Here is a 144179-nt window from a genome sequence, read left to right as displayed (position 1 = left end):
TGGTGCACAGCAGTGATGTTGTGAGAGAGCCTCTCTTGGGTGATGTAATTATCACAGAATCACAGTTCTTGGATGGGACTTCTGGAGATCTCCCAACCCCCATCTAAAACATGTTCCCTACAGCAGGTTGCACAGGAAAGTGTCCAGGTTGGTTTTGAATATTAGAATATCTCCAGAGAAGGAGACTCCATGGCATCTTTGGATAATTTGTTTCAGGGCTGTGTTATCCTCTAAAGAGGTAGATCAATCATGCTCTTCCCTGTCGGTCAGTGCTCTTGAGGAGAGGAGAATAAACAGTGCAGTTGTAGCAAATAAAAGGTAACAGGATTTACAGATGGTTTGAAAATGGCTTCTCCAGTTGCTGCTAGCGATACCTGTGTGATACAGACCAGCTGCTGTGTGGGATACAGCTCAGCCTGGACATGCTCTCTGGACCAGAGGTTGGGCTTCACTCAGTAGAACTCAGAACAGTATCAAACATTTCAGCTAAATTTCTTTAGTTGCCATATGTATGCACAAGGGCTGCTGATAGGGAAGATACAGTTTTATTATCAGTATCCTTTTTAATTTTGATTGGAAGGAGAGGGGAGAAATTAGTCAAGATTTTAAATATTTTAGCAGCTGTAACTTTGCAACAGACAAATGTTGCTTCCCACTTCCCTGAAAAAGGAAGTCTGCCTGAACAGAGCCTTTGAACTGTGGTGTTTCAGGCAGAATTGGACCCACAATGAGCTGGTTCTATAGTGCTGTAGCTTTTATAGGGTTATGAATGGGTCACGAGACATTCAGTACTTCTTGTACTCATGAAGTGGCCAATAGGGAAACTGGAACATGGGTTGCTGTTTTTCTTGAATACCTGCTCTTTGGAAGAGTTTATGATGAACTGTGGATGCTTCTGTGACATCAGTAATTGATCTCATCTTCCCTACTTGTTCTTGTAATGAATAGTTATCTCTTCAGTCTTTGTCATTAAACACTTATTTCTCATAGCACTTCCAAGGATGGGGCACGCACAGCTTCTCTGGGCAGCCTCTTCTGGTGCCTTGCCACTTTCATAGCATTGAATTTATCCTGGATATCTAACCTAGATCTACCCACATTTAGTTTAAAGCCATTACCCTTTGTGCTATTGCTGCACTCCTTGATAAAGAGTTCCTCTCCAGCTTTCTTCTAGGCCTCATTTAGGCACAGGGAAGCTGCTATATGGGCTCCCTGGAGCGTTCTCTAGGCTGAACAGCCTCAACTCTCTCAGCCTGCCTTCATTGGAGAGGTGCTCCAGCCCTCTGAGCTTCCTCCTATGGACCAGATCCATATTCTTCTTTGGGTGCCCCAGAGCACCAGCTCAAGTTCCATTTTTTTGTCTACCAATAACGCCCGGTCCTTCTCCACAGGATTGCTCTCAATGCATTCCTTGCCTAGTCTGCATTCCTGTTTGGGATTGCTCTGACCTGGGTTCAGAACTTTGCATTTTGTCTTGTGTCACCTCAGTCAAGACAAGGAGGGGTAGAACAAGTTTTCTTTCTTTGTTGTTCTTGTATACTTGTTAGTTTTCACAACACTAGCCAAGTTCTCCTCCAGCTGTGCCATGCCTTTCCTGATCTCCTCCCAGCACTTATGCATCTTTAAGCATGGTGCTGTATCACTGTATGAGTCTTGCTTTACGATTTCAGCCATTGCCAAAACCTCGTATTTGTTGCTGATTGATTGGTATTTGTGAGGAAATGGGAATTGTCATCCTGTTGCCATGAGTTTATAAGAGACCACAACATCTCCTTTTCCAGCAGCCTGTATCCAGTCACGTTCTTTTGTCTGCTAGTCCTTGTGGGAGCCACATCTTCCCAAGTCCCTGAATTCTGAGTGGAAGAGGGTGGTTGTAACACTGGCAGAATCCTACAGCCTTTTGCAGCACGTTCTAAAGAGCTGTTCATGGCTTTCCACTCAGCACTGTACTGTCATTTTCCAGCTTATGGATGCTGTGATGTTACAGCTCTCAAGAGCACGGAATCGACTCACCACTCCAGCCACTCTGACTCTACCAGAAATTGCCTCCAGTGGTCTCACAGTAAGTATGTGGTAGTCTAAATCTTCGGTAGTCTAAATACTTTGGTAGTGTGCAGTGGTCAGGATATTGTGCTGCATTTTGGTGGGAATGGATTTCTGAAGCCTCTCCTGGGAAGGGAGAGAAAGGGGGAGAGAGAAAGTAAGTGCAAACCCTGAGCTCTTAATTCTTGTCTGTTCTGTATCCCTTGGGGTGTGAGGACTCTGGTTGTCAGGGAGAAGTTGTGTTCCCTGTCCAGGAAGGTTGTCCAGGGATGATTTCTTCTTATGAATACTATTCCATCCGCTTTTGGCATCAGCACTCATGCCCACACCATCTGATCAACTGCAGCAGGAGGAGCAGCCATTACATGCATGCTGCTCAGTCTGTTTCTTTTGTCACATCCCACGCTATGGGCTGCTTGCTGTACAGCTTAGAAAAGGTAGTGATTTTGTAGCATTAGAAATAATGGACTGTTCACTGATTAAAAAAACAACTTATTTTCTCACTAGAAAATGTTCAGCCCTGCTCTTCCTCCAGACATCCTTGTGAATTTCTATATAAACCTGAATAAGCTGTGCCTGACTGTCTACCAACTCCACGTGCTACAGCCCAGCACGACCAAGGTGATGCCTGCCATTTCTTGAGCCTTGTTTATTTACCTCTCCTTCCCTCCTACTGTGAGGAGATCACACTGTTACAGAGTGCACTGTTACAAGCATAAGATAATGTATAAATCGTGGTGACTGGTATTGTGTCTGTATGTAGGTCTACTACAGCCAAAACACTGGCTCTAAACCTAGCTCATGGCATGGCTCTTTAGCCAAGAGGAAAATAACAGTGCTCTGGAGAAAGTCATAATTATTTTTGCCAGTGTTTTATCTTGCAATATAGTTGGATAATTTTTACATAGTTCTAGAAGGGCATAGCTTTGTATTACATTTTATACTGAAGTCACATCTTAGGTTTTCTGAATGGGATTTTGGTGGTTACTTTTCTGCTTTACATAGTACACTTGGGTCAGCTTGATGTCCCATAAAAACAGAATTAAACTCTTACAGTTAATGAAATATAGTCCCTCCGTAAGGATATTTTTCCTAAAATCAGTTTTCTGCTCTTCTACTGGATATTCTGTTCAGTGGGAACTTATTCTATGATTGTATAATCTGGAGCTAAATTGGACTCAGCCACTGTGTAGAATGTTTTTCTGAAGGAGTAAAATGGGATCAAATGGCATGGATTCAATATGAACAAAGTATTCAGATGTATACAGCAGGTGTTTTTTTTTGTCAAGCTACTAATTTGCACATCTTATAGGTCTTCAAAGTATTTTACTGCCTCAAAATCCTAATTGCCTTTGCCTTCTCTTAGAACTTCAAGCCTGCTGGAGGATCCATCCTGCACAACCCTGGAGCCATGTTGTAAGTACAGTTGCTACAAGGCTGTGTAACAGTGATAGGAGGATGCAGAGGGTAAGGTCCAAATGGATCAGATGCTCTCATCGGATTGTTTAAATGGAAAAACTAAACTGTTTTTTGCAAACTGCAAAACTGCAATTTGCTGTGGCTGTACCTGTAATTGCACAGCTACCTGCAATAGTGTTTCTTTAATGACTGTGAGAAAGGCTTTTTGGGATTCAGCTCACCCACAGAATGTCACGAGTTTGGCAAGAGATTGGAGTCATTAGCCACCAGAACATCAGACTGTTGGTATGGCCTCCTGCATTTCCTGCAGTGCACCTCTCTGGAAAGTGATAATGTTTCTACCTGAACCCTATTGAATTGTGCTAAATTCTGAGTCCTGCTGGAGGTAGACTGAGAGTTTGTGTTCTGTAACTTTGCCAGGTGCTGTTTTAAATGAAGAGGTCATTCTGACTCCTTCTGTGAGAATGGAGGAAAGTTTTGTGTTCTGTGCTGCTGTGTGTGAAGCTGTGCTCTTCTTTTACCCTATCCAGTGAGTTCAGCAACCAGCGGTATGAAGTCAGCCATGTCCATAAAATGGAGTCTGTTGTCCCATGGTTAAATGATGCCCTTGTCTTCTTCACAGTTTCACTGCAGCTTTGCCAGCAACTGAAGGACAAGGTAATGGCCTTAGAGAAGGAGCTTTGTTTTATAACTCTGAATTTCGAGGGAACCTCAGATATCCTAAAAATCTGACGAGATATTTTGTACAGCTGGTACACAGACTGAAAACAAGCAGTGAGTCAGCGCTCTGGAGCCTAAGAGCTGGCTGTCGCTGGCGAGCAGACAGCCATCTGGGGGGAATGTAGCGTGGCAGATGTTTGCTGAGCTAGATGGAAAGGAACAGGTCAAAGTTTTTGTGCTAGTCGTGAGGTGGATGTTAAGAAATGCCAGTGTCCTAGGGAGGAGATGTGGAGACCTATCCAGCAAGCTGGTTTCCAGTAAAACAAAGTTCACTTTCAGCCCTGCAGCTGACCTGGCTGCTACCTTGGCAAATAACAGTGTGCTCTAAGCCTCTTCAGTGACAACAGCAGCAAATCTGTCTTTCTGCAGCACAGTGCTAGATAATACTGTAAAACTCAATCTTTCCACACTTATCGTAAGCTCATTCTTCTAAGGTCAAGAGATTCCAGGAGCTTAACTGCTTTCTCTCTTGCTTTCCAGATTTCAGTTTTCTCCAGTTACTGGAACTACAAGCCATATTAATTCCCTGTGGACCTTCTGAACCCTTAAAACACTTCCAGTGTCTCCCTGTTTGTTTTCTGTGTGCCAGTTGAGTCCAGGTCAGCCTGTGAGGAGTGCTGTGATTCACTTACCTCATGGTCCTCTTCAGGGTAGGGTCAATGGACCTGGAGACACATGTCTGGTAGCCTTGTCTGGGAATAATGCATGAGCAGGGCACCAAGCAATACTGTGTGGTTGGTGGGAGCTTCCACCTGTCTTCATTGTGTGGTTTATGCTTTGCCAACCTCTGATAAACATCAGTCCCTTACAAGGGATGGGGAGCTGTGGATCAACCACGTTCATTAACAGTATTTGCACACAGTGCTATCACTAACTGCTGGACTGTGAGCTGGTTGGGAAGGGGTGAAATTAGACTCATCTAACACACCACAAAAAGTGCATGGCATGTTGGTCCAGCTGCAGTTATGACTAGTTCAGCTTTTCTCTCCAATCTGTTCTGGCCATACCCGTGTTACTGATTCCCCTTTGAAGATATTCTTACTTGCTACTGTTTGAGCTTTTTTTCCTTGGCATCAGTGTGATCATCTGTATTATTTATTTTTCCTAAATCCCAGTCCAGCCACTTGGTTTTTTTCCAGGTGTGGTATCTCATTTTCATTGCCAGCTTTTGGAGCTGCCTTGGTACCTTGAACACAGCTGTGCAGTCTCACATCCTGTCATTAAACTCAAAGTGAGTACCACGTTGTTACTATGATTTGCTGCCTATTTATGATTGCTACATTATGTAACTCAGCCATCTAACCATTGGTAACTGTGAAATAAAGATCCTCAGACATACCATGCTCCTGTGGGTTGTCTTTGCTGCGAACAAAGATTGCCAAAGGTTCTGTGCTCTTTTTTCAAGTGAGTGCTTTAGTTGTGCATGCTGTATTACTGCCTGGAGAATGGAGCCTAAGAGCCTAAGTTCTTAGCCAGTGCCATCTGACCTGAGTGTTATTTAAAGCCCTTCTCCAAACTTCCCTTGACAGTCATGTTTTGAAGTGGCTGTATGTACTGTGACTGGATTGAGTTGGCTCTTGGAGCTGACTGGCTATGTTGGAGAAGCACTGCCTATCTCCTGCTTGGCAGCTACTCACCCTGTCCAGCCTATGTTTCTGATGGGTTTCATCACTGGAGGACCTTACCCAGGAGCCTAGATGTGTGCTGAGGTAAGCAGAGCAGGCTACGGTACATCAGGGCCATTGAAGGCTGTCTTGACAGGATGCAGGATTTTGTTCCTTTCCAAGTGGTATCGAGCTCTCTGCTCTAAAAGGAGAGATCACAGAATGGCTAAGGTTGAAAGGGAATGTAGGCGATCTGGTCCAACTCTCCTGCTCAAGCAAAGCCACTTAGAGTCAGTTGCTCAGATGGTTTATGAGCAACTCTGAGAATGGAGACTAGAGATAAGTCATTTTGATCTTTTTTTCTTCTCTTTGGATCTCTGCTCTGGGCGTATGTGTTCTCTCCCTTTTGTCTGTAAGCTCCCTTTCTGTTCCATAATGAGACCCTTGGGATCCTGGAGTGAGTTTGTGCCCCTTGTCTGAGGACTTGGCACCAGGGCTGTGCTTTGCCTAACATGTTAATATTGCAGGTTGCAGGCATTAGCACTTCCTATACATGAATATCAGGCTGTGACTGGTTAATGTATGTGTCAGTAGTGAAAGGTGGCAAGTAGAGAGGCCTGGGTGAGCTAATTCAATTGCAGATACGAGGGTAATTGACTGGAGCTAGTAATGTAACTAGTTGTGGTCATGACACTGGGTATGCATTTACCAGTCCTTGGCTCTGTTCCGGACTATTTTCTGCTTAGAGAGTGGCTATACGTGTGTGCTCACCACTAACAGCTTCTCAAATTAGAGTATTTCTATAGTTAATCTCTCTGGAGCTGTCTGAACTTCTCTTTAAACCTCTGTGTGTATGGATGGAGGATTCTCTTTTATTTCACTCTACTGTGTGCAGTGCTGTCAGTGTTGCTACATCCTCTCCAACGGTGCTTCCTGCTCTCAGGGATACAACACTCAATCTGTGTTTGTTTCCTGCCAGTGAAAACAGTCTCCTGTTCTGAAGGGCAGGAGTGTGCAGAGTGAATAGCTGTCCTCCTTCCAGCTCTGATGCAGTGACTGTGCTGTGAGAGCTGCTTGGCAGCAGGGTGGCTCCTATACAGAGGACACTGCCTTGTTTAATGATCCAGAAGAGCAAGATAGGAGCAAGGTAAGTGGAATTCAACAGGCACAATACCCTGGGCTTATGTCCCATGGTTTGAAAGATAGAACAAGGATCTACCAATTACGGTCTTTACAGCTTATTCCTTTTCCACTCTAGCCCTCGGAGGGCAGAGGAAAAAGTTAGAAAGGTTTTGCAGCTCAGTGAGGTTGGTATGGCACAGCTAACAGCAGCCCACCCCTCTCTTTGCAAGTGCAAATGTAGGCTGGGCCACAGTTTTAGCAAGTTCTTGTCAGCACAAGGTGTGTGCCGCAGTACTGGCAGCTTCTGAATGGTACACACGTTGTGAGTGTTGCTGTGCAGCTTAGGCAGGATGAAGTAACCAGACTGTCAGCCCTCTCCTGTGAAAAATTTCTGTGGCCTTCTGTTGTTTTTTTTTTTTAGCTTCCTTTTGAGAAGCTGTGGCGCTCATGAGCAAAACCTTTCATGATGGCACCTTTTTTTTTTCCATTTTGCCAGGGGATATGTAGTTAATCTACATTTTTTTTCTGATGGAGATAGAAGCATGCTGCTTATATTCTGTGGCTGCTTGCTTTTGACGGAGTCTAGCAGCTGAGTTGTTGCCTGGATGCTGTTGATGCTGAAGCTAAAGAAGACACTGATCCTTGGGCCTTGGCTGTTGAAGCTCTAAGTGCTATTGGAGAAGGAGCTAGAGTTGCCTAAACTGAAATAAAAAATTCACAGCATCACAGAACTGTAGGGGTTGGAAGAGACCTCTGAAGATCATCTATCTAGTCCACCCCCATCCTGCCAAAGCAGGTTCCCTAGAGTGGGCTGCACAGGAAAGAATCCAGGTGGATTTTGAGTATCTGCAGAGGAGACCACAACCTCTCTGGGCAGTCTGTTCCACAGCTCTGTCACCCTCAAAGTAAATAAGTTCTTCCTCATTTTCGTACGGAACTTCTGTGTTCCACTTCATGCCCATTGCCCCTTGTCCTTTTGCCAGGCAATCCTGAAAAGATCCTGACTGCTTGCAGTGCAGCTTGTAACAGCAGCACTGCAGCAGGCTGATGGTAGAGCAGAAACGCAGACTATGAGTAATTAAGAAAGTTTATTTGACGTCTGTCTCAGTCTAAGCAGCTATTTCAGTCTTGCCTACTGAGCAGTGACACACAACAAGCAGGCTCCCTTGGTGCCCTCAGCACCATCTCAGCTCTGAGCAGAGCCCGGTCAAGGCTGACCAGGTGCAATCATGGTTTTCTGGAGCTGTTCGTGAAACTCGTGAAAGTATCTGATGCCTGCCTGCTCAGGCATTGCTGTGAGCTGCTCAGAATGCTGCCTAACATCCCTGGTTTCCCATTAGAAAGCCCTGTGCCACCGCTCCCATGCACAAGCACATCTTTGGCTGCATTTTAAAATGTCTTCTGTTCTCAGTTCAGAAGTGGACCTTTCTTGTTCTGCATGTGCACTGGCAGAAAGGGTCACTGCCCATCTTGGGATCACACTTTACAGGCATACAGAATATCACCAAAAAGTAAAGGTGTTTTTCTATACCAATCCACCAGGGACTGCAGGGTGCTTAGTTAAGGGCATGATGCTTTTCGAATGGAAAGCAGTGCTAATCTTTAGCATGAAGAACAAACCTTTTCTTTTCTGCCTGTAGCCTGTCTCCTGGATGCAGGAGGTTCCACATTCACCCCAGAAGTGCAGCAGTAAGGTGATGCAAGTCTAGCATGGAAGGGCTTGGGAGCTTTGGTCACAACAACCCCAGGCAACCCTACAGGCTTGGGGAGGAGTGGCTGGAAAGCTGCCTGATGGAAAGGGACCTTGGTGTGCTGACGGACAGTCAGCTGAATGAGAGCCAGTGGTGTGCACAGGTGGCCAAGAAGGCCAATGGCATCCTGGCTTGGATCAGGAATGATGCGGTGAGCAGGACCAGGGCAAGTCATCCTGCCCTGTATTCAGCACTGGTGAGGCCTCACCTCGAGTGCTGTGTTCAGTTTTGGGCACCTCAGTACAGAAAGGATGCGGAGGTGCTGGAGCAGGTCCAAAGAAGGGCAACAAGGCTGTGAAGGGCTTGGAGAATATGGCCTATGAAGAGTCTCTTCTCACTGGTGACAGGATGAGGGGAAGTGGCCTCAAGTTTCACTGGGGAGGTTTAGGTTGGATATCAGAAAAAAACTTTACAGAAAGGGTGGTTAGCACTGGAACAGGCTGCCAGGGAGGTGTTTAAAATCTGTTTGGATGTGATGCTCAGGGACATGATTTAGGGGTGGGCTGTGAGAGTTAGGGTGTATGGTTGGGTTGTGGTTGGATTTGATGATCTTGAAGGTCTTCTCCAATCTGAGCAATTCTGTGATTCTCTGATCGTGCAGACATCATTCCTGCTGCTGTTGTTCCACCTGCAGCCCTCAGCAGCACCTGCTCACACCTGCCTGGCTCAAAAACTTAGCCTGTAAATGTAGAAATGCCCTTTGAGAGCCCAGTTGCCTTGAGTAGAGCAATCCCTGACCAGGGCAAGGTGGGAAAAGGCCAAACCCAGCCATCAGGGTAGTGCCTGCTTTTAGCAGCTTGTGTCTGTAGCATGAGCAGCTGAAGCCAAGTTCCACCAATGTAGCCCAGAGCATCAGGGACTGAGATGGAGTGCCCAGTGACATGGGACTGGATTGCAACTAACATCACTGTAAGAGGAAATAAAGCAGTCTGGGTCCATGGTAGGTGGGTGGAGAGCTCTGTGTTTGCCTGCACAGACTGTGCTGCACAGACTTCCTCCTGAGTTGGGGTGCCATTTGGGTTTTCTAGTATGAGTTTGAATTACTGGTAGCATAATGCATCTGTCCGGGCTCAGGGGCAGGTTGCAGGCACAGCCCCAGCTGGCTGGGGATTCTTCTGTCCATTCTTCTGTAGGGTCAGAGAGCAGCACCCACAGGAAAGGCAGTAATTTATTTTCCCTCTTCCTGAAAATGATTTTGGCCTTTTCTGCTGCTCCATGTTGTTATTAACAGGTGCCACACTAATTTGGCAATTCAGATCACGGTGCTGGACTTCATTACTACTTCATAGTAACAATCTATTCCTTATGAGAACCTGGAGCATATTTCTGAGAAGTACAGCTGTCCTGAGGGAATGCTGCTTGCAGACAGGAAAATCTTCATGCTGAGAGGCACTTTCCATTCTCACACCAAAAAAAAAACAAAAAAGAAAAAAATCACATAGCAGAAGTAGTTTGCTGGAATGAGCCATCTTGGTTTGGGCAAGGGTAGGACTGGATGAGTTGCATGGGGCAAAGATGTGAGTTTAAGCCAAGATGAGCTGTCCTGGGATAATGTGAGCATAGACAAAGTTTTGATTCCAGTTTACAAGGTGGTAATAACTGTCATAAACTTAATTAATGGCGTTGAGAGTGGTTTTGGCTTCATTCTTTGGTTGTGTGGCCCAGCCTGCTGGAGGTAGATGGCACATCTGTTCTCAGGAGGGCACTGTGGGGCCACAGGATGGCTTTTAGTTCAGAAGCCGAGCTTAGGGTCAGGACAGTTCTGCTCACAGTGTTGCAGAAATACGCACAGGATGATGCTTCACAGCAGCGTGTGCTGGTCCAGTGCCAAAGAGAAAAGGCACCCAAGGGCTCTGCCTGCTGTGCTGTTCTGTCACCTGTCGTCTGTGCCTCCTCGAGACAAGCCCTAATCCCTAGGGGCCAGGACAGGGATTTTGCTCACTCATACTTCAGGCTTGACTGTGCTCGTGTTATCTGAAATGACAGCAGGCAAGTTGATTTGACAGGTTTGTACTCCGTGAAGTCACAGTCAAGCGGTGTTTCATGCCTGTCTGGTCCATCTCCCTGATGCTGTGTGGAAGGAGGGAGGAGGTTTGCTGGAGGTTGCTGCTGGGCTGCAGAGAGCCTCCCACCTCTGAACACAACTCGCTCGGACAGAGCTTGTGCCCAGCTTGTGAGGTGTTTGCTCCAGCAGAACTATTGCTTCTGGTGTCCCTTGTTTTGGCAGCCTGCCTGCTGTTCCCAGGATGGGGCATAAGTCCCCCTATAAGTCCCCTGTTATTGGGTACCATTATTGAAGCTATTTTAAGAGAGAAATTGAATCACTATGAAGTTTGTTGCTGCCTACGTGGAGCAAGGAGGTTCAGACCTCAAAACTGTGAGATTTTTTTTGCTATTAAATGCTTAGAAAGGATTGCTGGTTGGTGCTGCTGCCCTCACGCTATCAGGCAGAAGAAGCTGAGTGTTGTGGCCTAGGCTGGGTATAGATATGATGCTGAGTCCTTGAAAGCTTGGGCAGTCCTCTGGGTCCTGAAAAAAGGCAGCAGTGCACTGCTCCATGAGGAGCCACTTGCAAATACTCCTCCCTGACAGCCTTAGCCTGCAGGGAGGCCACAGGGAATGGGAGTGCTTCAAAGCCAGGTACCCTGCACTTTTTGTGCAGAGACTCACTGAATGCACCTCATTGCTGAACACACCTCATTTATTGATCTTCCAATTGATACCCAGATTGCTGATTGCTGCTCTCTTCTGCAGGTCCCCCCAGATATACTGGTCCAAAATATGGTGGGCTGTCATGCCCTGGAGGCGTCGTCCAGTTCCCCCTCAGATTTGGACAGCAAGAGGAAGCTTTCTGGTTGGCCTTGGCTGCACAGTGAGAACTCAGTTTGCTGTGCTACCTCCAATCTGCTATGCTGATGTCTTTCCCCATCAGAAAAGCAAGAGCAAAACTTTGCCTGTGCAACATTTTCTTTGTTGTGTGCTCACAGGGTGGTACCAGCAGGTCCCTGCTGCAGGCTGACACCAGGCTAGAAGGACACCATCACACCACCGAGAGAGAGATGGGGTGTCCAGCTGAAACCTTGCTGTGTCCAGCTTGGGTAAGATCTGGGGAGAAATTGTGTCTCAGCAAGAACTTCCATGGTGTCAATACAACTCTTGCTGCATAGAGCAGCCATTCCTCACAGACTGTCATGGCTAAGCATGTGCTGCACAGATGTGCTGCACTTCTCTGTGCACACAGACCTGTTCCTTGGTTGTCCTCTCAATGGTTTATTGCACACATGCATCATGCTGGGAGCACTGAGGTGTGCAGGAGAACACATGCAGTGTATCCGAGGGGGAGGCAGTTCTTTTTGCTGGAAATCTCTCAAGAAATTGGAATTGTTTGTCCTGACTGCTGTGAACAGCTAAGAGTACAATGTCTCCCTGCTTCTCATCACTTACAGTCTAATTAGAGCCCAATTCCACTGCCATTCAAACTGAGCTGTCAACTCAGGCAAATGAATGTTTTACCTCTAAGCTTCTTATCAGCAGAGTCTGTAATTCACCTGGAAGATATTCATGTGTGCCAATTCACTGCCTGAGGAATGGAATGACGTTTGTCTCATTGCTGGGCTGCTGATTATGAGAGCTGGGATAGGGGCAGTAGCAGCAGGGAAGGCAAATACATTTGCCCACTTGGCTGGCTAGAAGCCTGAGTGGTTTACAGGCAGATGAAAGGTTACACAGGGAGACTGAATGGGACACTGAAAGCTTGGTAACACGGGGAGACACAGGGAGTCTGAAAGCTTGAATGGGCAAAGAGACAATCTGATGCATTTATTTGTTGAGTGATTAGGTAGATATAAATGGACACGAGCGAGACCTCAGTTAAGCAGCTGATGAAAATTGTTTTGTTGTCTGGCAAATGGCCCTGGGAACAAAAATGATTTGTGCTCCAAAAGGAAACATGGAATCCAAAATGTTGGAGCTGGTGCAGGAGGCACTCCTTGGCACCTGAGCTGTAAAATCACTCGGCATCTTGATGGATCTCCTCTCCTCCCTGTGTTCCTGTTGCTGGTCCAGCTGTTCCTTTGTCACAGATTTGCCATCTTCCCCACTGCGTGTTGGGACTGGCACTCCCTCTTTGCTGGACATCCCCAGGAGAGCATGGAGTACTTTTGGCAGCTGCAGTCACAGGGTGTTGGGAAGTATAAGGCAGATGCAAGAGCAGTTTCTCCTTTTTATTAAGTAGATCATCAGGTTCTGTACTTTGCAGTGGTGTGGGCAATGCTGCTCAGGTTATCAGTGTGGTCAGCCCACATTTTGGGAGGTTTTGGGGTCAAATCCTGCATAGGGAGTCAGGCCATAAGTGAAGAAAACAGGGAGGGAATGTAAACATGCATACGAATGCATGAAAAGGGCCACAGAGCCAGTCGGTGCCTTTCTGTTCAGGTTATCTGCCCACCAGATGTTATTCCTAGACCTAAGCATGCTCCAGAGAGCCTGGTGGTCTGACAGCAGATCCTGCTCCCCTGCAAGCCTACAGTGGCATGAACTCCTACAAGGACCATCACTGAGGCTGATTGAGCTTTCCTCTGAGAAAGCTTTGGACGTGAACTTGAGCACTTCCACGGGCAGGGTGGAGGATTTGCTGCCAATTATAATGACTGTCACTTTGCCAGAGAGAAGAAATGCACCCATTCTAAGTCAGAACACGTGCAACTTCTGTTTTCCAGCTAGATCTGAGATTCCAACCTGCAAATGGGGCTTCTCTGTTTTTGCTAGCACAAAGAGGCGGTGTATGTCTGGACTGAATGCCAAATACCTGCTTCTTTCCAGCCTGCCAAGTGAGCGGGGCGAAGAAGTGTCTCCGTCACAAGCAGTATTCACTCATTCTCACTGATTCTCCCTTTCTAGTGACGATCTGTGGCACAGTCATTTTAATGGGGTTTTAACCCATGTCTTGTGCATTATTCTGATTTTGTATTGTTCTGGCCTTTTAATCAAGCACTCAGGCATGGGACAGTGCCAATCAAAGGGGGTTATAGAAAATAGCTTTCATCAAGGTCACTTGATATTTTTCAGTACAGGATATTTTATGTCAGAAGACATCTGTAAAAGCTCTGTTCTACCATTGTGTGGCAGTAATTAATGAATCTTATTTTAGTTTTTCCATCATTCTGCTGATGCCTGTCTAAAAGAGCACAGCTGGACTGTAGAATCATCAAATCATTCAGATTGGAAAAGACCTCTAAGATCATCTCATCCAACCATCCACATACCACCAATACTGCCCACTAAACCACATCTGTGAGTACCACATCCACACGGTTCTTGAACACCTCTGGGGAGGATGACTGCATTACCTCCCTGGGCAGCTTGTGCCAATGCTTGAGCACTCTTTTGGAGTAGAAATTTTTCTTAATATCCAACCTAAACATCCTCTGGAACAATTTAAAGCCATTCCCTCTCATCTTATTGCTGTTACCCTGGAGTAGAGGCTATCCTCCACCTTGCCACAACCTCCTTTCTGAGACTTATAGAGGCAATAAGGTCTCTCTGAGCTTTGTCTTTCCAGCTCCTCCTCCTGAATGGACTGTGTGCCTGTGCTGTGTATGGCTTGTCTCCAGTACTAGTGCTGAGGTAGTGTTGGCATGTGGGCATTGCTGGAAGGAGGTCCCAGTGGACCTGACTAGGGACAGCTCTGTGCAGAGAATGGGACGAGCTGCGTTGGGTTGGCTTGTGGACAAGCTGGTGCCTATTGGCATTGGGTTGTGGTGAAAACAGAGGTTCCCATCCCAAGGAGTATTGGTGCTGCTTGGAAAGGAAATGTTTTGTGCTGAGAAAGTCAAGGGGATACTGCTGTTTAAGCCTGGTCTCAGGCTGGTCCCCTGGCCTGTCTGCCTGGGGACAGCAGGCTTTGATCCAGCACTTAGAGGAGTGAAGAAGGCTCCTCCTGTCAAAGGGAAGAGGCAAACCTGCAAAGAAGTATTTAATGCACCTGAGTTCCTGATAACTCTCCAGTCAGTGTAGCAGCTAACCTGAGGAGAGTCTGGAGTCCCTGATGGGATGGCTCTGAAAGTGTGAGGGCTGCAGAAGAGTGGGAGCTGCCTTTGGCATGTGGCTTTTCCCTAGAGAGAAAGGAACTGAGGCAATGCCAAAGACTGGTGCTGTAGGGAGTGGCAGGAGGTGTGACTTTTGTATAAGTACATCAGCATCAGCCCTCAGATTGGGCTCTGAAGCTGTCAGACTGACCATGGATCTTTGGGGCAGTAGATGTTTTGTGTCAGGAAGTGGAGCAGCACTTCTGAATGCCCAAAACATCCCCCCCCAAAAAGGGATTTTGAGCATGCAGTCTTGAAGTCTAGAGCTTCCTTGCCTCTGAGCATTGCCAGCTGTGATGTGTGAGGGTGGTGAGGCACTGGAACAGGTTGCCCAGGAGGCTGTGGATGCCTCATCCCTGGAAGCATTCAAGGCCAGGCTGGATGTGGCTCTGGGCAGCCTGGGCTGCTGGTGGGTGACCCTGCACACAGCAGGGGGTTGGAACTGGATGAGCGTTGTGGTCTTTTTCAACACAGGCAATTCTATGATTCTATGATTCTATGATGGAAACTGCTCCTTCTCCACGCCAGACTCTGTGCCCAGTGGCAGCAGCTCTTGCTGGTGCCAGTGCTTACGGGAGAGAGTCAGATTGTTTTAACTGTGCATTTAGCTCTACTCCAGCTTGAAAATTATCACCTTTAAAGTAAGCTTAAACTAAGATCAGGGCTGTTCTAGATTTAGCTACTGGCTTGGGCAGTTGCCAGCTGGGAGCCATTAGCAGGAGCAGGAAGGACGGTGTGGGCAGGAAGCTGCACAGGACACCACACCAGGATTTTGTTGTCTACCACAAAGCCAGGTCGAACACTTCATTAGAAGCAAACTGTGCCATGTTCTAATATTAGCAAATGTGCAAACAGCTTGCTCTGTCCGTTGCTGCTGTGCAGGCTGTGCCTTTGGCTCAGGCATCCAGTGCTTGTATACATTTAAACATCCCTTGAAATACGTGTCTTTATCTGTGAGGGCCCAATACAGGGAGAATCCTGCCCAGCAAGTTGGATAGTACACAAAGGACTCTGCTTGGATTCTTTTATTGATGCAGTAGTCCAAGCTGTTATTTCAGGTGGCTACAGTCCAGAAGGAATGGATGTCAGGGCTGTAGGGCTAGGAAGGTTGTTGTGGCTCAGTCTTTCTGGGAGAGCTGTGTTTAGAGGCCCCAGCATGAGCAATGAGCTTAATTATTGCTGACAGGTCCCAAATTAACTTGCGGCTGCTGAGATGAAGAGAAGCACCTGTAGATTGAGGAGTTTTATCTTCTGTGCTGATACCAGGCAACAGAAAAAGAAATGGAGGATGTGTGTTGAGCTCTCACATGCTCATTTGATGGTATAGGAGATGAAGTTAAAATCGGTGACTGAAGGTTTCACTGAGCTATAGGGCAGAGCACCAGGCAGGCAGTGATCACAGTGCACTGGCGTATAGGGGCTATGGCTGATTGTGAGGAAGAAGAAAAGGGACTTGTGCTGAGCAAGATGCACCTTGGGCAAAAATTTACAGCTCTAGATCTTGAAAGAATTTACCATTTGCTTCCACAGCTATAGATCCCCACTTCAGTGTCTCTGGTACCTTCAGATTAACCTGAGGAGCTGCCTGCTGCAGCGTATCCTGCTGCAGGCACCCATGTGTGCTTATGGCACCTTATGGGCCATAGAAAGGGCACGTGAGAAGAGATGTCAATACCACTCACTACATGGGACCAGAAAGCTGTGACTTCAACACAGTAATGTGTGTGGCAGGCGTACGGGCCCTGAAACTAAAATTGCCTCTTCTACCCAACTGCACCTAAGAGAAGAAATTATATGTCCATCCAGAAGCATCAAGCTGAATAATAGTCCTGCTATCCCCAGCACAGCTTCTTTTTCTATTGCTTTTCATTCATTCAAATGAAATTATTACTCTCTGAAAGTTGAACACTCTTGGTCAGTGGGGAAGGATGAACTTGGTGTAAGAGCAGATGGAACCATTTATTTCTGCTTGGGTTGGTACTCATTTCTCTGAAGGCATCTGGAAGTATTTTGACACCTGCCCTGATGCACACACCATGTTGTAGTAATATCAAGCCATGCTCCAGGCTCTCTAATCACAGTGTTTATGTAACTGGCACGCTGGGAGGATGCAGAAGCAGACATGGGAGCTCCCAGGAACGCAGGCAGGCCATACAGAAGACAGGCTCCACGTCCAAGGGTGCAGTCTGCCTGCTCGTGTCTTTATTGACCCCAGCTTTAATCACCAGAACTTGCATCTCCTCTTTGTCTATTCCCTCTGTGCTTATTAAAGGCACTGCCGAGGTTCTTGTACAAACCACTCAGCTAAACGGTGGTGGGCATCTCTGCCAATATACTCAAATTAGTACTGGTCTCTGTCTGACATTAGGAGAGAGAGGTATAATTAAGATAATTACAAGCAATTCAGTAGCGGACAGGGAGAGCAAACTGTCTTTCACATGAGAAAAACACACCATGTTAGCGACTCTGCCCAAACCATCACAGCACAGTGAAAAATTGGAGATCTCCAGCTGGCCCACAGGTGTCTGGTCCCCAGCACAGCCCAAAGGTGACGCCAGGGATTGGGTATGCTCCCAGCACACTCCATGGGGTGGGTGACACGGTGGCTCCTTGCCAGATATGGGGTTGTGTTCATCTGTCTGTATGCCTGGGTAAGTGAACAACACTTTTCCTAAGGCCCTGAGTGGGTGCTGGTCCTCACTGCAACACAGAGAAGCAGCTGGGAATTGTGGTTGTTGTATTTGACTTGAATGACCCTGGTGTGCCTTGTGGCTCTCAGGGTGGGACAGGTAAATGCCTCAGGACTCACACCCACTTCTTTCCCCTATTACTGGCATCCTCAAAGCAGTCTGTACCGCATCCTGCCTGGCTAGACAGCAAACCTCAGCTCCTCCGGAGAGCTCTAAAGCAGGAGACAGAAATGCCTGGTGTGCTGCACAGTTCTGCATTTTCTCTTTTGTGTGTTTCCCACCTGTTCCTCTGTTCAGGTCTGCTGTGACATCCTCTCTAGGTCAGGATAGAAGAAACAATCTGTGTCTTAAATCACACTTAGACCTCTGTGTCAAGCAGACATTGCCTGGGACAGAGAAGGGGTTTCACATCAACATTTTTGCTGCTGCATCTGTACTGGAAGGACCTTCTTCAGGGCTGCTATGTGTCATCTGCAGGCACCTCTGGTGTTTGGAGCAGTTCCTCCACCTTGGGGGTTCCACCATCAGCCATGGGTTGCCAGGCTGGAGTAGCAGAGCAGACACATCGAAATACACCCAACCATACATCCTTATTACTTGAATTGAAGGCATAGACATTGATTCTCATCATCACAGCCCTGCAAGAAGGGAAAGGCTGGAGTTGCTGGTGTCACTAGCTGGAAAATCTCTGAGACAGAAGGGAGCAGCATGCTCTCTCCTGAGGAGTGAATTGCTCTCTGTCAGTTGTTTGATGAGAGCCAGGACCCTTGTCACGAAACCACACTGGTGTATGGCCCATGCCATCCCTGCCATGCACTTCTGCAGGTTGTCGTGTCCTCCCCAGCACAGTGCAGCAGGAAGCCCTGCAGATCAAAAGTCACTGGTGATGTTGTTTTGTGCCTGGTTTGTTCCATGGAAGTGGTTGTGTGCTTGGGCACATAGATGTGGAAAATGATTTTGACTGAATGCATGAGTCGAGGACATCCCCACGTATAAACAGGCAGATACTGAGACTCAGAAAGAAGGGGGCTGCAGGAAAAGTGTGATGTGTAGTATTCAATTCTTATGTCAGAGTAGAGAATGCAGGAGCCTAAAAACAATCTAATTGGTGTGGGAAGACTGATCGAACCGACTGACTTTCTGCTTCTCCCCTCTTTATCCTCTTGAAGCTTGAGTCTCTGTTTAGGGCTATGGGCTTCAATTTACTGGGGGACAGATTAGGCACTAAGAAAAATGTGATGGAAAGCTGGAGGGGCTCTGTGTGAGAAGATGTTGAGAACAGTCACCAATGGCCCCAGCATGGGCACTGGGACCTCTCCACAACTTTGTTTCCTGTGGTTCTGGTTGCAGCTCAGATGCACTGAGTCACATTCCAATATTAATTGGTCCAAATGAGAAACCAGGTGGGCTCTGTTCTGACCAGCTTGTTTGTTTTCCATTCTATGGGCATCAGTTATCAATTTGACAGGGTGTTCTTACAGAGGGGCAAGGTGCTGGGTTTTGCTCTGGGGTACCATGCACAGGGGCTTCCCTTCATTGGAGGCTTCCCCAGCTCTTCCTTGTGGCTTTGGGCAGGTGTGTGGTTTGAACTGTGTCAGGATTCCCAAAACAGAGGTGCTTCTTAAAGTTCTGTTCAATTCAGCTGTTCTGCCTGTTCTTATCAATTTTAGAAAGGAAAATAAGTGAAAACCAGTCAAAGCAAATAGCCAAACATAAAGCAACTCCTGGATTGTACAAAGTGTTCTCCACCATTAGGAACAGTCTCTTAAATCTCAGAGCTCGTTATTTCCCTGATTTATTCTCCTTCCTAATCAGTTTCTGTCCCTTTTTGTCTTTGGTGGCTATTAATGAGTTTTTCCATTTCCTTTGTCTGGATGTGCTGCTGATTGTGTTACTGCAGTTCAGGAAACAATATGAATTGAGCTGGGTGTGCAAGGTGGGCAGCAGGAGACCATTAGCACCCACCATTGATCTCTGTCTAAATGTAAATATGGTCACCTTTCTGTATGTCTTTTTCAAGAGGGAGCTGAACTAGGATTCTGACCAAAACCAGTTCTTAGGGAGGTGAATCCTGTCTTAGAATATTGGCTTTGTTCTGTGATTCAAGAGGAGCTGAGAGCAGCAGTGAGTGGGAAGGGCTCTCAGCCCTGCTTAGGCAGTTCCCAGCCAGGATATGAATAGGGGGGAAGCCCCTTGGGGCAACAAGTAGCCAGAAATGCCACTGCTGAGGAAGCTGACAGTTGCAGTGGATATTGTTTGAGAGCAGACTGAGGAAGATGGCTGGGTCCTTTGCTTGGCAATGCAGCCAGGAGGAGCAACACAGGTATTACAGGTGGTCCTTGGCTGTGGAGCCCTGGCTGGGGAAGGGGCTGTGCTCAGGAGCTTTGGCAGAACTGTGAGGCTGTTTCTCAGTAAATTAAGATTACTGGTCTTCTAGCACCACTAGTTTGGGAACAGAGGCAGGAGAGAGATGTGAGAGTTACTATGGGGACACTTTTCTCAGGCACAAAGCAGCAGGTTGCAAGGGGCTCCCAGCCACTCCTGCTGTCTGTGGTCTTGCAGCCCTTGCTTGACATGGCAGAAGTGAAAACCCTGGGAATGCTGTGCTGCAAAGCAGTGCTCACACTGCCCAAGTTCTTATGCTCACAGGTAGCTATGCAGTAAGAGAGCCAGGTAAGACATGCAGCAAAAGAAACAACCCATTCCTCCTTCTGGGTCTTTGTCTGATTTGTTTCTAATTGCTGAGTTCATAAGTGCCTGATGGCTAGCAGTCAAGTCTGCTAATTACAGGGCTTGCCTGACTGCAATTTCTCAGTACATAGGGCTTGAATTCATCCATTCTGCAGAAAAAAAAGGTGAACAGCAAGCTATGACAGCAATCCTGATGGTAGTATGTTCACCAGATTCCCCTCTCTGTCTGTGCTGAGACAGATCCCTCATTTGACCATACCTTTCCCTGCACAGAGTAAAAGCAGCTGTTTTTTTTCCAGGGGTGTATGAAGAAGGAAAGGTATAGCAAGAATAGGGGAATGGCAGACATTCTGGGGGTACAGCTGTCTGTCCAGCACTGAGGCTTTGCAGAAGGAGCAATAGGTGATACCTACAGAATACCTGTGGGTTTTCAGCTCTGATGAAAATCTCACTGTTTGGGCAAATTTGCTTGTGCAACTTCTGCTAGCAGCACAGCAGATCTATGCTTCTCATGCACCCAAGGGATGTGGAACAGTTCTCTCTGACACATCCAGAGCTTCCTGAGAGCTGTGTGAGCAGAGGATGTGGGAAACTGGGTCTTCTGTCCCCCCTAACCAAACACCAAGGGATGGCCTGTGCTGGCTTGTGTGGGAAGTAGGTCTTAACTACCCCTCTTTAATAAGAGATTTCAAGGCTCTGTGTGCTGTGCTGGCCACCAGGCTCTGTCACTTCAGCCACTTACTCTGCTTACAAACCTCCCTGCTCCTGCTGGCCAAGCTATTTCTGATACAACCCAGGATGCTGTTGGCCTTCTTGGCTACCTGGGCACAGTGCTGGCTACTTTTCAGCCATCTGCCTACCAACAGCCCCAGGTCCTTTTCTGATAGGTAACTTTCCAGCTACTCTTCCCAGTCCATATATATACAAGTGGCTTTACTCTTCCATCAGCTCCTTCAGCACTCTTGGGTGGATCCCAACTGGTCCCGTAGATCTGTGTGTCCAGTGGTGTGGTATGCTGTTAAATACTGTTTCCCTTGGATTGTAAGGAATTCATTCTGTTCCTTGCCTTTGTCTTCCAGTTCAGTGGGTTGAGTACCCCAAGAAAAATCAGTCTTACCGATAGTAACTGAGGTAAAGAAGGCATTCAGTACCTCAGCCTTTTCCTCACTTGACTTCTTCCTTGTCAGTTCATGTTTCAGCACAGGGGCAGCCTGGTCTGGTGCCTTCAGAATTTCATCACTGAAAAAAATCCTTCTAGGACTCCTTTGCCCTTTAGAACTTCCTCACAAAGGTTTCTGCCATCCAGGTCTCTAAACAGGCCAAAATCTGTCCTCCCCAAAGTCTAAAGTAGGACAGTTCTACCAACTGTCCTCCTTGCCACCCCCAAGGATGGAGAACTCCATCATCTCATTATCACTGTGCCTCCAACCATCACATCACCCACAACATCTCCCTCTTAACAAACAACAGGCACTTTCCCTAGTCAGTTCTCTGACTACCTGTGTCAGGAAATCATGTTAGATGGGAAGGTGCTGCCTTTGCCTTCCTGAGATCTTGGGACTGAGCAGGAGCTTACCAGCAGTGCTGGAGGTACCCAGCCTAGGTACACTGAGCTTTTGAAACCCCTGCCTGTGGCTCTTTCTCACAGCTGCATCTGGCAGCAGAGTTTTTTATGTGATGGATAACACAGCTAGTGGCATCTGCTAATGCATTTCTGGATCTGGGTTTTCTCCTAGGAACAAAGACTCTTTCCCATGTCACTCTGTAGCTGAGCTGCATGGGGAGTGAAGGATTTCTGCTAGCTTTTGTTTAGGGGAGGCAGGAAAGTATCTATCTTCTGCAAAACAAACCATGTAAATTTGGTGGGGAAACTTAATATTGTTAAAATCTTTGTGCTTCTTTTGGTGGAAAAACAAAACAAAAACATAAACAACACAGTTGCTTTAGATTTAGATTCCTGCCGGTTTGAGCATGCCAGGAGCTTTCCAACAGGACTAATGAGCAATGATAGATGTGCCACAGCTTGATTAGTTCTTGTCTGGTGGCTTCTGCACAGACAATTATTTTTGCCCAGGAAAAGGCTGCTGATGAGAAAGCCCTAGCAGTAATGTTGCTAAAGATCTTTGCTATCAATCTGATTCAAGCAGAAGAAAATCGACTCTGAATTCCTTATTGATGAAGGTGAGGCAAAGAAAGTGCTTCCTGTTGGGACTGGGCAGCTGGAGGCTGTGCAGTTAGCTGCAGAACTGAGCAGAGGGACTTCAGCAATACTAATGAAGGATGGGATGCAGAGGGTCCACCTTGGAGCTGTATTCTGAAAAACTCATATCTGTTCATGACCTGAGCTAGAAACAGCAGTCCTTGGTCATCAGCCAAAGGAGAGGGTGCACTCTGCATGAGTTACACTGGTTATCTGTGGTGCAGGCACCATAGATGATATCAGGTAAAAAGCCTATCTGGAGCCTCAAAGAAAAATCATCTCCAGACAAAAGACCTTTACAGTTGGTCAGACCAGAAGGACAGAGTTGCTGAAAATGAAAATGAATAAAAGAATAAAGAAAAAAGTCCTGTGTTGTTGGCAAGGGCACAGCGGGAGTCAAGAACCAGGCTGGATGATTCCTTCTCCCTGAGCCAAGGGTTTCCTCTGCCTGGTTTGTTCTTGAGCTGTCTGGTTCTGTTCATGCACCCAGGGATGCATCACTGCCAGAGGTGGGAACTATAAACTTTGGAGTATCTACTGTTCTGTTGTTTTCTGAGAGCTGTCTGTGTATTTCTGGGCTGCAGAGAGCTCTCTGCCATTTGTTTCAGCTGCCTAGCACAGGCACTAGGGAGTTCTTTCCATGGCAGGAACCAAACCATAAAGCAGTTTGTTTATGGCAATCACCATTAGCTGAATTTACTACTACTGCCAAGAGTAAACCTGGAGAGTCATGTATTGGTTTCAAACAGGCTGGAAATTGTTCTCCAGCTTGTTAAGTCCAACTCTTGTGAATGAAAAGAAGTTGCCCTGGTGGTAGAGAAGTGGGAAGGATTGGAGAATAGTATGTTCTTTAGAGAGGACAAAATAAGGCAATTGGGTGTAGGAGTCCAGACTCTGTATCTAAGAAGCTTCCTTAAGAATCAGGATGAGGAGTCATCAGAGAAGTACTTCACTAATGGAAGTGCTCAGCATCTGCTGGGCAAGCTGCTGCCCTGGAAGCCCTTCTTAGCAAGCCAGCAACTGCAGCTCTGCAGAGAGTCTCCCCTTGAATTCTTGCTGCCCAGCTCTGGTTGGAGTGTAGAGTCTTTGTGACAGGAACCACTACCTCTGCACTGGGTTCTGCATGCTGTGCACGTGTGGTGAGGGGGGTTTTCAAGATGACCTGCAGTGGAACTGGTAGCAGTGCTGGACAAGTAGCAGGGCTTTGCCAGTGGGACTGAGAATGCATCAAGCTGGTTTGGAGGTCCAGTTATGTTTTGCTCCATACAGGATCCAGTCTTAGAACTGGAAGGAAAGTATACATTGCTCCTGTGTTTGTCCAGCTCTATAGGACTGCAATCACTTGTTGAAAAGGCAAGAGAGCCTCTGAGTTAATGGGGAGAGTTGGCTGGACTGCACTGAACACAGCAAGGAGGTAATGGTAAATTATCCTCATTCTTGGGTGCAAGTCTCTGGTGTGGGGTCTGTTGTGCTTGCAGGTTTTCTCAGACCTGTTTTTCAGATCAAACTCAGTCGGCTGGAGAGGCTTTCTCCATCTCCAGTAATTTAGTAACGGCAGGAAGGCATCTACTAACATCTAATCAGCCTCAGAAAAGGAGATGAGAGTTTTCTTCCCTGAAGCTACAGGATTGCATGTTTGGCACTCAGCATGCCCTGAAGACAACCATCTGCTGCACTGTGGAGAGAGAGCATCCCTTTTGCAAAGACTCAGCTATGCAGGCGGGACAAACCATAACTGAACTACCCAGCTCACTCTGAGCACTGGCTGCTTGACTGCCCACAGGGCAGCCAGAGAGCGATGGATGGGCAAAGCTGCTTTTATATGTTGTAGATTCTGAGCTGTGGCTGGTGGAGCTCAGTTATCTTCTGAGAAAAATAACATCTGTGTTGCAGAGTGATTGATCTGACATGAAGAGATGTGCAGGCAGGGTAAGGGAAAGCCTGTACATCTCTGGGCAGTGACTCTTTGCATGTGTGGTTTCCTAGGCAGGAGTTTGATGGCTTGAGGTGAGGGAGAGCATGTGACCATAGGACCATATGTTGATGCAGCAAGATGATGATGGTGACCTCTTGGCAAACCCTGGACCAACCCCATCCAGAAACTCTTCCTCTGAACCTCCTCCTGCCTGGGCCTGGTCTGAGGATGAACGGAGAGGCTCAGTGATCATGTCAGTAAGCACGGCTGTGGAGTGGGAGTGGGGATGCGAGGCAGGGTTTGGCTCTGTAGAAATTACTGGATAGTAATTTTTGTAGTACACTGATTTATACCAGTTAAGAAAAAGGCCACACGGAGGCGTAGGTAGTCCATTCCAATCCCAGATCACCTTCAGAAGCCCCTCTATTGCCTGGATTAGGGAAGTACATTTATTTACTCTGGGTCAGAAAAACATCTCCCTAGTATTTACAGCAGCAACATCGCACACATACAGACAACCCACAGCCCACACCACAGGAAAGGACTTGGCCACCAGGAGAGCAGCGCAGCCAGTACAGAAGCCACCACTGTAACCATCCACAGGCAATGCTGGTTGCTCTCTGTCCCTCCTTTGTTCACCTGGCCCTGCTCACACTGCCTGTCTCCCTTGCCACTCCATAAGAAACACTTTGTCCAGATCAGACAACAGGAAGCAAGAAGGGACCATCTGACAGCAAACAAATGTGTCCAATGTAGTGGGGCTGCTAAGCAGAGGACTTAGAAGGATGAGAGTCAACAGAAGAGCTGGAGCATTAGTCCTTGAACTGCAGGTGGGCTGTGGATCAGGAGCAAGTGTGGGTCCATTCCTTCCCTTGTACACAAGATGTGGGGAGGTGGCTTAGGAGGACAATTGGTACCCAGAAAGAAGAGGAACAGCAAGGCTAGAAGCGGGATATAGCAAGGTTTCTGTCTTGCCTTTCCTAGCATCCTGTCTCATTCAGTGGGAGAGAGTGACCTGAGGCAGATGGCACAGCTGGGCTGGTAGATGGTGTGGAGCTACTAAGAAAGGTGAAGATGCTTGGAAGAACCAGAGGGGACTGCCAGGGAGTCTGGGTTCAGCTCACACCTGTTATTTTCTTCATGCACCTGGGACACTTCAGTGGAGCCTGCCTCAAAGCCAGGCACAATGTGAGCAGCGTGTAACACATGCACCTTGTTGCGGTGCTTTTTCCTCAGGAGACAGCTGAAGACTTTTTTAAAGCCCTTACGGAAATGCTTGGATACCAGGGCATAGACGATGGGGTTGAGGCAGGAGTTGGCATAGGCCATGCAGTGGGAAAGCAGACGGAAGGCATAGGTGGCCTGGTTGAAAGGGAAATCTCCATAGAGGTATCGGAGGATGACTACGTGGTAGGGTAGCCAGCACAGGCAAAAAAGGATGGTTACGATGATGATCATTTTAGTTACCTTCCGCTTGGCCTTCTTGGACTCTGACATGTCCTCCAAGGGTTCCACTGCTGTCCACAGGTACTTGATGGTCCTGGTGTAGGAGAGGCTGATGACCAGAACTGGGATGACATAGCCAAAGGCAAACGTGCTGGTGTCCATGACCTTGCGTCTCCACTCCTCCCAGCCAGGCATGCAGATGTAGCTGGACTCCCACTCAATCAGGTCATAGTAGCTCAGGTAGGGCCCAGCAAAGACCACAGAGAGACCCCAGATCACAGCCATGGCAGCCACCGCGTTGTAGGGGGTTCGCAGCTCCCGGGAGCGCAGCGGATAGCGGATGGCCAGGTACCTGCAGGAGAGAGCAAAGCAACTGGAGCTAAGATTTCAGTCAAGCCTGGCCACACAAACACCAGGAACAAGAGGGCTTCCTTCATTCTCCTGAAGATCCCTGGGTGGCCCTACATGGTATCCCATGGCCCCTTAGAAATATGGTCCTGCGTAAAACAGCTGTTCTCTTTGTAGTAAGGATGTGTCTCCTCTCATAGGTGTGGGCTGGCTGACTCATCTGCGTATGATGGGGTGGGTTATATGCTTGATCTAGAAAGAAATAGGGCTGTGGAGACCATACAGATATTCACTGCTTGGTGGAATTTGTCTAGCAGTTCCAAGATCAGAGGAAGCTTCACTTGGTGATGGATGCAGTGCTGGCTCCTGCCCAGTCAGGGCCCATTTTCAGCCCTCTCTGGCTTTCACAGATTCGACTGGCAAGGGAAAGATTGGCTCCCTCTAGCTAAGGTTGTCTGCCTCCACCTGAATACCAAAAGGGCCAGGCAGTCTTTGGGAACCTGTCTCTTCCATCAGCAGTGGCCAGTGTGACGGCCAGCTTTGCTTATCCACCTCCAGGCAACACTGCAGGACAAAGCTGGCAGAACTGCCTTTGGGGTGGTCTATGCTGTTGCACACATTAGGTAGGAGAGGGAACAAGCAGCAAATGGGAATCTCTTTTCCCATGTTTGCTTTGCACTCCTGCAAAGTAGATGTTAGAAAGAAGGTGGCTTGGTGCTGATGAGTAAGGGACAGAGAAGTGTTGTCAGCACAAACAGGAGCACAACCACTGCAGTCTCCACCTGCCAGCACCCAGGGAAGGACATCCATGTGATGCACTGTCAGGCCGGCAGAGCAGGTTGAATAAAACAGGCAGTTGGTCAAAAGGGTCACACATGTACCAAAACTCTTGTTGCTTGCTGGTCCTTTCATCCTGAAAGCTCCAAGCAGCTGTGTAGGAGTCATGCAACGTTACGCTGAAATGCAGATGCTGCACAACAGCACAAAAGTGCCACCAGAAAGGGAAAGGACACATGCACAAATGCTCTGCCAACACGTCTTTTGGGCGGGTGTTTTTGAGATTGTGCCCCAGTTCTGAGCAGGCAGGAGCAGCAGACTGCAGACAGGTGATGTAGGTACAGGAAAGCAGGAGGCTGAAATGCTGCCATAAGAGTTGTCCATCTGTCATGGTTCTCAGTGCTGGCCTGAGCTGCTGGCTGGTGTTGGTCAGGAGATTCACAGGCCTTGGCTGAGGGGTGCCCAGCACAGAGAATGTGTAGACAAGGTGGAGCATGAGAAATCTCAGATTTCTTGTGACAACAGCTGAGTACATAAGCACTAGAAACCAGAGGAGTGTGATGTTTTTGTTGGGAATCCTGCACCATCACCCCATCTGGTGTGGTAGCATCTGGGATGCTAGCTTCTTGGAGTGGAACAACTGCCTGATACCAGGGCCCTGCAAGCATCACCCGAGAGCAGGATGAAGTGGAAGGAGACTGGAGGAATAGACCGACCACGCTGCTCACTGGGACTTCATCCATCCCAGAGGTTCCCTATTATTGGGACCTGAGAGCACAGGTGCTGAAGTGTCCTTCTGCCTGCAGCCTTGTGATCCTCTTTATTGCAGAGGGCTGTTTGATCCTGTCCTGTCTTAGTACCCTTGGAAGCAAGCACAAAGAGCAAGATGGGCCAGGGCACATACTGTGTATGGCAAGTGAGGCTGAGTCTTACCCCAGCATGGAGCTCCTCCTCATCCCACACCACCAGCGTGGACTCAGTCAGTAGTGGGGCAGCTGACAGCAGTCACCCTGAGGGAGAACTAGGCAGTGTCCTTGGGAACAATTTAGATGCCACCAATAAGGCCAGAGCAGCCTAGGTAGTTTTCCAGGAAGAAACATGCCTCGTGGCATTGCTGCCCTCCTGCATACGTGCTGTGGAACACTTTTCCCAGAAGGGCTGGGAAAGGTGAGGCAGCAGGAACTGTTAGGTGACAGGTTTTGTGCTGGGCTGGCAGCTGCAGGAGAATGAGCGATCCCTCTTGTGCATTTATGTGGCATCCCCCACCGTGCCCTCGGTTCACCTTGCTGTCCCCACATTAAACTTTTCTGCAGTAGTGGCTTGGGGATAGACATTACCTCACAGTGTCACCTCTGATCTGGAGCTAGGTGATGAGCAGTGGGTGTTTCTGGCAGAGGGTGGAGCTGAGTTTCTCAAGCTCCCTAACCTGTCTGGGAAGCACAGACAGGAGCAGCACTGGCTCTGCACTCAGGAGAGCTGGAAGTGCTGCTTGGGGTTGTTAGAGGACGGGAAACACAGTCCCCAAACTGCCTTTGGGACAGACCATTGCCACTGTGGTTTCAGCGATTCGCCCAAAGGTGATAAGCCATGACCTTCCCACGCTCTCACTCTACCCAGCTTCTCCTGACTGTCCTCCTTCCCCAGCCCCAGCGCATTGTCAGGCCGTTACCTGTCCACAGAGACGGCAGCCAGTGTGAAGCTGCTGGCGTACATGGTGAGGTAGATGAAAAAGTGGACAGCCTTGCAGATGAAGGAGCCGAAGACCCAGCCCTCAAGGGAGTAGATGGTGGCCTGGAAAGGCACGCAGAAGACAATGAAGAAGAAGTCAGCCAGGCTGAGGTTGAGGATGAAGAGGTTGGTAGTGTTGTGGCCCATTTGCCTATTGCGCAGCAGCACTGCCAGCACCAGGCTGTTGCCAACTGTGCCCAGGAGGAAGATGAGGGAGAAGACCACAGGGACAATGACACTAGCAGGGCTGAACTGGTAACTGTCAGAGGAATTCCAGTACCCAGCCAAGCTGGTGAAGTCCTCGTGCTCCATCGTTCTGTGCCGTGGTGAGGTGCTGGAGCCTGTGGCAACACAGGGAGAGAGGTGAGAGACTGAAGTGCTTCTTGGCCTGTTAGGTTGGCTGATGGATCTGTTGGCTGGCAGGACACAGACAGCTCCGCTCTCAGCTCTGAGACACACATGCATTTCAGCAGGTTCTTCTGGTCACTGCTGGCCTGTAGGATAGGTGTGGGTAAGGTGGGAGTAAAGGGTTCTGTGCTGCCCCATTCTGGCCCTGGAAGGAATCCATACCCCAGGCTCAGATGTCACCTTGGACAGATGATGCTGGAAGTGAGACCTGGGGGAGTGGATAGCATCTGTCCCCATGGGTAGCACAGCCTCCACTAGTGTGGGAGAAGGGAGACAGAATTTTCACCTCCCAGCTGGTCCAGCTGATGGAAGAAGGGGTGTGAGGTTTGTTCCCAGCAGTGGGGCTTCAACCTTGAACCAACCAGCTGGACAATCTGAGGTGTTTGCTCCACCAATACCGACATACAGTTTTATAGCTTCTGTTTCAGTCCTTTCAGTACCTGCTCCTAGAACAAGCATCACACACTAGATACAGGCTGGAAACGCTTTTGGCAGTGACAGCTACTACCCAGTTCCATGTTGTGCTCAAGTGATGAGTTTTTGGGGGAGGGCAACTCTGATGGGACACTCTACGCTTTGCTTTCAGTGATCCAGAAACATATTCCTTCTCTCTGCCTCACAGGGCAGCTCTCCCCTAGAACTGAGCTTTCCGCATCAGTCCCCTGCCATCAAAACAAGCATTTGGATTGCAAGCTGAAGATGAGGTTGCATGGCGAAACTCTAGTTTTCCATCACAGGCACAGCATGTTTTTTTCATTCTGGAGCTGGAAGAATATATTTTATATCAATCTATCTATGTTCAAAGGCATAGTTTCCCTTGAATAAACTGGAGGACTGGAGTCCTTTTCCCTCTGCAGTGTTTGTACGGGTGTACTGTTGTTACTACTGTGTGGTCCAAGGCTGGCTTACCACAAGTATGGAGATCATGGAATCTCTGCAATTAATCAAGCTCTAGCTTGTGCATTCTGATTCAGGTTTGGGAATTGGCCTGGGAGCACAGGCAGTGCGAGTGACTGAAGCAGAAGTGCTGCAAGAGGCATGTGACTGTGGGTCTGCAGGTACTCCAGGTATCGGTGCAGATTTGGGGATGTCAGTTGCTTGGAGTCACTGCAAGCCCTGTTCAACACAACCACTGCTGCAATAAAGAAAGTGTTAAAGGCATGTAAAGGCTACAAAGCAGGATGCAGTCCTTGGCCTCCCGTGGACTTCCCAGCAGCTGCTAGGAGTCAAATGCTCCTCCTAGAGTGACAGCCTCTCCTACATCAGGGAACGAAGCTATCACTACTCTCTGGAGCCCAGGTCACTGCTCTTCATTTGTAGACATGCAGATTTCTCCCTTGGACACTTACCAGTCCTGAAGCAGAGGGGTCCTCAAGGCTGAATGTGAATTTGCTTTGTGTGGGGTGCAGCACAGAAACTTGATCTCTGGCTGAGCCTCTTCTCCTTCACAGAAACCTTGAGGTTCGTAGATGTGGAATGGCCTATTTATGCTGCCTGTATGGCAGAGGGATTAACTGAATCCTCCAGAAAAGTGGGCTGACCAGCACTGAGGTGCAAGCTATTTATCTTTGGTAGATGGTAGATGTGATCTCAGCTCTGCGTTCGTGTGTGAACACCACCAATTAAAATGGCAGTGTCAGTTCTCAGTATAGCCAAAAGTCCACCCTACAGCCACACCGGAACTGAACACCCCACACTGTATGAATGTATGGGAAGCAGGGGAGCTCACCCAGACCCACCAGGGAGTCTGGTCCCAGTATCTGGCTGAGGGACCAGGGCTGTTGTTACCTAACACCCTCGGGACCAGAGAGCTTCCCTGTGTGCAGCGGAATGTGCTCAGGCTGTTATGGGTGTTGTATTCCTACTGCTACTTGACTGCACTGGCTTAGGCTCAGTGCTATACCCTTGCATACCCTGAAGTCCTTCCATAGTCTGAGAATGCCAGAAACCAGCTTCGTATTAACATCTACACAGACTGTGCCTGTGCTGCCTGGTAGGGTGACTGCTGTCCCCTCCCCACCATCCTGTTCATCACCAGATGCTCTTCCTTTGCTCTCTCTCTCTTGCAAGGCAGATAAGTCACAGTCAGCCCTCTTCAAAGGCTGATCTAAAGAGAACAAAAAGACGGGGAATACCTCCATGCCTGTCTGCAAATCAAAGAAGGTAACCTTGCAAACATCCCCTCATTGCTGTGATCTACTGTGGGATCACTTCAGAATGCTGGCACGTCACAGAGCCTGGTTACAGTCTGCATCTGACTTCCCTTGATGTGCATGTGAGAAGTTCATGCTTCACTTGGCAAAAATTGGTTCTGACAGTCAGGGAGCTACTTCTGTTACAATTTATCACTCAGCTACAAGTGTAATTCTTGATCCTGTTGGAATTCAGGGAGCTTGGAATGCTCTTAGCAGGGACGGTGGGTGACCAGGAGCATGGTGACTAGCAGGAGGTGGTGGCAGGCTGCTAAGTGTCTGGCTGTGTGTCTTTCCCACAGCTTCAGGGTTCTAGCTGGTCACCCACAATTCATGACCTGTCTGTATAAAGCCCAGCAGTGCTTTGTTTCCCTTTTCATAGGGGAGCTGGGAACGTAAAGTGGTGGCTTAGTAGCTATCAGAGCACTCATTGATGGAGCAAAGAAATGAATATATACGTCTTCTCCGCTAGTTCTGAAGCCCCCCTCTGTGTGCAGTCCTGCCTGCAGAGGCAGGACAGCAATAGCAACAGCACAGAGTGACAGCAGCACTACCCCTTCCAAGGTATGTGTGTGTAAGCAGTACACAGTCTCAAGGAGTGACTCAGAGCAACTCTGGTGCAGTGGGATACTCCCAGTCCCAGTTCATCATCTTCCCAGGCAGCCAGCAGGAACCTGAGGGTCTGCTCTAATGTCCCTTGGAAGCATTTTGCAACCGTTTGACACCCTACCATTTTGTGAATGGGTTTATGGCAATGCTCTTGAGTTTCATTTGGTTCCGAACAGCCTTTGCTATCAGAGAATGTGAGAAGGACAGATAGCGTGAACAGAAAGAATAAGGAGACTATGGGCAATGGGGTTCCTCTTCCACACCTGCTGCTCAGGGCTGGCAGGGGCAAAGGTGCTGTGACAGGGAGAGGTAAAGTTGCCAGGGATGGATGAGACCTGAATCGGTGGCAAAGCTGGAACGGCAAACCAGGAGACACAGGACGGGCAGGGCTCAGGGCTGCGGGCAGCAGCAGGACCGGCACTGACCGTCGGTGGGGCGGCAGCGCGTTCCGGCGGGGACTCGGGACGGCACGGCCAGATCCTGCAGCGAGGGAACGGCAAGGAGAGCGGGAGGAGACGGGGGAGGTGATGGGATGGGGGCTGCGGACCTTCCCTTCGTGTTCTGGACAGACGGGAGCAAACGGAGGAGAGGAGGAGAAGGCGGTTCGAGCTCTCTTTTTTCAATGGGCTGCTCATTCTGCTGCTGTCACTGCTGTTCCCAGCAAAGAGTGCCTCCGTTTCCCCATCTGTGCAGGTACCTCGTTTGTTCTGCCGGGGGACAAACTCGGTGCTCAGCCTTTGAACCGCAGCCGCTCCAAAGCATCCGGCAGGCACCGAGCCGGGGCGGGCAGCCGGGTTCTCCCCGGGGCTCCTGCAGCGGGCACGGTCGGGTCTGGGGCTGCGCGTCCGCACCGGGAGCCGCTCTCTCCCTTCGCCGCCCACCCCGCTCCCGGTCGCTTGGCCCGGACGGGCTGCTCGCACCGGCGGCACCCGGGAATTCGGGAGCCCCGTTCCCGCCGGCAGGATCCTACCTGCCACGCTCCGCTGCCGCCTCCGCTCCGCTCCGCTGCGCCGCTGCCCGCTCCGCCCCGGCCCCGCCGCACACCTTTATGGATGCACGCACCCCGGCACACGCTCACACGCTCCACCGTGCAGCGCCGGCAGTTGTGGGCACCTCGCACCTCGCACACAGCGCCCGCCCCGCGGCGCACACGACGTGGAGATGTGGCACTTGGGGACACGGCTTAACGGCACCGTGGGGATGGGCTGGTGGTTGGGTTTGGTGATCTTGGGGGTGTTTTCCAACCGTAACGATTCTATAACTCGATGTGATTCTACTAAATCCAACAGCGAGCTCATGCCTCTTGGCACTGACAGTGGGCACAGCTGCATGCACCTCAATCACACACAGCACGAAGCCCTGTAGGTGTGCAACAGCCAACACTACACCGCCCATGAATTGTTTCTGGTGTCCTCCAGCCACAGACATGCAATGAACACAGAGCCCACCTCAGGGCCCCCAGCCCAGGCGGGCACCAGGGGCACCCAGGGACCCTGAGCAGCAGTTGGAGCCCCCAGCAGCTCCCCTCAGCCCTGAGCCTGGCCCAGCAGGCAATGTCTGCCTGGCTTTCAGGGAGGCACAAGCTCCACAGGGCCCTTGGAGAAAAGCAGCAGCAGGATGACATCAGGGCTGCCCAGCTGCCCCCCAGCCCCTCTGTTTGGGTGGGGGCACTTCGAGTACCTTGGATGTGTTTCTGTTCCCCACTGTGTGGCTGCCCTGTGCCTCTCCCCAGCTCCTTCTGTGGGTCTGGTGTCAGGGCAACCCTCGCTATCAGTACAAACTGGGGGGGGTGAAAGGATTGAAGACAGCCCTCCCGAAAGGAACCTGGGGTACTCGTGGGTGGCCAGCTGGACATGGCAAACAGCAGTGTGTCCACAGAGACAAGAAAGCCAACCATATCCTGAGCTGCATCCAAAGCAACATGGCCAGCAGGGTGAAGGGGTAATCCTGCCCCTCTGCTCCGCATTGGAGGAGAGTCCATCACCTGGAGGAGTGCATCCAGATGTGAAGTCCTCAGTACAAGAAAGACATGGACCTGACATGGAGTGTGTCCAGAGCAGAGCCATAGAAATGATCCAAGGGATGGAACACCTCCCTTTTAGGACAGGCTGAGAGTTGGGGCTGTTCAACCTGGAGAAAGCTCTGGGGAGACATGAGAATGTCCTTTCCGTATCTAAAAGGGAGCTTTAAGAAAGAAGGAGACAGACTCTTCAGGAGGGTGTGTTGAGATAGGACAAGGGAAATGGTTTCAAACCAAAAGAGGGGAGATTTAGACTGGATAGAAGGAAGAATTTTTTTACATGTTGCCCAGAGATGGGGTGGGTGCCGTATCCCTGGAAACACTCAAAATCAGACTGGATGGGGCTCTGAGAAATCTGATTGAATTGTAAGTGTCCCTGTCCAGTGCAAGGAAGTTAAATTAGATCACCTGTAAGTGTCCCTTCTAACTCAAGCAATTCTATTACTCTTGCCCTGGGCTGCCCCTGCCCTGGGTGTACCTCAGGACACAGTGAGCAGAGCTGTGCAATGCTTCCCCCAACCCATTGCACTATGGAGTGCTGTGTGCACCTGCAGGGCAGGGAAGGATGGGGCCCCCAGGCCCCTGCTCCACAGGGTGGGAAGGAAGGGCCCAGGCCCACATGCCCCCTGCAGCCCTCCTCCAGACCCACTGTGCTGTACACACTCGCCTCACTGCTCCTCATCCCTTCCTCCTCCTACAGCTGCCGCGCCATGAAGCAACACAATGCAGAGATACATTAGAGGACTTGAAGCTGGAAAATGCCTGCTGGGAGGGGCCTGGACTCTATCGTCACACAGACACCCGTGGGCTTCTGCAGAGAAATGATGCCATCACTATCAGGGAAGGCTAAGCAGGCACCCGTGCAGCACACAGTGACAGCAGCCCCATATCCCTGGCTCTGGGATGTGGTACAAGTCAGTGCCCATCCTGCTGAGCTCTGTCAGCTGCAGATGGGGTCAGAAGCGAGGTGCTGGGGCCTCAGGAGCGTGGCTGGTGGTGCTGGAAAGCTCATGCTGGAGAGCTCAGGCCCTGCTGTGGCTGCAGGCTCTCATGGCAGCAGGTCCATGAAGTACCTGGTCCAGGTGTGTGCAAGGAGGCAAGGTGCCATGGAGTCCTGTGCAGGAGCCCCATTTTGGAGTCATCTCCTGTGCTGCTCTGCAGGACCTCCTCCGCTCAACATGCCAGCCTGCTGTAAAGGGGCTGTACCTTTGTTGTTAGGGGTCTGGAGCGTGCTGGAAGGCTCTGAGGAGTACTGTGGGGCTCTGTAATGGTCACAGAGATATACAGGGGGGACACTGCACCTCCGGGAGGTACTGGGGGTTCACTGGGGTTCTGGGGGATCTGTAAGGCTCCACACTCCTCTGTTCTGCATCAATGACTTCTTTTCCTCTTTCTCTCTCTGATTCTCAGCCCTGCTTTCTCTTCTCTTTCCTTAATTTCATTGTCCCTAATACTTCTCTGTCTATCAGTGTACTATACCCCATCCCTGCTCTCTTGGTGTCCTGTTTCCTGTGTTTCTCTGCTCATCTCTATCCTCATTGCCTTTCTTAGTGTATTTCTTTCTCTCTCTGCTCCTAATGCTTCTTTCTCTGTCTTAGCTATTTAACTTCCCTCTTTTTCTCTGCCTGTCCCCACATCTTGCTTCTGCTCTCTATTTTTTCAGTCTTCTCTGTCCTGCTGACCTTTCCCTCACTTCTGGCTACATCCAGCTGGCTGTCTCTTTTTCCCCTCAGTGCTTCTATCCTGTTTCTTTTTGCTCTTCCTCAGTCTGTGACTTGCAGCCCATCTCCATTTTATCCCTCTCCCTCTTTGTTTTGTCCTGATCTGCATCCCTCTCCTGTACCTCACACCCTCCCCCAAACGCTGGTGCCCTGCTCTGTCCCTTCCTTCCACCACCCAAACATTCTCTACCCCTGCTCCCTCCCTTCTCTCCCTCACCTCCTGCTTCTCTCTCTATCCCTCTGCTCTGTCCCCATTCCCTTTTTAACTTCCTCTCTTTTTTCCCCCTCAGTCAGACTGTCCTGCTCCTTTGCTCCTGGGTTTCTGTGTCAGTCAGTCTGCCCTTCTTCCCACGTTTCTCTCAGTATACCTATTCTGCTCCCTATGTCTCCTTTTACTCTTTCTGCACCCCACTGCCTTGTTTTCTGTTCATCTAATTTTCTCTCTGTCCAGCTGCCCATCTGTGTATTTTCCTACAGCAAGGCCCTGCTCTCTGTTCCTGTCTCACCCTCCATCCCTGCTCTCCATTCCATGATTTTTTATTCTCCTCGTCATGCTCCCTGTCCTTCTTTCTGCTTCTTGCTGTCCCTTAGCCCTTTCCTCACTCCTGTTCTATCCCCCATGACAGACAGATGGCTCACCCTGTCTGTCCCTCAGTGCCTCTTGTCTCTTTTTGCTGTTTCTCACTCCCAGTCCTGCCCCTCTCTCTGCTCTGTGCCCTCCTTTTCTGTCCCTGTGTTACTCTGTTATTCTCCTGCTCTGTCCTGGTCCTCTCAGCACCTTTTGCTTTTCCATCCCTCAGTTCTGCTGCCTGTCACTAATCTCTTTCCCAACCTTTCTTCCCCCCATACCTCTCATTCTCTTCCTAGCATTCTTTCCTACTTCTTCTCCCTCTGCTTTTCCCTACTCTTGCATCCCTCGCCGTTATTCTCTTTATTGTGTTTTCTTGCTCTTCACCTTTCCTTGCAGTCCCTCTGTTGTATTCACTGCCCCCTAGCAGGGAATCTTTCTGTGACCCTGCCATTCATTTTCTTTTTGCCTTGCAGTCCATTATATTTCGTCCTTCTCCCTCACTCTGTGCTGCTTCCTGTCTCCACGTCTTTCTTGTCTAAGTCCAACACTTTTCTGTCAGATCTGTCTTGCTTCCTGCCTTGTCTCTTCTCTCTGCTTTCCTTCCTGTCCCTTTGTGTCCCACCACCCCTCCATCTCACGTCCTCTCCCTCCTCTCTCCATCTTTGCAGCCTTTCTTTCTCTGGTTCTGTCTCAACCTGTCCTGCTTTGTGTTTCTATGGATGCAGTTGCCCCTTACCCTTATCCTTCCTCCAGATTTTTCCCATCTCGATCTCTGCCTTGCTGCCACCACATTTGTTTCTCCTGCACTGCTGCCCTCCTCTTCCCTTCGCTCCTCTCTCTGTCCTGTTCCCTTCCTCGCCTCCTGTCTGCCCCTATCCATGTCCACTCTGTGTCACTCCTTTTTTCCTTCTTCCCCCTTCTCCGCCCGCAGCCCACAACGCGCTCCCCCGTGCAGTCAATGGAGCCGCAGCTTCCCCTGGGACAGAGGCGGCCTAAAGGCTCACAGAGCATGGCGCCGCCCGGCCCTCTGCTGCCACCCACTGGCCAATGTCAGTACTGCGGCAGCTGGAAGCGCGCAAGCGCAGTAGCGCTGACCCGTCGACTTCGACAGCGATACCTTTGTGAGCATGCGCAATAGCGCCAATGTGGACTGCATGGCTCCCCCGGCGGACATGCGCAATAGCGGCCTGAGGAGCATGCGCAGTAGTTCAGTGACTGTATGCGCAGGGGACTTTTTCGGCAGCGAGCTCGGACGCGGCCACGCCGGCGGACATGCGCAGTGTGGGCAGATTTGAACGGTTTCAGACAGCGTGGGAACATTTAAAATGTCCCAGGATAGAATTAGGAATAGGGAAGCTGGCTAGGGTTATCATTAAGGTTTGGATTTGTTTTAGGTTTAACACTGGGAGTTAGGTTTAGTGGTTAGGGTGAATGCCATTAGAGCTAATGTTAGTGTTAGGGTGATAGAGTTGTCACAGAAACCTCAGAGACCTAGAGCTGGCATGAGGTTGTTAGAGAGCCTGAGGGTCATCACAGAGTCATCCTAGAGTCTTATATTATGAACATAATGTCCTCATGGAGGCATCCTGGAGTTGTCCTAGTCATCACAAATATATCATAAAGTCATCATGTAGACCTCAGAGAGTAATATAGTAGTCAGAGTCATCATAGAGGTGTCATAGATTTGTCATAGGGTTGTCACAAGAGTCACGGAGTGGCCATAGAGTCACCATAGAGGATACAAAGATGCAATCCATACCGGCAGAGATGAGATCAGGAAAGCACACATGGAACTGAGCTAGGTAAAGGATGTGAAAAACAACAAAAGGAGATTCTACAGGTAAACTGGTCAGAAGTGACAGAACAGGGAGTTGTACTCCCCTCTGACAGATGAAAATGAAGAACTGACTCCAATAGATATAGGGAAGACTAAGGTACTCAGTGAGTTCTTTGCCTCAATCTTCACTGGCAGTCAGGCTTCTCATGCCTCTCATATCCCTGAACCTTTAGGTGGGGCTCAGGAGAGCAAAATCCTTTCAACAATAAGAGCAGAGCAAGTCCAAGACAACCTCATGAAGCTGAATGTGTACAAGTTTATGGGGCTGGGTGACATGCATCCCAGGATCCCAAAGGAATTGGCTTTGTGGTTGCCAAGCCTGTCATTTTTGGAAAGTCATGGTTGTTAGGCAAAGTCCCCAGTGATTGGAAAAAGGGAACTATCACTCCTGTTTTTAAGAAAGGAGAAAGGAAGACCTAGGGAACTGCAGGCTGATGAGCATCTTGTCTGTGCCTGGGAAAGCCATGGAGCAGATCTTCCCAGAGGAGATGTTAAGGCACATGCAAGATGAGGAAGAGATCTGAAATAGCCAGCATGGCTTCACCAAGGGCAGATGGCACCTGACCCATCTGATGGCCTTCTACAATGGAGTGACAGCATCGGTGGGCAAAAGGGCAACTGATGTATCTACCTAGCCTTGTGCAAGGCCTTTGACATGGTCCTGCACCACATCCTTATCTCTGATGTAGAGATGTGGATCTGAAGGCTGGACTGCTGGAGTCATTATAGAGTTGTAAAAAAATCAAGGTGTCATCACAGAGTAATCAGAAAGACATCATAAGGTTAAAGATTCGTCATAGAGTCATTGTAGCATCACAGGGACATCAGTGACTTGTCAAATTCCTCATCATGGTGTCATTGAGTGGTCATAGAGTAGTCTTAGTGTCATCATAAAGACAATACAGAAGTGTCATAGAGTCAACATAGAGTCATAGAATCATCACAGAGTCATAATAGAGTTGTCATAGATTTGAAGAGTCATACTAGAGACACTATAGAATCCTGTAAATATCACAGACTCAAAGAATCGTAAGAGTCAAAGAGTTGTCATAGAGCCTTAGGGAAATTTTACACCATGTACTGATGTTGACAACTTGTCCAGAACTAAAAGAAACCAAATTGCAGTGAAGTCCAATGATTGTGGTAGAACTGAGCATCATTACTCAGTCAGATGGGGCTTATTCTGCTATTCTGGACAAACTGGTCGCCTTTAACTCTGAACAGGGATCCTTTGAAATTCTTTTCAACCATTCTAAATACACTGCTCATGGAGTTTGAATCCTCAGAAAGCCTTCCTGTTATTATAACATCTAAGCATTATTGTTTTTCAGTTAGTTAATGAAAATGTCTAAAACAAATTTATTATTTCATAGAGCTATTTAATTTGTAAAATCTGCTTCTTTTGTTTAAACTAATGAAGTCAAATTTATGCTCATAGAAACAATATGATTAGATGAAGGAGCATTTCATTTCCCTGTACATAATCACAGCAAAATCTGATATAGGTTCATTTGTAGTCTCAGTGTAAGAAAATACTGTCAGATTGTATTGCCATGGGTCTGTGATGGTCTAATAATTGGTAGTTAATTACTTACATAGCTAGAACGGGGTCAGATTTTTCAAAGTTACATTTAAAAAATGGATTAAAAGACAAAGAGGTACCAGGAAAAAACAAAAACAAAAAAACTCAAATTAAGTTATTCCAAAATGTAAATTGATTCTGTTCCTAATCTGATTATCCTACTTCTTAGAGCAGTCTTAATTTCAGGGTGCACTGCCAAGAACTACTTTTCTAATCAGTGGATACTGATGTTTGGATATTGGTATTTGTTAGACAAAGTTAAGTTTCCACATGCTCTCGAGGATGAGGAATTATTGTTTCAAGATCATGAAATGTAAAGTAATGAGTCAGAAGAGTAGAAGTTTTTTACATCTAAAAGAGAGAGATGGAGTTAGGGAACTCTCAGTAATCACTAACTGGATGAATAATGTTGAAAAGAAAGACTGTAATAACACACTTTTCTACAATCTAATTGCTTTCAAAGCACTGGAAATCCACATTTCTAGGCCAGGTGCTGGATAAATTTCTGCATAGGAAAAAAGAATTTGGCATTCTTCAAGAGAGACGGCTGACCAAATACTCCTCAAGTCTTCGGTTCAGTGGTAAACCAAGCCAGATCACAGCAGCTATTTGGGAACATCAACAACTTTCTTTTATTTCTTTCCAGTAAAATGAAAAGGTAAATGACTTCAGCTGATTTCAAACTGAAATATTCAACTCAGAATATAAAACAGCAGAATTCTTTAGGTCAAAGAATATATTTAGAGTTGATAAGATTGCTTTCTTAAACCTATACAAACGCTCAAAAAACTACTTTCATTTTTAAAATGAAAAAAAAAATAATCAAATGTTTTGATTTCAACAATATCACAATGTAATGCTTCATTAAAAGACTGCTGTAAATGCAAAATTGCGATCATTTGGAGTGATTTCTTTTTTTCCTTCAGATTCAATTAAGATCCAAATTAAGAGTTCAATCTTACTTTTAGTGAAATTCCTTTAGAAGTTAATTACCAGCCTACACTTAGGCATGACAACTGTATCTTCCATTCCTATTTTGCAGAGAACTCAAAATCCTAATAGAATAAAATGAACTTGCTGAGGAACAAAAAAAGAAAGTCAAAAACTACAAGCTTACCCAGATGATGATATCACTGTCTGTCTCATCAAACCAGAAATATTCACCTTCATCTCCACTTATTCCCAGATGCATGAAGATAACCACACAGTTTTGGCAGCTTTTCCTATGGAGTCCAACAGCAGCAAGAAATATCCCAGAAATCACAGTGAGGAATCCTTCGTATTTCGGACGTCAGTGGAAGGATCTGACAAAATCTGCTGAGGCAAAGACCTGGCCTTGAATGGAATTAAACCAACCAGCTGCTGGACACTGTTGCTCTGCCACATCCAGTGGAAACTCAGACACTAATGGTGAGTTTTAGTTTGTGTCTTAAATCTAATATTTGAATTGGAAGGCTGAATTGCATCCCTACCTGATCTTTTCAACAATGAATCCTTCTCACATAAATTTGCTTACAGCCACTGCACTTATAAATTGTGCTATATTTATATGTACAGGGTGATTATAAAGACTCATGTAAGATATTAACATAATAATTGGTTTTACTCCAACAGTCTGGAGAGCCTTACAAATAACTAAAAACAAGCTCAATTACTGCTCTGTTTTTCATGATGGCTCTATTCCAATGTTTGTACTGAAAAGTAGATGAAGTTGTAGATCACTTATTAAATGCTTCTGTTCAGTGGAATGGCTGAAATAGCAAACCAAAAGTTACAGAAATCACCATGCATCAAATCTGCAATGTGAAGTTCAGAACACATTCTGGAAATGAGTTAGGGACTTCCTAGACAGCAAACTACACATTAACTTACTTCATAACGCAAAAAGAGCTATACAGGCACACTATTTGTGTGTGTGTGTGGGGGGGGGGGGGGGGGGAGGGGTTCAGATTGGATATTAGGAAAAAATTATTTTTAAAAATAGGTAAAAAATAGGAAAAAATGGGGGTGCTTATCTTCTGAAAGAGTGCTCAGATGCTGGAATGGGCTGCCCAGGGAGGTGGTAGAGTCACCATCCCTGGAGGTGTTCAAGAAATGCATTGGTGTGGTACAAAGGGACATGTTTTGGTGGGCAGTATTGGTGGTAGGTGGATGGTTGGACTCGATGATCTTGGAGGTCTTTTCCAACCTTGGTGATTCTGTGAGTCTATGATTCCATTCTATTCTCTCTATGTATAACATAGATGCACGCAGTACATTTATAGGTCTGTAATATTAAGCATAGTTTCTACAACTATCAGCTTATCATTGCCTATGATAGCATCATCCATGAAAGGATTATTTCTCAGTACTACAATTAATCTCAGTTCTCACTGTATTTACCTCAGGGAGGTTCTTGAAACAAAAGATGAGGTCTTACGCTCATACCAAAGTCAAAAGTCTATTTCAAGATTATCTGTAGTATAAAAACATGCTACTTGTGCTATTTAGCATTCTTACACTATGTATAAGAACATTATTCCCTGTTTAGAAGCATCCAAAAAATTCCCTTTTGAACTCTCCATTGGAAATTCCATCCCTGGGTTGTGCTTGGCAGGCTAGAGACACCACCAAAAGTAGGGCAGCCTACGCACGGTTCTCACCCGACCTCCATACATGTGGATTTTGAATCCTGCAGAAATAAAACTGCTAGTCTCCCACATGTAGCAATGCATTTTCAGTGCTTCAGTGCCACTGTCCCAAACCACAAGAAAATGGATATAACCAGTGAAGAGGAAAAATAAAGAGAAAACATATTTGCTGTCCCAAGTTGAAACTGAAGCTTTCTCTTTTTCTTAACTAAAAGCTCAAAAGAGAGAAACAAATAGTTTAAAATAACTGGTTGCTTGTTTGACTTGTCTGTAGTCCTTAGAACAACTGCACTGCCTACTCTAAACAATTGAAACAGAATAAAGGGCTACTTATCTTCTGAAGCAGAAGCTTCAGACCACACAGTCTGAAGAACACAACAGCTTCTCCCTTATGGTCCATTTCTGTTTCCTTGACGTCTTTGCAGAAGTTCAGCAATATATGCACAGAGGGACTGACAGCATTAACGCCAGGGGGAGCGTGATTTACAGCCTCAGCAGAGCAATGCACATCTGTAATCCTAACAGAGACCATACAGCCTGAAGTCACTGTGTCCCTTCCATAGGCTTTGGATGAGGGGCTAAACTCTCATGAAAGAAAGTAACAGGAAAAATGCATTTGATGCAGAATACCTTTTCAGACACAGCTATTACTTTTTTCTAATGTCTCTGAAAATAATGGCAAATTGAAGCTGGGCTACAGTGGGGCTAGAGAAGAGACCTGAGAGGGAAGGCTAGTCTATAAAAAGTTGTGTTTTTCAGTTAGAATGATATAAACCATTCGTGATTCAAACTCTGTGGCTCCAAAAGAGAGCCACAAGCTGGAGGTATGTATTTTGCTTTCACCTGCTTGTAGTTGCAAACCCAGATCTCTAAAATCATTCTGCATAGAAATTTCTTGGTAATTCTCTGATCCTGGGAAGAGAAGGAGAATTCAGCAAACCATCTACCCTGAACATGAGGCAGAAAACTATAATGAATATCAACAGAGGTTCATAGAATCATAGAATGCCCTGGGTTCAAAAGGACCACAATGCTCATCTACTTCAACCCCCTGCTATGCGCAGGGTCGCCAGCCACCAGGCCAGGCTGCCCAGAGCCACATCCAGCCTGATTGCTGCAGTGTGAACCAGGGCACCTCACTGGCTGCAGCAGAATGGATGACCTGCCAATGTTTGACTATGATCCTGTCCTATTCATGCAAAAAACTGAGTACTAGTTCACAGCAAAGCACCAGCTCCTAGAATCAGCTGAGTCAGGAATCACAGTAGATGATATTTTCAGCACTAAACCCTGTGGCAAACTATTCTAATCAGCCAGCTGCTAATCGCAGTGCCAGGGATTGTTTCTAGGGTTTCTGAATTCCAGTTTATACACTTGCTTATTTTTACATACATGTGCTTGTAATTATGCTTTTTGCCTCTGGCTGGGTGTGCAATAGTAAAACGTTTGTTTGAAGCAAAGCAGAAAGATTTAGAAGAGGCAGAGAACCTGGAAGGTCCAGAAATGTATGACTTTTAAGGGAAACAGAACTGTATACAGGCAAGAGCTTGTGGCAGTGATATGTGGCATGCTGAAACAAGTGCATCTAAGAAAGCAATGACTGGTTGTACAATTATGTAATCTATGCTTCTAAAATACTGAAATACTGAAAAGTGCTCTGAAATCTTTGTGAAATACTAAGGAGCATTAAGCAATGAAATGACTGTCAGCAAAGAAAATGTATTTATTGACAATTGCTTTCATTTCAGCTGTTGCTGGTACAGAAGTTGTTTCATTGACATAACCAAAATGTTTAATCTCAAGAAATAAAAATGCTTTATTTTCTCAAAATTAGCATTCTCCAGATCTCACTCTAGAATGGAATTCCAAGCAGGGAGGCAGCTGGAAAAGACCTTATCTCATGCCCAAAGATACTGCTGTTTTCTAGCAATTTGCTCTTAATTAAGTGGTCTGCTGAAGGCTGGAGACGTTTTGTCAATTAATGAAAATTCATGCCAGAAAAGGAAATCTTAGGAAAGGGAGAGGGAGAGGGAGAGGGAGAGGGAGAGGGAGAGGGAGAGGGAGAGGGAGAGGGAGAGGGAGAGGGAGAGGGAGAGGGAGAGGGAGAGGGAGAGGGAGGGGAGGGGAGAGGAGAGGGAGGGGAGGGGAGAGGAGAGGGAGGGGAGGGGAGAGGAGAGGAGAGGAGAGGGAGGGGAGGGGAGAGGAGAGGAGAGGAGAGGAGAGGAGAGGAGAGGAGAGGAGAGGAGAGGAGAGGAGAGGAGAGGAGAGGAGAGGAGAGGAGAGGAGAGGAGAGGAGAGGAGAGGAGAGGAGAGGAGAGGAGAGGAGAGGAGAGGAGAGGAGAGGAGAGGAGAGGAGCACACTGTTGTGTGTGCAGTGTAAGGAGGAAAGATGTTGCACATTATAGTACATACTTCTTTAGAAAGCAAAAAGCTTAAAGTTAAGCAGATGTGACAATCTAAAACAGACTCTGGGAGTTTTCTCACTGGTTTCACCTCTACCTAAGTGTTTGCTGATGTAGCCTCTTCATGCAGCAATTGGCTACTGTGGCAAAGAACTGTGGTTTAGTCTACAGATTGGGTCACTTGCCAAACAGCAAACTTTATTTTAAAGAGCATCAGAAGTGGTACAGGAGTTTTGCCTCTTGTGTGTGAAGATCAGAACAGAGGATGAGCAACGAAGCCACTCTCTGTATTAAATGACATTTGTGGATAAAGCATGGTAGAGGCTGGCAGTACTTGTCATCAATACATAACATATGAACATAGGTTTAGGAAGGTCTTTTGGTATCAGCAGAGGAGTCTTTTCATCTTCAGTAAATGTTAGAAGGGCTGCATTCAGTTTAAAGCATGCTGCATTTAAGGACAGTGCATGTAAGCAACTGAAATCCACACCTGTCTCTTTCTACAGCTTGGAGCTAAACCATCTGTATAATAGAATCATAGAATCCTAGAATGGCCTGGGTTGAAAAAGACCACAATGATCATCTAGTTTCAACCCCTGCTATGTGCAGGTCACAAACCAGCAGACCAGGCTGCCCAGAGCCACATCCAGCCTGGCCTTGAATGCTTCCAGAGATGTGGCATCCACAGCCTCCTTGGGCAACCTTTTCCAGTGCCTCACCACCCTCTGGCTGAAAAACTTCCTCCTATCACAGTCCTTTCATGATCTTGGATGTTATTTATAAGAGATGGGTCACCAGCTAAGTTCTGGTGAACTTTTGGATAGTAAGAACTAGAATGGAATTGTATAATTGGTTTGTTCTCCCAGCAGTGCATCAGGACATGAACCTGTGGTGCTGACATTAGAAGTTTTTGCAACAGATGCAAACATCACACTTTGGCATTATGTACAAGTTTTGATCCTCAGGCATTTAACAAAAGCAGACCAGGCAGATTTTAACAGAGAAATATAGCATTAATGGAACAACAGGAGGTCTGTTAAATTCCACACAGTGCTACACCTGTCCCCACTCTTTGGCTCTTAATTCATTCCTCTTTATCTTCCCAGTGACTGTCTTTGGTAGCTCCCGGACAAATTCCACCTACATAAAAAAGACAGAAAATGATGTAGCATGATCTCTGCAGAGCAGCTTTTCCAAGTCTCTCAACATACATGGAAAACAAGGAGATCTCCCATCAGTAAACACATCTTGCCTATAGGATTAAGTCCAAGCCAAATAAAGGCAGCACAGTGTGCATCTTCTGAAGATTTCTTTGGCTTCCTAGATGGTCAAACACCAGGGGAAGCTGCCTTCTTTGACTGGGCATTGTAACTAAAGGATGAAGACTAATGCTACCTGAGAACAGAGATGAATAATGACAAAATGAAGAGGGATGATCTTGGCATAAAGTAATGGTCCTTAGTTTCTACAAGTTCTACATATGTAAACTAAAGCATTGCTGGTAGCATTTTTTCTATAATGTTGATATTTATGAGAAACACCAAGCATATCATCACTGTTTCTTTCAGGTGAACAGTGAAGATCTAAATAATAATTTTCCTAGGATTTATGAAAGGATGTTCTGGTTTAGTTTCTCCAGAAACCATTTACCTTCCTGGGATATTTGTATGGAGCAGTAGTTTTCTTGACATGCTCCTGCAAGTCGCGGGTTAAGCTTTCATAATCACTGGATGAAAAGGCATCAGACAGGACCACAAATGCTTTCACTACCTAGAAGACAAGGTCAGTAAGAGTGATCTGACACTGTTAGTTTTTAAGAACTGATACATTGGCTACCGGTGGGCAGTTATGATATGAGCTTGGAGTCATGACATGCAAGAAGGAATAAGAGAGAAGCCAGAGCAGCGTATGAAATGGTTGTGCCCAGTTTCTGCACACTGTTAAGCTGAGGGGAAAGTTGAAAGCATAGTTTTCCTGCCCCTGTTACAGGAAAAGAGCATTTGCTCTATACCCTCACAGGGGGTCAAGAAGAAGGGGTAACAAGAATTGTCTTTGCAGAGCCTGCTGAACATTTTATCTCTCTCTGAAGTTTGCCTTACAGCTATACATTACTCAGTAAAAAAGGAACTTATTTATATACTTAAACAAACATATGGCTTCTGCCACCACTGTGCAGCATCATTACCTCTCCTCTGAGTTGATCTGGACTGCTGACAACAGCTGTTTCTGCTACTGCTGGGTGTTCTAAGAGAACACTCTCTACCTCAAATGGCCCAATGCGATACCTGGATAAGGGCAGAACAACAAAGGATTTGATTTTGTGAGCTGGAAAACTGGTACCAAACCAGCACTGAAATAACGTTTCCTTGGCTATGATAGAGGTATCCTTCAATTTCGGTTTGAACTGGATCTAGATTAAAATCCCTCCTATGCCAGTGGAAAACAGGCAGGTTGTGCTGTGCTCATGTGCTGAAAGAGATGAGTTACAGGGGAACCTGATACAGATACATGAGGAAGATGATAATACTGCAGGTCTAAGAAAAATTACTAATAAAAGTGAGCATTCATAAGGTGAGAAGTAATGCATTTCACCTTAAGGACCATTGTGTCACAAGCACAGCAGTAACATTGCATAACAGCAGGTTTAGAAGAGAAGCACACAAACTGACCCTGAAGAAATGATGATATCGTCGTCTCTTCCAATAAACCAAAAATATCCATCTTCATCCATAATCCCTTTGTCCCCTGTGATGTAAAAATCCCCACGCTCGGTTTCCGTAGTTTTCTTAGGGTTACCCTTGAAGTGGATTACAAATAGTAATTTAAATTTTAAGAATGCATCAGGTAAACATTATAACACACATAATGTTAAATTAATTGGCATTTATTTTTTTGGTCAATACTCTTCAAGAATTATACTGATATAAAATACAATAAAATAGGCTTAAAAAAACCATTCTGACTCTTGAAAAGAAACTAACTTAATCTTTGATAAATTCTTCTCTTCACCTCTCTAACATTCACCAATCCAAGCAAGTGAATCGTTCATGTTTTCTCTACATTTCTTGATCTTTTAGACAGTCCTTAACATAAATATTTAATGAGCTTTTCAGATAGCATATGGTGCACATACGGTACTTCCCAGTGAGGTCACTGTCTGTGATAAGGATGGTAGGGAAATGTTTTAGGCTGCTTTTTCAGATCCATGTTTTAATGTTCTTGAACAAAAATCTGAATCAAATAATGGGATGGAATGTCTGGATTACATTTTTCCACTTGGAGATTCATGATCCGATCCTCGAGGTCTCTTCCAACCCTGGCCACTCTATTATTAAGTGCATCTTAGAATCATAGAATCATTCATGTTGGAAAACACCTCCAAGATAACCAGCCTCAACCCATCCCAAAATGCCCTCTAGCCACGTCCCCAAGTGCCACATCTCCACATTTCTTGTACATCTCCAGGGGCAGCGACTCCACCAGCTCCCTGTGCCAATGCATCACCACTCCTTCTGAAAAGGAATTTCGGAGATCCAGAATATCCAACCTTAAGGGGAAGAATAGCTTCCCATTAGGTCCCAGTCTGCGCAGGGCATCTAAGGAGTTCATTCTCAGATTATCTCTACCAAAATATATTGCTTCTACAGTTCAGGACTCAAAAAATGGGCCAGCAAGCCTGAAAATTGATGAAGAACACAGGGCCTCTTTCATCCCTAAGGAATTTGAGATATTCTGGGGAGATTGCTGTTGGTAAGGAATAAAATACTTACTACATATTCAGTGAATAAACCAAGTGGTCTTATGGGTTTGCTTCTGATAGCAATATCCCCCTGTTGTCCAGGAGGCAGAATATTATTATCTTTGTCTACAACCTAGAATGAAAAACAACATGTACTTCAGTAAAAGCAAAATAAAATAAGAACACCCATCCTCTACCTATGGAAAAGTCTAAAAAGCAGTCAATAAACCTGAACATCAAATGGGGGAGTGGCCTTTCCCATTGATCCGGGTTTGATCTTCATTCCTTTAGAAACAGAGCAGATTATTCCCTGTAAAAATAAAAATCAAAATAAAAGTTTGCCATAGAAAACCACTACATTCACATTCAATTCATTGCATGTATTTTCTAGAATGAAGCCAAAGGAATTAAGATTCAGAAGATCCTGTTTCTGTAAAGTAGGAATGAGCAAGATGAAGAAATACTTGGAAAGAATACAATTTCATTAACTACAAAGAATTGATGTCCTCTACTAGCCCATCTTTGTTAGCTTTTAGCTCCTTCCTGCCACTGTCATTTGGCATCTGCTTAAGGACATTAAAGAAAATATTAGAGCACATCCCCTCTCAACAATCCCCATTTCCAAGAGGTTCTGTGAGGAGAGCCATGCACAGGTGGTCTTTCAGAGGTGATCAGAGGAGGTTACTGAAACATTCACAGAAATGTGAAAGAAGAAATAGGCTGTTATTGAAAATAAGCACTAATGTTTCATTAAGCAAAAGGGAATAACAAAGATTTAACAGAATATTGACACTACCGCTTCGGTTTGGCCGTATACTTCATGGATGTCCAGCCCTGTCTTGCTTTTCCACTGGTCAATGATTTCTGGGTTCAGCGCCTCCCCTCCGCTCATGCAGTACTTCAGGTTCCTGAATTTGTAACTTCCCAGAGGGTCAAAAAGCAAAGAGAAACACTTAAATCTATTACATAAGACAAGGATTAGCAAAATGCTGTAAAATAATCCTGGAGTTCTGTTACTCGGGAAGTTCTTCCCATGAAGTAGGAAAACCAGAGGATTCCTGATTCTTTGGTTCCCAATAAAGCAAGGATATCAGTTTTTGCTCAGTGTTACACACAAGTAGAGTTAAACACACATGAAAAACAAAGTAAAAGTTTTGCTGAAATCAGCTGGGATTTAAGCACCGGCTTGTAATTAACCAGGGACCAATTTGCTGAGCCAGGGGCACGACTGCCAACCCTCTGCAGCAGGCCAAGGGAGAAAGTACAGGAGAGGAGCAACCAGCAGCAAGTTTGTTCATCAGTGAGAAACTGAAGCAGAAGGTCTGTCAGTCCCAGCAGTTATGCTAATGCTATTCAAGGGTGACTGTGCTTCCCAGAGCATGGACAGTTAACTTGGTGATTGGAATTAGAATTTCCCAGGTGTTTAGTTTTATACCCTCTGGGATTTGCTTAGAAGTTCAGTAATGAAAAGCCTCAAATGACTGGTGGAAATATCAAGCTTCTCTACAATCAGCAAAACTCACAAATCTTGTATAACTGTCTCTTCATAAAGGATATTTTAGACTGAATTATGACCCTATGTTGGGTAAAAAGCTGGACTGGGAAATTGCTAACGTTTAGTTAGGGCAGATAATATCTCTTGACGTACCTGGAGAGATCAGTTTGCACCAGCATGCGGTACATAGTGGGAGCACTAATCATGATGTCAATGGGGAATCTGCAGAGAGTCTAGTGAGTGAAGCAACAAGACAACAGGTGAAACTCAGACAACAAAAGCTGTCTTCTGGATGTACAGAGCACGGGGGTGTAGGAGTCAAAGGTGGCTCTCCCGTTATGTAGAAGCAGAATGTATGTATATAACCCTCCTAACCTTGGCATAACAGGTGAAGAATCACAGTGTTTGGAAAAAAATCCCATTCTTTCTTGTCTACATGAAACCCAGACTGCATAGACAGCTCAGAGCATGGACAGAATAAGCCTGTCTGCATTATAGAGAATGGTTTGGGTTGGAAGGGACCTTTAAGACCATCTCGTTCCAACCTCCTGCTGTAGGCAGGGACACCTCCCATAGCCCATGTTGCTCACAGTCCCATCCAGCCTGGCCTCAAGTGCTTCCAGGGCATCCACAACCTTGCTGGGCAACCTGTGCCAGTCTCTCACTGCCCTCACAGTAAAGAATTTCTTCCTAATATCTAGTCTAAATCTACCCTCTTTCAGTTTAAAGGCATTTCTCCTCATCCTATTGCTACCTGCCCTTATAAAAATTCCTTCTCCAGCTTTCCTGTAGGCCCCTTCATGTCCTGGAAGGGCTGTAACATCCCCCTGGCGCTTTCTCTTTAGGCTGAAGAGCCCCAGCTCTCTCAGTCTGTCTTTATAGGGGAGGTGCTCCATCCTCTGATCATCTTCTCTGGACCTGCTCTAACAGCTCCATGTCCTTCTTGTGTTGGGGGCCCCAGAACTGGACACAGGACTCCAGGTGGGGTTCACTTTCATCTTAGCCACCACAGGCAGAAAATAATTTTCAGTTTGCATAAATATCAGCTAATATTATCCCCCATGACTACTGGAACAAAGGCATGTGATAAGTACTGCTTCTGGGATGATTTTCCCACGTGCTTACCAGCTATGAGCAAAATGTATCAAAGTATCTTGGGACGGACCCCTTCTGTGTACATTAAAAAAGTGAGTAGGACTTTATGGAAGGATACATCTTGAATGAAACAGTGGGCATAACAGTCATTAAATCTTTCTATGCAGTTAGAAATTATTTTCTGCTCCTTTTCTGCAGATCTACACACATCCATAAGTTTTTCTTACGTTTAGGATAACTGATGGTTCAATCTGTGGGAGCTGGTGGACAAAAACACACGATCCCAAAGCCCAGGCATCAAATACAGATATCACTGAAGTTACTATCCAGCCTGTGTCTGTAACGCTCCACACTGTGTCTGACGGAGTTGCATACAAGGAGGACCTAGAAGCAGGAAAAAGAATTAAAAAAATAAAAAGGAAATGATAACTCTGGTTTAATTAAAAGAAAAAAAAAAAAAAAAAGCAAAAGGAAAGCAAATGAAACCAAAGGGTCACTGTTCCCCACTCCTTTCGTAAAAAAACCCAAATATCCAGCAACCAGCAATGCCAATAGAAAACAAAAATCAAATCCAAGATGGCTAATGAGATATGTGGGCCCTGGGCGCTCTCAGTAAGTTCATTTGTTCATCCTACCTCAGGAATGAAAGGACCTCTAAAGTTTAAGTATTTGTACAAATAAACACATATATGGTAAAGATAGGAGGTCATTCATAACACAGGATTCAATAAAGGAAAGAATTGCAATAAAGTGACTTTTCTTGGGAAGGAAGGTAGGGCTGAAGCAGAAGCGTGTTGATTCTCTGTTGAACACCAGATATTTCACTTCATGTCTGCTGAGGGATCAGGCTGATCTGTACAGCCAGCATCAGCTCTCACTCTGTTCATCTACACACATGACATAATTTTTGCAGCACAAACAGCGTGATATCCTTGGTTTTGCACTCTAAAATATTCCCAGCTTGTGTCTGTCCTTTGAACCACTCTAAAGAAAGACTGGAAGATAGTCATTGGAAAATGGAAACTCTGGGGCTGATCCTACTTACGTGGAAATCTGTCAGAGTTTCTAACCTGATTTCTGGGGGAGGAGGACTGTAGCCTTACATCTGAGTAACTCAGGAACTTTCCATCAGTTGTACTGTGCAGCTGTGCAGCTCCTATTAACAACCAGGCTCGAGCCTTTCGTACCTTTCATATAACAGGGGTCTAAAACCAAGGCTGCCCTGGGAATGTTCGGTCATCTTTGGAGAACCTGTGGTTCCACTGGTAAAGTAGATAATCATCGAATCTTGAATCCTTGTTTTGACACAGGAATGTTCAGCAGGCTGGGTTCTGTAAGGCACAGAATGCAATTGGTGACTTCAGTGATTACATGGGTTTCAGAATGTAAGCTTTGCAGAAGCCTTTCACCATCGCACCAGCGCTTTCCTCCATGACAAGATTCCACTTAAGAAGGACAGGGTAGAAACTTCCTGGAATAAAACTGAAGACTCTTGGTAAACAACTGCTCTCAGCAAACAACTCTGATGTGGAAACAGTAATCAGGCAGTCATGAATTCGCGCCACTGAAGCTTAGTGTTGGCGTTTGATGGATATTCACAGTTGATGAATACTTGTAAATGAGCATTTGTGGAGAACAGGTCTGCTTTCTGCATCGTGACTGTAATGCTGCTCATGCATACTCACTTGTACAGTTCATTGAAGTTCAGCCATCCCTCCCTATTGTCTTTGGACACCATCAGCTTGTTTTTAAGATACTGGCACTCAGATGCAACTGAGTCTATTGCAGGAGCCAGAGCGTCGGTGGTGATGATGCACTTGGCCTTTGAAGCCTGGAGTCGATATAATATGTCTTTGGCTGATAATTGGGATGTTCCTGGAATTAAGACAATTCCTGGAAGAGCGATATGGTTAATTTAGGATAACATTTTTTACATCCGATCTTTTCCTAAGAGTCTAAACTAGCAACTATTCCCAAACTGACCTCTGGATGGATTTGCCCTGACATTCCCAAGTCAGTTAATGTTGGAGTAATGCAGCTGCTGTGCCCTCCTGTAAGAAATCAGAGGTGGACCTCTCTGGTGACTCCTCAGCTCTCCATGCCCCTAGGCCACCTGCTCTACGGCACCTTCAGGGCAGTAATTGGTAGCTAGGCAACTCACTTGATTATTAATTTACATTACTTCTCCTTTATAAAGGATTCTGTATCCTCTGAAAAGATTTGCATTAAATACCAGTTTTACTGATCTCAGATATGCTCACTTACCTGCTCGAATGCAAGCCATATTCACCAGCCACCACTCCGGGATTCGTGGCAGAACCACAATGACTCTGTCCCCTTTTTGCAGTCCACATACTTTGGTCAACATGTTGGCCACTTTCCGAGAAAGGAATCCCAGCTCCTCAAAGCTCCATTTTACTTCTTCTCCACTACCACTTACCCACCAAAAAGCAGAGTTTGTTGGTCTTTTTCCAGCCTAAAAACCACAAGGATTCCAAAGAAACCCCAATTTCTTCTTAAAGACTTCATAATTATAAAAGCACAAGTATCTGCGAGTTGTGGAGGATTCAGGTGTTTTCGAACTTGCATATGAGCCATTATTTTCCTTTGTCCTTAGGGAGTGCAAGACTCTCTATGAATCATAGTCAGATATTCCTAACAAATTGCCCTTTTCTAACCTGAGGTGTTCACCATTCTGTGCATCTCCAGACTCAAGTCATCTGAATTCTGTTCCTGTTTAAGCTTAGAGCATTATTTCTCTTAAGAAGGTAATGGGCAACATGAAATACTTCACCTAACAATTGTGATATTCTGAATGGAGTTGTGGAATACTAACAAACAGAAGCTACCCGGGCAGAGGGGAAAATAAATCAGGAGAATGCAGTAACCGAGGACAAGCCTGAGAGCTCAGGGAGAGGGAGTGAACAAAGCAAGAGGTCGTCAGCGACACGACATCTGGACAAATGCAGCCTCTGCTTTGGAGCAAGCCAATTGCACACTTGTGGAAGAAAATTCCTTGGCATGCAGTATTATTGCTATGCTACTCTTGTTTTTATGATGTAACAGCTAATATTATGGCATGCAGAAGAAATAAGCACAACCAATCCAAGGATAGATCAGGGTCATGAGGGTCTTATCATTGCTTTTTCCACCTACACATGGAGCACCAAGGATCAGAGACACTTGTAATAAATGAAGCAAAAAGAAATAAGATCCCACATCATTTCCTGATGCATATTGTTTTTAGCAACAGATTATTTTTTTAATAAAAAGAAGTTATTACTTTAAATTAATTAAAGGCTCTCATCTGCCCAACAAAAGATCACCTACCTTTTCAATCTCAGCCCATTTGTCCACTACATCACTTGCAAAGTTAAAGTACTTTGGTATTTCCTGTTCACCACGCCTGACAGATTCGTACTGAGAGTGCACATCAGAGACAAGCAGCCTGGGATGCCTATGGAAAGTCCTACAAGGAGGTTTCAGAGTCCACAACGATTTTAGAGTCCGTAATTTACAAATCTTCATGGTAGGATATAAATGGAGATGCTGTAGACTGCGTAAGAAAGTTAATGGCATCATTGCTATTGTTTTTCTGTAACAAAAATAATGAAAAAGAGAAACACTATCTTGAAATTAACCAGACAAAGAAAGATAATTCTATTATAAATTGATTAATTATTAGTTGAATTCACTTAGACTATTCACAGCAAAACTGATGTTTAAATGCAAAGTTCCCCAGCATGCTTTCATGTATTTTGTACCAACAGCTTCTTAAGGACTTAAACTACTGACACGATCATATTGTCTGTAGCTTGGCTGATCCATACAGATTGTAGATTAGTTCTTCAAGGCTGCTAACATCACCGACATGATGGAAGGATATTTGTTCTTACACCAGACCACTTGGTATTCGATTTTCTGAGATTCTTCTTGTTTTACATGGAAATAAGGGATGTTTCCAGTTTCCATTTGGTCACTGTAAACGTCCTCCCTCTTTTATCTGTTCTCACCACTAGAATCATAAATGATCTGCAGTCTAATGAATTGCTTCAATTTTATTGCTATTCTTTTTTTTTTTTAATTTTTTTTTTTTTAATTTTTTACCATTACTTTCAGTAACCTAGAAGATTGCTTCAGAATCTTGCCAAACAATGATGGAATGCTGTTTAGAGGTGCCTGTTGAGCATACATGAACACTATTCAACATGGAAAAAAACCTGGTTTGCCTCTGGAAGAGTCTGCAGAAATAGCAGGGGACAAGGTAGTCTATGATGATTCTGAAATCTGTTCCTTTCTATTGATTTTCAGCTGCTAAATATAAATTACTAGTCGTGTTACAAGCTTAGGTGAGTGATTGCTGATATTCAAGTCATTTTCTTTCCTATTCTTACAACGAATGAAGCCATTAACCACCTTGGAAAAAATAACAAGAAAGCTTTTGATTAATTTCTGGTCCACATGAAATGTGTGTAACCTGAGTGAAGTTGCAAAAACAGTGAGTTTTGCCCTTTGTCCCATATTTTTAAGTTAGTTTTGTATTCAGTTTATATTGTCCCATATCTACAACCATAACCTCTGAAGTACTGACCTCGATTTTCATAAAAAAAACATTATTCCTCATGACAAAATAAATATTTTAACAGCAGAATTCTTTCCTTTTTTTATTAGCAGGAGCCAGTAACAATCACATTTGATCTTCCTGTCAGGAGGGTAAACTCAGATACCTACAGCTTGCATAACTTAATCTTTTCAGTGAGATACAACAGCTCAAGAAACTCTGTGGGCTGGATGCAGAATGCTTCAACATCTTGTTATGATTGTGATCTTTGGTGAAGCAAAGAATCTCACGACGGTATTCAAAATAAACACAAATGTGTTACTGGGTAGGCAGTACAGGAAACTGTCATGCATTTACACAATGCCCGATGGAGTGTTATGCACCGTTGCCACATAAAAACATTCAGTGACCAGTAATGTCGTTCATTATCATTGCTGGGAGATGGTAATACCAGAGGTCTTGAAAAGAATTACCAGCTGTTCACTTCTAACTTGCTGAGTGAACGAAAAATGCAGGAAAATTTTTAACCTGGTGCATTTAACCCATTGCCTTTAACCCAGAGTAATAAGCAAAGAGGCAAGAGTGGTCAAAGAGAAACATGGTCTTGGTATCAGTGACTGGCAGGAAGGGCTGAGATGGGGCTGCAGGCATTCCCCTGACTGGTCCACCTTCAGCTGCAGGTCTGCCTCACCCCAGTGCTATCAGAGAAATAATCCAAGAGGGAATGCATGTCCAATCTTTGGGCTTGCCAGGGCCGCATTGAATGAGGAAGAATTGTCTTGGCCAAAAGTAATGCCTCCAATTTATTTTCATGGAAACTACAGCAGATACAATGAGCACAGCAACTCTGCTTGATAGAACTACATATTTTTCTCTGTAAACAGGATTGTGTTTTGGCAGTGTATCAGAATGCATACATTTATTTGCCATAACTTCAGATGATGATATATAATTCTGTGTCCTTGCATGCCTTTTCCAGCATCAGTTGTTAAAACAGTACTCAACTCAACTAATACATCCATTAAAAATGAATAAAATCAGGTTCACAGCAGTAAGAGGATGTTTCCCCTTGACAGAGAGAATCAGGTTCCCGAATGGGTGCTTGAAAGGGAATGGAAAGCAAATCCAATTAAAATCCAGTACGTGCATTCTGATAACTACATATATACTCCAGAGGGATCATGACTAGCAACAGAAGAGCCATGCTATCCTCTTCAGAATTAGGATTATAGAGGAGAAACTTAGAATCTAGGTGGTAATTGCATTTAAAGTCAAAATCCTACTAACAGGTATGTGATCTATTCTAAAAATCTAAAAAGGTTTTACTTGTAAAATATGGCCTTTTAAATATTTCCTAAATTCTGCTTAAAAAAAGGATATTAAAGATTTTTTAACATAATATTCTAAGAAATATGTTTTTGTTTTTCTTACTTAAGAAAACCACTTTCAGTGAAAAATAGCAAGCTTTGCATTAAATGTAACTTCTCTTTGAGATATGACCACTGTCATTAATGCTGAAAACCAATGGATCTACTTTCAGCCCTGTAACACAAACGCCTAATAATTTAGATTATTCTTAATATCACAGAATATCACAGTAAGCTCTAATATCATAGTGTGCTCTAATTCTGTGATTTAGCTAAAATCTGTAGATTTAAGAGCATTGTAAGAGCAAAATACACAGTGTTTAGAGAGGAGACTACAGACATTCAGGAGCACTGTTCAAGTTTGGACAGAGTATTCAAAGCTGACAAAGTGAAAGAGACTCTAATTGGAGGATTCCCCGGTGGTCTGCCAGAATTTACATTAAGTTTTGAAAACGAAAGAAGAAAATTGACAGAAGGATGCAGTAATGAGAAAGTATTTTGAATTGCTGCTGGAATCAGAAATCATTTTTCCTGATTAGTACCAATTGCTTCTCCTTGGTGTCATGTCGTTAGAACTCGAACACCACGTTTCACCAACCTGTTTGCTCTGGGCAGCGTGGATGGGTTGAGCTGCCTGCAGTCGATCCTCTTCACTGGTTCATTCAGCTTGCAAGACACGCTTCCCAAAAGGCACTTTGGGAAGACTGGAGATGTGCAGCTCAGACGTGCTAATTAAGAAGCACTTGGAGTGATGGCCCTTTACCAGTTGCTTTTTTCGAAGTAATCAGAGCAGAACATAGAACAAAACTGACCAGGCAGTGTAATAATTTCTAGAGTAACCTTTCTCCTTGTAATCATTTACACCATTGTCAATCAATTTGCACCTTAGCCTAAAGAACTTCGTATATTCTTTTCTTCCATTCTAACCATTTGGGAAGATCACAGGTTCATCAGAGTGAGAGGCAGTCACACAATATGTCCTTCTCCTTCCAAACAGAAAGAGTTTGGGAATAGGGAGAATATTTAAAGAGTGAATATCATTCCATCACTGCTTGTACTCATTACAGGGCAGAGATTATTTTTATTAATTTCTCATTTATTTGTAATTGTCAAAATTGCTGTGGTCCTTTATTTTTTTAAAGGAATCTGATGTTTATATTAATTGCAGTAAAAAAAATTAAACTTCCATGCAGTCTTGGATCACTTTCTTCTCTCCCATACCACATTTTTAATTATTTGTGCCTTTTCCCATCTGAATAATTGTGGGTTGATGGTAGAAGTGGTTCTCATATCACACATCCCCAAGTTATATGAGTGGTGCCTCCATTTTTGCCTCCCGCAGCTTGTTCTTCCATACATTCTCTTGGTGCTCTGGTTCATGATAATGTGCCAAGTCCAAACAGTGTGCCTTGGCTGATGTGGATGATGGAAATTTTCTCTCCTCCATTTTCAGATAATGTTATGCTTTTCCCCACTCTTTGTTTCTTAGAACCTTTCTCTGGATTTTCCCTGTAGCTGTCTTTGGCAGAGACTGAACAAACTCCACCTGAGTGAAAAAAATGCTCGCTTTTAGCCAAACACATTGTGATTAATCTTGGAGATGCAAGGAAAGACACTCTTAACATTATGGTGAGGGTAACAGGATGCAAAGATGCACAGCTTGGAGCTGGGATGGTGAAATTCTTTGCCGCATGTCTTACTTGCTCTGCACTGGCTGTATTTGCTTGCAAGGGCAAGTAAAATGATCCTGGAAAAGAGTCTGCTTCAACTATTAGGAAGGAGAGTCGTGATGCCAGCAGAAATTTCTGCTTTGTTATGACTGCATCTGAACACAGCTCGGGGAAAGAACTGATAAGGACAGAATGCTTTGTCCATTTGAGTTTCTGTGAAAACCCCGCTATTTCAGGAGCTGGGCTCTGATATTACCATTTCCTCTTTCTTTTTCTTCCCCCCCACTCCACAGAAGAACAGCAAATCCAAGGCTTCAGCTGCAACGCATTCTCTAAAATATTTTTATACTGGAAGATTTTGTCAAAAAGTAGTGGAAAAGAAACAGGGGCAGGACAAAACCAGTTCAGTGTCTGACGTAATTGGAAGACCTGGCTTTTTATGGCGTACTTACCTTTCTGGGGTACTTGTAAGGAGCAGTCACCTTTTTGACATGTTGCTGAAGATCATGAGTTAGTTTTTCTGGGTTGTGTGATGCAAAAGCAGGAGACAAAACAACGAAGGCTTTGACTACCTGTGCCACAAAAGTGAAAGGACTCTGTTAACTTCTAGTTGTAGTAATTAAGGGATTGCTAAAACTGAACACCAAAATACAAAAATGTGAGTTTTTTCTTTAATCTCGCCTGTTCTTGGCTGTTTATTACAAAATTAATTGTAATGAATGACATATATTGAAGCATGGGAATGTTTGCTTTGTTTTCTTTCCATGTTTTTCTTCTTCTTAACTTTTATACACTACTAAACTTTCCAAACGTTTTAGAGCAGAAAGCAGCTGAATATTTCATCTCAGATCTCAAAGACACACTGTTGAGCTGAAACAACAGAACCAAAAAAACCCCTCTGTGTTTATCACTGCCACCAAGTGCTTGGTGACAGAATGCAAGGAATTAAATCTCAAACACTATTTCTTAGATGAAAAAATGCCACAATAAATCTGTTTTTCCAAGTGAAACCTTGCTACCAGGGAAATGCTGAAAATCACAATCTATTAAGGCACAGTTTTTAATTTTTAATCCATTTTAATTTCTTCATTTTCTTTCCATGTCTTTACCTCCCCTCGAATTGGATCAGGACTGCTGACAACAGCTGACTCTGAGACTGCTGGGTGTTGTATTAATGCACTTTCGACTTCAAATGGACCAATACGGTACCTAGGAGAAAAATCCAGATACAAAAGCCACAGCCAACCTGCCATTGCACTGTTTTTTTCAGATCGATTTTTTAAATAAAAACAGATCATTAACAGGTAAACAATGGAATCTAAAAGCAGGCGACTTACCCAGCAGAATTAATTATATCATCAGATCTTCCAACAAACCAGACGTATCCTTCTTCATCCATAATCCCTCTGTCCCCAGTGACATAGAAGTTTCCAGTCATGCAGGCAGCAGTTTTCTCTGGATTATCCTGACAACAATCAATAGTAAAAGAAAGAATGTGATCAGGACTATTTCTTAAGCAATTCTCATAGCAGTATTTTAATACTATTTTATGAGCTAGGTTTAAAAGAAAGAGTCACATTAATTAGCAGTCTTTCATTGGAAGTATGTGAGAAGCGGAAAAGAATATCTGTGTGTCCATGGATTCATGTTCCATCAAAATGCTCATTTATCACAGTATTTTGCTAAAATGTGTAATCCACTCTCTTCAGATAAATGTTTTCTTGTTTTTTTCTTGCAGGGGGGCTCCGCAATGGCCTGTCAATAGAAACTTTTTACCTCTATCTTTCAAGACAAAAGCAAAACGAGGTGACCTACAGCAAAAACATCATTAACTATACTGATCTATTGGATGAACGTTATACAAGAAGAAAAAAAAAAGTTTGACAGCTGAAAACTTGAGTGTTTTTAATCCATAATTAATTTCTGGGAGTTTTTATTAGGGGATGCTACAAATACCCAAATATTATGTGAGTTCAGAAGAGGTTGAAACATATAGCTAGGTTCCTCAAGGCTTATTCAATGTGATGGTCCAAATGCAGCAAAGAAAATCTACTATGGTCAGGTACAGGTGTGAAACAAGCTACTTCTGCTTCATGCTGCAACTTGCAGTTATACTCTGCCAGTCTGTTCTTGATCAGATGTACTGATCAGGCTCAAAGCTCTCAAGACATGTAGAGAGGCCCTGTGAATATTCTGGATGAAATTCTGCTCCTCAGTAAGTTTTCCCTGGGTCTCTCTTGAACTTCTCAGCAGGCACAGGCAAGCAGAAGAACTCAAGCTTACCAAGTACTCAGTGAACATACAGAAGGGTCGTGACGGTTGAACTTGGATAGCAATGTTGCCTTCTTCTCCTTTAGGCAGAACAGCCCCATGGTCATCTATGATCTACAGGAAGAACAGAATTACAGAATAACCTGAGTTGTAGGAGACCTCCAAGGATCATCAAGTTCAACTCTTGGCTCACATGGTCTGAGAGTGTTGTCCAAATGCTTCTTGAACTCAGGCATCCTGGGGCCATGACCGCTGCCCTGGGGGATCTATTCCACTGCCCAACTACCAGTGCCCAAAGGGACGTGTCATTACAGCACTGATTAACTTAAAGAGATATCTGTGATGTAACAGTGAACAACACACAGGGACTCAGCGTTCTAACGCGTGTGCCCACAACCACAGCTGAGCTCAGATGTAGTGTATCAACATACCTGCACATCATAAGGTGGAACAGCTTTTCCTAAAGAGCCAGGTTTAATTTTCATTCCTTTCATATTGGCACATATTGTTACCTGCATAATAGATAAATAAATATACACACATATGTATACATATTCATATTTCTGCAGCATTTTGTAGATTTTATTATGGCCTTGAATTAGGCATATTGTCTCTTCATGACTTTGTCATGACCAGGACTGAATCAGGATCAAAGCACCATGGTTCTCCATCACATCAGTGAAGGGTCAGCTGTGTGGAATGAGGTTGTTTTTGCCCAGACTGAGCCAGTGGATTCTTCTGTAAACACTTGAATTTGCAATCCAGCAGAGACAAAACAGCAGAGACATCGCATATCTTATTTCAATAATGGGACAATTAATTTGGGACCATCTCGAGGGTAAGTAGAGAGAATGCCTGAAATCTGATTCTTAATATCTTTGTTATGTTTGCCTACAGAGTCAGCAGGAATGTGAACTGATTTAATACTTTCCATCAGAAGCTCAGATGAGCCAAACTGATACTCAGAGCAAATTAATTGTTGTTTTCCCTTTTGAAGCAAAGATTGATGAAGGGATCTACTACAAGTTATTTTGCAGGGAGTTTCTTTTTAAAAAAGTTCATTTAAACGATTCTCGCTTTTCCACTGATTAATCAAAGCACACTGTGCCTCGGGTGTTGTTACCTTTGGGATGGCATACTGCAGAAATTAATACAAACATACTGTTTCAGTCTGGCCATAGCCTTCATAGATATCCAGCCCTGTCTGGATTTTCCACTTCTCCATCACTTCAGGATTGAGCGGTTCTCCTCCACATACACAGTGTTTCAGAGTCATGAATTTGTAGCTTCAGAAGAATAGCAAATAAAAGAGTTCTCTTAATTTTTGAAAATAGCAGTTGAATGATCTGACCTGGGGAATGTGCCTCAACTTTCAAAGGAAGTATGCCTAACACTTCACAAGCTACTTTGGAAATGACTACAATACTTCTGTCACACTATCCTTGATTGGACTCCTAGATTGCTCATGTTACCACTGAGGGGATTTATCTCTGTGTCTGTAGGAGCTGGGTAAGGACAAAAAAAAAGTGTTTGCAAATTTTCTTGGAAGAAGAGTAAACAAAAGCATTTCCTCAGGAGTAGAACAAGAAAAGAATTATCTGAACAAACACGTTGGTGTTGTTGGAAAGCTGAATTAGGTGGCTGTGTCCTGGCAAAATAAGACAAGGAGTACATGAGAAATGGTATGAAATCTCCTTACAAACCACACTGACTACTCATAAGCTTAAATATTTTACAGTGCAACAGACCAGTGGGAACAGCTGCCAAATAACTATCAGCATGTCTAAGTCCTCTAAATCTTTATGTCCTCAAGGATACAGCAGTGACTTCATTGTACTCCAGCAGCTCCTTGATCCGGTGCTGTCTGAAATCCTCTTTGACTTGAATTTAACTGTGAGCCTTAAGTTTGGTTTGACACCTTAAAAAAATATGCCTAATTTGTATCTAATAATTTTAATCTAATTTCCTATGTGCTCTTTTTTCAGAGATTCCCTTCTGAAGCCTGAATGGATCAAGGTGTGAATACTTATTCTCCTTTTTTGGAATATAGCCTTCTCTTCTGAGAGCAAGGCTTTCCTTTAGTTAGCTTTCCTTTAACTGAAAAAAAAAAAAAACCCTAGCATAAGTATCTAAACGGCCAGTGCTGTCATAGCATTATATCCCAGCCCCTGCTACCCCTGCAACACACAGATGTGCAGTACCTGCTCACATCATGTTGGATAAGCATGCGGTAGGCAGTGGGGGCAGTGCAGAAAATAGTGATAGGGTATCTTGAGAGAGTCTAGAAAAAAAAAAAAAAAGGAGGTGATTTTATTGAAAAGAAAAGGTAATGGTGGCTCTGACTTAGTGTGTATCATGAGATGTTAACATGACTAGAGGGAATGGCCTCAAGCTGTACCAGGGGAGATTTGAGTTGGATATTAAGAAAAATTTCTTCTCCAAAAGAGTGGTCAGGTGCTGGAATGGGCTGCCCAAGGAGGTGTTAAAGTCACTGTCCCTGGAGGTGGAGATGCGGTACTCAGGGACGTGGTTTAGTGGGAAATATTAGTGGCAGGTGGATGGTTGGACTGGATGATCTTGGAGGTTTTTTCCAACCTTGGTGATTCTATGATTGTATGACTTCTGTGCTAAAATGTTTGCAAAATGAAACCCATAAACATGTGATATGTTTAACATGGAACAAATTATGAATGAATGAAATACTCTGAGCACAGAGTGGTTGTATCAGTCAGTGCTGATGTTAGAGAAAAAATACAATGCTTTCTGTCCAACAAAAATCATTCGTAAATGAATGACCACTGAGTGCATCTGCTAGTTCCATGCAGGATCATTTTCTGCTTCCCAAGGTGATTGTCCTAGACCCAGGGTTAAGTGACAGTAGTGAACTGATATGAAGCTTTTCCAAGTTTATTCTTGGGGCAGTCTGGATCTCCTCTCCTACAAGTACCTACATGTTGCAGAGAAAGTTCTAAATAGTACAAACCCAGTTCAGGCCCATACTCTACTCTGATTACTGACCAATGCCCACCTTCCTCCCAGAGTGCCCAGAAATCCATATTCAAATTTCACTTTAGGCTAAGCATGGGACAGGACAGGAGTGATCTTAAGTTAATTCTGTCCTGCATCTTTCACCACCACATCTCTACCCTATAGCCTAACCAGGAAGGAAAACACTTGCTCCTCTTTTTTACTGTGCACCATAAGGAGGGGTAACTTGTCAGATGTGGGAAGCACCATGCCTGCTGCTGAAGAACACTGTGTAGGTATGCTCTGGAATCCAGTTTGTTTGTTTCATTTATGCTAGCTGGAAATGAAGCTCACAGCATGAAATGTTATGCTTACTTCTGCAATGACTGTTGGTTTAAACTGTGGCATATTGTGAACAAAAACACAAGATCCACTGATCCATGGTGCAAAAATGCTGCTCCAAGCTGCCTTTACCCAGCCAGTATCAGAGGTATTCCACATTATATCTGAGGGAGTCAAGTTCATCCAGTACCTGATAAAGCAGAGGGGAAACATAAATGGCTCACACAGCATGAAAGACTTGATTTAAGCCCAAGTCACAGCACAATTAAAGGAAAGGACAGGAGGCTTCCATTAAAAAATCTGGTGTCAGCAATTAGGGCTCTTTAGAAAGTTTGTAGGAATTTAAGATTTGAAACATTCTCTTGTTTCCATTCATTTCCTCCTGCTTAACATTTCCAATGTCTGTTTTACCCCTGAACAACCCAAAACAGCCTTGGAATGTGTTGTGTAATTGGATTCAAAAGAAAAACTGGTCATTTGGAGTGGGCTTTTCTCACCCTGTGGATTGGAGACATCAGCCAAACCACAGGTTACTTCTCTAGGAAAATAACCAAGTTAGTTCTGTTGACTCCACGCTACCACCTTTCAACACAGAATGCCTAAGGATATTTATCTTTTATTTTTCACAGAATTTCTCCCTTCATGTTAAGTACAAATGAGAATGATGTTCAGTGGAGGTAAATAAGTGTCCAACTAGATTCCGAATGATCTGTGACTTTTCAGATGCTATGATAAAAGGCCTTTGGTTCTCAAGGAAGGCTTACATAATACTGAAGAACTCAACTTTATCTGGTTTGGCTACAAGGCTATCCTGACTGCTGCTCTGCAATCAGCCCTGTGAGTGATTAAACACTGTGGCTGATGTTTTCAACTGAGTCTACAAAAAACTTTTAATAACCACTGTTTCACCCTGAGAGAAGAAAGAGGAGGAAGAAGATCCCACACTGATGTAACGCCTACATTTAATGCAGTTTTTAGTGTTACATTTTAAAAAATAATAACTCTTTATTGCGAGGGTGACAGAGCCCTGGAACAAGCTGCCAGGAGAGGTGATGGAGTCTCCTTCTCTGGAGATATTCAAAACCCAAGTGGGTGCTTTCCTGTGCAACCTGCTGCAGGGAACTGCTTTAGCAGAAAGTGTTGAACTAGGTGATCTCCAAAAGTCCCTTCCAGCCCCTGTCATTCAGTGATTATGTCACTTAATCCAGACACTGAGAGTATCCAGGAACAATACCTGCTACTGGTTGCAAATCCGATGCCATAACTGCTGTGGGACTGCACCACCATTTTTGGAGAGCCTGTACTTCCACTAGTAAAATAGATGAGCATTGGGTCTTCATTTCTTGTCTTAACGCATTTATGGTCAGCAGATGTCACCCTTCAGAAGAAACAGTACATGATGGTTATTACACGTACATTTTCCACAAAGGAAACTTTAATTTTTTAAGATTTAGGAGTTAAGAAGGAAAACAGTTGCACTAAAATATATGATCTCACAAAATAAATAGTTGCATCAGAAGGTACATGTATGAGTTAGAGAGCAGATTTTGATAATCACATTCGTGTTCCATACATCATAATTCTCACAATGTGAAAACCTAGAGCCTATTCCAGTGACTGCCTGCAGATATATTTCAGTGTCTCTGAAAGCTTTTTGTGGAACAGCAGGTAGCTGCAAAGCCAACTTCTGCCTCAACACATGCCATCTCCCACTTTGAAGTCAATGGAAGCCATATTCATTCTATGATGCCAGACAAGGTGCTCTTAGACACACATTATACTTCTGAAGTTCAAGATTCTGATGAACTATCCAGACTGCCTGAATTATCAAGATAGTCAAGGGAAGAAATAGCTGATGCCACACCAGCTGGGCAACAAGAATTGGCAACAGTTGTGTTATCACAGAATTCAAGAGCCATTAGGCTGGGATCTAGTAAGAGAAGCACAACATGACTTCAAGATTAGTAGTCTGTGCTCTTATGTTGTGATCACAATTGTCAGCTTCTAAAAAGGTCTCTGCTTCCAAGGTGCTAAGTAAGGAGCAGCTCAAGGATCTGATTCCAGCTCCCAAGAGATATGCTGGAGGGATATGTACTTAATGTAGTGATAACAGTGAGTTGGCAGAGGGCTGGATAAACATAACTCATCTGTATTTTGGAATGTCAAAACTCAGCAATGTCACCTGACTGACACAGTTTCCTTTATTTCACAGAGATGAAGCTAAGACAACTGGACACTCACGCACTGAGTTCTCTGAGGTTGAGCCACCCATCTCTGTTCCCTTTTGCTACAATTAGTTTCGCTTTCAGAAACTGGCAGTCAGGCAAGATAGATTCCACTGCAGGTGCCAGGGTATCGTTGGTAATGATGCACTTGGCCTTTGAAGCCTGGAGTCGGTATAGAATATCTTTGGCTGTTAACTGGGATGTTCCTGGAATGAAGACAATTCCTGGAAAAAAAGCAACAAAGAATTTGGAAAATGGTCCAATTGTCTTTATGATGTTTGTACAACATGATAGTGTCGAATAAAGACATTGTTCATTTTAGTAAGGAATTAATACCTCCAACGTGATACAGAGCTCAATAGATTGAGCTCAGGTGGCTTACGCACATTGCTCAGTCAACATCTCTGTCTAGCTTGGATTAATTTTGTAGCATAAACAAATGTGAGTTTGGATAATGGGCAGAATGTGATTGGTATCACAGTTTCAGAGGGGGAAAAAAAAAGAATTTCCTGGATTTCTATACATCCTTTTCCCGAGAATTTCAATAGTCTGAACATACATGATTGATTTCAGTCTTGTTGCACCTTCAGAGGTGTCTACCAAATTTTTCAATTGGGAAACTGAAGAACTGAGCTACATAATACATAATACAGAAAAAAAAAACTTGGATACAAAAGAACTGGGTTCCCTGAGCCTCAGTACCATGTGCAATCTGCAACAGAGCAAACAATACAGAAGTGCTTATATGTGTCCCTGTTGATGCTGAATTATTCTATCATGGATGTTTTGCAGACTGAAATGGTGATGGGTCAAATTCTTCTGAAGAATCTGTGGAAATAACAGCAGAGCAGAAAAGTACTGTACTGAATTATTAACTATTATTGTCATTAGAACTGTCCATACTGATAACACGTCTGGTCAAATCTGGCCTCAGATTGTAACCATTCATCCTCCACTGCCTTCAACTAAGGATGGCATTTAATTGAGCAAAGTCTGTTCAGCATCTAGTTTGCAATGTTATTTAGGCTCCTGTGTGGGTACTGCCAACTCTCCTATATAAAAGGAGAATTGTACAGAAAAGAATGGGTAATTCCCACTTACTTTTTCCCTTTCCCCTCGCTTCCCCCCCCCCCCTTTTTTTTTTTTTTTCAGATTGACAGAGCCATTTTTTCACATCTGTTTATTTTCTGTATTCTTTCTGTGTCTAAAAGATAAGACAACTCACCTGCGCGGATGCAGGCTATACTCAGTAGCCACCATTCAGGGACGCGAGGCAGAACTGCCAGAATTCTATCTCCCCTCTGCAAACCACATGCCTCAGAAAGTACGTTAGCTGTTTTCCTGGACAGAAATCCCAGCTCTTCAAAGCTCCACTTCACCTCCTCCCCTTCATCATTTACCCACCAAAAAGCTGGATTTGCTGGTCGCCTTCCATCCTAGAACATAGAAATAGAACATATTAAATAAAATGACAAACCTTGAAAGGTTTAGTTTCAATCAAAACTAGCTCCAGACTACACAAACGGTCTTTGGTAATTGATCCCTTGGAGTGATGCCCACATTTCTGACAAAGAAAAGAAAATACTGCGTTGTAATTTCCAGCTGCTATTATTCAGCATCCATTATGAAAATTGTTCTTTATTGCCTGATATTTGTTTCATTGTCTGTAAAATAGAAGAAAATCACCACCTTTTCCAGTTGCAACCACTCATCCAAGACATCACTTGCAAAGTTGAAGTATTTGGGTAGTTCCTTTTCACACCGGTTTACAGAGTCATAATATGAAATAATCCGGGATGTAAGAAGCCTGTTACATCCATGGAAAAGTCTGGAAGGTGACCTCAGAATCTGCAGGCACTGAGGAATCCGGGATATCATAAATGTCCTCATGATAAATGAAGATTTATTGGGCAGTGGGAAAAAAATCCAGATGAACACTTACAGGGATCAGACATCTGCAATGAAAGAAATTGTGTTTAGAAGCAGCCAGGTATTTGATTTTTTGTCCGTCTTTGATCTCTAATTTTTCAGCTCATGAATGAATCCCGTATCTCTTGACTCTTCTGAGTTTTGGTCGCAGAAATGAAATGGTCTAGTGCTCAAAGTTAGAAAATGCGTTGAGCTCAGGACACTTTGTATATTAGATTGATACCAACTATGATATCTATGATACAATTCTATGATTCCGGACTGTGAAATTACGTTATGTCTTACATGCACACTAGGTGGCGATTCTCCACACCAAATAGTTCACCTATAAAACTGAGTATCTTTTTCCTTGCGAGTTCTGATTTTGCTGGGGGCATGGAATAAACTCAAACAGTGTGCAGGCAAATATGAAATTCCAAAATCTTCCATTTCTTCTTCCCTTAATCTGAAAGTGCATCACGATTTACACATTGTAAAACATATGAAGAAAATTCCATCACTTCTGTCCTACACAACACACAGGCACATGCAGTTATTTACAGCCCAGCTTGGGAATTCAAAAAAATTGGCTTTTCTTTACTCATAGATGCAGAACCACCTGATCAAATTTATGAGCTTAGTCAAGTCCCTAAGGATCTAGTGACCTCGTTAAATCTAAGGGAACCTTAGATTTCATATCATTCTCCTCTTATTCCAGTTTCCCTCCTGGAGATTAGAAGCCCTTTTCAAATTTGTGCTTATTCCCCTGTAGAAGATTTTCAGAACAGATTTGATCTGATTGCTGTTTGTTTCAGTGGCAGACAGGGAAAAACCAGTTCTATAAGCAGATGCCTTTGTCATCCCACCTGTGCTCTGGGAACCTTAGGTTAGGGTAGCTTACAACAGGGTATGTTCAGATCAAATAGGTCTTGTTCCTTTTCCCCTGTTATTCTGAAAGATGGTTTTTACCCTCTTAGGATAATACTTGCAAGACAGCTTTGGAAAAGAGATGAATAACAGATGTTTTTTCTGTTACTGAAGAGAAAACAACCACAAAGTCAAACAGGAGACTCTTATCTTCCTGCTTTTTTTCTTCCTTCCCTTTAGAACCTGATTGCTGTGTCTGTATTTACGTGTGATCTTATCTTGAAAGCAGCCTGAGTATACAGCTCTCTGATTTCATTAGTCAGCCTGAACAAGTGCTAATCAGACACGTCTCAAGGTGCATTACAACCCAAAGCCTTTGAGATTTACAAGGAAGAGTTCACTTGAAACCAAGCCTTCATCACACCAGGTATGAAAACAACCTAAACTGAAGCAATCTGTCAACTCCAAGAAGTGGAGACTAGCACATCAACCACAATCAAGATCACCAACCACTTTTGAGAAGTACCCTCCTAATAGTAAATTTTTCATCCTTTAGCTTAAGAGCATGAAAGAGTGAAGCTACACTTTTATCTCTTCAAGAGAAACATTTCTTTCACTGTTAGCTTGGTTCTTCTGAACTGGACAGATCCATCCTCAAGTCATCTCTGTCCTTGCTTTCTGATCAGACCTCTAGAGACATTGCACCTTTGGGTGTACTCTTTAGTCTACAACTTTCAACATGGTTTAAGGATTGTAAGTGTTCCTACTACCGTTAGAGACTGGCAAATATTTTGGCTTCAGTGTTCACACTTGAAAGCTATCCAACAGTTGAAAGGAAACATTTGGAGCCTTCAGTTACTGTACAGACACTAGCTAACAAATTTGGGTCACAAGCTGTTCACATTGCATGAAATCGTTCTATAGCTGGGAATCAACAGCAATATGCTCTGGTTTAACCTACAAAGTAGGTATCTTTCTTGAGCTACAACATGGTACTTCCTCAGAGAGCTTATCCTGAATCAATCTGCAGGATGTAGCTTTGCAAGCACAGCAGACAAACAGGTATTAACCAGAGGAACAGCTATCATCTAGTTTTCCTAGTGCTTGCCCAGGGGGGCTGCGGATGCTCCATTCCTGGAGTTGTTCAAGGTCAGGTTGGATGGGGCTCTGGGCAATCTGATTTAGCACTTGATCAATAGCTTGGCATCCCTTGCCCATGGCAGGGGATTGATGGTCTTTGAGGTCCTTTCCAAGCAAAGCCATTCTAAAGTTCTATGATTCTATGATCCTATGATTCTAGTTACCTCACTGTCCTCTCTGTAGCTCTGTGCTAGGGTACGGCCACAATAGCATGTTGTCAAATTGACTTATGCTTCGGAGGCATGTTTCCCCTCCTGTGCTCTCCACCTTCTCTCCAGGGTTCTTATTACTTACAGCAACTGTCTACCTATTATCACTGCAGAAATTGTTTTTCCAAACACTGTTAGAGGTGGGGAAGTAATTACGTTAACCTTCCAGTGGAAAGGTGCATTTGGCTCCACTGGTGGTAAATTTAACAACCTTATCAGCTTCTAAGTTCGGCTGATAAAACAGCAGCCATCTGAGCAGCAAATACTGCTGCTTAGTGCTCCTTTTCTCCTTTCTTTTTGGTCACCCAATAAAGGCAGGGCAAGATGAAGACGCATCAGTTCTTTCTGCCATTGTTATTTCTCTCAGGTTTCCTGGATGTAGAGAGCATAAGCCCAAATGAAAGAAAGCTAAGGAAAGCCAAACTCCCTAAAATAAGAAAGGAGAACAGCGTACTCTTGCTGAAAAAGAGCAACTTTGACAGAGCATTGAAGGAAACGAAGTACCTACTGGTGGAGTTCTGTGAGTATCAGCTTTTGTCTGTGTCTTATCCTGTCCTGCAGCTCTGCAGAGCACGGCTGATGCTGGAGCACGAAGGTATGCCTGTTCTGCTGTTGCTTTGTCCTCCATCAGCCCTTCTTCTATGTCCACCATGTCTCTATTTCTGACAATAACTACAATCACTGATTCCTTTTTGGAGTATTTGAGCACTGGCTCACTCCATAAAACTGATAGTAAGATAGGTTTACATGTGTGCAGCTCCAACTTTGCATTCTCTGCTTCCACTGCCTAATCTTGCAAGTGTGTTTCACAGCGATGATGAGTGAAACTGTGTTCAAAAATCAGAGAGGGCTTTCCTCTCTCTTATGTTTTCATGTACAAGATTTATGCCAGATGACATCTCTCCTCTGTAAGCATGTGGGCTTCAGGGAATGGCTCAGTACATTATTTTAGTGCCTGTAACTGCATGATATGGGTTTGCAAGACTCTCCCTGAAATCACTAGATTAGGTGCACTAGATTAGGTGGAGGCAGGCTTGTGGTTTTTCTATTACGTTCCTGCTCATTCCTCATGGGGAGCAACTCATTTTGTGAGTTCGGAGGCCTGGCATTACAAGAAGTAAATAACAAAAGCAAAAGCCAAAGAACAGTCTTGTGAGTGCACCCACCTAAAAGCTCAGACTGCATAACTTCCCCCTCCACATGGGGAGGTTTTTTGAACAGCTTGCTGGTAGCACAAATTCTTACTGCCAGAGCAAAATTCCTTCAAGAGGCTGCATGTTACAGTTCATGCCTGCAAACCTGAGGATGCCATTTCATGTTCAAAAGGTCCTTCTCACTTTCATTGCCAGTGGCCACAATGAAGTGTAGGACTTAAAAAGGGCTATGCAAAAATCACTCATAGTGAAGCTGCAGAAGCCCTATGGATAGCATTGATCTTTCCAATGTGTTTTACTAGCTCGCTTCATACAACCTATCAGCAAGCCCAGTTCCATGGAGCAGTGCTCATCCCACTCCTTCTCTACTTCATCACTGACATTCATGTTGAATTTTAACAAATGTGCTTACGATTCCATGCCTGCATACCTTGTGCTTAGTGCTCTGCTGGACCAGAAATGATCATTCAGACTGCAGCAGGATGGAAATAATGCGTGGAGACACAGCGCATTTCATATTAAACACCACGCACTGTGGTGCAGAGAGGAGTTACAGCAGAGATAAAGGAGTCCTATAAGAGACTGCAGTGTAAATAAAAATGCTGTAAATCACCAAGTAGAGACAGTTCAACCAAACAAGCAGGGGAAGATACTACTTAAGATAGGAACTTTTTCCTGATAAGCTTTCTACAGGAGTGTCTAACTTAGACAATGGACTTTTCAATCTGTGTAAAACAACAAAAGCTTTGTCTCTGTTCCCTGTTCCCTGAGCCTGACATTGCTTTACCCTGCTATCAGTTATGCTGCACTCACTGAGCTCAGCTTTAAATTACACACTTTGCAGGCTCGCTCTGCTCTGAAGGCAGGTAGGCATTAAGCACAAGATGCAAATCCCAGATCTATCCTGAGTTGAAGTTAAAGCAATATCCTAACTTTACAGAAGCAGATGTGATGAATTAATGAAACTAAAAATAACTTTGGGTCATACTGAACATTTCATTAATCCTCAAACTGTTACAAAACCTAACATATTTCTTAAACTTTGAGAGCAATCACTTTAGAAATTTATTTTAAAAATTACAAGACGTTTGAAATGTTGAAATTTAGCAAGAATGTGTATGTGTTTTTGTTGTTTGTTGAGGATTTACAGCTACTTGTCAAATTCACCCTGCAGTTGTGAATTGCTTTGGTTCCCTCTGAAGATGTGATACTTGGGTGAAAAAATACTGTATCAGAAAAACCCTATTCAAGCACTATTCTCAGCCTTTTTTAAGAGCTGATTCAAAGCACTGAACATCCGGACTGGGAGGAGTTTGTAGCCAAGCCTCCTTGCTGCTGGCAGAGCTGATCATCACCAATGTTCTGCAACATATTTCAGGATTTCAACCTAATACCAAATGGGAAGAAGACGTGTAAAGTTCCACGAAAAACGAGAGATGGATAAAGAATTGTTTAGAAGTCTCTAAAGAAAGAGACTTAGGCGCTCACAGCATGTAGGAGACCTAAACCAGGATCTCCTGCTCCTACTTCAGAGAAGTCTTGTCCCTCCATCTGATACTCCACCACTCACAAATGGATTTGTTCAGAACCAGAGGACGAACACACCATGTCCTTGCACTATGCACCTTTGGATAAAGTCACAGAGGAAGCACTGCTCCCCTCCCACATCTTCACCAGTGAGCCTCACTGCATTCTGGTTTGGATTCAAGGTCACTGCATCTATCTGAAGGGCTTACTATGGACTGCCTTTCTTCCTATAAATCAGAATGACATCTACAGAGACTTGTAAAATCATTCAGACTGAGTTCCTCAGCCAAGACACATTACCTGGAAGTCTTCAGCCTCAGTCCCAGCAGGTCCCTTTGGAGACGATGGTACTAACTAGCCTTTGAGACAGTGAAAATGCATCCTACCCTGCAGCACTGGCCCAGGATGTGGGAAACATGAGCCTATTCTGGTTCACATCTGGTTCATTTACTAGAATTTGCTTTGCCTTGGAATGAAAAGGATAAAGATCAGACAAGCACAGAGAGCCCATAAATAATTTTTTGTGCCCTATTCCTTAAAATAGGCTAAGTAAACTGTGTGAACATGAAACTACTCTGGGAACTGAGGTAATGAGAGACAGAGCAATATTCCCACATAGGATTAGAAATCCAGAACGAATGCAAGACCTGAGATTCTTCTGAACCCTTTCTCAATCACGGCAATGCAGTGAGAGAATGCAAAGGAATCCCATATACCCCAGAAAGTGGACATGACCAAGAAGGAGAAAAGTGTAAGCTGCAAATTTGGATTTAATGCTTTAGGATCTGCCTTACATTTGTTTGTATTGAGAAAATCTCAACCCTTTCCCTGCAGTATACCAATATCTACTTACCAGTGGCAGAATATTCAGTGAAGAAAGGCCTGCTTTGACATCTTCTGCCCAGTGACTCCCAGGCCCTCCTGGTGCCTCCTGCAGTTCCACCCTCACTGTGTCACAGCTCTGTCTTCCTTCAGGCAAGATTTAATATAAAAACATCTGCTGATTGTCTGCCGTGCAGTGCAGTACCCTAATGAGCCGAGCAAAGTGCACGGGGCAAATTCCCATTATGGAAACAAAGTAATGATCGAGAAATCCAACATTCTTCTGCCTTCATCCTTATCTGCTTTCTGCAATGAGAAAATAGCTGAAGAGGCAGCACAAAGGAAGTGGGGGAAGGCAGCAGAACAGAGAGGCCAGTTTCAGTTTGCTTTTTTTTTTTTGGTGAAAAAAACAGTGAACGATGTCTGAAAACAGCACAAGCAGCACGTGGCATTGTGCCCATTCTCTTATCTGAATTATATGTCCTGATTGTGCTAGGGGCACTCAGTTTCAAAGTCCACATGAATGGTCCTCATTCTGCTGCAGTCTGCAGCGTTGCCATTAGTGTTAAACTGATCTAAGTGTCACTCACATGCATGCTAGCATAGAGAACATAGTGCTCCTGCCACCAAGAGATGGTAGATCTTACATGAGTGTTGCTTGCATGGGAGAGTTTTGTTATTTACACTTTGTGTTAACTGAATACAAACCCCTGTGGCGAAGTGCATCGCAGGATATTGTTGCTTTCAAGTTTTATCCTCAAAAACAAGATAATCAACAAAAAAGCCCAAGCACTTCAGCGACAATTAAGCACCACAGGGAGGATGAAATGTGTCCACTTATAAACACAAACACTCCAAGTACTACTGCAAACAGCCGCCAACCGTGACCACTTTCAGTCATGTATTAACTTAGTCCCCACAGACTTCTCCAGGCTAAAATCTCCCAGTGTTTCTCCACGTGAGAGGCATTCCAGCCCTCTGATGATTTTCATGGCTGTCCTGTTCTAACAGCTCCGTGTCTTTCTGATGCTGGGGACCCCAGTGCTGGATGCAGGACTTCAGGTGGGATCTCACAGGAGTGGAGCAGTACGGGGCAGTCGCATACCTCCATCTGCTGTCACACTTTTGGTGCAATCCTGGCTACAATTGGCTTTCTGGGCTGCAAAAGCACATTACTGGTTTGAATCCCATTTTTCATCTCCAAGTTCTCTGCAGAGTTGCTCTCAGTCAATTTTTCTTCCAGACGCTGACAACACCGAGGATTGCCTTGACCCAGCACAGGACCCTGCACTTAGCCTTAGCTTCATGAAGTCCACGTGGGCCTATTTCTAAAGCCTGTCAGGGTCCCTCTGTGCAGCAGTTGTCACTAGTTTTCCTATCTTATTTATCTGGGTGGTAACATTTTCATTGTCTTTTTATAACCTATGGACAAACACACAAGTGGTGGATTTGTGCACTGCACTGCTACTTTGCTCTCCAAGCACATTTCCACCCATTAAAAAAAAAATAAAAGAAACATTTACCTTTTCTAGCAGATCTGTGCATGCAGTGAGCCACCAGATCAGCCATAGGATTCCTGCAGCCTGTGACTGGCAATCAGTGCTGGGCTGATGACATTTAATAGGCAAGATAGCGTGACAAAGACATTCACCTCCTTCCCAAGGCATTAAAGCAGAAGGTGACGTTTCTGAAACAAATGGGAAACTGCTGACTGTGCATATGTGAGAAAGGAGACTTCCATGCAGTGAAGGGAGCATGACTAATTTTAAATCAGTGTGTCAGCTCACTCGTAAAGCCAAAATCCAAAGCACATTCACTCGTGTGCTAGGAGCTGCTTCCAGCTATGCAGAAATCTGCTCACCACATAGAGAATGGGAACAGTTCAAAAACACCCCCAAACATGTATATCTGATAACTAAGCTCCATACAGGAACCTAATGCAGCATGAGGGAGTGTGGGATGTGGGCACCTTGCTCGTGTAGGCTTTGCTGGAAATCTGTCTCAGTCCTTAAGAGTACACTATCTGAAATAGATTTATTGATTTATTTGTAAAATATGCTTTTAAAAGGGAGCTCAATGAAAGTGCCATGTCCGGGCAGCTACAAGCATCACTGGAATCACTAGGTGATATTCTAGTTCCTGGACAGTCCTATCGATTAGCATCAATCCCTTATCTAGATGCCCTTATACATGCTTCTTATTAACTGAACATTCTGTAGAAGGGTCCAAACTCTTGAATAATCTTCAGTGTTTGCACAGCAGAAGACCTCAACTGAACTGCAAACTGCAAACATTAAATTAGCTCAGATTCAAAGTACAGAAGTCAACACAGGAGATAATGGGCTGTATTTTGCACAGTAGAATAGAATGGGAACACTTTCAAGGTCACATAAGAAAACGTGCATTTGCAGCAAGATCAATACCTTGCTTTTCTCGCTTCCAGTCTAATATGTTAAACAGGAAACCATTCTTCTACACAGAAAATTATATATCGTTAGTGAAAACTGTAAAAGCAGACTACACAGGAAAGAGGAAAAGTAGGAGTCCTGAAGTGACTTTCTAACCATGTCAGGAACTAACAGCTAAGAAATCAGTTTTTAGCATGACAACAGGCATATTCACAGTGTCTGCAGCAATCACCAGACATCAGTATAGACTGCCCAATGAAACTGGAGGCCATTAACAATTAGCTAAAGGAAAGAGGAACTCATCATACTTCCATGTATTGTCACTTAAAGGAAGCTTTAGGGACATGAGAGAGGTGTACATATCAGCAAAAAGTATCTCTGCCCACATTGCAGTATATAGTAGCTGGCTATATGGTACCATGAAGCAAAGTAGTTGCTTATTCAGGTCATCCATGTGTTCAAAATACAAAATTTCTAGTGCTCTTCCCACTTTTAACATATCCATTTGGCGAGGCTTTGGGTAAAACATACTCTGGCATTCTCTCTAGGACTCTGTGCACTGTGATGAGGTCCTGTTCTTAATCCTTATGCAGCAATACTTCTGGGAAGCAGGTTCCTCACTTCTTGCACCGAACAAGAGTGCTAGCGGCTTGAGTTATAAAAGTGGAAAATATGACAAATCTCCCCCACGCAGCACCTTTCCTCTGGGGAATGAGGGTATATATAACATCTGTTCCTTCTGACCTTTTTAGAGGAAGGTTTTGTTATAGAAGTTCTTAAAATAAAGGAAACTGTAGTCATCAGAAAAAAAGAGATGCTGTTCTTCAGCACTTGCTGTCTGGGTAAACTTGCTGCAGAAATGGTGTTATGGACTCTCCCCTGCGAATAAGTGTCCTGCAGGCACACTTCACAGAATAGCCATGGCTGTGTGAGAGTGGGTTCAAGTCATTAGGTGATAAGGGATCATTCTTTAAACAAAATACATCTTTGAAGTTGAAATATTTCACAGAAAAATGGATCCTAAAGTCCCCCAGACAATCTACATATATATGTAATGCCCATATTGCTTATTGATACCTGCATACCTGGGAAGCCTCCAGGCATCTTCAGCTTCTCTGTCTGGAATATACCAACAATTTATTTTGCCCCTTTTTAAGAGAGTTCCACTTCACATGCAACAAGCTTCTGATCTTCCGGATTCCCAACTGTGGTAAAAGATCTGTGCAACCTTATTTTATTAGGGAAAAAAAAAAAAGTTGCTATATTGAAATTGAATCATAGAATCATAGAATGGCCTGGGTTGCAAAGGAGCACAATGCTCATCCAGTTCCAACACCCTGCTGTGTGCAGGTTGCCAACCAGCAGCCCAGGCTGCCCAGAGTCACATCCAGCCTGGCCTTGAATGCTTCCAGAGATGGGGCATCCACAGCCTCCTTGGGCAACCTGTTCCAGTGCCTCACAACCCTCTGAGTGAAATTGCTTCTGGTGTAAACCACTGCCTTGGAATTAGCCAGAAAGTACTGGATCCCTAACCACCACCATGTGACTTCTACTTGTTATTCCAAGTCCAGAGCAACACATCTTAGAAAGCCCAACATCTCTGCCTAATGGATCTGGGCTCACCCTGTCTGTATGCAGTCATTACATATCAGCACAGCAAACACGCTGTGTTTTAATAAAGACTCCATGCATCTCTAATCATTTTAAGTAATGATATTTCATAAAGGCTCAACAAACATGCTCTCGAGAAACAGCAGTGTTTTTATATGGTAAATATGCCATGTCTCCCGTTGACAGAGCAGAACTTCCATTAGTTCTTCTGCAGTTTCTTCTAGAGTGGGTTGAACTCAGCCAAGACAGATAGTACTGTGGTGTTTTTTATGCTGGGAGACGGCATGCTGCAAATTTATGGGGGAAATGTTAGAAAGAGCATCTTTATAATTACAAGAAAGGAAACTGAAGTTACAATTAAATCTCAGAAAATCTCTGTAAAGTGGCAATGAAATTAGTTGATGAACTACAACTGCCATTGGAGCTAGCCGAGGGTTGGCACATGGCACACACAGACACCTGTTATTTTAGAACCACTATCAGTCTGTAAGAGCATATTCTCTCCTTCCATATCTTATTTGAAGAAAGTTTCTGAATTACACAAGTTTATCCCAATGAAGTGCTTTCACAACTAGCATCTTACAAAGAGTCTCGATGTGAGTGCAAACTCTACCCTTGAACTCCCTTTAGAATCTTTAGAATCAGGATATTCTGTCGAACTCGCTTTTTTACTCTAAGTCATTTCTTGCCAACAGAAGACTATTGCAGTCCTGTTGATTATTCACTCTGACTTGTCCAAGTACTCATGTAGCCTTGAACAATCAGAATCAACACAAAGAAAGAAGAACTAAAGATAATTTCTCACTTGAGTCATAAATGGCTTTTATCCAACCCCTCCAGCTACTATTTGACATAATAATTTCTGCTGCAAAACTTCACACTGGAGCCTGTGTAACCCATTCTCTTTTGACTGACCCTTTCCAGATGTTTCTTTATCTCAAGCATCTCAGAATGTGTCGAAAGAATTTGCTGAGGCTGCGCGACTGCTTAAGAAAGAAGCTCCAAGAATCCAGTTTGGCAAAATAGATGTCACAGATCAATTTGATTTGAGAAAAGAATTTAATATTCAAGAGTTTCCTACCGTGAAATTTTTTGTGGATGGCATCAGGGAGGCCCCTATAGACTGCAAAGGTAAATTATTTTCTGCACTGTTAATGACAGGATGTGCTGACCTATTTTGCTGCCAAGGATAAAAGTATGGATGCTCAGATACAGTCTATGCAAACTCTTTGTGCCCATGGTGTTAAATGTGCAATAACTCTGTATCTATACAAGAATTTTGATTTTAATTGGTCTTCTATGTTTATAACTGAATATGCTTCTCTCTACTGAGTTCACACTGCCAAGCTCACAGCTGGCATAATTCTGAGGACATAGAAACACACCCAAAATGACACACGCTACAAACAAACTACAAACAAACAAAAAAAATCCCCATAAATAAAAGTTACACCAAACAAGAATTGGATCCCAAACCCACTGGTTTGCACTTCTGCTGGCTCACTGCAACTTCCACAGGTACTGTCCCTGCAGCAGGATGCATTTAACAGCAAATTCTGAACAAAGCTGAAGAAAAGAATTTGACAGTGCAGCCATGAGAGGGAGCTCATACATGGCTCAGAAAAGAAATTATGGAATAATTTCAAATCTTTTGGGGAAAGTTATTCAGCATAAACAACAATATTGCAATAGTACGAATGAGCAATCCTTGGAAATCCAGGCCTTCTTAGAGTTTTTCTTCCAACAAAAGTGCAGACAAGTAATTCCTTTTCCTCCCCTCCCCTCCCCTCCCCTCCCCTCCCCTCCCATCCCCTCCCCTCCCTTCCCCTCCCCTCCCCTCCCTCTTCCCCTTCCCCTTCCCCTTCCCCTTCCCCTTCCCCTTCCCCTTCCCCTTCCCCTTCCCCTTCCCCTTCCCCTTCCCCTTCCCCTTCCCCTTCCCCTTCCCCTTCCCGTATCCCTTTAGTTTTTCTTCCTAAAAATGGCTAATTCTATAGAGTTAGCAACAATGTCATGACTTGCCTAAGCCTCCATTTGTGCTCTGAGGAAATACACTTAAGTCACAAGTTTAAAAAATGATTGTGAAGTTTGTTTCTGAGCCTGTACACAACGGAGTGCTCAGATTTCTTCAACTCCTGAGCCCCTGTGGCTGCTCTGCTGAAAGCTGACCTGGAGTATTTTTAGTAACTTGCTTCTCCTTGTACATCAGCTATTGAATTTCATATCCACGTTCCCATAATCTACGCTTGTGCAAACAGCTCCTGCACAAATGCCACTGAAATCACAGTTTGCCATAGACAACTTGTATTAGAGGTGCTGATACATGAGAGTGAAAGCTCCGACTTGAGTTTCTAGGGCTGACTTGAAAACATCTTTTAAACTGGTAAACTAACTTGTCAAGCGTGCTTGAGAGAGCCAGAGAACACAGAGCACCGCAACACGACATGCACACAGCCATCCTTCAGCCCAGAGCTGCTGTTTAAGAGACACCTCCCAGCAGGACACAAGGAGTTAGCAAACTGCTTCTCCCCTGCAATCTGCATAATGCAGTGCTGACTGTTCTGAGACATACACTGCTAATAATGACTTAAATCACGCTTTGTTGATTTGCTTGTACAATTGCTAGTGAAAGCTTACCTAGCCAGTATAACTATAAACACTAGGAATCCTCAAGCAAATCCTAGGCATTGCAGAAATCGTTATTTACAACTCCAAGGCCAGAATTCGCCTAGAAGAAACAACTGCACAGGCCGTGTAGAACAGCAGCAGGAATACTCTGCATATGAAAAGCCTGCTGAGAGGTTATTTAGCTGACAGAAAGCTGCAAGAGCCCAGCTCTGCATGTGGATAGAAGCCAAGCCCTGTGTGGCCGCTAGGCAGTGCTCTGTGCTTTGCTCTGCAGCCTGCACACCTTAACAGCCGATGTCTGCCAGCTTGGCCTTAAAAAAATCCAATGACAACAAAAAAACCCCGTCACCACCACCAACAAAAACCCCATATTTTAAACTAGTTGCAGTGCAGCCTGTTGCAAAATGACTTGATGGCAGTAAAATGGTATGACTCAATTTTGACCTTGCCGTATTGTTAAAATACCCAGCTCTAGGACTTGCATCTTTGATTATCCACTTGTACAGCACATCTCGACTCTGGCACTTTGCAGCATAACACATGCAGACATTTTCATGTACAGTTTTCATTAACCCTTTGCTGGACTTTTGTTCCAATCCAAAAAGGATGCCAGGCTCACAGAGATGAAGGGGTTATTTTATGGCTGAGAGCCTCAATTTATGGCTCCATTTCCTTAGAAAACACAATAACTAGAAACTATTTTAAAAGAGATTTAGGATTTCTAAAACTCCTGAAAACCTGAGAAGAATTTACCGAATAAATGGACTGAGTATGAACTTATGAACACAGTAATGTTAATTTAGAACCCCAAAGATGGAATGCTGCCAAATTTAAGGACAGCTTTGACATTTTTCAGCTTTGTTCCTCATATCTAAGACAAAGTGAAGCTGCAGTACCACTGGGGAGTTTCATCATGTCTCTGTACCTATTAGATCCTTTCTGCAGCAGCAAAGGAACAATTTTGACACCTAACTCAATTGAATAGCCAATCCAATAAAATCTGCAATTGGTTTGAAGACATTTTGGATTAAACCTCAGGTCGATAGCTCTTTATAGCTTATTATGATTTTGATTCACTTGTGGGCACATGAAACTCTGCAGAACAGGTTTTCTAGTTGTCTGATTTGTCTCATCTCTACACTCAAGCAATTAACTGGACGCAGTTGTGTGCAGAGGCCCCACAAAACACTGCTCATCACTGCTGATCTTCTAGAGCTGGCAGTAATTACAGTGGTGACGGGACCCTGAAGTTGGGTTTGAATCAGCATCGACCTCAGTCCTAAGGAGTCTAAGTTCAGCATCCTTCCCATCTTCCACTGCTTCTGTCTTGATTGCTCAGAAATGTCTCATTCATTTTGAAGCTCACTTTAATTCTTTTTTTTTTTCCTGCCACAGGAGTCAGACAGGCTTCAGCTTTTATCACATGGCTCAAAAGACGAACAGGACCCAGCACAGTTTTAATCAACTCCACCGATCAGGTCGAAGCCATCATAAATGCTGACGATTTGGCAGTGATTGGCTTTTTTAAGGTAATTCACTGGAGAGCTCAGAAGGCTGGTTTCCCTTCTGATCTGTTAGGGTTATGTTGTTTTCCACTGCCACCAAATCTCACACATCCATAAGGCCCAGAACTTCCTGAAAGACTTTTTGTACCCTCCAGCCTCCTCCCTGGCAGGGCAGGGCAGCACAAGAAGCATAAAGTGCTCAACATTGCAGAAGCACTGCTTTGCAAAAGGAAAGCAGTGGGGTACTATCACCACCATCATCAAAAACCCAAAACACAACAGTGTGAGCCTCTACAAAGAAAATTAAACTCTGTGCCAGTCAAAACCACAACAACTAATCACAGCATTTCTATTCAAAGATGGTGTAAAGCACAGATGTGAATATTTGGCAAGGAGAAGGAAAGCTCCTTTCATGCTCAAATCCCTAGAAAAGGTGATAAATACCATCAAATGTGCCGGAATGCCTTTTACTTGTCTTTCCATTTGAGGAGTAGAAAAGAGCTCCATCGGTAACTCATTAGCAGTTTATTTAACTTCTGCCAGCTAGGAAATCTGCAGGGAATAGGAAGTCAAATTATTGCACTGTGTATGATCCAACTCATGCAGTCCTTTCTCAGGTAAAATCCTACTGCTTTCCAAAGTAGAATAAGGTCCTCAGGATTTGGGACTGAACGATGCAGAGCAATAGCCAAATAGTGTAAAGTAAATATGAGCTGTCAAAGCACTAAGAGGTCAGTACAAAAGGGGTAGGTTTTTTAATTCTGCTTTTTCATTGTGTCCTTGAAACCTTCACTATCTGAAACATTCAATGCTCTAAAGAGACTTTTATTCTGGTAACTTTCTGCCTAGTTCAAGGCTCGATGTCTGGACTCATACCTGTACTGATAAGGTCCCAAATGTGCTGGCTACAGCAGACAGACCATGTTTTATGGCTGAGGAAAGTAGGATTCATTACCAAATTGCCCAGAGTAACAGAGGTGGTGAACACAAATGGCATAATAGGAGAAACTGTGAAAATGCTCACAAAGCCCAGAATTTTCTTTGCGGCAATCTGCTCACAGCCATGTATGGAGAAGGGCAGTTTTCCAGTGCTGGATCAGACTGAGATGCTTTTGGTATGGCAGTGATGCTGGAGAGTCTCCTGCAAAAGGCTGATAGCAGATAGTGCCTGCAGATGTGTCTGACTGGACTCCACAATTTACCTGAAAAAACAGTAGATGAGCACTATCATGAGTGAGGCCATGTCAGAAATGCTGGGGGTAGAAACTAATGCAGTGGTGTCCAAGTAAATAAAGAGCTGCATTTGGCCTTCTGTTACTCACAGATTGCTCACAGATGTGAGTGCCAAAATGTGTTGGGAGATCTCAGCATATAAATTGCTATTAATCCAGCGTGAAATAATTGTCTGATTAAATCATACCCGAAAGAGCTGCTGCCTTTCATCGTGCTTATTGACTACTAGTTCGAGGGTGGACAGAACGGTGACTGTTTGACAGATGTAGGAGTCAAGATGCCTGCTTTGAGGAGCACTTAGTCAAAGCCCCAGACACATCCATCAGGTCCTCCTGCAAGCAGGCAGCCCTCCCTTCTTGTCCATGCAGCTCTTTGTGCAGCTATGCAGCAGAGCTGGAGCAGGGGAGCAGCTGCTAGCTCGATCCTTCCCCGTCTGGAGAAGTCTTGGCAGAGTGTGGCAATACCAGGGGAGTGCAGGGCAGATGAGATGAGTGCAGGAAGGAGATGGGGATCTGTTCAGAAACCATATTGCCCAGCCCAGACAACACTAGCCAGAACAGTGAACACAGCAGTGCTGTCACAGCACTCCTATGATTTCCTCTATTCTAAAGATTTCCCTGTGAATGCAATTGTGGCAAGCTCATTTTTGCACTCACCTATACCTCACAAGCCTTTCAGGGCCCACATCACTTGCAGCTCTCACTCCTACACATTCTGTCAGGATCCTGGACACAGCTCTTAATGAATACTCTTTCTGGGATTAGGAACTTCACAAAGACAGCGTGGAAGTTTTCCGTGAGACTGCAAAAGATGTGCCAGAGATGCCTTTTGGGATGACAAGCAGCGAGGACATCTGTGCCCATTATGGCATCCAAACTAACACTCTGGTTGTGTTTAAGAAGGTAGGAGTGTAAGCCTAGCAAGGTAAGGTGCAACAGGCTGCTGTGACAGCTTCAGGACATGGAAAGGCAGTGTGGTATTTTTTCAGGTTATATCCCGACCTGAAATTCAAGTAGTTTATCACAAAAAATATTGCATTTGCAGACAAGAAAGATAAGGAAGAGGCAGACAACAACCTCTGGATGTTTTCCATCTGTCTGCTCACACTTCAGGATCCTGGTTTATACTTGAAGTCATTTTATGAGGTGTTCTAATTCACCAATCACACATGCACACCATGAACTGAACATGGTAATGTTCAGAGAGTTCTGCTGACTCTTCCCTTTTCCTTCAAGCAGGTATCTTTTCTTCCAGCCCACATCAGAAGTGGTCAACAAGATCAAATATACAGTAACAGCATCAAACTTTAGGCCTCAAAGTAGCCAGACCAAAAATGGGGGTAGAAGAGATCTGCTAGTTTATTAATGAGCAAATTAAAACTGTCAGCTCTATCCTGGATTCTAGCTATAATCTTCTGTAATCCATGCCATTCATTTTACAAGCAATGGAATTTCAGTTACTGAGGATCAGAAAACAGTAAGGGCAACATTTTAGCTTAAAGACAGTGCTTTTGTTCCTATAGTTGATAAAACCAACAACCTCAAATCTCACTATTTATCTAAGGGAAAACCTGCGCATAATGAAGTGCTTGAAGATGGCAGACAGAACAAACTGGACCTCACAAGGATAATCAAAACCTTTACCTTGGATTTGGTCACTGAATATAATCTTGAGGTATGTGTATTGTTTCACTGTGTTAACAAAAGCCACGGGAGAAGGACAGCCAGTAACATTTCACATCAACCTCTGAGAAATCTCCCTACGTTTCTTAGGTTTTAGGCTATCAGATTGATACAGGCAACATGTTATGAAACTGCTTGCATGTCTTGACAAGTTATTACCTGGAACAGAAGAGAGTATTTGGCTAACATATTTCATGTGCTATTTCCCACTTACTGCAAGCTATCATTTGTGGCACCTCTTATAATACTGTAAAAAAATGGGAAGGAAGTGGGGAGGGAGGAAACCCTACCCACCAGATATAAAGTCTGTGTGTTAAGAATTCAGGGATGAGGGAACAGTTGCCTTTCTTCCTAACAACTGCTGTCACTGTGAGCTCTGCTGGCAAATACCATCTGCAGAGGAATGCATACAGAAAAGAAGGAGCTGATCAGCTTCTTAGTGTTTGAGAATGTTGTTTGACTAGGATAGCCCTAATCACATCTAGGAACCGCAGTAAAATCCAACAGGCAGCTCTTGGTCAAATCCAGACCAGAGGGTGCATCCCTCTTAGCAAGGTGATGTTTCCTGAGGGAACAGGGAAGGGCTGGCCAAGCAGTGAGCCCACCTGAACATGCAGACACCACTGACCTGCAGAGAAGGCACAAACCTCAGGCTTCTGAGGCAGCTCAGAGGGTTGGAGGTTGGAAGGTCAGTTTCCACCCTGTCTCCAGCCCTTCCATTCCCACGCATCAACCCCGGCCTCTGGGCCAAGAGAAATTAGAAACACTGGAACAGCCATTACTAGAGGAGGAAGAGGAGACAAGGCGTGGAAGTGCTTGCATGGGAGGGTACTCATTAACTCTGATCATGGTGTGGAATGAGAAAGTTCTGTGCAAAGGAGGAGATGTAGGCTGCTGATGGCATGCAGAAGTGAGGGAAGTGTCCCAGTTGGCTCTAGATGCTGCACCTCGGCCTCCTTAGGTAACATTGCCTTTTACTTTCAGCACATCTTTAGCACTAATTCTTCAGCATGTGTTACACAGGAGGACACAGTCTCCCTTCTGACTGTAAAATCCATGAATACCAATGAGGTTTTTACTGAAATATAGAAAATATTCAGGAGCTACTGATTCTTCTCACTTTATCTTCTCTAAAACAATGAAAGCAATCTCAGGGTTATGGAAATTATTGGGAATGGAGCCTTGAGAAGTAAAATTTGCAATATCAGAACTGAATGACACTGATACTCTGAGCCTCTGATTCCCTGCTCTACTTAAGAGGAATGGAACAGATGTTGAGTGTTGTTTTCCAGACATCTGTGAAGATTTTTGATGTCCCTGTTGAAAACCACATCCTGCTGTTCATCCCAACGAACTCAAAGACATTCAGCACAACTTATGAAAACTACAAGTCTGCTGCTGCAGAATTTAGGGGGAAGGTTTGTAATATTGAATCCTACAACACAAACACAAATGCTAAAAGATCAGTGGAAAAACACCATTGGTGTTTGCAAAAGTACACTGATGCCACTCTGTCTTTAGGTCTACTAAGCCCTTTAGAAACCATTTCAGCAACTATTTTTCAGCTTGGGCCCTTAATAGAATTATCTGAGAAATTCAAAGAATAAATGTCACTTCAAAACGATTCTTCAAAACAGAAAGATCACAGAAACCAACACTAATTCCAGCTGCTCCCACTCAACTGGCTTCTGATTTTACACATACAACTTTCTCGGAGCAACTTCCAACCAAAGCTGGCTTTAGCAAGCTTCTGGCAATTTCTGCCTGCACCCAGAAATGGCTGAAAGATCTCAGGGCATTGCCTGCAGCAAGAGCTGGTTCCAGCTACAAAGCCTGAGAAACACTACAAGGCATCTGTATGGCTTTGTCTGCAGTGCACAAGTGTTTGCATATGTATATTTACAGATAAGAGCAGTCTTACACAGAGGTATTTCAGTTTCTATTGCCAGCCAGCCCGGTGCTAAAGATTGAAGAAGTATAAATTGCCTTGTAATAGAAGAGTGCACACGAGTATTCAAAAAGACATATGCATGACATGTGTTCCAGCAATTCTGTCCTGTGAAGACCTATTAAGAACTTTAAGGGGTAATTTAGAAGTGTTTCTAAAATAAGTGGTAGCAAACCAGTGTGAAAAGGCAGAAGGGAAATTTCCATTCATTTTGGCTGTTTTGCCATTTCTTAACTTGGATCAAGGTACGAAAATGTTCACAGAGCTGCTGGCTTTTGGGCTGAGACCAAAAAAGGGTTCTACAAAATTGCTTTCATTTAAGGTTAGGTCCGAACCCGCTGCCAAGCTGCACTTCTCTAAAACGGCTAAAAGAAAGCTGTAAGACTCAACCAGATGTTTGGCTCTCTTTATTATCAGATAATGTTTGTGGTGGTGAATACTAATGAAACAAGAAATGGACGCATTTTTGAGTATTTTCGCATCAGGGACGTTGATGTTCCTGCTGTAAGAATCCTAAATCTGACAAGCCAAGCAAAGTACAAAATGCCTGCAGATGAGGTGACTACGGAGAACATAAGACATTTTTGCCAGAGCTACCTGGATGGAAAAGCAAAGGTATGTCCATTACTAATGAGATGCCCCTCTGCTACACCAACTAAAACAGATTTGCAAAGTTAGTATTAGAACAGTGTGCTTTTCTGATTATCAACTGATTAACTTACTCTTGCCCTGGTGCATTCACTGATAATTACTGAAAGAACATTCCTCCGTATTTAAAACAGAGGGGTATTACAAAGCTCTCCCGTTCTCCTACCTGAAAAATGGGCAAATTATTTAGGATGCAATTTTTCAGTTGATGCAAGCTGATGTTTTAGTGCTTTAAGACTCCCTGTGCTTCCATCTTTCCAGTAATCGTGGAGAAATCTGTTCTCTTGGTTGGGAGAAATGAAATTTCACTAATGATTGCAAAGGAATTTGAAGTTCAGCAAATAGAAAATTGTCAATTTCACAGTAAAACAGAATTTAGCAGAGTCTAGCAGAGTGAATTTTGACAGGATGAATCACTCCCAGTGGTAAATACAGTATTTTTTGTCATAATGAAGCATCATCCTCCATACTCACATGGAAAATACATGAAAACATTTTCCTTCTTTAGTGCTCTTCAGGGTTATTTACTTTCATTTTCATCACAAGGAGTGATGAGGTGAGTAAAGTCAGAGTAAATTGACTTCAAAAATTTGAGCAGTAGATCCTATTTTCAATCTTGAGGCAGGTGGAGGGACAGAAGAGCTGCAGAAATCTCCTCCACAAAGAGCTGCTTTGGTGGCAAACACATGCTATGGAACAGCTCCTAAGAGGAGAGCGTGACATTCTTCTAATTGGTCAAAAAGAAAAGAAATTGCCAGGCTATATGCTGGAAATTGTAGGCGTCACGTGGAGGCTGTGATCAGCAGCAGAAGAAAAATATAGGCAATACTCACCGTTTTATGTGTTTTACTTAATTTTCAGAGCCCTCAATAGAATCATAGAATCATAAAATGCACTAGGTTGAAAAGGACCATTATGATCACTTAGTTTTAATGCCAATAAGGGGGTAAGCTTTTCAGCATTCTAGCCAATGAACGGTGGGCAGCAAGCATCCAGGATAACGTATTACAATACAAATATGTTCCCAAAAGTGATTTGCAGACTGTCTGTATTCAAGAGAGGGACACATAATTCTGCCTGCCAACTATACAGGGGTGTGAGATACCAGTTCCCTGCTGAGGGCAGAGCACAGAGTAGCATGAGAAGGCAAGAGAGGATTTAGAGATAGCAAAAAAATAGCATTAGGTGGAAGAGGACAGCAAGCAGAGGGTGATCCCACTTGTCTCACAATAACTTGATCTGGAGTATAGTTCCTCAATGCTCCCTGCACTTTCACAGCAGTGTTTGTTTCTGCTTAGTTACATCTCTCTAGTGAAGAAATTGCCAAAGACTGGGACAAGAAGCCTGTCAAAGTGCTCGTTGGCAAGAATTTCAACAGGATTGTCTTCAATAGGACCATGACTGTGTTTGTCATGTTTTGTAAGTGTCATTGTATTCAGACTGCTTTAATGTGATCCATTGGAAATGAAAAAAGAAAGCTCATTCTTACATACCAAACTGGTCTTTGCACTTTACAGAAGTCATGCTGAGCAGATTTGTGATGTCTGATGAAAGCACTTAAAAAATTTTGTCCTATGAAAATGCTGCACTACCTTTGGTGACTTAGAGCGGCAATGAGAAACATTCAGTCCCTTCAATAAGGTTTTGTCAAAGCAATTTCAAATCTCTGCCTGGAAGGAAAGGGACACTAGGATCTCATGCTGTACAATGGAACATTATAATATTCTGTACAGTATGAGTCTGGCTGTCTTCCAAGGAGAGAAGGGAGTTAAGTAAGGTTGTCTGGATGCAATGCTGTAGTATTGCATCCCAAAGAGCTGTAGTTTAGCAAATCTAACTCCTTTCCCTTCTCTGTCTGCAAGTAAAGTGGCATTCCTTGTCAACCTTTCTCTGCAGGAAACTGCTGCCCTACCCTATACCAGCCAGGAGAGATTACACTGCCTTAATTTGTTCAGTAGAGCAAACATACAGCATTAGTATAAATACAGCATTCAGCATAATACTAGCAAATTCTTAACGGTAGTACAATCATGCAATCCTTTTAATTCCATCTAATCTGATCATGACCACTCTTCTCTTGATGGAAAATCTGTGGCTATTTAAGGGCATTCTCAGCAGTATGCCTTTTTGTTAACCTGTTAAATGTGCACTGCTTGGAGACAAAGCACCACCATACCTCAATCTCCTCCTTTTCAGTACAACTATAGCATAGTTTATGGACACATTTAATTTTAATATGTCTGGAGACATTTTAATATGTGTAAAGCATTTTGTGCCTCTGGCAAGTACCTCATCATGGGAACAATGTGTTTCTTGGGTTGCACTGGTTATCTGCCATGCTTCTCCAGCAAAGTCATATGGCAAGTGCTGTGTGTTACAGTAATAAGGATCTAAGAAGCAGTGCTGCTGCCTTAGAGATAGTGATAGTAATAACCTTACGTTGGTTATCACTACATAAAGACTTATGGAAAATGGATGGTTTCAAGTAGAAAGGGACCACAAGAGAAATCATAAAACCCCATTAACTTTCACAGAATTAGCAGATTCCACTCAGCAAACCAGGACATGCTCTTACAGCAGACTGCATGCTTTTACATTTGCAGATGCCCCTTGGTCCTATGATTGCAGAAAACTTCTGCCAATCTGGGATGAGCTAGGAGAGAAATATCAAAGCCACAAGGACGTAATCATTGCAAAGATAGATGTCACAGCAAACGATGTCCTGTCAGTTGTGATGGATCGCTATCCCTTCTTCAGACTCTTTCCTGCTGGACCCGATATCCAGGTGAGAAACTTGAGGGGATGGCACAGCTGCATGCTGATGGGGGACTGTGTGTGCATGTCGGATGGAAGCACATCCTTTAAGCAAGGCTTTGCTCTTTATCTACTCAACACTGAGCTCATTATGAACAAGAATCTGAATTAAAGGGGAAACTCTTCCACTGTCTCTGAAACATGAAGCTGTAGCAAGAGCCTTCGCTCTATTCGCCATCTGGGACCTCACTACTGCCTTATTCTCTGCTGTTTAGCAGCCTCCCATCTGGGTTCTATCAACAGCCTCACCTCAGAGCAAACTCCTAATCATGAGAGCCAGACTCCTCGTCACTACAGGCCTTTCTTCAAACCACGGCAAGAGGCAGACAGTCACAGAACAACTCTGAAGCAGCTATGACTAGGCTGTAAAATACTGCTATCACTTGTCACATCCTCTATATTTTCACAACATTCAGCTCTCAAGACTTACTCCTGTGCAGTTCTGCCAGTAATTTTATTTCATTCAGTCTCAGTAGGGAAGAAATATTTGTTGTCAAGACTAATGATCTTCAGAATATGCTACCTAATGCCACGTTACAGAATAATCAGAAAATGCTACAGCTGAAAGAAAGAAAAATATTAGACAAGTAGTTATATTCCTCCATCTACATATACAATCTCATTAAAAATAAAATACATCTGAAGCCAAAATAAATTAAATTCTGAGATACCGCTATAATTAAGACATTACTAAGCTTTTCATTTTTCTTTTTAGTCCCAAACTTAAATTAAATTTGAAGACATTTGCTCATGTTCTCATTTAATCTTTTAGGGAGATATTTTGCTCTCAGATGTGCATGCCCATCTTCTAATGAATTTAACTATAGTCCTGCACACTCACATTGTGCTTTGTCTTTAAACAGGAGAGCAGAAATCCATGAAATTCTCATAATAAATGCCAGATTGTGAAAAAATCAGTAATATCTTTCAGTAGCCATTAAGGGATTGTTTCAGACTTAAAATACTAAGTTTGTTTGAGATCTGAAGTTCTTGCTTGTGCACCATGTTTTTATGCCAGGTCCCTTGGTACTGGAGATGTTAGCCTGTACTTGATGGGCAATGCAGGTGTCCTGCAGCTTCCTGCAGTGGCTGACCCACGTCCCAGCCTTCCTTCTTAGTGCAGTGAAAGGACAGCTGGCCACAGACCATCATAAATAACCGGAGACACACTCAAGCCATTAATACACAGTCACTGCAACAGCCTCAGCCATTTTCTACCCAACCAGCAGTTATACCAGGAATTCTTCCAAGTACATTTACACCTTTTTAGAAGTTAACCAAAGAAAGGGTGCAGTTATACCCCAACTTGCCAATACACAGAGCATGACATACTGTATAGGCACTACCCCACCTTCACAGTCCCTGCTTCTTATTCTGCCAATGAAAAGCTCAACAGAAAAGTCTTGGAGACAAAGAGGAACGTGCAGAAGGAAGAGGAACAAGACATATCTACAGGCCAGCATCACCACCTGGTCCAGCCCTGATTTCACACAAACATAGTGCTGGAAACAAACACGAGTCTTCTAACAGCCCCTGTTGATCCTCCATGTTGTTTAAAGACTAAGGATGAATTGAAAGCTAGTGTGGAAGCAGGTAGCATTCTAAAGATGGAATAACTATCCCAAGACTCTAGAAAGCACTCAAATATACATAAAGGAGTTTGAGCCAGCTCATGATAAGCCAATGGAAATGTGGCTAATATAACATGACTCATAGCTGTTTTCTAGATTGGGTTATCATGTTCTCTACTTAAAGAACACATTCTTACACAGACTCTTCCATGCACTCTGGCCTGATGAGATCACATTCCCCTCCTACAGACAGGAGCATCTGCTTGGTCTGCAGGGCATGAACTGTCTGCTTTCCAGTCACACTCCATCTAAGCAATCTAAGAAGTCAGCTTTTTCTGAAGCTAAAGATGAGTGACCCTCTTGCTCACAATGGATGCAAACTTGGTGGCTTATTTCATTTTTTTAATAATTTATTTTTAAACCTGAAGTCACATAGTGTGGAGTTAAGTGGGGCTACATGAGCCCAGACACCTCCATCTGTAGCTGGACACTTAAGCACAGATCCAGTTTTCCAAAGCACCAGCTCTGTGTTCCTATGTTATTTTTTCATTCTCACTGTTTAATAACCATTGATTTCAGCATAAGGATGCACTGCTAGATGGCTATTGATAAGATAAAAAAAACCTTCTGATGTCAAAAGCAAAAATCAACTCTCAGTGAGACAGAAAAGTTTCCTCCTCCCCCAAAGAACAATTAAATCTGGCATGTAGCTCTATTCCAAGAACAGCTATAGTCAGAGCTGGAGGAACAAGAGAGTGGAATGACTGTGTGGAGGAAAGAGTGACCAGGCATCATCTGTGAGATGAACAACTCATCCATTGTGTCATCAAGTCCAAATGTGAGAGAAAAACATGCATTTTTTCAGGCAGATTTTAAGGTTATTTGATTTATTTCTATGGATTAAGTAAGAAAAATAACATTGACATACACTTACGCACTGATTGCTCTAATGAGAAATGTTGACACACATCCTCAGTAACCAGAGCAAGGATCAACTGCTTCTCTGGTTTTACAGGTCTTTGGTCTGAGAAATTTCTATTTCAGCCATTAGAGTGGAGCAGGACTCATCTGAGAATATTAATTGCCTCTGGAGGAATCAAATAATATTACTCAAGAAAGTTAATTTTGCAAAGAAAAGATGCCTTCAAGGTTGCAACATCTTTTATTACAAGAGAATACCTTACTGCATGGGGAATATTAAACCCATGTATACATCTAGTGAATTCACCAGGGAATGGAGGTCTTCTGTTTATAGTCCCTTGAACTCAAATCAGGCATAACAGCATCCGGTATAAAGTAATACAGCATTGTTGGTCTCTGTGAGAAGCTAGATTACCTCAGGTGAGAAAAGGCATTTGCCTAAGTCTAAATAGACTCTGGTTGACAGCAGACAATTCCTGAAGTGACACGCATGGGCTTCTACAAATTTTCACTGAAGGATTTGTGCAAGATCCTTTCAGACTTCCAGAGGGTGCTTGGAAGTGATAGTATTTGGGAAAAAAAACACCAAACCCAACGTCTTTAAAAGAGAGTATGATGCTCAGACTCATTCAGAGAATTGTAAAGACCTAAATTGAAAGTGCATCTCACTAAACTTATTAAGAAAATCTCTCATGAGCCCCCAACTGAAAGTGAAGTTTAAGAAAAATAATGTAACTGCTCCCCTTCCTGCTGCTCTTATTGAATATTCAAGCTGGGGAATGTGGATTTTAACAACGTTTCTGGATTTTGAATTTCCATAAAAATGTTCAGACAGCTTAGAATATCACAGCTGGACCTGCAAAATACTCTGCTCCCCAGATATCTTGCAAACGTTTAACTGCTGCAATTCTACCTTCACTTTTTAAACTAAGAGCAAAAGTCTAGAGCGCGGGCAATCTAAAACATGGACAACCTTCAGCTAATTATGCTGCTATTTCCAGCACTTTGTGTACAGAGTTAAAGACTTTCCTAATCTTCAAACTCTTTCTAGGAGGTGCCCTATGCTGGGGAGCACAACTTGGAGGCATTTTCAGAATTCTTAGAAGAACAAATCAAGATGAGAGCAGAAACAAGAGAAAAGGTAGGCATCTGACCCAGACAATGACTGATCTGCTGTGCAATCCAAGGCATGTTTGCACCCTATATAGGCACACCTGAATCGGCAATAGCGTAGACCACAAGTGTGGGCTTCAGCCATTGCTTGGATGGTTCTTACCAGCTCACCAGCTTGGCATGACCACATTAACTGCAGTCACACACCCACTCGCATCCTTGTTTTCGTCACACAGAAATCTCTTCTCCCACTCCTCATACCACCACTGAGCCCCTATGTTAATGTGGTACTGCAAAAAGAAACCTGTGCCTTGACAAGTGTAACCAAAACCTTGTCAGGATTTTAGCTGGAAAAAAGCCTTTGCTAAATTCATTTCAGCTACAGCCAGACTGGTTCAAATATTCATACTTACCTCATCCTTCTGCATGCAGTGTAGTTTCCCTTCTTCATAAAGCAATGGCACAATTGAGAGCTGACTGTCCCTCATATTGACAATCTAGTTATGACAATTTTCTGATTCCTCATCTCTCTCTCACCCGCTGTAAGTCAAACCAGATAAGCATTAGCTGTCTCATTCAATGTAAAAATTGATTCACTCCTGACTTCACTGCTGAAATAAGTAGTTACAAATGGAGAGAGATGACTAAATAGTGTTACCAAACAGAGGTCTGCACTGAAGGGTCAGACCTGTGACTGACCAGTCACTGTACACCTCTGTTTTCCAATACCTGGAGCCTACATTTGGTGTCTGCCCCTGCTGCATGTACCTCAGTGCTGAGTCTGCAACAGATCCCTTGAACCCCATACACACCATCTTGAGGAGCCATTCTGTCATCCCTTCTTCATCCTTTGTTTTGCATTAAACCATAAGTACCTACTTGGGAAACATTACCCATAAAATAAAATAAAACCATCCTTTGTGCAGTAAAAGAGGTAAAATATCTGACATTTGTTCATCTGTTCAAAATTCTCCATCCTGATGTGTTCCAAGTTTTCCCAGAAGAAAGCAGTTGTGGACCTTTTGCAGTACAGTGCTTGATGTAAAGTCCCCTGTAAGCATAACTCCTCATCCTGACTTCAGGGTATTCATAAACAGGATAAACAAGTATCACAGAATCACGGGGTTGGAAGGGACCTCAAGGACCATGAATCTCTAACACCCCTGCCACACGCAGGGCCACCAACCTCCCCATTTAACACCAGCCCAGGCTGCCCAGGGCCCCATCCAACCTGGCCTTGAACACCTCCAGGGATGGATGGGGCATCCACAGCCTCTCTGGGCAGCTGTTCCAGCACCTGACTGCTCTCTTAGCACAGAAATTCCCCCTGACATCCAACCTCAATCTTCCCTCCCTCAACTTCAAACCATCTCCCCTTGTCCTGCTGTTATCTTCCCTTTCCAAGAGCTGACTCCCCTCCTGTCTGTAGGCTCCCTTTAGGTACTGCAGGCTGCAATGAGGTCACCCTGCAGCCTTCTTTTCTCCAGGCTGAACAAGCCCAGCTCCCTCAGCCTGTCTTTGTAGTGGAGGTGCTGCAGCCCCCTGATCATCTTTGTGGCTCCTCTGGATCCTCTCCAACAGCTCCTTGTCTTTCTTGTACTGGGGGCTCCAGACCTGGACACAGTAGGTGATTTCTTCTGTAATTGCCTAGAAAATATTCCTCCATTCTCATTATCTTACCAACCATGGGGTCCAAGTTCTCATCAAAGAGACCATTCAAACTCTCATCTGTGCTTCGCCATAACCCAGTGCAAGGGCATGCAAACAGAACATGTTTCATCAACAGCAGCTCTACTTCTTACCCTATTAACCACTACTTCTTACCCCATTAATGTGCTCTTGCTGAAATCAATTTGTTATATACTGATTTTTTTTGTTTTTGAAAGTAAAGGGTTACTAGGAGCAACTCTCCTAGTGAACATGAATAGTAAGCAGCTTTGCTCTTGCATTTGGTTTTTAAAAGGGTCCTTCAAGAAGAATGAAAGAGGGTCTCAGCCAGAAAGAGACTGTAATAACTGAGAAAGAAGAACTTTGATAGTACGGAGAGAAAAATCCTGAGGATTGTGGAGAATATGTCCTGGAAGGAACTCGTGAGAGTGAATCAACTCAAGTGAGCACAGACCTGAAAAACAAACAAACAAATAAATAAATAAAAGTAAAGAATTCAGCATCAATTGCTCTCTATTCTGTGTGACCTCTATTCTGAATTCAGTTTTATTTGTAGTTCTACCAGGATCAGTTGTCAGGGTTCTTAAAATATTGTCAATTTTGCCTGAATAATTCTTTCATTATCAAACCATTGCTCTTATTTAGAAAAGTATAAGAGCCACGGTAAACCAACCAAGATGCAATGCTATTCGTTTTGATCAAAAAGTGCAACAAATTTGCAATCAGTTCCTCTCCAATGTAGCCCTTGGCAACCCTATTGTTTCCAAGGGAGATCAACTGATCACTAGGGAGTGATCAGTTCCAAGGGAGTAACTGCAGCTAGGGGCTGTGCCCAAAGTGGCACCAAGGGGTGGTCTGTGATCATTTCACTACTTGTCAAGCAGCAGAAAACACAGAAGTTATGATATAATATAATTGCAGTAAGAGAAATACTGTACCTAATACCCGAAGTCAGTGTTATGACTCATATTTTAGTTCTGGTAGGTCTCCTAAGCACCCCATACATGTGACAGTGCTGGACAATGACAGTTTCTTTATGCAGAGTTTAAACAAAGTAGAAATAAATGTGAACACTTGAAAACTTTTTTAAAGAGAATTAGAAATCACATACTAAGCATTCATTTCAGTAATGCACTTCCCAAGTCTGTGTTCCCAACTGGTTAATGTCAATAAGCTGCTCTATGTATGCAGAGGAACAGAGGTGAAAACGTATAAAATGACTGCAGTGTGAAGAACACAGCACTGAACGAGCAGTGGAGATCTCCTACTTCTGCCCTCTTGTGAAAATCAACAAGAAATGGACAATTTTGAGCTGTTGGACCTCTCACGTTTTGCAGCTATTTGCTAGAAAGAACAGTTCAGAACCAATGGTTTGTTTGCCAGCCAGGCTGCAAAGTGTAATTCAACAGACACACTTAGGGATGGAAGATAAAATATCAACTCCTTTTTACTTCACAGATCTTGCAAATAGATAGCACTTCACATGCAGTGCTGTCATCTCATACGGCTGCTTTTGGCCTTTGGCGATGAAGCGTTAATAACAAGTAGGCAAAGCAAAGCAGTTTGTGTGATGCCTCACCGGCACACTTAATCTCTGCTGGGGATAATCTTCACTTGGACTGCAATTAAATCCTCATAATCTGCCACTTTTAGATGTATGTTTTTGTGCAATATCACACAGAGGATCTGCCTGGGCTTTTTGTAGGTCTTGGACCTACTTTCTTGAGCAGCTGATGGGTGTCGTTCCTCATGGCTGAGAAGATGCATCTAAGTCACTCAGACTCCCAAGGTATTCAGCAGGTATTCACCTCACCCTGCCTATACAATGGGAGACAGAAAATGGTCACCATGACTGACAGTGTTCTTTACCACCTCAGTGCTGCACTTTAGGAGCTGAAGCTGACCCTTCTAAACTTCACTGGAAGCACAGGAGGGGTTCAAGGTCCTTGCACTGTCCTGGTTCTGTTCCCAAAGTCAGTCCTATAACCCAGCCAGCTGGATGGTAAACTGCAAACACGGTAAGAGCCACATCATTTGTATTTCCTACTTTCCTAAGCTTCATATGTATGTATATATACACATACATGTATATATGTACATATATATTAGAGAAGATTCAAATACCGAAATTACTTTTTGCTCCCAATTCTTTGGCAAAATATTTTGTTCCTCGCATTTCAAAATCCACTGAATTTAGCAATTCTAAAATTGGAAACTGTAGCTTAAGTCACGATAGCAGAACTGAGAGAAGCAGTCCACTCCTTCACTTCTAATTGCAAATGACAGCTGAGCTATTATTTAAAGCAAAATTCTTCTCTAAAGATGCCAAGTGCTATTTAAACCTCTTGATTTTAGGGCAGAGCAAGATTTTGATAGAACTGCGACACAGCACATGTCTAACCAAAGTCTCACTCAGCAGCAACAGCAGAAGACAGGATCTCAAATGGAGGGATGCTGGGTTTGGAGAGATTAGCCTTAGTTGCTGGCAGTGGAAACTCCCATCCCAGCTGGACAGTGAGGGATGCAGTTAACAGTAATTGCTTCTCTGCACCATTATTAAGAGCTTTTATTTACAAATATCACAGAAGAGTTTCTAGCTCCAAAGTATGCCAAAGGGTTTTTTATTATTATTATTACACACAATTGAAGAAGTCAGTTCTCTGTTGGACATCAAACCAGTTGTCTGCCAGTGGGTCCTTGCACAAAGTAAACCTGCTCACTGCTGGACGCCGGGTTTCATTTAACTTTGGGCATTCATTAACAAACAGAGGCACTCACGTGATACCCTGGGAGATCAGATTAGAGAGTGAATGAGAGGAAACGAATCCAGAAGAGGGAAGTGCCAGCATGCTTTCCCTTTGCTGCACTCAACATGATGAAATTTGAATGGCAAGCAGTGTCACCAATGCGTTTTGAATGACTATTAAACACAGAAGCTATAATCTTTTAATTAGTTTCTCCATAGAAAAACACAACAAGCAATGTTCTGCACATTATCTGACAGATGGGTTAGCATTCAAGATAATGAAAAAAAAATTAATTTTCACTGTTCCTGCCCCCTGTATATGAGGCTCAATCCTGAAGCTGCTATCTATCCTATTATAAGGTGCAAGATGACAGATTAATGAAAACACGTGCCACCTCAGCAAATGATGTTCTCATTTCTATCCCAACCACTCTAATATGTTGTGCAAAGGCAAGAGGCCAAGTGCATGCTGGCCTTGCCCTGATACATGGAGAGAATTACAAATCTACTTTATAAAGCATCTGGTAAAAGTCTGCCTTTAAGACAAGTTCTGTGGTGTGAACTGAACCCAAAATTTAAAGCCAGGTTCAACTGATCCAATAACTCGCTTTCCCTCCCATGCCAACTTCTGTCAGATTGATCAACCAAACCCATAAGTGCCTCTGAGGTTCCTCAACAATCACAAGCAGGAGTGAGCCCTAAAAGCTGGAAGCTGAATCACTTTCTCAAGCTTTACAAAGTCAAATGCTGTTTTGCATAATGTCCAAACATTAGAGAACTTCATTATAACCAAGGTCAGATAGTCTAAAAATTATTTAAATCCAGGCAAAAAAAAAAAAAAGAAAAAAAAGAAAAAAAGATGTTTATTAATTGAATGACAGTAAATGAGTATCAGTGAGCACACCAATATCACCGGTTTTTAATCGTATGAACGACGTCCCCATGCACATAAATAAGCCCAATCAATTAAGTTTGATATGACGAAGTAAAAAGATATTAGTGTGCACCAACTATAGAGATCATTTAGTCTGTAGAGCCAAGATGGTTTGGTTACTAATATGGAGCAGAAGAAACACTCTCAGCCAAGAATCTTACTTCAAAAAGCACTCAAAAGCAATGTGAAGCGTAGCAAAGCTTTATGAAAAAAATAAGTTGGAGGTTTTGTGAACTACCTCCCAGTAATTCTGACTTTTTAAAACACCAAATATCTGCCTATTTTGCCTTAAAATACAAGTTTTGAGCACCTTGAGGATAGCAATTCATCTCATTAAGCTCTCTTCTTAAATCCCGGGGAAGAAAAACATGGTTCAGAATTGATAATCATTCATAAATGCTCATATGCACATGAAAATCGCAGTAATTCTTCTTGTCTTTGCAACAGCTTCATCCTAGCTTAATTCCCCTGGAGTTATTTTCAGCCAGCATAGCATAAGGACAGAAGCAGTACCACAGTACATTAGAAGAGGTTAATACAAATGCACAACAGATGCACTGATTGCTCAAAAAGCCCCGACTGTGGTAGTTGCACAGTTTTTTGGTATAAACCAAAAGGTCTGAGTTGGGGGCCAAAACTTTGGCTTTGGTAGAAATACATAGGTTATATCCTTGAAATCTGATGTGACGATGAAAAAGAGGTGCTAAGGTCAGCACTTCAGGAATTTGGTTCAATGACTGGAATTGCCAAACTTCGTATATTTGGAAGCCTTTACCTTTGCCTTGCCCTTCTCTCACCTTTACTCCGGAAAACAAAGAGGAGAGATAGCTCCAAGCATACAATGCCTATGTACAGAGATATTAATGAAAATGGACAATCACCACTTTACTAAAAATGTGCTGTTGTGATAACTCAAGTGGAGTTTGGCTGATGGAAATTACTAGTTCAAAAGTTCATGACTGAAAACAATGCTTGGATATGATCAACTCTGATAATTGGGGGTAGGAGATAGTGTGACAGATGGATTTGGGAGATGGATTTGGGCTTCAACTCCATCTGTCCCCTGGTCTTGTGGGACACCACTGAATCTGTACCCACAGTGCCACACAGCCTTCAGGTCCCTCACACAAGTTTGTGTTCCATTTTGAGAGTTTCCATGTAGACTTTACTGCTCAACAATTTACATACCAGGCAGTGCGTATATAATCAAAGAATCATTTGCTACCCTTTGCCAGCAAGTAAAACTCTGCTGTGCTTCATTTAACCTCCCCTGGGCAAATGTGTGTTACCAGCAACTGCCACCAGTGAATAATAAATATTAACAAAACATTTAATTGGAATCTTATTGAAAAGCACTTTCACCAGCACGGCTGGCAAAAGTCCCCTTGAACAAATGTTGTCTCCTTGCCAAGTACAACACAGGTAGAATCATAATTAGTCACAGGCTACAGAACATACATGTGTAAACATCACTGCTCAAGCATGATCTTTGCAAAGCCTGAATTTGATAGATTACAGTAATCTGGGTTCTAACTTCCCTGGCCTTGTTTTTGAACAGGTGCTGATTATTTCTCTATACATACCTCTAGTCTAAGCTGTTTTTCTCTTACAATCTTTGATAATTTACCATGTAATCCTTTATTAAGACTCATTGAAGAAAGAGATTTGGACACTACTCTGTACCCAATTAGCAATCTTTACTGTAGATCTTTCTTCGTCCATTTGAAACCCTTGCACTAAGATGCTGGCTGGCATAAGAATTTGTTAGGACATTTCTTCTGAGAGCACATCCCTGTGGAGGTGTGAAGGATGCGCTCCCTCAGCAACCAAAGGACATCACAGAGGGTGAGGAAGATGACTTTTTTTTGAATAGTCGTAGGTGAAAGTGAACTACAAGCTGTGATGCTTGAAAAGAAAATCAATTTGGATAAACTAATGTCTTTATTTTGAAATCCATTTCCTTTTGTGACCCGAAACCTTCTCTTCAGCTATTGTGGTGATCAAATCTTGGCTTACAAATTCTCATTCTCACTGGAAGCATCCAAAGCACTTTTCCAAATCTGTTTATTGTTTAACAATCTGGTTCTTAGTAACGTATCTGAGCCTAGCACAACAACATTTCAGTCATCCAGTCAGAGGTGAGAAATAAGGTGTATGACTTCAGGGAAAAAACACTGAGTGGTAAACAACAGAAACTGAAAGCAATCACTGAGCACAAGGTTTGAAAGGGTGAGAAAAGCTAACAAGGCAGAGCTCAGGTGTATGAGCTGGCAAGTAGAATGGAAACAAGAATAATCATAACTTCCCAGGACACCAATGCAGCATGTTTCTTCATTAGCAATGCCCAAAGCACAACTGACCACTCCATTAATGACACCTGCTGGTGAACTGTAAGGTTGTGTTGACTCGCTGGGGAACTCCCTGACATGGGGACAGAGCATGGAGCACCACAGGGTCAAATATCACCATCCTCGGAAAGGAAAAGACCTTGTGGGCTGCACCTGTCGGGACCCCAAGGACCCCATCTACGTTTTCTCATTTAAAAAAATGTTCATCAGAAATCTACTAGATCATTCATATCCATATGTAACACTTACAAAGCTCTAGTGCTTCTGGAAAGATCAGGTGAGCACCAAGTAAATTTTCTCATATATAGTGTTAACCAGAGACTTCTCCAGCTGACAGAGCTATTCAGAAAAGGGGTAACTTTGGCCTGTTGGAAGTGGCCTAACAAATCATCTCTCTTTTTTTCTCTCCAGACCAAAATAAGAAGGCAAAAAACCTTAAAAGTACAAATAAACTAAGATTTTTGAAATCATGAAAAACTCTGGACCAGGAAAGTTAAAATGAATATATTGCAACCTCATTCCAGAGCTTTAATATGTCAAACTCATATCACAACAACGAATAAAAACCATACTAATGCCTTCCTCAACAGTATCAAAACTTAAATCTGTAGAATTGAACAAAAATGGCTGAAACTGAACATGTGAAGATGTGATACATGGAATGTGCCAACCAACAGAAATGTTGAACAGAACTCAGCTTGCAAAAGCAACATCTGTTTGCTGCAACAGTTAGAGGTGCCATATGCATTGTGATGCTCCAATATAGCACTGCTATGCCTGTTGTGAAGCCAGACATCAATTCAAAGAGCACGTTTTCCTGGAAATACCCTGCATGTTAGCGATGATTACACACAAGGTAAAGTTGAATCAATGTTCTGGGAAAACAAGCTGACATACTTGATATCCTAAGATAGCTTTCTGATCATACAAAACCAGCTATTATGCATAGTCTTGATTTTCAACCTTCTTAATATCCCAATGGCTTATTCCTTCAAGATGTGTAGCTCTTCTGGATGATTTCCAAGACCTTCATAGTTCTTCTTCACCCTGTCTTCAATACCGTTATTCTTTCTAGCACCTCTTGAGCACCCAGGCTCTAGTTTCTTTGATTCTCTGTTCATACAGATCACTCAAGATGTTATCTTCACATTTATTTCTCAGGTTAAAACCTGAAGGACAATGCACTAGTGCCTACAGAAAAGTGATCTTCGGAGACACTTTAAGGAGCAAAGTTCATGACTGCTGAAGATGAATTTATTGTAGGTGGTGATAAACAAGCCTAAAGGAGCAAAAACAAACAAACAAACAACAAAAACAGCAAAAACAATGGATTTTGTTAGAAGTGCACTTCTTGAAAACTAGCTGAAAAAGTAAGAATTTGTCCCCCATCAATAACCTGATTGACTTGCAGCATTGAAATACCAGGTACATTCATTATGAAGCTGGAATCTTCCCTTCACCACAGCTGTCAATTTAATGTCATGCATGTGCAGCTCCATGCCAACCTCTCCTTGCCTTAATGAAGTCAGGCTACCCATCTGGCACCACCGGACATCTAGAGCTGTGCTTGCCAAGAAAAATAAGCAGACTCAGCCAAAAGCTGAGATCCACTTTGCGAGAAATGCAGCTTTTATTTGCTCTTTACAGTTTTGTCTGTATGTAGGAAGCATCTCTGGACTTGCTGGAGCCTTCAGGATCTGGCAGCTGGAACCACTGCTGTTCTTTTCCATCTTATTGATTTACTGATTCTAATGTTCTTGTAGAAGAACTCTGATGACAACAGCAAGTGGGTCAGGCACATGTTCTTCAGCTGATGAAGCTAAGCTGATTGATGTAAGTTGAGAACCAGATAATTATCTGCACCTAATTCGATTTGATATTGTCCCAATTCAAATTCTAATTTTCATTTGTTCATGAACATGACTTGCTACTAAACAGACTCAATTAAAAGTTGCTCAAGTGCAGCTTTGGATCAACTTTTCCAAGTAGTGAGTACATTTTTTACTAGAGAAGTCAATTTTCTCCCTTTCCCTGAGAAGGAAAAAATAGTTGTGTTAGTTTTACAGTTGCTCTCTGTCGTGGATGTGAAGGACAGAGTTTATGTTTTTTCCTGCACAAAACTGCTTTTTTTTTTTTTTTTTGGTACACAAACACCACTAATTACCTTTCCTTCATGTCTGAATGTCAGAAAATTATCTATATTTAGCAGACTGAATGTAACACAAGGAGAAGGATAAAACTTCTGAGCAAGACACAACAAATATCTTGGTCAGAAGAATCCAGCATTTTTGAAGCCTATTATATCAATTCATATGCTTATAGGAGAGAATGAATTTGATTCAAATTCATGCCATCCTTTCAATCTCACAGGTTTTCATCATGTCTCCCTTAGAGGAGAACACGGAATACTTGTGCTCTGTGCAAATTACTCCTCCTGGTAATACTTTTCTACCTTGCCCTCAAGCATGACAGATAACAAATGACACAATCTCTTAGCATCATAATTCCTCACACCACAAAAACCAACCAACCACAACAGCAACAACAACAACAAAAATACAGAGGGAAGGGCAGAACATATCCAGAAAATACAGAAGATATTTATGAGATGAAGAGATACCACAGGACTGGTGGGAAGGCAAGGCACTAACTAAATGTGAGACTCCAAAAAAGAATAGTACCTGAAGAAGTCTGTAGGACAGGTTACGAAAATATCATGAGAGGTAATATATGCATGAAGTTTTACAAGAGAAGAAAAGCTTTGCTGATAGCTGCTTCTGTATCCAGTTCTAAACACGCAGTGATACCATCTCACACACAGAGAACCAATCATAAATGCCAGTCACACCCTATATTCTGAGTAGAGCCTTTGTATGGAATTGGGTTTGACTTCAAGGCTGTGCTTTGGGGAACAGTTTTAGTGCAGTTTTATCAAACCCTAGAAGACTGCTAGACAATGGAGACTTTTTTTCCATCATGAAGTTTCTGTTAAGTTTATGCAGTGCACACCACGGATATTTTCTACCAGATTGTGCTGGGTTATTTTTTCCAAATACATCAGCATTCAAGTTGTCAGGAAGCAGATTTGAGTGCAGCTGTGAGGTGGTACAACTCATGCCTCCACTCGCCTCATCTCAAGCAACAGGAGAACAGCTCTCACTCCCATTCTAAAAGCTGCCAAGTAAGTTTTGGTTACAAATACTGTAACTATCCACTTTGAAACAGGATAATTACCAGCACTTCTAATTTAAGATGATTACAAAGTCCTGTAGTTACCTATCTGAAATAACCTTTGCATCAAAATAAGATGTGGCCTGCGCTTCCTCTTTTGTGTTGCACAGTCATGTAGGTTCAGAGCAAAACAAAAATATTTCACCTTTAGCTAGCGATACCAAAGGCAGTGACACACCAACAGGATCATACCCCTTATGAAGCTTATTTTACTTGGGAAGCTAGCCCACGTGCATTAATCTGGGTAACGTAAGCTGTACCTACAAGGAAAGTTTGCCAAACTGGTCACAATTGTGTATATTCTAGTAAAAATATTTGAAGACTTTGTCTAGCAGACTATATAACCCTCCATTAAAATTGTTCATGTTTTGTTTCTAACTTTTTCACATATTTAATCACTTATTTACACCACAAGTCAGTCTGATAGTAAAGTTGTTGATCCCACAGCTCCTTTGCCAATGCCATTTCAGTGAATACCTTCTTTCAGCATGGCCCACACCAACTTCTGAGACAATGGAACTCACAGCACTGCTAGCTTATGGGGTCTTGGTACCCAAGTCCCAACCCCAGGGAGACATCCTTGAATGAACAACTCCAGGTGAGCAAGAGATGCACCAGGATGGTCATTCCAGCTAGTATGTGAATAATATACCAGTAATGCATCAAACACAAGAGGTACCCAATTCTCATTCTGCCTGCTGGCATGCACTTCAGGATTACCATAACATTAGCCGAGTAAGAGCAAAATCAGAAGAGATACTACAGAAATCACCAGCTACATAAACGAAGCTTTGAATGCAGGATCCAAGCCTATTTTCACAGATTTATGGCCACTGTTTTGAGGAATAGAGCATCTGAGAACTGGGAGCATCTCATCCTTACTCCCCCTCATAGTAGTTTCTACTGTCTTGAGGCAGCCTGACTGCAGAACCTGCCCATGTGTGTCCACAGTTATTCCTTCAGTTTCCACATAATTTCTCCCCTTGCTTCAGTGTAGCAACAAGAGACAGTGGCTGCTCCAACCCTGCAGTAAAGCAAGGTGCCAGGGAGCAGAGATCGAGGAAAATCCAAGAGGTGCTATCAGGGCAGCAGGGACCCAGCATCTCTCGGCTGGGAAAGCAAGGGGCTCTTCACCACACACTGCTCCAGCATCCAGCTTCTGTGCCAGCCTGAGCTAGCAGCAGCCCTTGTGCCTTAAATCACAGAACCCCAGAATGGCTTAATGCCCACACAGTTCCAACCCTTCCAGGCCTCTGCCATGGGCTGGTTGCCCCCCCAACCCCCTGCTCAGGCTGCCCAGGGCTTCATGCATGGCCTTGGGCACCACCAGAGATGGGGGCAACAGTGCCAGAGCCTCATTGCCCTCTGGATGCAGAACTTCTCCCTTACATTTAACATAAATCTTGCTCAACCTTGTTAAGTTTACATGGGGCCACTTCTCAAGATTATCCGAAAATGCAGCACTTGGCCCCCAGTATCCACTGTGTTACAGCAAGGGGTGAAGTGTCTGTCAGACCAGTGAAGCAAATTATGAGGAAATTCAAACCAGTGTTCAAGACAACATCTTCAGCATAAATTCCTGCTACTGAATTTTGCAGCTGACCCCTAAAATCTGTCATGTTTTGAAGAACTTATAGAGATCTTATTCCTGATGTATCTGTCCCTTTCTGAAGCAAAAGGTTTAGTGTCACAAACCCAAGTGCTGGCTGTATTTTCCACCTTGTGTCAGGCATGCTCACTGCAGCCAGGATTTCCTTGCCAGAACTGATTAAGAGAAGTAAGAGCAATATGAGAAGATAGCCATGAGCAAATTATTTTACAAGCAAGGAGCACAACAGGTCTGTGACTAATTAAGAGCATGTATTGATGGTCTTTCAACAGCCCTTTTGGTTGGTGTAGGTTTTCAGATGAACACTGTAGGACATAGGATGCACAGACAAGCTACACAAATGTGATTATGGAACAATGCAGGTCAAGGACAGTGTATTCTCTATATTTAACAGGGATAATGATGATTTTATCAGTTCTTACACCAGCTATCGTGAACTTTAACTGCTGATCCTAAGAAGCCCAGCACAAACACAACAAAGACCAAAACCAGAACCCCTTTTCTCCACCAATGTTACCACAGGACCAGACATAGTGTCTTACCAGCCAAAATGGCTATCATATAAAAGACAGAACCAGCTTTCATTTTAATGGGTAACAGAAGAGCCAGAAAGTTGCAATGCTTTTCCAAGTTAAGATGAAAAACTCCCTGGAAGGATGCACGTATGTGTGTGCTTAAATATGAAGAGGCTGTTAGCCTAAAGGATGAACCGCACAAATTCCACAAGTTGGCAGAAGATTTACAGAGGCAAAGCTGCCAATTTACAGAGATCACCTCCTGAGGCATTCAGTCTACAGCAGTTATAATTCCTGAAGTCGTGTGTGGGAGTGCTATCAGAAGGAACTGTCACTGGGAGTAAAGAAACAAAACACAAGAAATTATATCTGAATATCCAGGTCTGCTGGTGGTAGATGTCTCTGGTGGTCATTCTGGAAGAAATGATAGTACTCAAAATGTTACAGTAAATGCTGATAATAACAGCAACAAGATACAAATCTTTCACCTTCTGAGGCCCGTGGTACTGCTGACAGTGTTATATGATGATATAATCCCCCCTTCCCCTTGAAAGGGGAGCTGAGCACAATAGAATTTCATGCTGGCTTTTGGAGGAGAGCCACGGTGAGCCTGGTGGGCTGTGAAGACCCTTGCTGAGGTCAGAGCAGTTTTTGCAGAATGTCACTCCGCAGCTGCAGTCATTTTCACTTCCCAATTTCTTTCCAATAACCTTCATGAGCAGCACACAATAGAGCACAGATTGGTTTCAAAAGATAAAACATCAGCAGAGCCCAGAGAGACACACTGCTGCTGCTCAGAAACAGAAGCAGATTCTGCTGTTCCAGTTCAAGCAGTTCCTGCCTTTGGCCCATAGTTGACCCAGGGCAGGGAACAAATCTCTGCAAACCTGTGGCCACATGCTACCTTGCACTTGTGGATGGAAAACACTAAAGGACTGAACTGAACCTTTTGCTGGATGGCAAAGAACACAGGTTTTCCAGGAGCAAATGCTTCTCCCTCCAACTGTCCCTTGGGCAAGTACAGCAAAAGCCCTCCCTAAGTTTTGTTAGCCCCCTCAGCTGCTCCCAGCTGAGCAGAAAAGCCCGTGATTTAAGGTACCTGCAAATCTTTGGAGCAGCATATGAAGAGGTACCTATCAACATCAAGTACTCAGAGAAGCTCAGCTATCAGAGGCACACAGTATGTTCCCAGGCATTTTATACATCAGACTTCTGCAAGCTCTAGGAGAGAAAATTTATGTTTAACCTCTCATTTCCCTTATCTGCCCATCAATATAGTCTGCTGGTTGGCAAATGGGTAATACAACCAGGGGAATGGCCACTGCCAGTTTCAGCCAAATTATGCAGGAAGAACAGTCTGCATTTTCCTGATCTGAGGTGGGAGAAAATCTGGAATGAGAGATTTGTCTCAGTCAGGTGCTCCAGGGGCACTTCTCTTACATGAACCTAGATGTGCCCCTGGGAGAATGAGGGGGCACAGATGGAGTAGCTGTAGGCAAACAGACATGATCACTAGCAGCTTTCAGAGATAGGTTTTCTGGCTCAGTATGAACTCCCACGGAGGCTGAATTACATGACATGAACGGTTACAAGCAACATTATCAGAAACAACTCCTATCAAACTGTAATGGTGGTATTCTTAGACAAGCAGAGGGCTCCTCTCCCTCCCCTTCCTGTATCACCTCAGGTTGCAATTCTACAATTTAACAGATGGTGCTTGGAGAAGTAGCAGTTTTCACTTAAAACAGTCCCTGACAATTCCTGACGTGCTCTCATTAAGAGCACGCTTATATTCACAGTGGGATGGAAACCCCTTCATCTGGCTGGTTAATGCACTACAGGGACCTGTAACGATCAGAAAAATCAGTGCAGTGGAATGATGACACAGGAGGTGTAAAGACAAAGGGACTAGAGCAAAGGAAAGGTATTACAATGGGAAAGTGCTCACCCATCACTGAACATCTCAGCTCCCAGGGGCTCCTGGGATTCTCCATTCTGCAAAAACTCCCCCAAAGAGGGACCTCTAGAAGGAAATCCTTCCCCAGTGGCAGTCGGCCCTTAAAGGAGGTCTAAGAGAGGTGCAGCCAGGCTCCACCCCTTCCAGTCACACAGCTGAATTGCATTCACCTGTGCTGCCAGGGCTGACCAGGTCCTTTCCCCAGGTCTCAGTCAGTGGTTCAGGCTGGGACTCAGCAGTTACTTGTAAGACCTTTCTCAATCATGGCTGCACTTTTTCTTGTTCAAATCTCCTTCCCATAGGGGATTTTCCATTATCAGCCTGTTAGCAGTGGTATGCATCAAAATAATATGATGAGCTTGCCCAGATGGGCTCGTGTGAGATTTCTGTCAATGTTCCCCATGGCTTTTTGTGGACTTAAGCATTGCAGTCACAGGAGGAGATGTTACTCTGCTGCCATATATATGCATCTTCAGGTAGGATACAAACTAGGAAGCACTGACTCAGATCAACAATAAAAAACAACAATTTCCAAGTTCAGCTTGGACAGTTGGAGTGTTTAGAGCTCTTGTACACTTTGTGTACATCTACAAACGAAACCATGTACACTGCAGAAATGCCTGAGCTAGCAGATATCACTCAAGGGATAAAGCCAGAAGGTAAATAACTACATTAGAATGGTGCTTTGCCCAAAATTATCAAGCTCTGCTTATTGCTAGCAGCTTTACTTTACCATAGGGATCATTTCCAGCTGGAGCCAATAGAGGTGAGCAAATATTTTCCTTCTGCAATGCTTTGGAAAATCCTGTAATATGCTGAAAAAGAAAGTTTCCCAACTCAGGGGTCCATCAAATAGAGGCATGCAGATCACCCTCATCAGAAGAGGATCACACTGAGCTGTTTGCCCCAAGTGATGCTGCAAAACCTTCAGGGTTACAGAAGATAGAGGTTTGGGCTGAGCAACTGAAAAGCCCTAAAGTTCAGGTGCAGGCTTGTTCAGTGAATGCCTCTAAGTCTGGCCAGAACAGGGATGTGCTTTCAGTCAGTTTTCAATTTGCTCTCATACTCTGGAAATTGTGGAATGCCTTGTGGAATGAACAAATAAATAAAAAAACAACAAAAAGACAGCAGTTGGGGCAATAGCAAGCACAAATACAGGTTGGGTGGAGAATGGCTTTAGAGCAGCCCTGAGGAGGAGGATTTGGGGGTGTCAGAGGATGAAAGACTCAGCATGAATCAGCAATGTGTGCTTGCAGCCCAGAAGGTCAAATATATCCTGAGCTGCCTAAAGAGAAGTGTGACCAGCAGGGAGAGGGAGGTGATTCTGTCCCTCTGCTCTGCTCTCATGACAGCCTGCCCGGAGCACTGTGTCCAGTTCTGGACAATAAGGACATAGGGCTGTTGGAGCAGGTCCAGAAGAGAGAACTAAGATGATCAGAAGGATGAAGCACCTTCCGTGAGAGGAAAGGCTGAGAGAGCTGGGGCTTTTTATCCTGGAGAAGAGAAGGCTGTGAGGGGACCTTATCACCCTTCCAGGACCTGAAGAGGCTTACAGGAAAGCTGGGGAGGGACTGTTTATAAGGGTATGACAACAGGATGAGGTGAAACTGTTTTAAACTGGAAGAGGGTAGCTTTAGACTAGATATCAGGAAGAAATTCTTTAATGTGAGTGTGGTGAGATACTGGCACAGATTGCCTGTTGAAGCTGTGGATGCCTCCTGCCTGGAAGCACTCAAGGCTGGGGTGGATGGGGCTGTGAGCAACCTGGGCTATGGGAGGTGTCCCTGCCTGCAGCAGGGGGTTGGGACGAGATGGTCTTAAAGGTTCTCTCTAACCCAAACTGTTCTGTAACTCTATGATTCCATGACTTACCCTAAAGTATGATGGCTAATCTTTGCTGGCCCATGGGCAGTAGTACTGAGCCAGTAAGTGACAAATTACAGCTGCACATGACATGCTTTCTCTGCCTTCTAACCTAGGCACCAGCAGCAGCTTCCTAAGGCCGTAGACAGCAGCTGACATCAGGAGACTGGGAAAACAATTAGTTGGGAGCTTGAAGGAAGACTGCAGCTGTGTTTGGTGCAAACCCATTGACAAACGTTCTCCAGCCAGCTGTGATCCAACTCTAGAAATATACACGTTCATGGTTTTTTATGTGAGAGTCAAGGGCAGGATGGTTAAGCTCAATTTTTGCTCTGGATCGCATCTGCACCCTGTTACTGATGCAGAATACATTTACAGGGAAATCTTGATGATACTGCAAGTAGCTGTTTTATACCACTGTAATTCACTGAGGAGGAGGAGGATCATCTGTAAAGGAGTCAGCCAGGGACAAAGTATTTTTCAATAAGTAGTTATGGAAAATGAACTGTAGCTCAGGATGGGAAAAAAAATAAAACCCTCCAGAAGTGTGAATCTCTGCTCTGGTTCCTATTGCCTTTCCTGCTTCATTCCCAAGGCACACAGCAGCCAGGATGGCAGCCCTGCCTCTTCCAACCAGAAAATAAGCCTCCAGGTAAGAAGTCACAGTGGTGCAACTGAGTACACTGTCAGAATTGATTCCTCCCACCCCCTATGTTGACTTCTTGACTTGATTCATTTAGTGCCTATGACTGTTGCAGCAGAATTACTGAGTATATTCTCTTTTGATGTAAACACCTTGACATAATGGTGAGTTTAGACTACTTGGTGGGAGAAGAAAAAAAGAGCAGCAAATAATTTCATTCTTACGAAAGAATCTATTTGCTGGAGAAGAGAGCTGGAAAATTACTGTCGTCGTACTGTTCTGTTTGAATAATTTTCTGTAGGAGAATTTTAAATGCCTTTGTGTCTGCAAGGGGCAGCTTCTCCTTTTCCCAGATGGGTATTATGGTACGAGGCACTGATACAATTTGGAAGATGTACTATTGACTGTCGTGAAATGATACTGAAAATGATGAAATCAATTTAATTCTCTAATGGCCCAAAGAAAGGAGGGAAAACTTTATGTGTGTTGTTTGACCTGCCTTATGAGAGGCTGAAAATCCTGTTCTCAGTAATCAGGAGATGGATCTCATATTTTACAAGTTTGTTGTTTGGGGGTTTTTATTTTGGTTTGTTTTTGATTCAGAAGCTGAAGAGGGAAGAACTGAACCACAATTTCTAATTCTAGATCCTTCCACTATTCCACAGAACGAGCAGAGAACACAGCTTCTGTTCCAAATCCTGAAGTGCTTCTAGCCTTCACATAGCCTAGTGGCCATCAATACCTTCCTGGTTGGATTAGAAGGATGGCTTGTTGGGTATGGGACTACAATTCAGGAGATTTGCATTCAGTTTTCATTACTACTACAGGTTTCTTCAGCAGATCATTTAACTTCATTAGGGCTTTCTCTGCTCTAGGTGTCTTGTAGTCATTTATACTGTCAATTCCCCATGAACAGGCCCACATAATACTGTGAGCTCCTAACAGCTAACAGTGCAGATCTGGGCAAGGCTGGGCTCCCCTGCAGTATTGCATTACAAACAGGAAGATATCAAGCACACTCCTCTCAGCCGGTGCACCCTGACTGAGCATTGCTCCCACTGTTTCATGGGTTGAACAAGCAATGAAATTCTCTGAAAGAAACATCAGGCTTGCAGCTTTAGGAATATCCTTTTTGCACAAACCATGCAAAGGAAAAGCCCAGGACCTGATACAACCTCACTGGTTCAGGTCTGCCTCCCCTCTATCCATCAAATGCTCCCTTTATTACAAGCCTCCAGGACAAACAGTGCCTCAACATTTTTGATTAAATGCTTTTCAAGCTCAAAGGCCCTAGCAAGCGAGTTTGGTCTGTGATATTGCACTAATATGACAAGAATGATTGATTGAAGCAAACCTTTTCCCCTTTCACTCCACAGCTACTTCCACAAGTATTTTGATTCTGGCAAGAAGTATGACATTATTGATTTGCTTCTGCACTGCTTGGTCTAGAGCCTCATCTGCAAAAGCATTATTCTTTATTGCTTCAATAATTTCACTGAGTGCAGAGAACTCCACTGTATTTTTTTTACTTAGCGTTTAGTGATTCTTTAAATTTTTTATGTGCTCTGAAGCTGAAAATCAGCCATTTGCAGAAACGCACTGGAAAGCAACCAGAAATCCAGATGTCTCCATAGACATGGGACCACTTACACCTGCTGATCCAGAGTTCTGACTGGGACACTGATAGCACACTGCCTCTATGTAAAATTGTAAGGAGAAATGGGCAGGGAAGGGTTCTGAACTTGGGACAGCACCACATCCTGTGCCCAAATGGCTCCCGGTCAGCAGGAGAATAGAGGCAGATGCAAGCAAGGGGTCTGTAAAAGCATGCTCATTTTTACCTTTTGTCCTTCCAAAGCCCTCTATTTGAGGTGCTGTTGAACACAAAGGAAATTCCAGACCATTGGAGGATCGAAGGGTACATTGTGCATGTGTGTTTTGAGATTTACACCTCTGGATCTGCCCGTGTAGCCTGTGAATATGTGGGAGATACACTCAGAATCCAGGATTTGCACTTTGACACAATATTGTGCTTAGTTTGCCTCCTTTGATTTCCTACATTGAGCTAAAATGTCTCACGAGAAAAAAAGACTGCAACTGATGCACTGATAGCAGAAGGTGGCAAAAAGGGCATCACTTCTTCAGTTAGATAGAGTAGCTCAGGACAACAGTGTCATACAAACCCTCCTAAACACATCTGCTCTTTGAGAGCTGAATTTGTGTGTCAGCTACATGTTGTAACTCAGCTTACAGCTTACAGCCTGGGGGCCAAAACGATTACAGTAAGACAGAAAACCTCCCACTCTCATTAGAGATGTGAATGAGCCGTGATCTTTGCATCATGTAACATTTTTCAGTTTCCAGGACACTGCAGTGTATAGAGTTATTTAGCAGCCTGAAAAGGTCACATCTACTTTCTTCCCACTGCTGTTTACAGAGCACAGTAGGCATCAAATACAAGAGGTCATGTATTTTCATTCTGGAGACTTCAGGGCAAATGAGGATGTAGAAAAAACACGCTTGCAAAATAACACAACTGTGAATGGGGCAAGCAGACAGCCAACATATCCTCTTCCATTGGTCTTCAGGGGAACACTGGCAATTTTCTGCATCTGAAGAATTAGACTCAAGCCTTGAATATGGAGCTGAGAACAAATCCCTAAACTAAGATTTCATCCTACACAACACCTGCCCGGAAGCCGCTTTGTACTTCAATCTTTGCTTTGTGACCTCAGAAATTAACAACCTCATATTAAATGTCAGGCAATGGGTTTGTAAATCCTAAACCCCAAAGCTTCTCTTTATCAAGATGCTAACTTGTCTGTTTTGGTGAGCAAAGGGACTTAAGAGAAAGTTTCTTATCACCCTGAGGTATGGCACTATGACACTTTCAAGATGTACAGGCTTATAACAGATTGTCTGGTAATTTTCCCGTGCAGAAGATATATGTCAGTGTTTAGAGGAAGGAGAACACTATAAGAAGTGCAATGCTGGAAGCATATATCGAACCCCTTTTCATGTTTTATCTCTCTCGTTTTCTCCAAGCAGTTGAATGATCTGATATAACACAGCTGATCTTTTCCAGTCATCGCTACCCTGCAATGCATTTCCACGAGGGTGGAGGCAGAATGCAGTTTTGATGACCAACCTTACCCACATCTGGGAATATTTCATTAACTGCCTCCTTCCCTATTTCAAAAATAAGAGAATTTTTCCAAGCCATGGAAATTGCATCCCAAATCTTCAAGCAAGCAACTGTCCCATGAAGGTAAAAAGTTGATCCTGCTTGAGTGTGCAGAGCCAGGGCTGCCAATATAGCTATGCTCCCCCAGAGCAGCTCTGCTGAACCTCTGATTACAAACACATCCATAGATGTGCTACTGAAATGTTCAGGGCACTGCCACAGGCAAAGTTCATTTGTCTGAGGGAGAACTGAAACACAGAGTCACAGGATGGTCAGGGCTGGAAGGGACCTCAAGGATCATGGATCTTCAACACCTCTGTCACATGCAGGGCCACCAACCTCCCCATTTAATACCAGCCCAGGCTGCCCGGAGCCCCATCCAATCAGGCCTTGAACACCTCCAGGGATGGACGGGGCATCCACAGCCTCTCTGGGCAGCTGTTCCAGATCCTCACTGGATCAAACCTACTGGATCAAACCCACTGAAGTCCATGGAATTCTATCTATACATCAGTCAAAAATTCTGCTCAAAATTAATCTTGCCATGCCTTCAGAGATTGTCCCATGGATTTTAAGTATATTTCTTTGATTGTGCATTTGTTGACCTTATTTAAGAGACTTTTCAGTAGATCTAATGTGCACATCTGTTCCATGCAACAACAAGGCAATTACAAAAGCGATTAAAATGATACTCCAGCATTTAGAAATGACAGTTTCTTGCAGGTGACATCTGTTCTGCCACTCTGCCAATTCCACAGCAAGCTTCATAGCACACTACAGGGAAGGTCACAAGTCACTGTAGTTACTTCTACGATGAATTAAGTGTCACAGAGCCATGCCCAGGCAGAGGGCAGGCCCACCTTACCTGAAGCAGTGCAAGCTCCATGCAGTGCCCTCACACAGCACCTCCCTGCTGCTGGAAGCAGAACACATGCCCTTTCTTCCAGACACGTTTGAAACACACAGCATCCTTCCAGACACCACTGGGAGAAATTGAAAGTGAGGAGGGAGGTCAGGACGTTATTTTTGTCTTGTTCGTACTTTTATGATTTTAGCCTAAGCCTTTAGCTTAAGGACTACAGTTCTTATTTCAGAGAAATTGGGACCAGTTTTAAACTTAACAGAATAAACAACAACAATGCAAAAACCCACCATTCTTGCATTTCTTTTTTCAGCATATAATGCAAACCCTGCTGATACCCGCAGGATATTAGCTGCCATCCTGCAGGACATCAGCCAAACCTGGACTATTGCCTGCAGTTTCACAGTATCTTGTACAAGACTGCACACTAACAAGCTGGGATGTGCTCTGGATCGCAGCTGCTCTTCACTTCAATAGCCTATTGACACCTGCACTGTTTTACACCCTCTCTTCTGATCTTAAACAATAGCAGACAATGTCACTGTGGTACGTGGCCTCCTCATCCCCAGTTCTGATTTACTGTATTGAACTATGAACTTAAGACCATCTCTCTGCTGAATGTTCAAATATTTTTCTGTTGGATGAGCTCAGGCTTTTAATTTTATACAAAAAACAGGTCAGGACCTTAGCCCATAGTGAAATAAGTCATTCTAAGGGGTGTTTCTCTAGAAAGCTAGGGCAAATTAGTAAAGTAACCAGGTAGACTTTCTATGCAGTAGTAAACATTTCCTGCTCTCATCATTGCAGACAATAACACCACTGTTATGTAAGTAAGCCTTCTGAGCTGCATTAAAAAAGAGGTGGCCAGCAGGGAGAGGAAGGTGATTGTCCCCCTCTACTCAGCTTTTGTGAGGCCCCATCTGCAGCACTGCGTCTGGGCTGGGGCTCCCAGAACAAGAAAGATGCGGAGTTCTTGGAATGAGTCCAGCGAGGGCTGCTACAATGATCAGAGGGCTGGAGCACCTCTCCTATGGGGAAAGGTGGAGGGAACTGGGATTGTTTAGCTTGGAGAAGAGAAGGCGCTGGGGAGACCTCATGGTGGCCTTCCAGTGCTCGAAGGGAGCGTTTAAACAGGAGGGGGAATGACTGTTTGTGAGGATGGATGGTGATAGGACAAGAGGGAATGGTTTTAAACTGAGACAGGGGAGGTTTAGGTGGGATATTAGGAAGAAGTTTTTCAGCCAGAGGGTGGTGAGGCACTGGCACAGGTTGCCCAAGGAGGCTGTGGATGCCCCATCCCTGCAGGCATTCAAGGCCAGGCTGGATGTGGCTCTGGTCAGCCTGGGCTGCTGGTTGGCGACCTGCACACAGCAGGGGGTTGGAGCTGGATGAGCACCGTGCTCCTTTGCAACCCAGGGCATTCTGTGATTCTATGATTCTGTGATTCTATGATCTGGGAAGAGTAGCAGTTAAGATAGATATGCTGGAAAATAGTCTCTGGCACCAAGAATATAGTGAGATATTCTAGAATATTTCTCTGAGCACTGATGGAGCTGTAGGTGTCCCTGTTCATTGCAGGGGAGTTGGATGGCCTTTAAAGGTCTCTTCCAACTCAAATGGTTCTATGATAAATGGATTAGGTTAGTGTCACACCTGATCTACTGACGTCTGACTTTGTCTGTGTTTGTGAAGGTTTATAAATGCCCTGAGTGATCAGACTCATTTATATGCAAAATTTGGATTTTACTTTCAGAGATTAGTGCTGATCCACAGTTAGCACAATTTTGATGTTTCTATCTTAGAAATGTTTTTAAATTCAAGAGCACTGGAGAAGCAGTCAGAGAAGAAATACATGAAAAGAACTATGAATTAATAAGGATTCCATTCCTGACAGAAATTGAGCATCTGCTAATCGCACAGATCCAGCTCCTGTTGGAAAGAAAAGATAAAAAATACAAAAATCTAATCCTAAATCAGTGGATATTACAGGCACCAGATCCATTCATGGTTGAACCTTTGAGATCTAACACGATAATAAAGATGTTCAGGTGTACTGCTCTAAGCAGCTTTTTCACACGAGTCTTAACATCAGTATAGTACTGCCACTGTGCAGGTTGGCACTTCGGAGAAAGCAAGAGCTGCCTGCAAGCAGCAGACTGAATCATGCCCAGTTTTAATGAATGACTCAGGATATTCTATAGCATCCCATCAGTATGATAATGACTGTTAAACACAGCTGTTTTCATAACAATTTATTTCCTTGACAAGGCGAGTTAAGGTAAGTTTTCAGCGCTGTTCTCAGTGATTTAGTTCTGTGCCTCATTAGGAGTCACTTTCATCGACACTGTTCATGTTGCTGTGAAATTCCCTGTTGCTTGAGCTTTCCCTTGTTGTCTCACCTCTCTGCAGTTTATATCAACAAATCCCTTGCATAGTCATCTTTGTGTTTGAATGCTGTAATAAGGATACCCTTCAAGACTGGGCACGCAAGTCATTATATGGACTCTGACACTGCACGTATATCTCTTCGCTCCTCCTATCTCTAAAGAGGTAGCATGGCACCCCTTATAGAAGATGATACCATGAACCTACACATGAATGGGTAGTTTAAGGAGAAACACTTTGTTTTAGTATAGATGATTCACTGAAAAACTGACCTTTGTTGCAATATATATATTCCTACACGTATGGGAACTACAATACTCCATGCAAGAACTTTCTTTGGGCCATGGCAAAGACCAGGTTGCCAAAGACAATTTAGGCTTATTCAAACGGCGTAAGTATGAAAGCTTGCTTTTCAAAGGGTGATTAGTTCTTAAAGATAACACCTGTTCCTTCTGGTGCTTAATGAGACAGATTCTTCAGTGTAGAGGTGGATGTGCAGGCTGACTGGTGCTCCAGATCAAAGCACTGTGCTAATTGTGCTGTTAGTGTGGTGCTAATGCTGAAGTATATTGGTAGCTTTAAGAGCCATTTTTGTTCATCTAAAATTTCCAGCAAGTATGTAAGACAAATTCAATATCACTGAGTCTACTTAATGTGTTGGCAGGACAGATCTTGGCTTGTGCACAGAGTATGGGAGCAGTTATTTCTCCAAATACTTTTGCCTTGAAAAATTCTGCTCTGGACAGGCAGCCTTTGCTTGCAACATGCAACTTGTATCAGGAGACAGAAAAACGATGCAGCTCTAGGATGATCTTGTTGACTACTGTTGCCTATTCATCATTTCACTCTCCCTGTTTTGTATAAAGACCATCTCTTATTAAACAATTTCTGGATAATCTCTTGGTATATTCCAGGTCGAGATCAAAACCAAAGCCAAGACAGATATACATGCCTATACATTACTAATTGGTAATTAAAAAGAATGACCAATTAAAGCTAGCACTAGATCTACCATGACTAAAACAGTACAGGAGGGTAATTAATAGCAAACTACATCATTATTACAATACTAATGCAGTGCAGTCATGTGGAATACTGAAATCCCTTGAAAGTTAGAAGAATTTAGAAGCCAACTGATATGACTAAAGCATCATTCATTGAATGAGGCTGCAGATATGAATTAAGCTGAAATTTTCTTCTTCATTACTTTAATATATGGAACTAATTAATTATTTTGCAGCAAAGTATTCTGTAATCACAACAAAAAGGACAAAAGCATGCCATCTGGTCAAAAGAGAAGGTAACAGTAAAGATGGTAAGTTGACATGGCCAGGTTGACAATTTAAAGAAGCTTTTACTATCCTTCTTTTTTTAATCAACTGTGTCTACGAATTAATCTGTAATTAGTGCCATGAGCACTACAAATGTAAGTTCAAATCATGCGAGAAGTTGAATCAAATCACTGCTCTGTGAGGCTTAGAAAAATCTCACCTGAGTCACAAAATGAAGATAAAGTACTAAAATGTCAGCAGGACTGGGAGATTTTGTTCTTTGCAAAATTAAATAACTGTAGGCTTCAATTAATTTTAAGTGACTAAGTTGGGCCTGCTTCAGTACAATTCTGCCTTTCTGTCTGTACCCCTGTTCTTAGCTATTTCCAGAAGGCCATAAAACATGTCCAAAGCAGGAGGAGGAGCAGCAGCTAGCTGGGAAGTCAGTGTTTGCAGTAAGTAATCAGAATTCTGGAAGGAAAAAAAAGAAAACATGTAAAAAATTTCCAGTGCAACAAATCTATTCTTACTGTAGACTGAGTTATTTCCACCTCCTCTTTTCTACACACACACATCTATCCTGCTCAAAGTGAAGCTTTCATTTCAGAGGACTGTTATCTCTCAGGGGCAGAAGGGATGCACAGGAGCTGTGAGACAGTGAGCTGGGGATGGTATGTTAGCCCTGGTATCCATGAACTCTTGTCTACAAGAAGGCTGCAGCTGGAAGCCAATGCTTTGGTAATGGCTGGAGGCACTGCAGCCAGCTTTTATTGCTACTGCCACCTGCTACATCTTCCCATTTGTCAAGACTGGCTTTTTATAGGCAAAAATTCTTCATTCTACTGACAAGATTAGCATCAGTCTCTTGCTCTCAGGGTCTATTCCTTGCCCACAGCAGCTAGGAAATGGTATTTTCTCCTAGCTTTCAGGAGCACAAATAACATGGCGAAGGAATCAAATGATCATCTACAGAGCAAAAATGAGAGAAAGCGTTTTCTCAACTTGAAGCCATAGTTATGTTATTTATCATGACATGACCAACACCCTGGTATGTCTTAAGTTACTAACTATAAGTCGAAGAAAAGCAGCAGAAGCCAGGATTCACATCAAAATTGCCACCTATAGTTTTGCACAAATTCTGGCTATCAGTGAACAACACAAAACACATGTACAAGTATTTATGGAATCACAACCTAAAGAGCTTCAGAAACAGAATGCAGCATCCACTGACTTAATGGCGTATCACACAATGCAGAAATGACCTTATTTTAAAATGACCTTATTTTCTATTGGCATCATGTGAAAAGATACATGTATTTACAAAGTGAGAGCAAAGCAGAATCATCAGTTTATTTGTAAGTTTAGTAGCACTGCAGTATATTACCAAGTCCATGTTCCCATCAGATTCAACATACCACATTTTGGGTTGGCATTTAATACAGATATTTGTAGCCTGCAGGAATAATAAATGAAACTAATTAAGTTTAATAATTCAAGAGAACCTGGCATGCCTGATTGCTACATAAATGCTAATTATCTTTCTCCTCTTCCAATACATGTCCCCCTCTCCCCATGATAAATACTTATTCTGGAAACGTCAAACAAGTACATTGAGGAAAAAAATCACTATGGAAAGGGAATCACTCTGCCATCCCCCTTTTGACATACAAAACACCCTAGGTTAGGTTTGCAACTGATGCAAACTTGGATAAAATCCTACAGACTTTGAAAGAATAACATCTGCTTTCATGAAGAAACAGGTCAGTTATGAAGGAGATTTATTTTTTTTATATGTCTGTCCTCCCATCGGAAATAAAACCTTGGACATGTTGCTGGATCCAAGTGAAGAGCTGTAGCACAAGAGTGACTTCAACTGTTGAGGTATCTTTACTATTTGGTTCACAATCATAGAGTCATAGAATAATGGGCTGGGAAAGACCTTTAAGATCGTCCAGTCCAACCATACATCCATCACCAATGTGGCCCAGGAAGCCAACTCCATCAGTACAACATATAAATGTTCCTTGAACACCTCCTGGGATGGTGACTCTCCCCCCATCCCTGTGCAGCTCATTGCAGCACCTGAGCATTCTCAGAGAAGCAGTATTTCCTAAAGTCAAACTTGAGTCTCCCATGGCACAACTTGAGGCCATTCCCTCTAGTCTTATTGCTAGTCTTCACAGACATCTTTAATGAAGATCTACTCCCTCTACCTCCTACTCAGAACATTAAAAGCATGAGTATTTTCTAGAAAACTACCTTTTTCTTCCCTCACATTTTCCAGCCAGAGCTATTACCAAAACACGAGTACAAATAACTATTAAAAACATTTGATGGATGCACAACGTATAATTACAATTAGAACTGAGAGGAGGTCTCATCATCAGAAGCACTATACTCACAAAGGAAAACAAAGGTGAAGATTTTGTCCTGGTTGAAAGTCATTGGCTGCGAAGCACTTCAGACCAGCAGCTGTCTGAGCAAGAAGCAGTATGCAGAGTGCTTGTTACTTAAAATTAAGAAAAGAGCAAATCATAGCTGCACCCATTCATTTTGTTCCAAAATCCACTCCAAGCCAATGCTCTTTTGCCAAGGTGAAAAGTGAAGGAAAATACTATAAATGATGAATAATTTCCTTTGCAGTATAGAAAAAATCTTTTGAGCCAGAGCATGACTCTGAGATTACCTTGCTAACTAAAGAAGAGCACTTTGTACGGGTTTTTAATTAGCCTGCCTAAAGCTTGTTCTTCCTCTGTTATTTATGATTCTTCTTCTCCGCAGTGCAATTATCACCACTATAACACACATAGGAACACACATGCAAGCATGTGTACAAGGAGAACAACATGCCAGTGAGGAGCAGAGACATCTCCTCTTGCACATAGGCACTTGTACCTAATGGTTAAAAAAGCCTCAGCATGCACAGACATCAGCTTTGATCTCTTTTCAGACCTCTCTTTTCCAGAGTCATCTACAGGATGGTGAGGCTGCCCACTGCATTTCTTCTCACTACCTATATCCTATTTACTTATATATTTTGGTGGAAGTTCTTCCAGAGAAGGCACCAAGTGCACTGGGCCAGGAACAACAGGGATGTGCTCTCAGCAGCATCACTAAAACCATTTTTCTTGTGCACATTCACCAGATACCTCGTAGAAGAACACTGAATGAGTCTGGCTCCCATATTCACGTTTAGAACTACTGCAGAAGGTAGTGCACACAAACACACAGTGCTGCACACGGAGAGGGCTGCATAAAGGTTAATTATTACATGTTTGGATGAGCTGCCTTTGCCCAATAATTCCTGCATCTGCTCATTTAGTATGGCTATTGAGGAGATTGAGGTACACTGGCAAACACCAGGACTTGTGCTAGTCCTCACAGAGGACTGAATGGGGGCAGCACTGGGGAGCAGGCTGGGGAACAGGTGCTGTGCCGTACAAGAGAGCCATAGAGGCTGAGCAGCTCAGCTCCAATGTCATTACATCCAGGCAAAGATGACTACTGATACAGGCAGGTAGAATGCAAGTCTGCATGCCAGTAACATTTATTCCTCATGCTAAAGGCTTGCTTGTTTTGTGTTCAGTTGTTGAAAGCACTGCTTATCCCTTGCAAAGAACTTGCTAAGGCTCTTCACCCAATACTCGGTTCTGGGTGAGTCTGTGGACAGGCATTGCCGTTTTACACATTTAACTTCTCTGTAGTTCTGCTGTGCAGATCTCTTCCTTTTCCTCAGCTTCGCCCAGAGAGAGCATTTAAGGCCAGTAATTACACATGCACAGCACATCTTCCTTCTATTGTGTGCTATGCTTTGTCAAACTTTAATAAGCCTCTGAAAAAAACAAAAAACAAAAACAAAAAAAACCCCAAACCAAGCATTCCTATTCAGTTGCATTTGGGTGTAATGAAGATTTCTTTTTTTCTAGAAGTTAAATTAATTCACTGTCGCACTCTGCCTATGCAGATATAGTGCTACCTCCATTCCAGCACAGGGGAAAAAAAAACATTTGTGGCATCATTGATTTGCATGGTAGCTGCCCTCAAAGTCCTGCTGACTTAACACCTCTGTATCTAGACTGCTCAAGAAGAACATCTCCAACCAGTGAGCCTATCATCCAATCTCACAGGGAATTGTGCCTTTAAAAAAATGCTTGTTATTTTCAGGAATTACTTTCCTCCTTATTTAAGATAGCACTAATCTTACAAAAAAAAACAAACACAAATAACAACAACAAAAAAAACCATGATGATAGTCCACAGAAAAAGGAAGCCCAGAGGGAAAAAAAGGACAATCACATTTGTTTCTTGCTTCTTAAAGCACAGAAATGGAAGGAGGTAGGAAGCAGGAAGGCTGGCTATGTTACTAACTTCTGGCATATGATACAGCAGCTTGCTGGTAGGAATGAACAGTCTGACTTTCTGCTTCTCTGAAGGAGGAAGAAAGGACATTGCTAAGGACCATCTCTGAAGCAGGGATGCAAGGAAATAACTTATGCCAATGAGCCCCAAGAAACAAGTGGCTTCATAGAATGGGATGTGCTGCCCAAGGATGTGTTGAATCACCTTCCTTGGAGATGTTCAAAAAATACCTACATGTAGTAGGGAAACACTGGTGGTAGGTGGGCCGTTGGACTGGATGATCTTGGAGGTCCTGTCCAACCTTGGCGATTCCATGATTCTGTGATAGGTACAATGAAAATATATTCTTAGTGGCTTTTCTGTCACATGTGCACCCAAATCCACATTCACGGTCCCACCCAGCACTCCCAGGCTCTGGATATCAATAACTGAAGTAATCACTCGAGGGGCAACAGGCACAGGACAAATGAGAGCACTTGTGCTCCACCACACAGTTCCCTCTTTTGTTCATATCAGTGTTCCTAGATAAATTGCATCTGAGATTGGATAGTGTGTCTGCCAGTGCAGCTGATCAGTAACAGGACAACTTACTGTTTCCAAGAAATGCCAAGAGCTGCTCAAAATTTCCACAGCTCACTCTCTTTCTCCCAGATTCCTGTGATACAACTCCCACATGGTTCTTGTTCACATTTTGGTTACTTGTCTTCTGTGAAACTGAGGCTTTCAGTGCTACTAGGTGAGATCTCTCTGCAGACCATTCCTACTGGGAATTACTCAGCAGAAGTTTAGATTCTCAATAGAATTACACTACTCAGATTTTCCTTTGCTAATTCCACATTACCAGGAGCCCTCACCCTTTTTGTGGCAGTTTGCCTCACCTGCCTGGAGGATCCTCAAACATTCCAATTTTGCCTTTCTATAAAACTGATATTTAAGTCTTCAAAATATTCCATCTCCCCCAAACATGAAATCTGTTGGCAAGACAGCAACGAGAGGCTTCTCTTACTTAAGTCTAAAAGGGAAGAAGATAAATTCTTGTTACAGATACTTAAAGCCATATTTCAGGCACATTTCAAAGGAGCAGAAAGGAACACAATTAACACAGAATTGCATGATCCAAACAGACACTTTCTATTTTGTTTTGCTCATGAAAGGCCCCAGTCCAGATTTTGGGATGAGCAGTGAATATTTCCTTCCTTACTTGAGCCAGCTAATACAGAAACTTGCATGTGTCTGTATACACCCAGCTGTAAAACAGGAAAGGTGCACTGTCACTGGATGAGTGACACACAGTATGTTCTTGCCTGCAAGCATTCAGTCAGTGCTTGCAGGGCTCCTGGCAATTCTAATAATTGCAGTTAGCTGATTTGCATGTTGTGTTTCAAGCTCTGGAGATGAAAGCAGAAGTTATCTGCAGCTTTGAATCCTCTTGGAAACACTGTGTATTTGGCAGGGGAGGTAGATGAAACAGTTCTGTTACAACAGAACAGAAGGAAGAAAGTTCCCTCCATTAGTACTGACGCTTCAGTTGCATATATCAATGGTTAATTTGAACTACTGTTACTTCACTTAGGCCAATATATTTGTATAGGAATGAAAAATTACACCACTATGACCATATAAATGTCTATTGCCTTCTCACTGCATAAATGAGTTCCTTTAAAATACATATTGGTGAATTCAAATTAGGCATAAGGAATATTGATATTGTCTGCCGGCCAACAGTAATGGGGCAGACTCCATTAGTGTTACTGATATGTTTAGATAATCTTCAGTGGGGCTGCTGTATGAAGCACGTGCTACTCAGTACAAAGCTGCCCAGAATTTCACCCACTATTTGTCTTTTTTTCATTACATTATAGAATCACAGAATCATAGAATTGCCTGGGTTGCAATGCTCATCCAGTCCCAACCCCTGCTGTGTGCAGGTCGCCAACCAGCAGACCAGGCTGCCAAGAGCCACATCCAACCTGGCCATGAATGCCTGCAGGGATGGGGCATCCACAGCCTCCTTGGGCAACCTGTTCCAGTGCCTCACCACCTCTGGGTGAAAAACTTCCTCCTAATATCCAACCTAAACCTCCCCTATCTCAGTTTAAAACTATTCCCCCTTGTCCTATCACAACCCACCCTCTTAAACAGTCATTCCCAGTTGAGACCTCACATGTGAGGGACTATCCTTTAAACTGCCAGAGGTGTATTCAAAGACAGAAACATGTGTAGCTATGGGCATGATCCTGCCAAATACTGGCATACAACTTTTGCTCCCTATTCAGCACATATCCTCTGTAATATCTGCTAAAATGTAAGTTAAGGACTTCTTGTTCTCAAAGGCAGTCAGCATTAAAGTCCATTCTTTGAATAGATGCTCCTGTTCAGTACATCAGTTAAATGAGTTGTAACATTTAACAAAAAATGCGTGCTATTACATATTTACTCACAAAAATAAATAAATAAATAAAAATCCCTGAATATCTCTTCTTGCAAATTTTAATCACTTACTCAATGTCAAGACTTTAATTAGGCTGCTCCTAGGAAGCAGAGTGAACAAGTCATTAGTAATGCAGTCATAGACCAAAACTCTATTAGGAAAATGATACTTCCATTTCAGTAGACAGACATCAGTATAGTTAATCTGATTCTTATATTCTAAGTGAGAGAAAGATACTGCACTGGGTTTACTAACTCCCTTGATGTAACTTGTACATGTACATTACAGTAAAATTGAACAGCAACGATGAGGAGAAAGCCCGCTATGATTACAGTAAAGAAAATGTGATATCATTTCATTTTTGCTACTACTATGAAATTTCTGTCAGAAAAAGTTCTTCCCTAACTTGCACCCAGTGCAGCATTGCTTAGTTTTATTTGAGAGTGCGCTGAGGCAACTTCTAGAGCAGTGAGCCTGCAGTACTGAAACACTGAACAAGCAGATGAATCATACCAACTGCTTTCAGTAATTGCACAGCAAACTGACAGGCAGAGAACTGGACTAATTGAATGCATACACTAGTCTGTAGTATCTAACAATAAGGCTGCCAAGAATATAAACAGTGCTGTTCCCCTGGGTATTGAGAACTGCTGTCCTCTTACACCCCTTCATTCTCACTTCTGCAGTCTCCAGGGTCCAAGCTGAGTTGCAGAGAATTCAAGTAATGTACATCATCATAATCAAGAAAGGTGGCAAGCAAGGAGATCACTGATGAGAAACAGGAAAATGTCATTACATTCAAGTTGTTATGTGAGTGACCAGAAAACAGATTTTAAACACTAAGTGTTAAAAGCAAAATTAGAGCTAGAGATCAAAAGAAGACAGTGGATAGATTTTTAGGACTTGAAAAGAGTTGGCTTGTGCTTGAATTGAAACAAAGGTTTTTCCATTTATACTAGTAATGGAACAGTGGTCTAGCCTCTGGGCAATGTAAGAGAGCAAGGCACATCAGAGCTGAAGTGCAAGATGTGAAAGTTTAATGCTCAGCCTTAGAAGTGAAATGTTTTTATCTGAGGAGACTATTGTCAACAGTTTCGAATTAGGAATTGTTTTTTAAGAAGCTACTATACAAAAATGCATGCAGAAGATTTTCTCTACTTAAACTTTGCCTTGACAGGAAGAAATGCTGTGTGCTGTTAATAAAAAAGCACGAAAGTTGTAAAGCCAACATCTCCTACAGCATACGTATGCATTTTGATGCCTTTTATATTTTCAACAGTGCCAAAATAATCAAGTGATGCTTCTGTGAAACTTAAGAAGATCTACTGAGTCTTCTACTGTAAAACTGGAAGTGCAACCTGTGAAAACACAACTCTTCTTCACGCATTCAGAAATATGGACTAGTTCAGTTGCAAGTTTAATACATGGTAGAAGAGGTCTGTTCATCTCTCAAACAGAAGACATAGCCTCCGTGAGGATTCTAGCTCTTCTGTCTCAGTAAAATGTACCTTAATTGTTTTGGAGACTAATAATACTCACTATTTTAAAGAGAGCTGTGTGTAAAATGTGGTGGTGGAAGTGCAGACAGTAGACAGTATGGTGCAGTGAACTTCATGGTTGATGGAGATGATAATTTTTAGGAATACTAAATTTCACAAGCATCAGTGCTCTGCTCTGTGACATTGATGCTAGCTGGAACAGTGAACTAACTCTTGCAAAAATGACAACACAGAAGGTTAAATCAAGTTTGTCATATCCATTTTATGTGACTCTGGAACAGAAGTTGCTCATGCTCAGCTCTGCTATTCAGGAATGATTCTGAACATAAAACACTAGAAGAAAATGATAATGTCTTATTCAAGGACCATCTTAACTCTTAAAACAGACTTATGAAGTCCCACACCCTATTTCTGCTTCCTGTCTCTGATGAGAACACACTAAATATGGTATCAGCATCTGCAACCTGAGCTAAGATACACCCAGGCTCACACTTTTCTCTCAAGTGTCATCCATCACATTCCTCCTATTCAGAATAGTATTTGACCAAGCTGAATTGCATGATAACAGAGATATTGGATTTTTTTCCAAAGTATTTAATTATCAGTTCCCTTCTCTACCATAAAGACCTTCAGAAACACTCTACTGCAACCCCTCTTCTCCACAAGCTACTTCAATTTGAGCTTCTTGTTTTAGCTCAGCTAAGCCCAGGAAATAAAACAGGAAATAAATAATACTACCTTCAAATGTTAAGATAATGAAGACACACATTGGAAAGAGGGAAAGCCCTGGGGGCAACCACCAGCAGCCCTCACCACAGCAGGTGAGCAGGCATTACCCCTGGACTTCACGAGAAGGGGCAACCACCAGCAGCCCTCACCACAGCAGGTGAGCAGGCATTACCCCTGGACTTCACGAGAAGGATCCAAGCACAGACAGAAGCCCTCTGGGGAGCACATCTCAGTGGGAGCTTGCTAATTTGCTGCAACACTTTCTCTTTGCTTTTCTCTTGCATCAGATAAGCAACCAGAGGAGAAAATAACTGGCATAGGATGCTGACTTCAGGGCTGATGCCCTCTCGGGGCTGGAGGAGCTCGTGTACAGCACTCACCTGTTGCAAGGCAGTACATGAGTAACACTGCGGACACACGAACAAGGCTGCCAGGAACAGACAGCAGCCAGGCAGCACCACCCGAGCCCAGCAGGACCCAGCTCTTCTCAGACACCACAAGCACCACAACTCTGCTCCTCACCCAGCCACTCTTGAGGCAAGAGTGCTATTCCATCTGGCTGCATCTGGCCCGGCGTGTAGCCTTGCTCAGCTGTGGCCCGTAGCTGTGGACCTGGTGAGGAGGCGTTTTGGGTCAGTACAAGCACCTGCTGTTCTCTCTGCCTGGTGTTTTCTTTGCATCCTCCCTTCAGCCCCTTAGTGGGTTCACTCATCCTTCTTGGCAGATTTCTTTCACCCTGTTGGCACCTTTCTGATTTTAAGAAGTCCAGAAAAAGCAACAAGCTGAAGGGAATTAAGAATAAGACCAATAAAGCAAAGAACCTAGTCAGTCTGTCCTAAAGGTAAAAACAAAGAAAACAACAAAGTCAAAAACCACCACCAAATATACAAAAAAAAAAAAAAAAAAAAAGTATATTCCATTTAATTACCCAAGTTCCAGCTTCAGTCAGAGAGATCTCTGCCTCCTATCACAGAATCACAGAATCATAGAATCTTTTGAGTTGGAAGGGAGGGACCCTTAAAGGCCATCTAGTCCAACTCCAGTGCAGTGAACAGGTACAGCTACATCTCCATCAGATGTTCAGAACATGGCCCAATCTGACATGGAATGCCTGCAGGGACAGGGCACCCACCACCTGTCCAGGCAACCTGTGCCAGTGCCTCACCACCCTTGTTATAAAATACTTCTTCATTATATCCAATCTAAAATATCCTCTCATTTAGTTTGAAACTATTTCCCCTTGTCCTGTCACAACAGATCCTGCTAAAGAATGTTTCCTTCTCCTTATAGCCCTTTTAGATACTGGAAGGTTCTCCTTGGAGCCTTCTCTTCTCCATGCTGCACAGCCCCAGCTCTCCCAGCCTGTCCCATAGGAGATGTGTTTCATCCCTTGCATTGCTTTGTAGCCCAGACTCCCACAGGTCCACATCTCTCCTGCACTGGGGCCTCCACATCTGGACACAGTGCTCCATGGGGGGTCTCACCATTGCAGAGCAGAGGGGGAGATCCTCTGTCTCACCCTGCTGGCCACTGTACTTTGCAGCCACAAATACAGTTGGCCTTCTGGGCTGCAAAGACTCCTCACCTGCTCCTTATGGACTTGCATTCTGCAGAAGGTATGCTGACTGCTAAAACTAATGGCAACAGCATGCAGCTAACCCTTCCAGTGTACCTGGAGGAATGATGGTGTTCTGCCCTTGAAAACTCTATCACAGAAACGTCCCATTTGTTCTATAGGAGACAGCAATAGATCAGTGACGCACTCAGCACAGACAGATCTTGGACCCAGTGTAATTTTACTGACATGCATGAAGTTACATCAGAATTGATTCACCCCACTATGTTGGACTTCTGCTCATTGCTTACATTCCTTTCACCCTTCAAAAGGGAGTACACAGCCATCACACAAGGACAGATTCATTACTTGTTCTGTCAAATCCCAGAATGTGCTCCCACAGTTGGGCAGAGCTGGCATAGATGCCCAGGCTCACCTGGTGTTCGGGAGGCTGATGGGGGTCACAGTCCACCACCTCCTGGCATGTGCTGTACAAGTCTTCAGCACGCCAGAGAAAGGCAGACAGCTATTCCACAGTCTGCATGTGAAAGAGATGTGAGGAAATACCCTCCAGATCATATGTGGAACTCCTCTATCCCATGCAGTAGGAACTGGAGACCCAAAGAACCCAAATAACTTTGGTGGGAAACAGACACTTAAAGAAAAAGGGGAAGGTGGGGGAGGAGACTGACTTTCCAAAATCTCTTTTCTTTGTGGTAGTAAGGCAGCATACTCATGGTGTCTTCTGATCAGTGGGACATTCAGAAGTAAGCACTTTCAGTTTCATCAATATTTGCAAGAGGTAGAAGAAAACTTCACTCCTTTTCGAGTACCACTCAAAGATGAAACGCTGGTGAGGCTGCCAATTGCATAACCTGAGCCATCTTTTCAGTGAAGAGGATGCATTCTTGCTTCACAGGATGGAAATCCAGCTTTATTCAAGTAGTTTCATTTGATGACTTCACTGCTTAATGCCTATAGTTGCTATGATCGATCAGAAGCAATAAACGAAAGGGAGGTTGCTCACAATTAATTCTCCTAACCAAATTTTTCTGTCTCTTGGTTAACATGCCAACAAGACCATATCAAGGATAAGGTTGATGCATACTGCACTAATGGCAACATATGCTTACACTGCATGACAGAGCCCAAAGCTGAAATACTGGACAGACCACCGGTAGGTTCCCACAGAGCAGTGGGTCAGCAGGTCTCACCTGGAAGTTGCATGGCCATATTTGTGCTGAATTACATCCAGATCAGTACAACCTACCTCCTGAATTACTAGATGTACTTGTCCCTGTACCAAGTCATATACAGCCATACTCTTTCCCAGCTTAAAAGAGCTCTCATACAACTGTCTGGGTCACCCAGAGGCAGCACATTTATCTCCCTGATCAGCGTGAGTTTGTGGGCTATTTCTGAGTGCCTTAGATTACAAAGCCTGTGGGACAGGGACAGTCCTCTGCTCACAAGTCTGGGAGGGACCTTCCATTTTGTGGCCTCAAGAATGGAACAAGAACGCGTGAGTTCCTTCAGTTTGAATAATGACAGCTTTTCCTTTTGCAAAAGGAAATCAGAGCAGAGAAACTGCTACTCTTACAGAAACTGAAAGAGAGAAAAACTATCAAAAATATCAATATTTTGTATACAAAGGAAAAACAATGCTGAGTTTATTAGCCAAGATGCACACAAGCTTAAAAATGTATGACTAGTCCTGGAAATGTGTTCAGAGTCAAGAACTCCGAGTTAATTTATTATGCAGTAGATTTCCATCTCCACCGAGCTTAATGGGATTTGTTATTCTGTTAAATGGGCTTTTCCCTCAGAGCACCTTGTTTCATTAGACTATGTAACAGAGGTGTGCATGAATGAGGTGTGTAAACACAACACAGCCACACACCAGCTGCCCCTTCATTTTGTGCACTGCGCTAATTGCTTTTACAGATTGCAGATACACACGTACTGCACTTCATGCACAGGAGGGCATGCATGCACCATGGTCGTGGAGGCAAGAGGATGCAGGGGGATTTCTTTTTGTCAAGGAGAAACTGCAGAAAATGTCACAGGTCCCTCGAGAGGGGTTCTGATATGCTAATAGCCTACGGTGTGTTTAGTGTTCAAACTGGGAACTAGTTTGCTTGTGCAGGCAGTGTGCACATTCTCCATGAAAAAGTAAGCATTTTGAGATGAGACCGCACGCATCAGCACAGGCTAGGGGCTGACCTGCTAGAAAGGAGCTCAGCAGAGCAAGAGCTGTGTATCCTGGTGAACAACAGGTCAGCCATGAGCTGGCAGGGTGCCCTTGTGGCCAAGAATACTGAACAGAGCATGGCCAGCAGGGTGAGGGAGGTCATTCTGCTCTTCTATTCCAACTGGTGAAGCCACATCCGGAGTACTGCATCCTTATGAGCTCCTTAGTTCAAAAAAGACAAGAGTCCAGCAAAGACTGCAGAGATGATGGGAGCCTGGAGATCCTCCCAGATAAGGAGATCTGGGGTTGTTCAGCCTGGAGGAGACTGAGAGGGGACTGAGATACCTCCCTTTGGAGGGAATCAAGTAGATGGGGCTCTTTTTGGTGGCTTCCCGTGACAGGACAAGGGGTGATGGAACATAGGAAGTTCCATATGAACACAAGAAATAACTTCTTTTCTTTGAGGACAGCACAGCCCTGGAACAAACTGCCTGGAGAGGTGATGGAGTCTCCTCTGGAGATATGCAAAACCCACCTAGATGTGTTCTGGTGCAACCTGCTCTAAGGAATCTGCTCTGGGGGGTTTGGACTGGGGGATCTCCAGAAGTCCCTTCCAACCCCTAGGGTTCTGTGATTCTGTGTTATGCCAGATGTATACAGAACAGCCCGTAATTAAAAACCCTGTGATTCATAGCAGTGTCAAGTGGGCCCAACAAAATCATGGCCCCAGAATTCTCTCTGTCTCTGGCAAAATGTCTAAAATTTAAATGTCAATACTTATGAAGAAAAAAAAAAAAACAAAAACCCCACGAGTAAGAAGAAAGACCATGCTTCATTTCAGAGAGGTGAAATCAAGGAAATCAAAGCACATGACCCTGGAGACAAATCCAAGAGTAAACCCAAGGTCTACGTGTTCCTTCAGCACCTGAATGAAGCTCCTTTTATTACACTCCCTAAAGGATCCTCCTGCTCCAGTTGACCAATCAACACACGCTGTTCTTCTCATGCCATGATGAGAAAAGAGATCCTCTCTCTCCAGCACTAATTGGAAAATGAATTTTCTGTTAACTTTCATTTTAACTGAGAGTTCTTTGCCATTCTGAGCAGTAACTTGAGCATAAATGCTATAACCCTGATTCAGGCAATACATCTATTAAGTAGACATCTTGCACTTTTTCATGATAGAGTCTTATACTACACAACTGACTGACCTTGATATTCCCACTACTTACAATAATTTCATGTTCATATAATATTATGATGTTTTCCAAGGGAAATTTATAAGCAATTTCAGCAGGCATTAGACGTTGTCAGTGGAAGTCCATTTATGGTGGAAAACAAAATAAGAGCCACAGAACTGTCAAGAAAAACAAGACAGGCAATGTCTAGGTTCCTGAAAGCATTAGTAACAACAAATCCAGTGTGAAATGGTAAGAGTTTTCTCCAGATACCCATTTTGTAACTTGTATAGAATAGAAACCTTGCTGAAAATAAATTTAATGTACAGAACAAGGACCAAACAAATTAATAAAAGCTGTGGGACTTGAAAAGAAATGGTTTATTTCTCTGTTGCTTTCATTTGTGTGTAAATCTAAACACATTCCTAAGCCCGGGGGCAATGTTGATTCAGAAATGACCTGTTGAAATAAATGGCAAAATTCCCTTGATTTCAGCAGAGAGAGATATTTTCACCAGATATTTAAGCCAAACTTATCAACAGCCAAAAGGCAGTACATCTGCCCTTTGAAATCCAATGAACAGGAAGAGAAAAACAGTCTTTGGATTGTCCATCTGTTCCGTAAAATTTTCCTGAAAATATATCGAGCAGTGCTCAAAACTTGCTTCCCCACTTCTACCTCATCATAATCCAGTGACACCTGTTTCTCTTTGCCTTAGAGGTAGTGCAAACTCCGTGAGTAGATGTGCCAGTCCACAATTAGGTGAGGAAGATACATAGCCAACTCCAAAAGTAATGCCTTGTATTTGTTCCCACAGAAAACACAACAGGTACAAAGAGCACAATAACACCACTTGGCAGAGCAAATTCTCAGACACAAAACATTACTTTTCAGCACAGTCACCACCACTCGCTGTGCATCTTCACCAGCAGTGAACAAAAGCTGAATGCCTCACTTGTACAGATCTGCACCAGTGGAGGTGAACTGCTGTTGCTGTCAACACTGCTGAAATGCAGCACCCAGCCCTCACTGTACAAACACCCACTGTTTGGTCTCCATAAACATCCAGCAGGTGTTGATGAATGTCAGTAGGTGCCATTTTTCCACATGGAGGAATTCATCGACACCTCTTTTCTTCGCATGCACTCCCATGTCAGACACCATTCTGTCAAATTGCCCCTCTGCTACCATCTGTCACATGGCAACAAAATGTAATGGGGTACTGGTGGGAAGCTTCAACCTCTGCTGCCATCCCACCCATCTGCCTCTGACATCATGGGCCAACATCATAAAATAGGAGGCAGCCTTTGTGCATGCCTTAGTGGGACATGGGCCAGATCAGAATTTGTGTTCAAGACTTAGGAGTGTTCAGTGACAGAATCAGTCATGGTATCACATACTACTTCTTCCATGTGCAGAGAAGCTTATGTTTGTTACTGCAAACACATCTGTGAAGTCTCTCCTTCTCTTTCTTATTCTTGCAGTCCTGAGACATAAAGTGTCTCACACTTCTAGACAGAAGCACTGAGAAAAAGGGAGGCTATAGTTTATCTTCTTTAATGTATTTATACTGTTTTCATGCTCTTAGTCACAGAAAACATAGATGACATGAAATCTGCAATGAAGCCTGCCAAGATATCTGTTGATCTCCCTGGTGGACCATGCTGTCTTTGCAAGATATTAGGCTGAACTTAGGGGTCCCAGTCACTGCCTTGATTACAAGGAATTACCCACTTCCAGTGACATAAGCAGAGCTGTCCAGGCATTTGGGTTCCAGAAGCATTGTACGAGGATGGTGATGGCATGGCATTGGCTTCCTGCACAGACCATATATGGTGCCCTTATATTTCTAGAAGTGGTGTGCCCACCGATGACCATTCATGACCATATTCAGTGAATGATCCAGTCATCCCTGGCCAGATGTGTCACTGGACATCCTGTCTCACTGGGGCAAAGTGGCTGTAGCAGAATGGCATGGCAAAATACTGCTCTGTTTCACTGCTCATCTGGGGAAAGCATGGTGCAGCAGGACAGGCTGCAGCTCATTCCAGGAGGCTGCCTGATCCCACAAGTGAACCTTCTTTCTCTAGGCATGAGCTCAGCTCTTCTCTCTCCTTGTTCCTGTGTTACAAAGCAGCAGTAACACCGAGCAGCCACAGATAGGTAGGAATTGACACCATCATAACAACAACAATGTTCTTCAGGCAGAATCAAAGCCACTGCAGAACAAAGACCAAACTTAAGGTGGAATGACACAGGACAACTTCTACTGCTCTAATTTTTCTGGTATTTATGTTTCATTAGCTAGAAGTTCAGAATGGCCCTGGAAGCAAATCTCCCCTGGATGAGTCCCAAGGTCACTTACATAGCTGCAGGACTAAAGAAATGCACTGAAGTCTGGCCAGCTGATAATCTTTTCCCTTGCTCATACCAATTGAATCCTTTCTTCTTTTGGATGAACTTATCCTGGAGCTAGCTAGACTGTATGCTCCTATTAAATAATGATGATTATGTTCTTTTGCTCACTGCAGACAAAGAATTATAGCCCCTCATTTAGAACTCATTTCAAAACCACGAGATTCTGTAATTGAAAGTGACTGAAGCTAATTTGATAACCCAGTTCTGAACACAGCCAACTAACTACTTTCCCTTTGTCCTTTCAACAGTAATGGCCTTGTCAGGAAAGTCTTCTGTGCTACTTTTAAGAGGACAGTTATGATGGAGGTTGAAAACTATTGTTCTGTGACAGGCTGCAATTTCAACATTGCATTCAGGTTTTCAGCAAGGCCAGAGGCAAGGCAGGATGTTCAGATACTCAAATAATCAGCCCACGAACACCTGCCCAGAGCTCACCCTGTTGGGCTCTGGGGCATGCCCCAAAATGCAGAGCTCCATCCAGAGGTATGTCTGACTTTTTCCCAGCCTACATTGGTACTTGCTGTGTTCTCCCAGGGTAGATGGGAGGCAGAGGTGTTTCAGTGCCTTTATCCTTGCTGGCAGCTCCCTAAGAGATCCAGGACTGTTGAAACTTGCCATCTAAAATCCCACTATAGGATAATCTGAAGGCTCCTCCTCACAGCCTCCTTCAGCTCACTGCATGGGGAGGATGCAGTAATGGTTAGATATGGAGAGTGCGGAATATGAGGTAACATTTACTCTGCACGGGTGGGAAGGAGAGGAGCTTTGTTTACCCTAACAAACTGCCATATCTGCACAGATTATGGGAGAGGCATACTCATACTTCCACACACACTGCCAAAATACTTTCAGTTAGGAAGACACTAGAGCAGAATACCCTGGCAAATTCTTCTGCTCTCAGAAAGGTCAAAACAGCCAAAACAGGCAGTGCAGCTACAGTTGGAAAACAAAGCCTGAAGGCAATGCCCACAGACCTAGTGCTCTATCTGCCAAACTAACTGCTATCTCTCTACTTTGCTCTTGTAATCAACATTCCTGATCCCTGAACACATTCACCATGGTATATGCATCAGAGTTGTCCCTTTCCCTCAGATTCCTGGCTGTCTCACTGCCACATCTGCACCCAGAAGTGCTTCTGGTGGAGGAGGTAGGAGCAGCTTTCCCCTCTGCCGAGAGCATCAAGGGGAACTTGCCAATTGGAAGAGATACACTTTTGGTATCTACATTTTTCTTGGTGTTTGGGGGATTTCGGGCCTTCCCCGTGGTAGATGGAGGGAATGTCAATAACACAGCAAACACAGCCTAGGGCTGTGCTCAGAGCTTCTCTGTCTGTTGTAATAATTAGCATAAGCAAATTGCTAAACAGTGTGCTATGATAAAATGATGGATGGCAGCATGAAAGAAATCTTTAACACATTGATTAGCAGAACATGCCTTCAAAACCTCTATCTAAGTGACTTCTGAGGGTTGTGTGAGCTTTGTAAATGCTGCGAGTGCTGCCTTCTGTAACCAAAAATTAGGGAATATTAATACATAAGTCACTGGAGTATGGAAATTGAATTTTAACTATTAAAGTCAGTTCTCAAATGGTTTCTGTTGCTGCTCACGTGGGGATCCTGATCTGTGCCCCCTATACTCACAGACTGGGGCTGGGACTGCAGGTGCTTGAGGGGCTGGTGCTCAGAGACCTGTCCTCAGCTGTGCGCATCCCTCTCCTCTTGTGTCCAGGCCTCTGATGTGCTTTAAACATCACCTCCTAGCACGGAAAAACACAATTTACATAGTTACAGTAGAAATAGTAACTTTTTCAGTTTGTTTTTTTTTTTTTTTTTTTTAGTGCATCATAACTTCTGCTTTGGATGTAGCGGGAAGTTCATTCTGTCCTTTTTATCAATTGAAATGTTTCCTCACTCTTATATATCAAACGGATCTTCTGACCAAGGTCTGTGTGGTTCACTGGCAGCATCTGTTGCTAGGTATTCCCTCATGGTGGCTTTAATAATCAAAGCAGCTTTGCCTTTGCCAAAGCTAACAGCAAGAGGCTTCACTCCTCATTCAGCACGAGTGCTCAGCAGTTTATAAAATTACTCATTTGAATGGGTTTCCTTTTATTAGGATTAGCAGTCCAATTCCACCCACTCCCCAACCGCCCTCCTCACCTTGTTTGAAATCAGACGAGACACACATACTGAATTTTAATATGTGATCATAGCAAAAATGTGTATGTCAATAGTGGCTAGCTGCTATGACAAAGAAAAATATGAGTTTACCCCATAGCTCTGTGTCAGCACATTTGCCTAATCCCTGAGGATTCCCAAATTCATTATCAGCCATACATAAAATCGATATGAGACTGTGATTTCATTTACTGATTTTGGGTACTGCCATGTAGAGATTACACATCAAAGCCTTGCTGTTGTGTGTACTGCCGTAAGAGAACGCATAAACACACACCTTGCAGCCACTGCCAGCCAGGAGGGTGAAGGCACATCCAGGCCATGGAGGTGCAGAGACACGGTGGATCCATCTGTGTTGCAGAAGTGCTTGGTTCATTCCATTCCCTCCACTAACACCTGAATGGGGGGGAGGGGGAGAGGGGGAAGGAGTGGAACCACAGGTTTGGTTATTCTGATCTTTATACAGATCCTACCATGCACAGCCAGGTCTTTAAACGTGCTCTTAGGTGCTGCAGAGGTTGGGAATGGGAAGGAGAAAAGGAGTGCTGAAAAATACTTGTATTTCATTTGCCAGGGATGAGTATCTCAGGGATTTCCCCAGTTTCACCGTCAGATTTAATCATGGATGTAGTAACCAGTGACCACTGACCCCAGGATCTGTGTCTGTCAAAGAAAGCACTTCAGTAAGGAGGTAATTTAGTTTGCAACATTAAACTCACTCATTTGTATGAATGTTTGGTAAAACGCTCTTTTAATATATGAAAGAATACTAAAATTGGGAGATTTGCAAATGTGTTTCCTGCAGTCCCTAATCCAGCTTGGCTCCTGCTGCAAGGCAGCTCTCAGAAAGCAGTGGCACAGTGTTCTTCTCCAAGGAAAGCCCGCTCGATGGGTGTCTGGCAGTGCATTTAGTTGCTCACGGCTTATCTCCCAAAATCTACTATCTCACTGGACTTTTTTTAAGATTAATTGGGTAATTTTATACATATTCCAAGAGTGCCTCTCAGAACAGCATGAATTTTAACAGCATCTTGAAATGATGGATTCAAGATCTGTAACTAACAGTGAATATATGCAATTCATAGATTTTCTTGTGGCACTTGCTTGGCACCATATTTGTCATAGCAGTGGTCCTGCTTTGGCAGCGTTCTCATCCATGCCTCATCCACTGATTTTTACATCATAAAATACCTTCCACCAGCTGGGCAACTTCTGTATTACCATACAGACAATTTCACATACCTAAAAAACTCTTCAGAAACATTTACCTCAACATCTGCCTGTGTTAGACATCCAATGTGCTTTTCTGGAGGAGTCTGTGGTTTCACATATGTCACCTCCCAGAAACAGTCTTATGAGTAGGTCCCATTAATTTAAGTGTCATAACTTCCCTGAACAGCCTTTACCTGATCTGACATAGGGAGCTGTCCTGAATTTTGGCAGCTATAACAAATGTTCAGGCTGTAAGCAAAGCCAATGAATAACTCAGCAGTCAGCCCCTCTTAGACCGCCCTCAAGACCAGCCAAAAAAGTTCACTGTTTCTGATTTTTAGCAGGATGCTCCTATTTTTCCCATTTTCAGGAAGTCTGGAGGATTTGACATTGATTGTTAAGAATACCTGATATTTCACGGTGACACAAAGCAGCACAGTATTCCTTAAATTTGCCCTCCATCTCCTTTGAATTAGAAAAGCTGGTCTGTTAGGACAAGGTTTTTTGTTGCCCTTAGTCACCGAGTAATGAAGTCAGAGAGAATCTTAGCAAGAGCAGCCGCATTTCCCAGAGTTGTGTGACCTCATGTCAGTGCTTGCACTTCTTTGAGTGCTGCCATCCATACTGGCAGTAGCTTAGACTGGCATGAGTCTGCAGAGCAGCTCTTGAGTTATACCTGCTGATCCGTGCTGCTTGTGTTCCTTCTAAAGCCAGCTAGAATTCAATCAAACAAAGCAGAGGAAACAAAACCACTGATATTTGCTTTACGCTACAAAGCAATTGCTTTAGTGTTTCACTCAGGTTTATTTCTCATCAGAGACCAGCAACAACTGCAACCTTAGGCTGTCCAGATGGAATATGAGGGAGGCAGACGCTACCAAAGGGCTCACCTTGTATGGCATGACTTCTTGCTGTAGAAAAGCAAGGGGACAGTGACATATGGAGGAAAGAAAACCCATTGGGAAGATCTGGGAACTGACCTTCAGGAGGGCAGGATGGAAGAAGCTGTCCTCAGAAGTTGTCCTTGGAGAAACTGGAGCAGAGGGCCTCATTTACAGAAAGAAAGCATTTCTGTAGCTTTCATGAGATGTAGAAGGAAACACCCTGCCTGGATGCAGAAAAGGGGAGAGACACGAGGCAGCAAGGCCCTCACAGCTCTGCAGTTTTCCCTTTCCCAGGCTGCTGGCAGAACTCACCTGGCAGCCGGCTCACAGGCCACAGCACTCTCCTTAGGGAGAAGGCTGCAAAACTGTCATGTGTTAAACATTCCAGTTGATGAAGACCTCATTCTGTTGAAAGCAGTGCCAAAAACAGCCTGTGATTGCAATGGAGCAAGAATTTTTCCTGTCCTTCAGCCCTCTCTGATCAGATCTCTGTGTCTGTTGTCACCTGTTCCTTTTTCTCTGAGGCTCTCCCAAAGGTTTTCAGAGGAGATGAACTGAATTTATCTCTTCTAGTTTTAAAGCTCCTGCAATGCAACAGTATTCTTTTTCCTACCAGGAAACCTTGTCTGTATGTGTTTCAGGTTTTCCATCTCGCACAGTTCATTTTTGTAAGGCTCAATAAAGGTCGCGCTATTTAAAAACGTACGTCCTGATCAGAGTGCAGAAAAGACCACAGACCTCAGGGCTTTCACAGCGATGCATGGCTGTTGTTTTTTTTTTTTTTTTTTCGTGAGCAGATGGTACAGCTGACATCTGCAAAAGCAAAGGGCACGGCTGGGTTACAGCTCAGGTTATGGAAAGCAACAACATCTACCGTGTGTCACCTGTTGGGACTACACAATTCATCTTTCTCCGAGAACAAAGTGCTTCCCCTATGCATAGAAAATGAGTGTCTGTTTCCTATTTATAACAAAACTGATGCCTCATTCCCCAGAGGAGACAGCCTATGGCCTATAATATTAGCAAACAAGGATGACACTCAACAAAAAGCAAAGCTACCAACAGTACCTGAAGGGGCCTACAAAGAAAGCTGGGGAGGGACTTTTGATAAGGGCATGCAGTGACAGGACAAGGGGAAATGCTTTTAAACTGGAAGAGATTTTGACTAGAATAAATTCTTTACTGTGAGAGTGGTGAGACACTGGAAAGGTTGTTGATGTCTTCTCCCTGGAAGCAAACAGGAGGAGAGTCAACTCTTTGAAAGGGGAGATAACTGCAGGACAAGGGGAAATGGTTTGAAGTTGAGGGAGGGAAGATTTAGTTGGATGACAGGGGGAAGTTCTTTGCTATGAGAGCGGTGAGGTGCTGGAACAGCTGCCCAGAAAGGCTGTGGATGCCCCATCCATCCCTGGAGGTGTTCAAGGCCAGGTTGGATGGGGCCCTGGGCAGCCTGGGCTGATATTAAATGTGGTGGTTGGTGGCCCTGTATTTGGCAGGCCTGTTGGAGCTTCATGATCTTTGAAGTCCCTTTCAACCCAAGCCATTTGTGATTCTATGAAGCACTCAAGACCTGGATGGGGCTGTGAGCAACACGGGCTTGAGGAAAGTGTTCTGCCTATAGCAGGGGGGTAGGAACAAGACGGTCTTAAAGGTCCCTTCCAATCCCAACCATTCTATGACTCCACAAACATTAAAGGTGCTTTGTGCTTTCTGAAATTAAAACTTTTTGTGGAAGATGTTGTTAGACTAAAAGCAGTCATCGGCATTTTGACCAGAATTTCCTGTGGGAATGACAGTGTTTCAGTATGGCAGTCACTTTTCAAAGCAGTGGTGATGCTGGTGTGGAGCACGGCGTGCTGCAGAGGCAGTGAGGGCACTGAGGGAAGGGGATGAGTGCCCACATGCTGCGTACCCAGGGGGCTGCAATGCCACCCTCCCCAGCTGGCTGTCATTTGACCAAACGGAGACAAAAACAGCTTTTGGTCCTGCTGACAGATTCAGCGAGCAAACCCAAAGGAAGCATCCAGTACATTCCAAACCACTGAGCAGAAACTGGTGAATTTTAATCATAATCACCGCATTCTTTCTGTCTTTACTGTCCAGAATTTCTAAGGTCTTTTCATAGCACTGTTGTGATTCAGTCTGTGCCAAGTGCTTCCCAGCCTGGATTCCCCCCCAGGTATTCTACTTCTGTGGCATTACTGAATGTACTGATCGAATATACGACGCTGCAGATAAGGGACATCTGTGGAGATTTATATCCTGAATGCAGAAAAAGCAGTTGATGTTGTCAGATGCTCTAATCTACACCAGCTATGTGCATCCGGAGCAGCTGATAAAGCACTTTGGGGTTTCCCTGAAGGCAGGAGGGAGGACACGCACTTCCAGAGGAATAGATGGCATGAGTGGCACCGCAAAGTTCAGCCCGACCCCCTTATTTGTACTGTACTGAAGATACTCTGAATGTGTGCTTTCTGTCAAGGACTTTTCTGCATGCTGTTTATAATGCTGCCTTGTTCAGAGGGGTCAGAAGAGCAGTACAGAGTGTTTTCCAATTAAATGGTCAAAACTACTAAAGTAAGTCCTTTTATTTTTAAAAAATACAAGAAAAAAAAGTTGCTCAAATCTTAGCAAGACAAGATCTCTTTGGCTTGATTCAGGCTTGCATTTAAAAAGCAAAAGGGCATGAATGGGAGTGGCATTCTGTCCTTGGAGTGGAAATAAACTCAGAAGTGCTGCTACGCCTTTCTCCTACCTCCAGATTTTAACTCCTGATGTCATAGGTCAGCACTGAATTGCTCACACACTGATCTTTTCTGATTTTTTGCCTGATGTGTGGCATGGTCTCAGCAGTGTGGCACTTCACAGCTCAATGTGAAACTGTAGGACTTTTTACCATTTCAAGCGGGTCGTGGAAATCCTGCAAAATAGCAGTGAGATGGGATACAAGCAAGATCTGCTGTATGCTTCCACTTACATATAAATAATTCACTCTAGGGCAGTCCAATCAGTGCCTTGTTATCATTTTTATAGATAGCTGGCATTACTAACCACAACGAGGGTAATCCTAAAGGGAGCTACGGGAGAGAAGGGGACAGACTCTTTAGCAGAGTCTGCAGTGAAAGGACAAAGGGGAAATGGTTTCACACGTGCAGAGGGGAGATTTAGGCTGGACATAAGGAAAAAGGCTTTCACAGTGAAGGTGATGAGGTCCTGGCACAGATTGCCCAGAGATGTGGTGGATTCTTAATGGCTGGAGACATTCAAGGCCAAGCTGGGTGGGCTCTGAGCACCTGATGGAGCTGTGCGTGTTCCTTTTCATTGCAGAGGAGTTGGATTAGATGGCCTTAAAGGGTCCCTTCCAACTCTAAGGATTTTTGTGATTCTACAATTCTATAACATTGTTCGATTAACCAAATGACCCCCAGGCCCCTAAATCATAAAGGCAGTTGATATTCACCTCATGTAGGCTACAGCTAAGGGGAAAAAATAAAAAGGAATAACAAAGCACAGTGTTTGGCAGCGTAAGAATATTTTTGTGGTCGGGATGGAGAAATCCATAAGCAGGATTTTCAGGCACACCTTATTACTGTGGGTGCCTTTAAGTTCTAACTGGACACATAGAAATGGGTGCACAAGAGATTGGGAAAGCTTTCCTCATTCTCATTTGTCAAAGCTAGACTTCTGTGACTGCAGCACTGAGAAATGGGCTGGAGCATCCTGGGCCGCTCTTTCAAATAAGAAATCAAACCATTGTCCTGTAATCTCAAAAGAAAAAGGAATCTTTGTTAGAATGACATCACAGCTACCATTGAGAGCATCTCAGAAGTCAAGTGTGTTTGGAGCCAGTGCTGAGCATGAGCAGGGCTTCATGACTACATCCTCTGCAGTTACAGAGCAAGACCCTGAATTCCTGGTGACATTTCAGAGCAGTGACAGAATCTGCAAGGTGTCTGAGAAACAGCAGAGCCATCTCCAGCTGTTTTTCTTGTTTTCTCTGTCAGGCAGAGAAACTTTTCCAAAGCGACTGCCTCAGCACAGTAGATGGATGATGGCTTACAGGAAGGTAAGAGCAGGAACCAAGATAACTGGCTGGCTGGATTAATACCGTCATTAAATAATAGCAATATGTATTTCAGAGCCTCATTTTGCAGTGTGCCAGACCTCATTTTATGCTCTTGATTCACTCTCCCCTTATAACAAGTCTGTCCCTTCCCTCGCACTACTCTGTGTGCTGTTCCTGAGTACTCCTCTTCCTGCTGGTTAAAGATGAGGAATAATGGACAAGCCACGTAACTATCTCGTATGATGCTATCAGACACAGCATGGATTTAGCAATAAGCATTATATGCCATCAGCATTCATTCCGTTTGAAAGACA

At 43.7% G+C, this 144179-nt stretch overlaps 5 protein-coding genes across 5 annotated transcripts in view; 2 read left to right on the top strand and 3 right to left on the bottom strand.

The window, feature by feature from the left end:
- Nucleotides 1-4704, top strand: part of ROGDI (rogdi atypical leucine zipper) — a gene marked incomplete at both ends in the record, with an annotated part of 11388 nt that extends 6684 nt beyond the window's left edge. The window contains 5 exons of the mRNA XM_079542778.1: nt 1964-2062; nt 2551-2664; nt 3410-3459; nt 3993-4119; nt 4663-4704. Of these exons, the coding sequence (XP_079398904.1) occupies nt 1964-2062; nt 2551-2664; nt 3410-3459; nt 3993-4119; nt 4663-4704 (432 nt within the window). The remainder of the gene's footprint in view (nt 1-1963; nt 2063-2550; nt 2665-3409; nt 3460-3992; nt 4120-4662) is intronic.
- Nucleotides 4705-25300: 20596 nt separating this feature from the next.
- Nucleotides 25301-28852, bottom strand: LOC306952194 (galanin receptor 2b-like; the record flags this gene model as incomplete). Its single annotated transcript, XM_079542854.1, has 2 exons — nt 25301-26039; nt 28482-28852. 2 exons carry the CDS (start codon nt 28850-28852, stop codon nt 25301-25303), a joined length of 1110 nt encoding a protein of 369 aa, XP_079398980.1.
- A 16713-nt stretch (nt 28853-45565) lies between these two features.
- LOC306952176 (acyl-coenzyme A synthetase ACSM4, mitochondrial-like) lies at nt 45566-54369 on the bottom strand (the record flags this gene model as incomplete). Its single annotated transcript, XM_079542833.1, has 13 exons — nt 45566-45652; nt 46163-46282; nt 46698-46797; nt 47182-47309; nt 48283-48384; nt 48481-48561; nt 49048-49171; nt 49900-49979; nt 51069-51225; nt 52029-52172; nt 52527-52734; nt 53107-53317; nt 54172-54369. The coding sequence occupies 13 exons, from the start codon at nt 54367-54369 to the stop codon at nt 45566-45568; spliced, it is 1740 nt and encodes a 579-aa protein (XP_079398959.1).
- Nucleotides 54370-58228: 3859 nt separating this feature from the next.
- LOC306952175 (acyl-coenzyme A synthetase ACSM3, mitochondrial-like) lies at nt 58229-68134 on the bottom strand (the record flags this gene model as incomplete). The annotated part of the gene is made up of 13 exons (XM_079542832.1): nt 58229-58315; nt 58892-59011; nt 59549-59648; nt 59777-59904; nt 60723-60824; nt 61142-61222; nt 61873-61996; nt 62912-62991; nt 64053-64209; nt 65254-65397; nt 66261-66468; nt 67470-67680; nt 67934-68134. 13 exons carry the CDS (start codon nt 68132-68134, stop codon nt 58229-58231), a joined length of 1743 nt encoding a protein of 580 aa, XP_079398958.1.
- Nucleotides 68135-70692: 2558 nt separating this feature from the next.
- PDILT (protein disulfide isomerase like, testis expressed) lies at nt 70693-95985 on the top strand (the record flags this gene model as incomplete). The annotated part of the gene is made up of 11 exons (XM_079542646.1): nt 70693-70888; nt 78815-79021; nt 81911-82044; nt 84018-84155; nt 84817-84927; nt 86228-86353; nt 87301-87498; nt 88830-88950; nt 90135-90316; nt 93889-93978; nt 95914-95985. 11 exons carry the CDS (start codon nt 70693-70695, stop codon nt 95983-95985), a joined length of 1575 nt encoding a protein of 524 aa, XP_079398772.1.
- Between the last annotated feature and the right edge of the window lie 48194 nt (nt 95986-144179).

The sequence above is a fragment of the Tetrao urogallus genome, assembly GCF_951394365.1.
Source record: "Tetrao urogallus genome assembly, chromosome: 15".
In the NCBI taxonomy this organism is placed as follows: Eukaryota; Metazoa; Chordata; class Aves; order Galliformes; family Phasianidae; genus Tetrao; species Tetrao urogallus.
Note: the sequence above shows the minus strand (reverse complement) of the source record. Positions and strands in the feature narration are given on the sequence as shown.